The sequence below is a fragment of the Balaenoptera borealis genome (assembly GCF_965194805.1).
Source record: "Balaenoptera borealis genome assembly, contig: HAP1_SCAFFOLD_687, whole genome shotgun sequence".
In the NCBI taxonomy this organism is placed as follows: domain Eukaryota; kingdom Metazoa; phylum Chordata; class Mammalia; order Artiodactyla; family Balaenopteridae; genus Balaenoptera; species Balaenoptera borealis.
The window spans coordinates 254,889-396,423 of NW_028123512.1; positions in this window are offsets into that span (position 1 = coordinate 254,889).

A 141,535-nucleotide genomic window follows, 5' to 3' on the forward strand; every position below is an offset into this window, starting at 1 on the left:
CACTGCTCGTTTCTTAAAGAGAGCTACATTTCCAGAGCACTGGAACAGCCTCAGGACCACATTTCTAGCCAGTGCGGCGTGCCATGGAAGTGTTTGTCATGGCCCCCGTCTGAGCTGCCAAGAGAAAACACTCCGCTTAGGGGTTTTCGAGGACCTTGTACATCAAGTCACTCTGCTCGAGGAGAAAGTCAGCATCCTACCATGCTGTGTCACTAAAGGGACATGCAGCGAGAGTCCGTGCCTCAAGGTAAGGCCCTGAATTGCCATACAGAAGCGGAGGCGTGCAGCATTTTGCATGAGGCCGTAGCCGCTGCTCTGCATTGTTTTAACGTCAGTACGCTTTGCAGGACATCTAGGAACCCCGCGTGGGCACCCTATTCCCTGCATGGACACTGAGTACCCTCAGGCCCCCATGGGCCTGCTAAGCCACATCCAGGCCTGTAGCCCTTCGGAGCCACACTGTGTATGCTGAGTGTAGGGCAAAAGACTGCACTCTTTCTTGGGACAGCTTGATTTCCTCAACACTCCCACAGGTCGACGAACACCTTTCTAGAAGGTCCAACATACCGTGCAAGTGTGACTCATTGCCTTAATCTGAGCTGCACTGAGAATAACCGTCGGCTTCGCATTCGATCTGGGACACCCTGCCTGAAGTCACCCTGCCTCCAGGAGAATGTCGGCTTGCGTTCCGACTGCAACTAAAGCCCAGTTCCTCGTGTAACACTGCAGGCTGTTGAAGAGCCATGGGCCGGGAGGCTTAGCTTGGGCGTTCCTTGGTTGAGGCAGTTCGCTGTTTGCAGAACACCCTGCTTCGAGGAGTTGATTCAGAGAAGGAACCACTGGGTAACGTGTGTCTGTTTGGACTTGTTAGAAAGCACAGGGATGTATGCTGCGTGTGCCCGTGGAAACGGGGGCCTGATGGAACTAGCCTTGCTTTCCCATTTTGAAAACTCCATTCATGCTGCCTTGAAGCTTCTTGAAATTGACTGCTGTTGACAGGCCACTAGCCACTGTAGGCATGGCTCTGGGAAGAAAATGAGTTTTCTCTAGGTAAGCCGGGTGCTTCGATGGCCGGGCTGGAGCTCATCCTGCCACGCTCTAGAGCTAAAGGGAAACTCAACGTGAGTACTGGCCTCGAGGTAAGTCCCTGTGTAGCCGCGCCGAAAGGGAGGTATGCAGCTCTTTCCATGAGGTCTTAGTCGCTGTTCTGCTTTATTTTTTTTATTTTTTATTGTGTTCTTAAGACTTATTGATTGATTGATTGATTGCTATGTTGGGTCTTCGTTTTTGTGCTAGGGCTCTCTCCAATTGCGGTAAGTAGGGGCCACTCTTCATTGCGGTGCGTAGGCCTCTCACTATCGCGGCCTCTCTTGTTGCGGAGCACAGGCTCCAGAGGCGCAGGCTCAGTAGTTGTGGCTCACAGGCCCTCTTGCTCCGCGGCCTGTGGGATCCTCCCAAACCAGGGCTCGAACCTGTGTACCCTGCGTTGGCAGGCAGATTCTCAACCACTGCGCCACCAGGGAAGCCCCTGTTCTGCTTTATTTTAAAGGAAGTACCCTTTTCAGGACTCCTAGGCCCCTCGGGTGTGCATCATTTTCCCTCCAAGATCAGTGAGTACCTCCAGACCCCTGTGGGCCTGCTAGGCAACATCGAGGCCCAAAGGTCGGTCTCTCGGAGGCCCTCTGTGTATGCCGAGTGAAGGGCAACACACTGCTCGTTTCTTAAAGAGAGCTACATTTCCAGAGCACTGGAACAGCCTCAGGACCACATATCTAGCCAGTGCGACGTGCCATGGAAGTGTTCGTCATGGCCCCCGTCTGAGCTGCCATGAGAAAACACTCTGCTTAGGAGTTTTCGAGGACCTCGTACCTGAAGTCACTCTGCTCGAGGAGAAAGTCAGCATCCTACCATGCTGTGTCGCTAACGGGACACTCAGCATGAGCAGTTGTCTCGAGGTAAGGCCCTGAATTGCCATACAGAAGTGGAGGCGTGCAGCATTTTCCATGAGGCCGTAGCCGCTGCTCTGCATTGTTTTAACGTCAGTACGCTTTGCAGGACATCTAGGAACCCCGCGTAGGCACCGTATACCCTGCAAGAACACTGAGTACCCTCAGGCCTCCATGGGCCTGCTAAGCCACATCCAGGCCTGTAGCCCTTCGGGGCCACTCTGTGTATGCCGAGTGTAGGGCAACAGACTGCACTCTTTCTTGGGACAGCTTGATTTCCTCAACACTCCCACAGGTCGACGAACACCTTTCTAGCAGGTCCAACATACCGTGCAAGTGTGACTCATTGCCCTAGTCTGAGCTGCACTGAGAACAACCCTCGGCTTCGCATTTGATCTGGGACCCCCTGCCTGAAGTCACCCTGCCTCCAGGAGAATGTCGGCTTGCGTTCCGACTGCAACTAAAGCCCAGTTCCTTGTGTAACACTGCAGGGTTTTGAAGAGCCACAGGCCCGGAAGCTAAGCTGGGGCGTTCCTTGGTTGAGGCAGTTCGCTGTTTGCAGAACACCCTGCTTCGAGGAGTTGATTCAGGGAAGGAACCACTGGGTAACCTGTGTCTCTTTGGACTTGTTAGAAAGCACAGGGATGTATGCTGCGTGTGCCAGTGGAAACGGGGGCCTGATGGAACTAGCATTGCTTTCCCATTTTGAAAACTCCATTCATGCTGCCTTGAAGCTTCTTGAAATTGACTGCTGTTGACAGGCCACTAGCCACTGTAGGCATGGCTCTGGGAAGAAAATGAGTTTTCTCTAGGTAAGCCGGGTGCTTCGATGGCTGGGGTGGTGCTCATCCTGCCACGCTCTAGAGCTAAAGGGAAACTCAACGTGAGTACTGGCCTCGAGGTAAGTCCCTGTGTAGCTGCGCCGAAAGGGAGGCATGCAGCTCTTTCCATGAGGTCTTAGTCGCTGTTCTGCTTTATTTTTTTTATTTTTTATTGTTTTCTTAAGACTTATTGATTGATTGATTGATTGCTATGTTGGGTCTTTGTTTTTGTGCTAGGGCTCTCTCCAATTGCGGTAAGTAGGGGCCACTCTTCATTGCGGTGCGTAGGCCTCTCACTATCGCGGCCTCTCTTGTTGCGGAGCACAGGCTCCAGAGGCGCAGGCTCAGTAGTTGTGGCTCACGGGCCCTGATGCTCCGCAGCCTGTGGGATCCTCCCAAACCAGGGCTCGAACCTGTGTACCCTGCGTTGGCAGGCAGATTCTCAACCACTGCGCCACCAGGGAAGCCCCTGTTCTGCTTTATTTTAAAGGAAGTACCCTTTTCAGGACTCCTAGGCCCCTCGGGTGTGCATCATTTTCCCTCCAAGATCAGTGAGTACCTCCAGACCCCTGTGGGCCTGCTAGGCAACATCGAGGCCCAAAGGTCGGTCTCTCAGAGGCCCTCTGTGTATGCCGAGTGAAGGGGAACACACTGCTCGTTTCTTAAAGAGAGCTACATTTCCAGAGCACTGGAACAGCCTCAGGACCACATATCTAGCCAGTGCGACGTGCCATGGAAGTGTTCGTCATGGCCCCCGTCTGAGCTGCCATGAGAAAACACTCTGCTTAGGAGTTTTCGAGGACCTCGTACCTGAAGTCACTCTGCTCGAGGAGAAAGTCAGCATCCTACCATGCTGTGTCGCTAACGGGACACTCAGCATGAGCAGTTGTCTCGAGGTAAGGCCCTGAATTGCCATACAGAAGTGGAGGCGTGCAGCATTTTCCATGAGGCCGTAGCCGCTGCTCTGCATTGTTTTAACGTCAGTACGCTTTGCAGGACATCTAGGAACCCCGCGTAGGCACCGTATACCCTGCAAGAACACTGAGTACCCTCAGGTCTCCATGGGCCTGCTAAGCCACATCCAGGCCTGTAGCCCTTCGGAGCCACTTTGTGTATGCCGAGTGTAGGGCAACAGACTGCACTCTTTCTTGGGACAGCTTGATTTCCTCAACACTCCCACAGGTCGACGAACACCTTTCTAGCAGGTCCAACATACCGTGCAAGTGTGACTCATTGCCCTAGTCTGAGCTGCACTGAGAACAACCATCGGCTTCGCATTTGATCTGGGACCCCCTGCCTGAAGTCACCCTGCCTCCAGGAGAATGTCGGCTTGCGTTCCGACTGCAACTAAAGCCCAGTTCCTCGTGTAACACTGCAGGGTTTTGAAGAGCCACGGGCCCGGAAGCTAAGCTGGGGCGTTCCTTGGTTGAGGCAGTTCGCTGTTTGCAGAACACCATGCTTCGAGGAGTTGATTCAGGGAAGGAACCACTGGGTAACCTGTGTCTCTTTGGACTTGTTAGAAAGCACAGGGATGTATGCTGCGTGTGCCAGTGGAAACGGGGGCCTGATGGAACTAGCATTGCTTTCCCATTTTGAAAGCTCCATTCATGCTGCCTTGAAGCTTCTTGAAATTGACTGCTGTTGACAGGCCACTAGCCACTGTAGGCATGGCTCTGGGAAGAAAATGAGTTTTCTCTAGGTAAGCCGGGTGCTTCGATGGCCGGGGTGGAGCTCATCCTGCCACGCTCTAGAGCTAAAGGGAAACTCAACGTGAGTACTGGCCTCGAGGTAAGTCCCTGTGTAGCCGCGCCGAAAGGGAGGTTTGCAGCTCTTTCCATGAGGTCTTAGTCGCTGTTCTGCTTTATTTTATTTTTTTTATTTTTTATTGTTTTCTTAAGACTTATTGATTGATTGATTGATTGCTATGTTGGGTCTTCGTTTTTGTGCTAGGGCTCTCTCCAATTGCGGTAAGTAGGGGCCACTCTTCATTGCGGTGCGTAGGCCTCTCACTATTGCGGCCTCTCTTGTTGCGGAGCACAGGCTCCAGAGGCGCAGGCTCAGTAGTTGTGGCTCACGGGCCCTATTGCTCCACGGCCTGTGGGATCCTCCCAGACCAGGGCTCGAACCCGTGTACCCTGCGTTGGCAGGCAGATTCTCAACCACTGTGCCACCAGGGAAGCCCCTGTTCTGCTTTATTTTAAAGGAAGTACCCTTTTCAGGACTCCTAGGCCCCTCGGGTGTGCATCATTTTCCCTCCAAGATCAGTGAGTACCTCCAGACCCCTGTGGGCCTGCTAGGCAACATCGAGGCCCAGAGGTCGGTACCTCGGAGGCCCTCTGTGTATGCCGAGTGAAGGGCAACACACTGCTCGTTTCTTAAAGAGAGCTACATTTCCAGAGCACTGGAACAGCCTCAGGACCACATATCTAGCCAGTGCGACGTGCCATGGAAGTGTTCGTCATGGCCCCCGTTTGAGCTGCCAAGAGAAAACACTCCGCTTAGGAGTTTTCGAGGACCTTGTACCTCAAGTCACTCTGCTCGAGGAGAAAGTCAGCATCCTACCATCCTGTGTCGGTAAAGGGACACTCAGCGAGAGTACGTGCCTCAAGGTAAGGCCCTGAATTGCCATACAGAAGCGGACGCGTGCAGCATTTTGCATGAGGCCGTAGCCGCTGCTCTGCATTGTTTTAACGTCAGTACGCTTTGCAGGACATCTAGGAACCCCGCGTGGGCACCCTATTCCCTGCAAGGACACTGAGTACCCTCAGGCCCCCATGGGCCTGCTAAGCCACATCCAGGCCTGTAGCCCTTCGGAGCCACACTGTGTATGCTGAGTGTAGGGCAAAAGACTGCACTCTTTCTTGGGACAGCTTGATTTCCTCAACACTCCCACAGGTCGACGAACACCTTTCTAGAAGGTCCAACATACCGTGCAAGTGTGACTCATTGCCTTAATCTGAGCTACACTGAGAATAACCGTCGGCTTCGCATTCGATCTGGGACACCCTGCCTGAAGTCACCCTGCCTCCAGGAGAATGTCGGCTTGCGTTCCGACTGCAACTAAAGCCCAGTTCCTCGTGTAACACTGCAGGCTGTTGAAGAGCCATGGGCCCTGAGGCTTAGCTGGGGCGTTCCTTGGTTGAGGCAGTTTGCTGTTTGCAGAACACCCTGCTTCGAGGAGTTGATTCAGGGAAGGAACCACTGGGTAACGTGTGTCTGTTTGGACTTGTTAGAAAGCACAGGGATGTATGCTGCGTGTGCCCGTGGAAACGGGGGCCTGATGGAACTAGCCTTGCTTTCCCATTTTGAAAACTCCATTCATGCTGCCTTGAAGCTTCTTGAAATTGACTGCTGTTGACAGGCCACTAGCCACTGTAGGCATGGCTCTGGGAAGAAAATGAGTTTTCTCTAGTTAAGCCGGGTGCTTCGATGGCCGGGCTGGAGCTCATCCTGCCACGCTCTAGAGCTAAAGGGAAACTCAACGTGAGTACTGGCCTCGAGGTAAGTCCCTGTGTAGCCGCGCCGAAAGGGAGGTATGCAGCTCTTTCCATGAGGTCTTAGTCGCTGTTCTGCTTTATTTTTTTTATTTTTTATTGTTTTCTTAAGACTTATTGATTGATTGATTGATTGCTATGTTGGGTCTTCGTTTTTGTGCTAGGGCTCTCTCCAATTGCGGTAAGTAGGGGCCACTCTTCATTGCGGTGCGTAGGCCTCTCACTATCGCGGCCTCTCTTGTTGCGGAGCACAGGCTCCAGAGGCACAGGCTCAGTAGTTGTGGCTCACGGGCCCTGTTGCTCCGCGGCCTGTGGGATCCTCCCAAACCAGGGCTCGAACCTGTGTACCCTGCGTTGGCAGGCAGATTCTCAACCACTGCGCCACCAGGGAAGCCCCTGTTCTGCTTTATTTTAAAGGAAGTACCCTTTTCAGGACTCCTAGGCCCCTCGGGTGTGCATCATTTTCCCTCCAAGATCAGTGAGTACCTCCAGACCCCTGTGGGCCTGCTAGGAAACATCGAGGCCCAAAGGTCGGTCTCTCGGAGGCCCTCTGTGTATGCCGAGTGAAGGGCAACACACTGCTCGTTTCTTAAAGAGAGCTACATTTCCAGAGCACTGGAACAGCCTCAGGACCACATATCTAGCCAGTGCGACGTGCCATGGAAGTGTTCGTCATGGCCCCCGTCTGAGCTGCCATGAGAAAACACTCTGCTTAGGAGTTTTCAAGGACCTCGTACCTGAAGTCACTCTGCTCGAGGAGAAAGTCAGCATCCTACCATGCTGTGTCGCTAACGGGACACTCAGCATGAGCAGTTGTCTCGAGGTAAGGCCCTGAATTGCCATACAGAAGCGGAGGCGTGCAGCATTTTCCATGAGGTCGTAGCCGCTGCTCTGCATTGTTTTAACGTCAGTACGCTTTGCAGGACATCTAGGAACCCCGCGTGGGCACCCTATTCCCTGCAAGGACACTGAGTACCCTCAGGCCCCCATGGGCCTGCTAAGCCACATCCAGGCCCGTAGCCCTTCGGAGCCACTCTGTGTATGCCGAGTGTAGGGCAACAGACTGCACTCTTTCTTGGGACAGCTTGATTTCCTCAACACTCCCACAGGTCGACGAACACCTTTCTAGCAGGTCCAACATACCGTGCAAGTGTGACTCATTGCCTTAATCTGAGATGTACTGAGAATAACCGTCGGCTTCGCATTCGATCTGGGACACCCTGCCTGAAGTCACCCTGCCTCCAGGAGAATGTCGGCTTGCGTTCCGACTGCAACTGAAGCCCAGTTCCTCGTGTAACCCTGCAGGCTTTTGAAGAGCCATGGGCCGGGAGGCTTATCTGGGGCGTTCCTTGGTTGAGGCAGTTTGCTGTTTGCAGAACACCCTGCTTCGAGGAGTTGATTCAGGGAAGGAACCACTGGGTAACCTGTGTCTGTTTGGACTTGTTAGAAAGCACATGGATGTATGCTGCGTGTGCCCGTGGAAATGGGGACCTGATGGAACTAGCCTTGCTTTCCCATTTTGAAAGCTCCATTCATGCTGCCTTGAAGCTTCTTGAAATTGACTGCTGTTGACAGGCCACTAGCCACTGTAGGCATGGCTCTGGGAAGAAAATGAGTTTTCTCTAGGTAAGCCTGGTGCTTCGATGGCCTGGGTGGAGCTCATCCTGCCACGCTCTAGAGCTAAAGAGAAACTCAACGTGAGTACTGGCCTCGAGGTAAGTCCCTGAGTAGCCGCGCAGAAAGGGAGGCATGCAGCTCTTTCCATGAGGTCTTAGTCACTGTTCTGCTTTATTTTATTTTATTTTTTTATTTTTTATTGTTTTTTTGAGATTTATTCATTGATTGATTGATTGCTATGTTGGGTCTTCGTTTTTGTGCTAGGGCTCTCTCCAATTGCGGTAAGTAGGGGCCACTCTTCATTGCGGTGCGTAGGCCTCTCACTATCGCGGCCTCTCTTGTTGCGGAGCACAGGCTCCAGAGGCGCAGGCTCAGTAGTTTTGGCTCACGGGCCCTGTTGCTCTGCGGCCTGTGGGATCCTCCCAGACCAGGGCTCGAACCCGTGTACCCTGCATTGGCAGGCAGATTCTCAACCACTGCGCCACCAGGGAAGCCCCTGTTCTGCTTTATTTTAAAGGAAGTACCCTTTTCAGGACTCCTAGGCCCCTCGGGTGTGCATCATTTTCCCTCCAAGATCAGTGAGTACCTCCAGACCCCTGTGGGCCTGCTGAGCAACATCGAGGCCCAAAGGTCGGGCCTTCGGAGGCCCTCTGTGTATGCCGAGTGAAGGGCAACACACTGCTCGTTCCTTAAGGAGAGCTACATTTCCAGAGCACTGGAACAGCCTCAGGACCACAATTCTAGCCAGTGTGACGTGCCATGGAAGTGTTCGTCATGGCCCCCGTCTGAGCTGCCATGAGAAAACACTCTGCTTAGGATTCTTCGAGGACCTCGTACCTGAAGTCACTCTGCTCGAGGAGAAAGTCAGCATCCTACCATGCTGTGTCACTAACAGGACACTCAGCATGAGCAGTTGTCTCGAGGTAAGGCCCTGAATTGCCATGAAGAAGCGGAGGCATGCAGCAGTGTCCAGGAGGCCATAGCCGCTGCTGTGCATTGTTTTAACGTCAGTACGCTTTGCAGGACATCTAGGAACCCCGCGTAGGCACCGTATACCCTGCAAGAACACTGAGTACCCTCAGGCCTCCATGGGCTTGCTAAGCCGCATCCAGGCCTGTAGCCCTTCGGAGCCACTCTGTGTATGCCGAGTGTAGGGCAACAGACTGCACTCTTTCTTGGGACAGCTTGATTTCCTCAACAATCCCACAGGTCGACGAACACCTTTCTAGCAGGTCCAACATACCGTGCAAGTGTGACTCATGGTCCTAGTCTGAGCTGCACTGAGAATAACCGTCGGCTTCGCATTCGATCTGGGACCCCCTGCCTGAAGTCACCCTGCCTCCAGGAGAATGTCGGCTTGCGTTCCGACTGCAACTAAAGCCCAGTTCCTCGTGTAACACTGCAGCGTTTTGAAGAGCCACGGGCCCGGAAGCTAAGCTGGGGCGTTCCTTGGTTGAGGCAGTTCGCTGTTTGCAGAACACCCTGCTTCGAGGAGTTGATTCAGGGAAGGAACCACTGGGTAACCTGTGTCTGTTTGGACTTGTTAGAAAGCACAGGGATGTATGCTGCGTGTGCCTGTGGAAATGAGGGCCTGATGGAACTAGCCTTGCTTTCCCATTTTGAAAGCTCCATTCATGCTGCCTTGAAGCTTCTTGAAATTGACTGCTGTTGACAGGCCACTAGCCACTGTAGGCATGGCTCTGGGAAGAAAATGAGTTTTCTCTAGGTAAGCCGGGTGCTTCGATGGCCGGGGTGGAGCTCATCCTGCCACGCTCTAGAGCTAAAGGGAAACTCAACGTGAATACTGGCCTCGAGGTAAGTCCCTGAGTAGCCGCGAAGAAAGTGAGGCATGCAGCTCTTTCCATGAGGTCTTAGTCGCTGTTCTGCTTTATTTTATTTTATTTTTTTATTTTTTATTGTTTTCTTAAGACTTATTCATTGATTGATTGATTGCTATGTTGGGTCTTCGTTTCTTTGCTAGGGCCCTCTACAGTTGCGGTAAGTGGGGGCCACTCTTCATTGCGGTGCGTAGGCCTCTCACTATCGCGGCCTCTATTGTTGGGAGCACAGGCTCCAGAGGCGCAGGCTCAGTAGTTGTGGCTCACGGGCCCTGTTGCTCCGCGGCCTGTGGGATCCTCCCAAACCAGGGCTCGAACCCGTGTACCCTCCGTTGGCAGGCAGATTCTGAACCACTGCGCCACCAGGGAAGCCCCTGTTCTGCTTTATTTTAAAGGAAGTACCCTTTTCAGGACTCCTAGGCCCCTCGGGTGTGCATCATTTTCCCTCCAAGATCAGTGAGTACCTCCAGACCCCTGTGGGCCTGCTAGGCAACATCGAGGCCCAAAGGTCGGTCTCTCGGAGGCCCTCTGTGTATGCCGAGTGAAGGGCAACACACTGCTCGTTTCTTAAAGAGAGCTACATTTCCAGAGCACTGGAACAGCCTCAGGACCACATTTCTAGCCAGTGCGGCGTGCCATGGAAGTGTTTGTCATGGCCCCCGTCTGAGCTGCCAAGAGAAAACACTCCGCTTAGGGGTTTTCGAGGACCTTGTACATCAAGTCACTCTGCTCGAGGAGAAAGTCAGCATCCTACCATGCTGTGTCACTAAAGGGACATGCAGCGAGAGTCCGTGCCTCAAGGTAAGGCCCTGAATTGCCATACAGAAGCGGACGTGTGCAGCATTTTGCATGAGGCCGTAGCCGCTGCTCTGCATTGTTTTAACGTCAGTACGCTTTGCAGGACATCTAGGAACCCCGCGTGGGCACCCTATTCCCTGCAAGGGCACTGAGTACCCTCAGGCCCCCATGGGCCTGCTAAGCCACATCCAGGCCTGTAGCCCTTCGGAGCCACACTGTGTATGCTGAGTGTAGGGCAAAAGACTGCACTCTTTCTTGGGACAGCTTGATTTCCTCAACACTCCCACAGGTCGACGAACACCTTTCTAGAAGGTCCAACATACCGTGCAAGTGTGACTCATTGCCTTAATCTGAGCTGCACTGAGAATAACCGTCGGCTTCGCATTCGATCTGGGACACCCTGCCTGAAGTCACCCTGCCTCCAGGAGAATGTCGGCTTGCGTTCCGACTGCAACTAAAGCCCAGTTCCTCGTGTAACACTGCAGGCTGTTGAAGAGCCATGGGCCGGGAGGCTTAGCTTGGGCGTTCCTTGGTTGAGGCAGTTCGCTGTTTGCAGAACACCCTGCTTCGAGGAGTTGATTCAGAGAAGGAACCACTGGGTAACGTGTGTCTGTTTGGACTTGTTAGAAAGCACAGGGATGTATGCTGCGTGTGCCCGTGGAAACGGGGGCCTGATGGAACTAGCCTTGCTTTCCCATTTTGAAAACTCCATTCATGCTGCCTTGAAGCTTCTTGAAATTGACTGCTGTTGACAGGCCACTAGCCACTGTAGGCATGGCTCTGGGAAGAAAATGAGTTTTCTCTAGGTAAGCCGGGTGCTTCGATGGCCGGGCTGGAGCTCATCCTGCCACGCTCTAGAGCTAAAGGGAAACTCAACGTGAGTACTGGCCTCGAGGTAAGTCCCTGTGTAGCCGCGCCGAAAGGGAGGTATGCAGCTCTTTCCATGAGGTCTTAGTCGCTGTTCTGCTTTATTTTTTTTATTTTTTATTGTTTTCTTAAGACTTATTGATTGATTGATTGATTGCTATGTTGGGTCTTCGTTTTTGTGCTAGGGCTCTCTCCAATTGCGGTAAGTAGGGGCCACTCTTCATTGCGGTGCGTAGGCCTCTCACTATCGCGGCCTCTCTTGTTGCGGAGCACAGGCTCCAGAGGCGCAGGCTCAGTAGTTGTGGCTCACAGGCCCTCTTGCTCCGCGGCCTGTGGGATCCTCCCAAACCAGGGCTCGAACCTGTGTACCCTGCGTTGGCAGGCAGATTCTCAACCACTGCGCCACCAGGGAAGCCCCTGTTCTGCTTTATTTTAAAGGAAGTACCCTTTTCAGGACTCCTAGGCCCCTCGGGTGTGCATCATTTTCCCTCCAAGATCAGTGAGTACCTCCAGACCCCTGTGGGCCTGCTAGGCAACATCGAGGCCCAAAGGTCGGTCTCTCGGAGGCCCTCTGTGTATGCCGAGTGAAGGGCAACACACTGCTCGTTTCTTAAAGAGAGCTACATTTCCAGAGCACTGGAACAGCCTCAGGACCACATATCTAGCCAGTGCGACGTGCCATGGAAGTGTTCGTCATGGCCCCCGTCTGAGCTGCCATGAGAAAACACTCTGCTTAGGAGTTTTCGAGGACCTCGTACCTGAAGTCACTCTGCTCGAGGAGAAAGTCAGCATCCTACCATGCTGTGTTGCTAACGGGACACTCAGCATGAGCAGTTGTCTCGAGGTAAGGCCCTGAATTGCCATACAGAAGTGGAGGCGTGCAGCATTTTCCATGAGGCCGTAGCCGCTGCTCTGCATTGTTTTAACGTCAGTACGCTTTGCAGGACATCTAGGAACCCCGCGTAGGCACCGTATACCCTGCAAGAACACTGAGTACCCTCAGGCCTCCATGGGCCTGCTAAGCCACATCCAGGCCTGTAGCCCTTCGGGGCCACTCTGTGTATGCCGAGTGTAGGGCAACAGACTGCACTCTTTCTTGGGACAGCTTGATTTCCTCAACACTCCCACAGGTCGACGAACACCTTTCTAGCAGGTCCAACATACCGTGCAAGTGTGACTCATTGCCCTAGTCTGAGCTGCACTGAGAACAACCCTCGGCTTCGCATTTGATCTGGGACCCCCTGCCTGAAGTCACCCTGCCTCCAGGAGAATGTCGGCTTGCGTTCCGACTGCAACTAAAGCCCAGTTCCTTGTGTAACACTGCAGGGTTTTGAAGAGCCACAGGCCCGGAAGCTAAGCTGGGGCGTTCCTTGGTTGAGGCAGTTCGCTGTTTGCAGAACACCCTGCTTCGAGGAGTTGATTCAGGGAAGGAACCACTGGGTAACCTGTGTCTCTTTGGACTTGTTAGAAAGCACAGGGATGTATGCTGCGTGTGCCAGTGGAAACAGGGGCCTGATGGAACTAGCATTGCTTTCCCATTTTGAAAACTCCATTCATGCTGCCTTGAAGCTTCTTGAAATTGACTGCTGTTGACAGGCCACTAGCCACTGTAGGCATGGCTCTGGGAAGAAAATGAGTTTTCTCTAGGTAAGCCGGGTGCTTCGATGGCCGGGCTGGAGCTCATCCTGCCACGCTCTAGAGCTAAAGGGAAACTCAACGTGAGTACTGGCCTCGAGGTAAGTCCCTGTGTAGCCGCGCCGAAAGGGAGGTATGCAGCTCTTTCCATGAGGTCTTAGTCGCTGTTCTGCTTTATTTTTTTTATTTTTTATTGTTTTCTTAAGACTTATTGATTGATTGATTGATTGCTATGTTGGGTCTTCGTTTTTGTGCTAGGGCTCTCTCCAATTGCGGTAAGTAGGGGCCACTCTTCATTGCGGTGCGTAGGCCTCTCACTATCGCGGCCTCTCTTGTTGCGGAGCACAGGCTCCAGAGGCGCAGGCTCAGTAGTTGTGGCTCACAGGCCCTCTTGCTCCGCGGCCTGTGGGATCCTCCCAAACCAGGGCTCGAACCTGTGTACCCTGCGTTGGCAGGCAGATTCTCAACCACTGCGCCACCAGGGAAGCCCCTGTTCTGCTTTATTTTAAAGGAAGTACCCTTTTCAGGACTCCTAGGCCCCTCGGGTGTGCATCATTTTCCCTCCAAGATCAGTGAGTACCTCCAGACCCCTGTGGGCCTGCTAGGCAACATCGAGGCCCAAAGGTCGGTCTCTCGGAGGCCCTCTGTGTATGCCGAGTGAAGGGCAACACACTGCTCGTTTCTTAAAGAGAGCTACATTTCCAGAGCACTGGAACAGCCTCAGGACCACATATCTAGCCAGTGCGACGTGCCATGGAAGTGTTCGTCATGGCCCCCGTCTGAGCTGCCATGAGAAAACACTCTGCTTAGGAGTTTTCGAGGACCTCGTACCTGAAGTCACTCTGCTCGAGGAGAAAGTCAGCATCCTACCATGCTGTGTCGCTAACGGGACACTCAGCATGAGCAGTTGTCTCGAGGTAAGGCCCTGAATTGCCATACAGAAGTGGAGGCGTGCAGCATTTTCCATGAGGCCGTAGCCGCTGCTCTGCATTGTTTTAACGTCAGTACGCTTTGCAGGACATCTAGGAACCCCGCGTAGGCACCGTATACCCTGCAAGAACACTGAGTACCCTCAGGTCTCCATGGGCCTGCTAAGCCACATCCAGGCCTGTAGCCCTTCGGAGCCACTCTGTGTATGCCGAGTGTAGGGCAACAGACTGCACTCTTTCTTGGGACAGCTTGATTTCCTCAACACTCCCACAGGTCGACGAACACCTTTCTAGCAGGTCCAACATACCGTGCAAGTGTGACTCATTGCCCTAGTCTGAGCTGCACTGAGAACAACCATCGGCTTCGCATTTGATCTGGGACCCCCTGCCTGAAGTCACCCTGCCTCCAGGAGAATGTCGGCTTGCGTTCCGACTGCAACTAAAGCCCAGTTCCTCGTGTAACACTGCAGGGTTTTGAAGAGCCACGGGCCCGGAAGCTAAGCTGGGGCGTTCCTTGGTTGAGGCAGTTCGCTGTTTGCAGAACACCATGCTTCGAGGAGTTGATTCAGGGAAGGAACCACTGGGTAACCTGTGTCTCTTTGGACTTGTTAGAAAGCACAGGGATGTATGCTGCGTGTGCCAGTGGAAACGGGGGCCTGATGGAACTAGCATTGCTTTCCCATTTTGAAAGCTCCATTCATGCTGCCTTGAAGCTTCTTGAAATTGACTGCTGTTGACAGGCCACTAGCCACTGTAGGCATGGCTCTGGGAAGAAAATGAGTTTTCTCTAGGTAAGCCGGGTGCTTCGATGGCCGGGGTGGAGCTCATCCTGCCACGCTCTAGAGCTAAAGGGAAACTCAACGTGAGTACTGGCCTCGAGGTAAGTCCCTGTGTAGCCGCGCCGAAAGGGAGGTTTGCAGCTCTTTCCATGAGGTCTTAGTCGCTGTTCTGCTTTATTTTATTTTTTTTATTTTTTATTGTTTTCTTAAGACTTATTGATTGATTGATTGATTGCTATGTTGGGTCTTCATTTTTGTGCTAGGGCTCTCTCCAATTGCGGTAAGTAGGGGCCACTCTTCATTGCGGTGCGTAGGCCTCTCACTATTGCGGCCTCTCTTGTTGCGGAGCACAGGCTCCAGAGGCGCAGGCTCAGTAGTTGTGGCTCACGGGCCCTATTGCTCCACGGCCTGTGGGATCCTCCCAGACCAGGGCTCGAACCCGTGTACCCTGCGTTGGCAGGCAGATTCTCAACCACTGTGCCACCAGGGAAGCCCCTGTTCTGCTTTATTTTAAAGGAAGTACCCTTTTCAGGACTCCTAGGCCCCTCGGGTGTGCATCATTTTCCCTCCAAGATCAGTGAGTACCTCCAGATCCCTGTGGGCCTGCTAGGCAACATCGAGGCCCAAAGGTCGGTCTCTCGGAGGCCCTCTGTGTATGCCGAGTGAAGGGCAACACACTGCTCGTTTCTTAAAGAGAGCTACATTTCCAGAGCACTGGAACAGCCTCAGGACCACATATCTAGCCAGTGCGACGTGCCATGGAAGTGTTCGTCATGGCCCCCGTCTGAGCTGCCATGAGAAAACACTCTGCTTAGGAGTTTTCGAGGACCTCGTACCTGAAGTCACTCTGCTCGAGGAGAAAGTCAGCATCCTACCATGCTGTGTCGCTAACGGGACACTCAGCATGAGCAGTTGTCTCGAGGTAAGGCCCTGAATTGCCATACAGAAGTGGAGGCGTGCAGCATTTTCCATGAGGCCGTAGCCGCTGCTCTGCATTGTTTTAACGTCAGTACGCTTTGCAGGACATCTAGGAACCCCGCGTAGGCACCGTATACCCTGCAAGAACACTGAGTACCCTCAGGCCTCCATGGGCCTGCTAAGCCACATCCAGGCCTGTAGCCCTTCGGGGCCACTCTGTGTATGCCGAGTGTAGGGCAACAGACTGCACTCTTTCTTGGGACAGCTTGATTTCCTCAACACTCCCACAGGTCGACGAACACCTTTCTAGCAGGTCCAACATACCGTGCAAGTGTGACTCATTGCCCTAGTCTGAGCTGCACTGAGAACAACCCTCGGCTTCGCATTTGATCTGGGACCCCCTGCCTGAAGTCACCCTGCCTCCAGGAGAATGTCGGCTTGCGTTCCGACTGCAACTAAAGCCCAGTTCCTTGTGTAACACTGCAGGGTTTTGAAGAGCCACAGGCCCGGAAGCTAAGCTGGGGCGTTCCTTGGTTGAGGCAGTTCGCTGTTTGCAGAACACCCTGCTTCGAGGAGTTGATTCAGGGAAGGAACCACTGGGTAACCTGTGTCTCTTTGGACTTGTTAGAAAGCACAGGGATGTATGCTGCGTGTGCCAGTGGAAACGGGGGCCTGATGGAACTAGCATTGCTTTCCCATTTTGAAAACTCCATTCATGCTGCCTTGAAGCTTCTTGAAATTGACTGCTGTTGACAGGCCACTAGCCACTGTAGGCATGGCTCTGGGAAGAAAATGAGTTTTCTCTAGGTAAGCCGGGTGCTTCGATGGCTGGGGTGGTGCTCATCCTGCCACGCTCTAGAGCTAAAGGGAAACTCAACGTGAGTACTGGCCTCGAGGTAAGTCCCTGTGTAGCTGCGCCGAAAGGGAGGCATGCAGCTCTTTCCATGAGGTCTTAGTCGCTGTTCTGCTTTATTTTTTTTATTTTTTATTGTTTTCTTAAGACTTATTGATTGATTGATTGATTGCTATGTTGGGTCTTCGTTTTTGTGCTAGGGCTCTCTCCAATTGAGGTAAGTAGGGGCCACTCTTCATTGCGGTGCGTAGGCCTCTCACTATCGCGGCCTCTCTTGTTGCGGAGCACAGGCTCCAGAGGCGCAGGCTCAGTAGTTGTGGCTCACGGGCCCTGATGCTCCGCGGCCTGTGGGATCCTCCCAAACCAGGGCTCGAACCTGTGTACCCTGCGTTGGCAGGCAGATTCTCAACCACTGCGCCACCAGGGAAGCCCCTGTTCTGCTTTATTTTAAAGGAAGTACCCTTTTCAGGACTCCTAGGCCCCTCGGGTGTGCATCATTTTCCCTCCAAGATCAGTGAGTACCTCCAGACCCCTGTGGGCCTGCTAGGCAACATCGAGGCCCAAAGGTCGGTCTCTCAGAGGCCCTCTGTGTATGCCGAGTGAAGGGGAACACACTGCTCGTTTCTTAAAGAGAGCTACATTTCCAGAGCACTGGAACAGCCTCAGGACCACATATCTAGCCAGTGCGACGTGCCATGGAAGTGTTCGTCATGGCCCCCGTCTGAGCTGCCATGAGAAAACACTCTGCTTAGGAGTTTTCGAGGACCTCGTACCTGAAGTCACTCTGCTCGAGGAGAAAGTCAGCATCCTACCATGCTGTGTCGCTAACGGGACACTCAGCATGAGCAGTTGTCTCGAGGTAAGGCCCTGAATTGCCATACAGAAGTGGAGGCGTGCAGCATTTTCCATGAGGCCGTAGCCGCTGCTCTGCATTGTTTTAACGTCAGTACGCTTTGCAGGACATCTAGGAACCCCGCGTAGGCACCGTATACCCTGCAAGAACACTGAGTACCCTCAGGTCTCCATGGGCCTGCTAAGCCACATCCAGGCCTGTAGCCCTTCGGAGCCACTCTGTGTATGCCGAGTGTAGGGCAACAGACTGCACTCTTTCTTGGGACAGCTTGATTTCCTCAACACTCCCACAGGTCGACGAACACCTTTCTAGCAGGTCCAACATACCGTGCAAGTGTGACTCATTGCCCTAGTCTGAGCTGCACTGAGAACAACCCTCGGCTTCGCATTTGATCTGGGACCCCCTGCCTGAAGTCACCCTGCCTCCAGGAGAATGTCGGCTTGCGTTCCGACTGCAACTAAAGCCCAGTTCCTCGTGTAACACTGCAGGGTTTTGAAGAGCCACGGGCCCGGAAGCTAAGCTGGGGCGTTCCTTGGTTGAGGCAGTTCGCTGTTTGCAGAACACCATGCTTCGAGGAGTTGATTCAGGGAAGGAACCACTGGGTAACCTGTGTCTCTTTGGACTTGTTAGAAAGCACAGGGATGTATGCTGCGTGTGCCAGTGGAAACGGGGGCCTGATGGAACTAGCATTGCTTTCCCATTTTGAAAGCTCCATTCATGCTGCCTTGAAGCTTCTTGAAATTGACTGCTGTTGACAGGCCACTAGCCACTGTAGGCATGGCTCTGGGAAGAAAATGAGTTTTCTCTAGGTAAGCCGGGTGCTTCGATGGCCGGGGTGGAGCTCATCCTGCCACGCTCTAGAGCTAAAGGGAAACTCAACGTGAGTACTGGCCTCGAGGTAAGTCCCTGTGTAGCCGCGCCGAAAGGGAGGTTTGCAGCTCTTTCAATGAGGTCTTAGTCGCTGTTCTGCTTTATTTTATTTTTTTTATTTTTTATTGTTTTCTTAAGACTTATTGATTGATTGATTGATTGCTATGTTGGGTCTTCGTTTTTGTGCTAGGGCTCTCTCCAATTGCGGTAAGTAGGGGCCACTCTTCATTGCGGTGCGTAGGCCTCTCACTATTGCGGCCTCTCTTGTTGCGGAGCACAGGCTCCAGAGGCGCAGGCTCAGTAGTTGTGGCTCACGGGCCCTATTGCTCCACGGCCTGTGGGATCCTCCCAGACCAGGGCTCGAACCCGTGTACCCTGCGTTGGCAGGCAGATTCTCAACCACTGTGCCACCAGGGAAGCCCCTGTTCTGCTTTATTTTAAAGGAAGTACCCTTTTCAGGACTCCTAGGCCCCTCGGGTGTGCATCATTTTCCCTCCAAGATCAGTGAGTACCTCCAGACCCCTGTGGGCCTGCTAGGCAACATCGAGGCCCAGAGGTCGGTACCTCGGAGGCCCTCTGTGTATGCCGAGTGAAGGGCAACACACTGCTCGTTTATTAAAGAGAGCTACATTTCCAAAGCACTGGAACAGCCTCAGGACCACATATCTAGCCAGTGCGACGTGCCATGGAAGTGTTCGTTATGGCCCCCGTTTGAGCTGCCAAGAGAAAACACTCCGCTTAGGAGTTTTCGAGGACCTTGTACCTCAAGTCACTCTGCTCGAGGAGAAAGTCAGCATCCTACCATCCTGTGTCGGTAAAGGGACACTCAGCGAGAGTACGTGCCTCAAGGTAAGGCCCTGAATTGCCATACAGAAGCGGAGGCGTGCAGCATTTTGCATGAGGCCGTAGCCGCTGCTCTGCATTGTTTTAACGTCAGTACGCTTTGCAGGACATCTAGGAACCCCGCGTGGGCACCCTATTCCCTGCAAGGACACTGAGTACCCTCAGGCCCCCATGGGCCTGCTAAGCCACATCCAGGCCTGTAGCCCTTCGGAGCCACACTGTGTATGCTGAGTGTAGGGCAAAAGACTGCACTCTTTCTTGGGACAGCTTGATTTCCTCAACACTCCCACAGGTCGACGAACACCTTTCTAGCAGGTCCAACATACCGTGCAAGTGTGACTCATTGCCTTAATCTGAGATGTACTGAGAATAACCGTCGGCTTCGCATTCGATCTGGGACACCCTGCCTGAAGTCACCCTGCCTCCAGGAGAATGTCGGCTTGCGTTCCGACTGCAACTGAAGCCCAGTTCCTCGTGTAACCCTGCAGGCTTTTGAAGAGCCATGGGCCGGGAGGCTTATCTGGGGCGTTCCTTGGTTGAGGCAGTTTGCTGTTTGCAGAACACCCTGCTTCGAGGAGTTGATTCAGGGAAGGAACCACTGGGTAACCTGTGTCTGTTTGGACTTGTTAGAAAGCACATGGATGTATGCTGCGTGTGCCCGTGGAAATGGGGACCTGATGGAACTAGCCTTGCTTTCCCATTTTGAAAGCTCCATTCATGCTGCCTTGAAGCTTCTTGAAATTGACTGCTGTTGACAGGCCACTAGCCACTGTAGGCATGGCTCTGGGAAGAAAATGAGTTTTCTCTAGGTAAGCCTGGTGCTTCGATGGCCTGGGTGGAGCTCATCCTGCCACGCTCTAGAGCTAAAGAGAAACTCAACGTGAGTACTGGCCTCGAGGTAAGTCCCTGAGTAGCCGCGCAGAAAGGGAGGCATGCAGCTCTTTCCATGAGGTCTTAGTCACTGTTCTGCTTTATTTTATTTTATTTTTTTATTTTTTATTGTTTTTTTGAGATTTATTGATTGATTGATTGATTGCTATGTTGGTTCTTCGTTTTTGTGCTAGGGCTCTCTCCAATTGCGGTAAGTAGGGGCCACTCTTCATTGCGGTGCGTAGGCCTCTCACTATCGCGGCCTCTCTTGTTGCGGAGCACAGGCTCCAGAGGCGCAGGCTCAGTAGTTTTGGCTCACGGGCCCTGTTGCTCTGCGGCCTGTGGGATCCTCCCAGACCAGGGCTCGAACCCATGTACCCTGCATTGGCAGGCAGATTCTCAACCACTGCGCCACCAGGGAAGCCCCTGTTCTGCTTTATTTTAAAGGAAGTACCCTTTTCAGGACTCCTAGGCTCCTCGGGTGTGCATCATTTTCCCTCCAAGATCAGTGAGTACCTCCAGACCCCTGTGGGCCTGCTGAGCAACATCGAGGCCCAAAGGTCGGGCCTTCGGAGGCCCTCTGTGTATGCCGAGTGAAGGGTAACACACTGCTCGTTCCTTAAGGAGAGCTACATTTCCAGAGCACTGGAACAGCCTCAGGACCACAATTCTAGCCAGTGTGACGTGCCATGGAAGTGTTCGTCATGGCCCCCGTCTGAGCTGCCATGAGAAAACACTGTGCTTAGGATTCTTCGAGGACCTCGTACCTGAAGTCACTCTGCTGGAGGAGAAAGTCAGCATCCTACCATGCTGTGTCACTAACGGGACACTCAGCATGAGCAGTTGTCTCGAGGTAAGGCCCTGAATTGCCATGAAGAAGCGGAGGCATGCAGCAGTGTCCAGGAGGCCATAGCCGCTGCTGTGCATTGTTTTAACGTCAGTACACTTTGCAGGACATCTAGGAACCCCGCGTAGGCACCGTATACCCTGCAAGAACACTGAGTACCCTCAGGCCTCCATGGGCTTGCTAAGCCGCATCCAGGCCTGTAGCCCTTCGGAGCCACTCTGTGTATGCCGAGTGTAGGGCAACAGACTGCACTCTTTCTTGGGACAGCTTGATTTCCTCAACACTCCCACAGGTCGACGAACACCTTTCTAGCAGGTCCAACATACCGTGCAAGTGTGACTCATGGTCCTAGTCTGAGCTGCACTGAGAATAACCGTCGGCTTCGCATTCGATCTGGGACCCCCTGCCTGAAGTTACCCTGCCTCCAGGAGAATGTCGGCTTGCGTTCCGACTGCAACTAAAGCCCAGTTCCTCGTGTAACACTGCAGCGTTTTGAAGAGCCACGGGCCCGGAAGCTAAGCTGGGGCGTTCCTTGGTTGAGGCAGTTCGCTGTTTGCAGAACACCCTGCTTCGAGGAGTTGATTCAGGGAAGGAACCACTGGGTAACCTGTGTCTGTTTGGACTTGTTAGAAAGCACAGGGATGTATGCTGCATGTGCCTGTGGAAATGAGGGCCTGATGGAACTAGCCTTGCTTTCCCATTTTGAAAGCTCCATTCATGCTGCCTTGAAGCTTCTTGAAATTGACTGCTGTTGACAGGCCACTAGCCACTGTAGGCATGGCTCTGGGAAGAAAATGAGTTTTCTCTAGGTAAGCCGGGTGCTTCGATGGCCGGGGTGGAGCTCATCCTGCCACGCTCTAGAGCTAAAGGGAAACTCAACGTGAATACTGGCCTCGAGATAAGTCCCTGAGTAGCCGCGAAGAAAGGGAGGCATGCAGCTCTTTCCATGAGGTCTTAGTCGCTGTTCTGCTTTATTTTATTTTTTTTATTTTTTATTGTTTTCTTAAGACTTATTGATTGATTGATTGATTGCTATGTTGGGTCTTCGTTTTTGTGCTAGGGCTCTCTCCAATTGCGGTAAGTAGGGGCCACTCTTCATTGAGGTGCGTAGGCCTCTCAGTATTGCGGCCTCTCTTGTTGCGGAGCACAGGCTCCAGAGGCGCAGGCTCAGTAGTTGTGGCTCACGGGCCCTATTGCTCCACGGCCTGTGGGATCCTCCCAGACCAGGGCTCGAACCCGTGTACCCTGCGTTGGCAGGCAGATTCTCAACCACTGTGCCACCAGGGAAGCCCCTGTTCTGCTTTATTTTAAAGGAAGTAGCCTTTTCAGGACTCCTAGGCCCCTCGGGTGTGCATCATTTTCCCTCCAAGATCAGTGAGTACCTCCAGACCCCTGTGGGCCTGCTAGGCAACATCGAGGCCCAAAGGTCGGTCTCTCGGAGGCCCTCTGTGTATGCCGAGTGAAGGGCAACACACTGCTCGTTTCTTAAAGAGAGCTACATTTCCAGAGCACTGGAACAGCCTCAGGACCACATATCTAGCCAGTGCAACGTGCCATGGAAGTGTTCGTCATGGCCCCCGTCTGAACTGCCAAGAGAAAACACTCCGCTTAGGGGTTTTCGAGGACCTTGTACATCAAGTCACTCTGCTCGAGGAGAAAGTCAGCATCCTACCATGCTGTGTCACTAAAGGGACACGCAGCGAGAGTACGTGCCTCAAGGTAAGACCCTGAATTGCCATACAGAAGCGGACGTGTGCAGCATTTTGCATGAGGCCGTAGCCGCTGCTCTGCATTGTTTTAACGTCAGTACGCTTTGCAGGACATCTAGGAACCCCGCGTGGGCACCCTATTCCCTGCAAGGACACTGAGTACCCTCAGGCCCCCATGGGCCTGCTAAGCCACATCCAGGCCTGTAGCCCTTCGGAGCCACACTGTGTATGCTGAGTGTAGGGCAAAAGACTGCACTCTTTCTTGGGACAGCTTGATTTCCTCAACACTCCCACAGGTCGACGAACACCTTTCTAGAAGGTCCAACATACCGTGCAAGTGTGACTCATTGCCTTAATCTGAGCTGCACTGAGAATAACCGTCGGCTTCGCATTCGATCTGGGACACCCTGCCTGAAGTCACCCTGCCTCCAGGAGAATGTCGGCTTGCGTTCCGACTGCAACTAAAGCCCAGTTCCTCGTGTAACACTGCAGGCTGTTGAAGAGCCATGGGCCGGGAGGCTTAGCTTGGGCGTTCCTTGGTTGAGGCAGTTCGCTGTTTGCAGAACACCCTGCTTCGAGGAGTTGATTCAGAGAAGGAACCACTGGGTAACGTGTGTCTGTTTGGACTTGTTAGAAAGCACAGGGATGTATGCTGCGTGTGCCCGTGGAAACGGGGGCCTGATGGAACTAGCCTTGCTTTCCCATTTTGAAAACTCCATTCATGCTGCCTTGAAGCTTCTTGAAATTGACTGCTGTTGACAGGCCACTAGCCACTGTAGGCATGGCTCTGGGAAGAAAATGAGTTTTCTCTAGGTAAGCCGGGTGCTTCGATGGCCGGGCTGGAGCTCATCCTGCCACGCTCTAGAGCTAAAGGGAAACTCAACGTGAGTACTGGCCTCGAGGTAAGTCCCTGTGTAGCCGCGCCGAAAGGGAGGTATGCAGCTCTTTCCATGAGGTCTTAGTCGCTGTTCTGCTTTATTTTTTTTATTTTTTATTGTTTTCTTAAGACTTATTGATTGATTGATTGATTGCTATGTTGGGTCTTCGTTTTTGTGCTAGGGCTCTCTCCAATTGCGGTAAGTAGGGGCCACTCTTCATTGCGGTGCGTAGGCCTCTCACTATCGCGGCCTCTCTTGTTGCGGAGCACAGGCTCCAGAGGCGCAGGCTCAGTAGTTGTGGCTCACAGGCCCTCTTGCTCCGCGGCCTGTGGGATCCTCCCAAACCAGGGCTCGAACCTGTGTACCCTGCGTTGGCAGGCAGATTCTCAACCACTGCGCCACCAGGGAAGCCCCTGTTCTGCTTTATTTTAAAGGAAGTACCCTTTTCAGGACTCCTAGGCCCCTCGGGTGTGCATCATTTTCCCTCCAAGATCAGTGAGTACCTCCAGACCCCTGTGGGCCTGCTAGGCAACATCGAGGCCCAAAGGTCGGTCTCTCGGAGGCCCTCTGTGTATGCCGAGTGAAGGGCAACACACTGCTCGTTTCTTAAAGAGAGCTACATTTCCAGAGCACTGGAACAGCCTCAGGACCACATATCTAGCCAGTGCGACGTGCCATGGAAGTGTTGTCATGGCCCCCGTCTGAGCTGCAATGAGAAAACACTCTGCTTAGGAGTTTTCGAGGACCTCGTACCTGAAGTCACTCTGCTCGAGGAGAAAGTCAGCATCCTACCATGCTGTGTCGCTAACGGGACACTCAGCATGAGCAGTTGTCTCGAGGTAAGGCCCTGAATTGCCATACTGAAGTGGAGGCGTGCAGCATTTTCCATGAGGCCGTAGCCGCTGCTCTGCATTGTTTTAACGTCAGTACGCTTTGCAGGACATCTAGGAACCCCGCGTAGGCACCGTATACCCTGCAAGAACACTGAGTACCCTCAGGTCTCCATGGGCCTGCTAAGCCACATCCAGGCCTGTAGCCCTTCGGAGCCACTCTGTGTATGCCGAGTGTAGGGCAACAGACTGCACTCTTTCTTGGGACAGCTTGATTTCCTCAACACTCCCACAGGTCGACGAACACCTTTCTAGCAGGTCCAACATACCGTGCAAGTGTGACTCATTGCCCTAGTCTGAGCTGCACTGAGAACAACCCTCGGCTTCGCATTTGATCTGGGACCCCCTGCCTGAAGTCACCCTGCCTCCAGGAGAATGTCGGCTTGCGTTCCGACTGCAACTAAAGCCCAGTTCCTTGTGTAACACTGCAGGGTTTTGAAGAGCCACAGGCCCGGAAGCTAAGCTGGGGCGTTCCTTGGTTGAGGCAGTTCGCTGTTTGCAGAACACCCTGCTTCGAGGAGTTGATTCAGGGAAGGAACCACTGGGTAACCTGTGTCTCTTTGGACTTGTTAGAAAGCACAGGGATGTATGCTGTGTGTGCCAGTGGAAACGGGGGCCTGATGGAACTAGCATTGCTTTCCCATTTTGAAAACTCCATTCATGCTGCCTTGAAGCTTCTTGAAATTGACTGCTGTTGACAGGCCACTAGCCACTGTAGGCATGGCTCTGGGAAGAAAATGAGTTTTCTCTAGGTAAGCCGGGTGCTTCGATGGCCGGGGTGGAGCTCATCCTGCCACGCTCTAGAGCTAAAGGGAAACTCAACGTGAGTACTGGCCTCGAGGTAAGTCCCTGTGTAGCCGCGCCGAAAGGGAGGTATGCAGCTCTTTCCATGAGGTCTTAGTCGCTGTTCTGCTTTATTTTTTTTATTTTTTATTGTTTTCTTAAGACTTATTGATTGATTGATTGATTGCTATGTTGGGTCTTCGTTTTTGTGCTAGGGCTCTCTCCAATTGCGGTAAGTAGGGGCCACTCTTCATTGCGGTGCGTAGGCCTCTCACTATCGCGGCCTCTCTTGTTGCGGAGCACAGGCTCCAGAGGCGCAGGCTCAGTAGTTGTGGCTCACGGGCCCTGTTGCTCCGCGGCCTGTGGGATCCTCCCAAACCAGGGCTCGAACCTGTGTACCCTGCGTTGGCAGGCAGATTCTCAACCACTGCGCCACCAGGGAAGCCCCTGTTCTGCTTTATTTTAAAGGAAGTACCCTTTTCAGGACTCCTAGGCCCCTCGGGTGTGCATCATTTTCCCTCCAAGATCAGTGAGTACCTCCAGACCCCTGTGGGCCTTCTAGGCAACATCGAGGCCCAGAGTTCGGTCCCTCGGAGGCCCTCTGTGTATGCCGAGTGAAGGGCAACACACTGCTCGTTTCTTAAAGAGAGCTACATTTCCAGAGCACTGGAACAGCCTCAGGACCACATATCTAGCCAGTGCGACGTGCCATGGAAATGTTCGTCATGGCCCCCGTCTGAGCTGCCAAGAGAAAACACTCCGCTTAGGAGTTTTTGAGGACCTTGTACGTCAAGTCACTCTGCTCGAGGAGAAAGTCAGCATCTTACCATGCTGTGTCACTAAAGGGACACTCAGCGAGAGAACGTGCCTCAAGGTAAGGCCCTGAATTGCCATATAGAAGCGGAGGCGTGCAGCAGTTTCCTGGAGGCCGTAGCCGCTGCTGTGCATTGTTTTAAAGTCAGTACGCTTTGCAGGACATCTAGGAACCCCGCGTGGTCACCCTATTCCCTGCAAGAACACTGAGTACCCTCAGGCCTCCATGGGCCTGCTAAGCCACATCCAGGCCCGTAGCCCTTCGGAGCCACTCTGTGTATGCCGAGTGTAGGGCAACAGACTGCATTCTTTCTTGGGACGGCTTGAATGCCTCGACACTCCCACAGGTCGTCAAACACCTTTATAGCAGGTCCATCATACCGTGCAAGTGTGACTCATTGCCCTAGTCTGAGCTGCACTGAGAAGAACCCTCGGCTTCGCATTCGATCTGGGACACCCTGCCTGAAGTCACCCTGCCTCCAGGAGAATGTCGGCTTGCGTTCCGACTGCAACTAAAGCCCAGTTCCTCGGGTAACACTGCAGGCTTTTGAAGAGCCACGGGCCCGGAGGCTTAGCTGCGGCGTTCCTTGATTGAGGCAGGTTGCTGTTTGCAGAACACCCTGCTTCGACGAGTTGATTCAAGGAAGGAACCACTGGGTAACCTGTGTCTCTTTGGACTTGTTAGAAAGCACAGGGATATATGCTGCGTGTGCCCGTGGAAATGGGGGCCTGATGGAACTAGCCTTGCTTTTCCATTTGGAAACTCCATTCATGCTGCCTTGAAGCTACTTGAAATTGACTGCTGTTCACAGGCCACTAGCTACTGTAGGCATGGCTCTGGGAAGAAAATGAGTTTTCTCCAGGTTAGCCGGGGGCTTCGATGGCCAGGGTGGAGCTCATCCTGCCACGCTCTAGAGCTAAAGGGAAACTCAACGTGAGTACTGGCCTCGAGGTAAGTCCCTGAGTAGCCGCGCAGAAAGGGAGGCATGCAGCTCTTTCCATGAGGTCTTAGTCGCTGTTCTGCTTTATTATTATTATTTTTTTATTTTTTATTGTTTTTTTAAGACTTACTGATTGATTGATTGCTATGTTGCGTCTTCGTTTGTGTGCTAGGGCTCTCTCCAATTGCGGTAAGTAGGGGCCACTCTTCATTGCGGTGCGTAGGCTTCTCACTATCGCGGCCTCTCTTGTTGCGGAGCACAGGCTCCAGAGGCGCAGGCTCAGTAGTTGTGGCTCACGGGCCCTGTTGCTCCGCGGCCTGTGGGATCCTCCCAGACCAGGGCTCGAACCCGTGTACCCTGCGTTGGCAGGCAGATTCTCAACCACTGCGCCACCAGGGAAGCCCCTGTTCTGCTTTATTTTAAAGGAAGTACCCTTTTCAGGACTCCTAGGCCCCTCGGGTGTGCATCATTTTCCCTCCAAGATCAGTGAGTACCTCCAGACCCCTGTGGGCCTGCTAGGCAACATCGAGGCCCAAAGGTCGGTCCCTCGGAGGCCCTCTGTGTATGCCGAGTGAAGGGCAACACACTGCTCGTTTCTTAAAGAGAGCTACATTTCCAGAGCACTGGAACAGCCTCAGGACCACATATCTAGCCAGTGCGACGTGCCATGGAAATGTTCGTCATGGCCCCCGTCTGAGCTGCCAAGAGAAAACACTCCGCTTAGGAGTTTTTGAGGACCTTGTACGTCAAGTCACTCTGCTCGAGGAGAAAGTCAGCATCTTACCATGCTGTGTCACTAAAGGGACACTCAGCGAGAGAACGTGCCTCAAGGTAAGGCCCTGAATTGCCATGTAGAAGCGGAGGCGTGCAGCAGTTTCCTGGAGGCCGTAGCCGCTGCTGTGCATTGTTTTAAAGTCAGTACGCTTTGCAGGACATCTAGGAACCCCGCGTGGTCACCCTATTCCCTGCAAGAACACTGAGTACCCTCAGGCCTCCATGGGCCTGCTAAGCCACATCCAGGCCAGTAGCCCTTCGGAGCCACTCTGTGTATGCCGAGTGTAGGGGAACAGACTGCATTCTTTCTTGGGACGGCTTGAATGCCTCGACACTCCCACAGGTCGTCAAACACCTTTATAGCAGGTCCAACATACCGTGCAAGTGTGACTCATTGCCCTAGTCTGAGCTGCACTGAGAAGAACCCTCGGCTTCGCATTCGATCTGGGACACCCTGCCTGAAGTCACCCTGCCTCCAGGAGAATGTCGGCTTGCGTTCCCACTGCAACTAAAGCCCAGTTCCTCGGGTAACACTGCAGGCTTTTGAAGAGCCATGGGCCCGGAGGCTTAGCTGGGGCGTTCCTTGATTGAGGCAGGTTGCTGTTTGCAGAACACCCTGCTTCGACGAGTTGATTCAAGGAAGGAACCACTGGGTAACCTGTGTCTCTTTGGACTTGTTAGAAAGCACAGGGATATATGCTGCGTGTGCCCGTGGAAATGGGGGCCTGATGGAACTAGCCTTGCTTTTCCATTTGGAAACTCCATTCATGCTGCCTTGAAGCTACTTGAAATTGACTGCTGTTGACAGGCCACTAGCTACTGTAGGCATGGCTCTGGGAAGAAAATGAGTTTTCTCCAGGTTAGCCGGGGGCTTCGATGGCCAGGGTGGAGCTCATCCTGCCACGCTCTAGAGCTAAAGGGAAACTCAACATGAGTACTGGCCTCGAGGTAAGTCCCTGAGTAGCCACGCAGAAAGGGAGGCATGCAGCTCTTTCCATGAGGTCTTAGTCGCTGTTCTGCTTTATTATTATTATTTTTTTATTTTTTATTGTTTTTTTAAGACTTACTGATTGATTGATTGCTATGTTGGGTCTTCGTTTGTGTGCTAGGGCTCTCTCCAATTGCGGTAAGTAGGGGCCACTCTTCATCGCGGTGCATAGGCCTCTCATTATCGCGGCCTCTCTTGTTGCGGAGCACAGGCTCCAGCGGCGCAGGCTCACTAGTTGTGGCTCACGGGCCCAGTTGCTCCACGGCCTGTGGGATCCTCCCAGACCAGGGCTCGAACCCGTGTACCCTGCGTTGGCAGACAGATTCTCAACCACTGCGCCACCAGGGAAGCCCCTGTTCTGCTTTATTTTAAAGGAAGTACCCTTTTCAGGACTGCTAGGCCCCTTGGGTGTGCATCATTTTCCCTCCAAGATCAGTGAGAACCTCCAGACCCCTGTGGGCCTGCTGAGCAACATCGAGGACCAAGGGTCGGTCCCTCGGAGGCCCTCTCTGTGTATGCCGAGTGATGGGCAACACACTGCTCGTTTCTTAAAGAGAGCTACATTTCCAGAGCACTGGAACAGCCTCAGGACCACATTTGTAGCCAGTGCGACGTGCCATGGAAGTGTTCATCACTGCCCCCGTCTGAGCTGCCATGAGAAAACACTCTGCTTAGGATTCTTCAAGGACCTCGTACCTGAAGTCACTCTGCTCGAGGAGAAAGTCAGCATCCTACCATGCTGTGTCGCTAACGGGACACTCAGCGTGAGCAGTTGTCTCGAGGCAAGGCCCTGATTTGCCGTGCAGAAGCGGAGGCGTGCAGCAGTGTCCAGGAGGCCGTAGCCGGTGCTCTGCATTGTTTTAACGTCAGTACGCTTTGCAGGACATCTAGGAACCCCACCTGGGCACCCTATTCCCTGCAAGAACACTGAGTACCCTCAGGCCCCCATGGGCCTGCTAAGCCACATCCAGGCCCGTAGCCCTTCGGAGCCACTCTGTGTATGCCGAGTGTAGGGCAACAGACTGCACTCTTTCTCGGGACAGCTCGATTTCCTCAACACTCCCACTGGTCGACGAACACCTTTCTAGCAGGTCTAACATACCGTGCAAGTGTGACTCATTGCCCTAGTCTGAGCTGTACTGAGAATAACCCTCGGCTTCGCATTCAATCTGGGACCCCCTGCCTGAAGTCACCCTGCCTCCAGGAAAATGTCGGCTTGCGTTCCGACTGCAACTAAAGCCCAGTTCCTCGTGTAACACTGCAGGCTTTTGAAGGGCCACGGGCCTGGAGGCCTAGCTGGGGATTTCCTTGGTTTCGGCAGTTTGCTGTTTGCTGAACACCCTGCTTCGAGGAGTTGATTCAGGGAAGGAACCACTGGGTAACCTGTGTCTGTTTGGACTTGTTAGAAAGCACAGGGATGTATGCTGCGTGTGCCAGTGGAAACGGGGGCCTGATGGAACTAGCCTTGCTTTCCCATTTTGAAAGCTCCATTCATGCTGCCTTGAAGCTTCTTGAAATTGACTGCTGTTGACAGGCCACTAGCCACTGTAGGCATGGCTTTGGGAAGAAAATGAGTTTTCCCCAGGTAAGCCGGGTTCTTCGATGGCTAGAGTGGAGCTCATCCTGCCACGCTCTAGAGCTAAAGGGAAACAGAACGTGAGTACTGGCCTCGAGGTAAGTCCCTGAGTAGCCGTGCAGAAAGGGAGGCATGCAGCTCTTTCCATGAGGTCTTAGTCGCTGTTCTGCTTTATTATTATTATTTTTTTATTTTTTATTGTTTTTTTAAGACTTATTGATTGATTCATTGATTGATTGCTATGTTGGGTCTTCGTTTCTGTGCTAGGGCTCTCTCCAATTGCGGTAAGTAGGGGCCACTCTTCATCGCGGTGCATAGGCCTCTCATTATCGTGGCCTCTCTTGTTGCGGAGCACAGGCTCCAGCGGCGCAGGCTCACTAGTTGTGGCTCACGGGCCCAGTTGCTCCACGGCCTGTGGGATCCTGCCAGACCAGGGCTCGAACCCGTGTACCCTGCGTTGGCAGACAGATTCTCAACCACTGCGCCACCAGGGAAGCCCCTGTTCTGCTTTATTTTAAAGGAAGTACCCTTTTCAGGACTGCTAGGCCCCTTGGGTGTGCATCATTTTCCCTCCAAGATCAGTGAGAACCTTCAGACCCCTGTGGGCCTGCTGAGCAACATCGAGGACCAAGGGTCGGTCCCTCGGAGGCCCCCTCTGTGTATGCCGAGTGATGGGCAACACACTGCTCGTTTCTTAAAGAGAGCTACATTTCCAGAGCACTGGAACAGCCTCAGGACCACATTTGTAGCCAGTGCGACGTGCCATGGAAGTGTTCATCACGGCCCCCGTCTGAGCTGCCATGAGAAAACTCTCTGCTTAGGATTCTTCGAGGACCTCGTACCTGAAGTCACTCTGCTCGAGGAGAAAGTCAGCATCCTACCATGCTGTGTCGCTAACGGGACACTCAGCGTGAGCAGTTGTCTCGAGGCAAGGCCCTGATTTGCCGTGCAGAAGCGGAGGCGTGCAGCAGTGTCCAGGAGGCCGTAGCCGGTGCTCTGCATTGTTTTAACGTCAGTACGCTTTGCAGGACATCTAGGAACCCCACCTGGGCACCCTATTCCCTGCAAGAACACTGAGTACCCTCAGGCCCCCATGGGCCTGCTAAGCCACATCCAGGCCCGTAGCCCTTCGGAGCCACTCTGTGTATGCCGAGTGTAGGGCAACAGACTGCACTCTTTCTCGGGACAGCTCGATTTCCTCAACACTCCCACTGGTCGACGAACACCTTTCTAGCAGGTCTAACATACCGTGCAAGTGTGACTCATTGCCCTAGTCTGAGCTGTACTGAGAATAACCCTCGGCTTCGCATTCAATCTGGGACCCCCTGGCTGAAGTCACCCTGCCTCCAGGAAAATGTCGGCTTGCGTTCCGACTGCAACTAAAGCCCAGTTCCTCGTGTAACACTGCAGGCTTTTGAAGGGCCACGGGCCTGGAAGCCTAGCTGGGGATTTCCTTGGTTTCGGCAGTTTGCTGTTTGCTGAACACCCTGCTTCGAGGAGTTGATTCAGGGAAGGAACCACTGGGTAACCAGTGTCTCTTTGGACTTGTTAGAAAGCACAGGGATTTATGCTGCGTGTGCCCGTGGAAATGGGGGCCTGATGGAACTAGCCTTGCTTTGCCATTTTGAAAGCTCCATTCATGCTGCCTTGAAGCTTCTTGAAATTGACTGCTGGTGACAGGCCACTAGCCACTGTAGGCATGGCTCTGGGAAGAAAATGAGTTTTCTCTAGGTAAGCCGGGTTCTTCTGTGGCTGGGGTGGAGCTCATCCTGCCACGCTCTAGAGCTAAAGGGAAACTCAACGTGAGTACTGGCCTCGAGGTAAGTCCCTGAGTAGCCGCGCAGAAAGGGAGGCATGCAGCTCTTTCCATGTGGTCTTAGTCACTGTTCTGCTTTATTTTATTTTATTTTTTTATTTTTTATTGTTTGTCTAAGACTTATTGATTGATTGATGGATTGCTATGTTGGGTCTTCGTTTCTGTGCTAGGGCTCTCTCCAATTGCGGTAAGTCGGGGCCTCTCTTTATCGCGGTGCATAGGCCTAACATTATCGCAGCCTCTCTTGTCGCAGAGCATAGGCTCCAGAGGCGCAGGCTCAGTAGTTGTGGCTCACGAGCCCAGTTGCTCCGCGGCCTGTTGGATCCTCCCAGACCAGGGCTCGAACCCGTGTACCCTGCGTTAGCAGACAGATTCTCAACCACTGCGCCACCAGGGAAGCCCCTGTTCTGCTTTATTTTAAAGGAAGTACCCTTTTCAGGACTGCTAGGCCCCTTGGGTGTGCATCATTTTCCCTCCAAGATCAGTGAGAACCTCCAGACCCCTGTGGGCCTGCTGAGCAACATCGAGGACCAAGGGGCGGTCCCTCGGAGGCCCTCTCTGTGTATGCCGAGTGATGGGCAACACACTGCTCGTTTCTTAAAGAGAGCTACATTTCCAGAGCACTGGAACAGCCTCAGGACCACATTTGTAGCCAGTGCGACGTGCCATGGAAGTGTTCATCACGGCCCCCGTCTGAGCTGCCATGAGAAAACTCTCTGCTTAGGATTCTTCGAGGACCTCGTACCTGAAGTCACTCTGCTCGAGGAGAAAGTCAGCATCCTACCATGCTGTGTCGCTAACGGGACACTCAGCGTGAGCAGTTGTCTCGAGGTAAGTCCCTGATTTACCATGCAGAAGTGGAGGCGTGCAGCAGTGTCCAGGAGGCCGTAGCCGGTGCTGTGCATTGTTTTAACGTCAGTACGCTTTGCAGGACATCTAGGAGCCTCGCGTGGGCACCCTATTCCCTGCAAGAACACTGAGTACCCTCAGGCCCCCAAGGGCCTGCTAAGCCACATCCAGGCCCGTAGCCCTTCGGAGCCACTCTGTGTATGCCGAGTGTAGGGCAACAGACTGCACTCTTTCTTGGGACAGCTCGATTTCGTCAACACTCCCACTGGTCGACGAACACCTTTCCAGCAGGTCCAACATACCGTGCAAGTGTGACTCATTGCCCTAGTCTGAGCTGCACTGAGAATAACCCTCGGCTTCGCATTCAATCTGGGTCCCCCTGCCTGAAGTCACCCTGCCTCCAGGAGAATGTCGGCTTGCGTTCCGACTGCAGCTGAAGCCCAGTTCCTCGTGTAACACTGCAGGCTGTTGAAGAGCCACGGGCCCGGAGGCTTAGCTGGGGCGTTCCTTGGTTGAGGCAGTTTGCTGTTTACAGAACACCCTGATTCGAGGAGTTGATTCAAGGAAGGAACCACTGGGTAACCTGTGTCTCTTTGGACTTGTTAGAAAGCACAGGGATGTAAGCTGCGTGTGCCCGTGGAAGTGGTGGCCTGATGGAACTAGCCTTGCTTTCCCATTTTGAAAGCTCCATTCATGCTGCCTTGAAGCTTCTTGAAATTGACTGCTGTTGACAGGCCACTAGCCACTGTAGGCATGGCTCTGGGAAGAAAATGAATTTTCTCTAGGTAAGCCGGGTGCTTCGATGGCTGTGGTGGAGCTCATCTTGCCACGCTCTAGAGCTAAAGGGAAACTCAACGTGAGTACTGGCCTCGAGGTACGTCCCTGAGTAGCCGCGCAGAAAGGGAGGCATGCAGCTCTTTCCATGAGGTCTTAGTCGCTGTTCTGCTTTATTTTGTTTTATTTTTTTATTTTTTATTGTTTTCTTAAGACTTATTGATTGATTGATTGATTGCTATGTTGGGTCTTCGTTTCTGTGCTAGGGCTCTCTCCAATTGCGGTAAGTAGGGGCAGCTCTTCATCGCGGTGCATAGGCCTCTCATTATCGCGGCCTCTCTTGTTGCGGAGCACAGGTTCCAGAGGCGCAGGCTCAGTAGTTGTGGCTCACGGGCCCAGTTGCTCCACGGCCTGTGGGATCCTCCCATAACAGGGCTCGAATCCGTGTACCCTGTGTTGGTAGACAGATTCTCAACCACTGGCGCCACCAGGGAAGCCCCTGTTCTGCTTAATTTTAATGGAAGTACCCTTTTCAGGATTCGTAGGCCCCTAGGGTGTGCATCATTTTCCCTCCAAGATCAGTGAGTACCTCCAGACCCCTGCAGGCCTGCTAAGCAACATCGAGGCCCAAAGGTCGGTCCCTCTGAGGCCCTCTGTGTATGCCGTGTGATGGGCAACACACTGCTCGTTTCTTAAAGAGAGCTACATTTCCAGAGCACTGGAACAGCCTCAGGACCACATTTCTAGCCAGTGCGACGTGCCATAGAAGTGTTCGTCATGGCCCCCGTCTGAGCTGCCATGAGAAAACACTCTGCTTAGGATTCTTCCAGGACCTCGTACCTGAAGTCACTCTGCTCGAGGAGAAAGTCAGCATCCTACCATGCTGTGTCGCTAACGGGACACTCAGCGTGAGCAGTTGTCTCGAGGTAAGTCCCTGATTTCCCATGCAGAAGTGGAGGCGTGCAGCAGTGTCCAGGAGGCCGTAGCCGGTGCTGTGCATTGTTTTAACGTCAGTACGCTTTGCAGGACATCTAGGAGCCTCGCGTGGGCACCCTATTCCCTGCAAGAACACTGAGTACCCTCAGGCCCCCATGGGCCTGCTAAGCCACATCCAGGCCCGCAGCCCTTCGGAGCCACTCTGTGTATGCCGAGTGTAGGGCAACAGACTGCACTCTTTCTTGGGACAGCTCGATTTCGTCAACACTCCCACTGGTCGACGAACACCTTTCCAGCAGGTCCAACATACCGTGCAAGTGTGACTCATTGCCCTAGTCTGAGCTGCACTGAGAATAACCCTCGGCTTCGCATTCAATCTGGGTCCCCCTGCCTGAAGTCACCCTGCCTCCAGGAGAATGTCGGCTTGCGTTCCGACTGCAACTGAAGCCCAGTTCCTCGTGTAACACTGCAGGCTGTTGAAGAGCCACGGGCCCGGAGGCTTAGCTGGGGCGTTCCTTGGTTGAGGCAGTTTGCTGTTTGCAGAACACCCTGATTCGAGGAGTTGATTCAAGGAAGGAACCACTGGGTAACCTGTGTCTCTTTGGACTTGTTAGAAAGCACAGGGATGTATACTGCGTGTGCCCGTGGAAATGGTGGCCTGATGGAACTAGCCTTGCTTTCCCATTTTGAAAGCTCCATTCATGCTGCCTTGAAGCTTCTTGAAATTCACTGCTGTTGACAGGCCACTAGCCACTGTAGGCATGGCTCTGGGAAGAAAATGAATTTTCTCTAGGTAAGCCGGGTGCTTCGATGGCTGTGGTAGAGCTCATCTTGCCACGCTCTAGAGCTAAAGGGAAACTCAACGTGAGTACTGGCCTCGAGGTACGTCCCTGAGTAGCCGCGCAGAAAGGGAGGCATGCAGCTCTTTCCATGAGGTCTTAGTCGCTGTTCTGCTTTATTTTATTTTATTTTTTTATTTTTTATTGTTTTCTTAAGACTTATTGATTGATTGATTGATTGCTATGTTGGGTCTTCGTTTCTGTGCTAGGGCTCTCTCCAATTGCGGTAAGTAGGGGCAGCTCTTCATCGCGGTGCATAGGCCTCTCATTATCGCGGCCTCTCTTGTTGCGGAGCACAGGCTCCAGAGGCGCAGGCTCAGTAGTTGTGGCTCACGGGCCCTGTTGCTCCGCGGCCTGTGGGATCCTCCCAAACCAGGGCTCGAACCTGTGTACCCTGCGTTGGCAGGCAGATTCTCAACCACTGCGCCACCAGGGAAGCCCCTGTTCTGCTTTATTTTAAAGGAAGTACCCTTTTCAGGACTCCTAGGCCCCTCGGGTGTGCATCATTTTCCCTCCAAGATCAGTGAGTACCTCCAGACCCCTGTGGGCCTTCTAGGCAACATCGAGGCCCAGAGTTCGGTCCCTCGGAGGCCCTCTGTGTATGCCGAGTGAAGGGCAACACACTGCTCGTTTCTTAAAGAGAGCTACATTTCCAGAGCACTGGAACAGCCTCAGGACCACATATCTAGCCAGTGCGACGTGCCATGGAAATGTTCGTCATGGCCCCCGTCTGAGCTGCCAAGAGAAAACACTCCGCTTAGGAGTTTTTGAGGACCTTGTACGTCAAGTCACTCTGCTCGAGGAGAAAGTCAGCATCTTACCATGCTGTGTCACTAAAGGGACACTCAGCGAGAGAACGTGCCTCAAGGTAAGGCCCTGAATTGCCATATAGAAGCGGAGGCGTGCAGCAGTTTCCTGGAGGCCGTAGCCGCTGCTGTGCATTGTTTTAAAGTCAGTACGCTTTGCAGGACATCTAGGAACCCCGCGTGGTCACCCTATTCCCTGCAAGAACACTGAGTACCCTCAGGCCTCCATGGGCCTGCTAAGCCACATCCAGGCCCGTAGCCCTTCGGAGCCACTCTGTGTATGCCGAGTGTAGGGCAACAGACTGCATTCTTTCTTGGGACGGCTTGAATGCCTCGACACTCCCACAGGTCGTCAAACACCTTTATAGCAGGTCCATCATACCGTGCAAGTGTGACTCATTGCCCTAGTCTGAGCTGCACTGAGAAGAACCCTCGGCTTCGCATTCGATCTGGGACACCCTGCCTGAAGTCACCCTGCCTCCAGGAGAATGTCGGCTTGCGTTCCGACTGCAACTAAAGCCCAGTTCCTCGGGTAACACTGCAGGCTTTTGAAGAGCCACGGGCCCGGAGGCTTAGCTGCGGCGTTCCTTGATTGAGGCAGGTTGCTGTTTGCAGAACACCCTGCTTCGACGAGTTGATTCAAGGAAGGAACCACTGGGTAACCTGTGTCTCTTTGGACTTGTTAGAAAGCACAGGGATATATGCTGCGTGTGCCCGTGGAAATGGGGGCCTGATGGAACTAGCCTTGCTTTTCCATTTGGAAACTCCATTCATGCTGCCTTGAAGCTACTTGAAATTGACTGCTGTTCACAGGCCACTAGCTACTGTAGGCATGGCTCTGGGAAGAAAATGAGTTTTCTCCAGGTTAGCCGGGGGCTTCGATGGCCAGGGTGGAGCTCATCCTGCCACGCTCTAGAGCTAAAGGGAAACTCAACGTGAGTACTGGCCTCGAGGTAAGTCCCTGAGTAGCCGCGCAGAAAGGGAGGCATGCAGCTCTTTCCATGAGGTCTTAGTCGCTGTTCTGCTTTATTATTATTATTTTTTTATTTTTTATTGTTTTTTTAAGACTTACTGATTGATTGATTGCTATGTTGCGTCTTCGTTTGTGTGCTAGGGCTCTCTCCAATTGCGGTAAGTAGGGGCCACTCTTCATTGCGGTGCGTAGGCTTCTCACTATCGCGGCCTCTCTTGTTGCGGAGCACAGGCTCCAGAGGCGCAGGCTCAGTAGTTGTGGCTCACGGGCCCTGTTGCTCCGCGGCCTGTGGGATCCTCCCAGACCAGGGCTCGAACCCGTGTACCCTGCGTTGGCAGGCAGATTCTCAACCACTGCGCCACCAGGGAAGCCCCTGTTCTGCTTTATTTTAAAGGAAGTACCCTTTTCAGGACTCCTAGGCCCCTCGGGTGTGCATCATTTTCCCTCCAAGATCAGTGAGTACCTCCAGACCCCTGTGGGCCTGCTAGGCAACATCGAGGCCCAAAGGTCGGTCCCTCGGAGGCCCTCTGTGTATGCCGAGTGAAGGGCAACACACTGCTCGTTTCTTAAAGAGAGCTACATTTCCAGAGCACTGGAACAGCCTCAGGACCACATATCTAGCCAGTGCGACGTGCCATGGAAATGTTCGTCATGGCCCCCGTCTGAGCTGCCAAGAGAAAACACTCCGCTTAGGAGTTTTTGAGGACCTTGTACGTCAAGTCACTCTGCTCGAGGAGAAAGTCAGCATCTTACCATGCTGTGTCACTAAAGGGACACTCAGCGAGAGAACGTGCCTCAAGGTAAGGCCCTGAATTGCCATGTAGAAGCGGAGGCGTGCAGCAGTTTCCTGGAGGCCGTAGCCGCTGCTGTGCATTGTTTTAAAGTCAGTACGCTTTGCAGGACATCTAGGAACCCCGCGTGGTCACCCTATTCCCTGCAAGAACACTGAGTACCCTCAGGCCTCCATGGGCCTGCTAAGCCACATCCAGGCCAGTAGCCCTTCGGAGCCACTCTGTGTATGCCGAGTGTAGGGGAACAGACTGCATTCTTTCTTGGGACGGCTTGAATGCCTCGACACTCCCACAGGTCGTCAAACACCTTTATAGCAGGTCCAACATACCGTGCAAGTGTGACTCATTGCCCTAGTCTGAGCTGCACTGAGAAGAACCCTCGGCTTCGCATTCGATCTGGGACACCCTGCCTGAAGTCACCCTGCCTCCAGGAGAATGTCGGCTTGCGTTCCCACTGCAACTAAAGCCCAGTTCCTCGGGTAACACTGCAGGCTTTTGAAGAGCCATGGGCCCGGAGGCTTAGCTGGGGCGTTCCTTGATTGAGGCAGGTTGCTGTTTGCAGAACACCCTGCTTCGACGAGTTGATTCAAGGAAGGAACCACTGGGTAACCTGTGTCTCTTTGGACTTGTTAGAAAGCACAGGGATATATGCTGCGTGTGCCCGTGGAAATGGGGGCCTGATGGAACTAGCCTTGCTTTTCCATTTGGAAACTCCATTCATGCTGCCTTGAAGCTACTTGAAATTGACTGCTGTTGACAGGCCACTAGCTACTGTAGGCATGGCTCTGGGAAGAAAATGAGTTTTCTCCAGGTTAGCCGGGGGCTTCGATGGCCAGGGTGGAGCTCATCCTGCCACGCTCTAGAGCTAAAGGGAAACTCAACATGAGTACTGGCCTCGAGGTAAGTCCCTGAGTAGCCACGCAGAAAGGGAGGCATGCAGCTCTTTCCATGAGGTCTTAGTCGCTGTTCTGCTTTATTATTATTATTTTTTTATTTTTTATTGTTTTTTTAAGACTTACTGATTGATTGATTGCTATGTTGGGTCTTCGTTTGTGTGCTAGGGCTCTCTCCAATTGCGGTAAGTAGGGGCCACTCTTCATCGCGGTGCATAGGCCTCTCATTATCGCGGCCTCTCTTGTTGCGGAGCACAGGCTCCAGCGGCGCAGGCTCACTAGTTGTGGCTCACGGGCCCAGTTGCTCCACGGCCTGTGGGATCCTCCCAGACCAGGGCTCGAACCCGTGTACCCTGCGTTGGCAGACAGATTCTCAACCACTGCGCCACCAGGGAAGCCCCTGTTCTGCTTTATTTTAAAGGAAGTACCCTTTTCAGGACTGCTAGGCCCCTTGGGTGTGCATCATTTTCCCTCCAAGATCAGTGAGAACCTCCAGACCCCTGTGGGCCTGCTGAGCAACATCGAGGACCAAGGGTCGGTCCCTCGGAGGCCCTCTCTGTGTATGCCGAGTGATGGGCAACACACTGCTCGTTTCTTAAAGAGAGCTACATTTCCAGAGCACTGGAACAGCCTCAGGACCACATTTGTAGCCAGTGCGACGTGCCATGGAAGTGTTCATCACTGCCCCCGTCTGAGCTGCCATGAGAAAACACTCTGCTTAGGATTCTTCAAGGACCTCGTACCTGAAGTCACTCTGCTCGAGGAGAAAGTCAGCATCCTACCATGCTGTGTCGCTAACGGGACACTCAGCGTGAGCAGTTGTCTCGAGGCAAGGCCCTGATTTGCCGTGCAGAAGCGGAGGCGTGCAGCAGTGTCCAGGAGGCCGTAGCCGGTGCTCTGCATTGTTTTAACGTCAGTACGCTTTGCAGGACATCTAGGAACCCCACCTGGGCACCCTATTCCCTGCAAGAACACTGAGTACCCTCAGGCCCCCATGGGCCTGCTAAGCCACATCCAGGCCCGTAGCCCTTCGGAGCCACTCTGTGTATGCCGAGTGTAGGGCAACAGACTGCACTCTTTCTCGGGACAGCTCGATTTCCTCAACACTCCCACTGGTCGACGAACACCTTTCTAGCAGGTCTAACATACCGTGCAAGTGTGACTCATTGCCCTAGTCTGAGCTGTACTGAGAATAACCCTCGGCTTCGCATTCAATCTGGGACCCCCTGCCTGAAGTCACCCTGCCTCCAGGAAAATGTCGGCTTGCGTTCCGACTGCAACTAAAGCCCAGTTCCTCGTGTAACACTGCAGGCTTTTGAAGGGCCACGGGCCTGGAGGCCTAGCTGGGGATTTCCTTGGTTTCGGCAGTTTGCTGTTTGCTGAACACCCTGCTTCGAGGAGTTGATTCAGGGAAGGAACCACTGGGTAACCTGTGTCTGTTTGGACTTGTTAGAAAGCACAGGGATGTATGCTGCGTGTGCCAGTGGAAACGGGGGCCTGATGGAACTAGCCTTGCTTTCCCATTTTGAAAGCTCCATTCATGCTGCCTTGAAGCTTCTTGAAATTGACTGCTGTTGACAGGCCACTAGCCACTGTAGGCATGGCTTTGGGAAGAAAATGAGTTTTCCCCAGGTAAGCCGGGTTCTTCGATGGCTAGAGTGGAGCTCATCCTGCCACGCTCTAGAGCTAAAGGGAAACAGAACGTGAGTACTGGCCTCGAGGTAAGTCCCTGAGTAGCCGTGCAGAAAGGGAGGCATGCAGCTCTTTCCATGAGGTCTTAGTCGCTGTTCTGCTTTATTATTATTATTTTTTTATTTTTTATTGTTTTTTTAAGACTTATTGATTGATTCATTGATTGATTGCTATGTTGGGTCTTCGTTTCTGTGCTAGGGCTCTCTCCAATTGCGGTAAGTAGGGGCCACTCTTCATCGCGGTGCATAGGCCTCTCATTATCGTGGCCTCTCTTGTTGCGGAGCACAGGCTCCAGCGGCGCAGGCTCACTAGTTGTGGCTCACGGGCCCAGTTGCTCCACGGCCTGTGGGATCCTGCCAGACCAGGGCTCGAACCCGTGTACCCTGCGTTGGCAGACAGATTCTCAACCACTGCGCCACCAGGGAAGCCCCTGTTCTGCTTTATTTTAAAGGAAGTACCCTTTTCAGGACTGCTAGGCCCCTTGGGTGTGCATCATTTTCCCTCCAAGATCAGTGAGAACCTTCAGACCCCTGTGGGCCTGCTGAGCAACATCGAGGACCAAGGGTCGGTCCCTCGGAGGCCCCCTCTGTGTATGCCGAGTGATGGGCAACACACTGCTCGTTTCTTAAAGAGAGCTACATTTCCAGAGCACTGGAACAGCCTCAGGACCACATTTGTAGCCAGTGCGACGTGCCATGGAAGTGTTCATCACGGCCCCCGTCTGAGCTGCCATGAGAAAACTCTCTGCTTAGGATTCTTCGAGGACCTCGTACCTGAAGTCACTCTGCTCGAGGAGAAAGTCAGCATCCTACCATGCTGTGTCGCTAACGGGACACTCAGCGTGAGCAGTTGTCTCGAGGCAAGGCCCTGATTTGCCGTGCAGAAGCGGAGGCGTGCAGCAGTGTCCAGGAGGCCGTAGCCGGTGCTCTGCATTGTTTTAACGTCAGTACGCTTTGCAGGACATCTAGGAACCCCACCTGGGCACCCTATTCCCTGCAAGAACACTGAGTACCCTCAGGCCCCCATGGGCCTGCTAAGCCACATCCAGGCCCGTAGCCCTTCGGAGCCACTCTGTGTATGCCGAGTGTAGGGCAACAGACTGCACTCTTTCTCGGGACAGCTCGATTTCCTCAACACTCCCACTGGTCGACGAACACCTTTCTAGCAGGTCTAACATACCGTGCAAGTGTGACTCATTGCCCTAGTCTGAGCTGTACTGAGAATAACCCTCGGCTTCGCATTCAATCTGGGACCCCCTGCCTGAAGTCACCCTGCCTCCAGGAAAATGTCGGCTTGCGTTCCGACTGCAACTAAAGCCCAGTTCCTCGTGTAACACTGCAGGCTTTTGAAGGGCCACGGGCCTGGAAGCCTAGCTGGGGATTTCCTTGGTTTCGGCAGTTTGCTGTTTGCTGAACACCCTGCTTCGAGGAGTTGATTCAGGGAAGGAACCACTGGGTAACCAGTGTCTCTTTGGACTTGTTAGAAAGCACAGGGATTTATGCTGCGTGTGCCCGTGGAAATGGGGGCCTGATGGAACTAGCCTTGCTTTGCCATTTTGAAAGCTCCATTCATGCTGCCTTGAAGCTTCTTGAAATTGACTGCTGGTGACAGGCCACTAGCCACTGTAGGCATGGCTCTGGGAAGAAAATGAGTTTTCTCTAGGTAAGCCGGGTTCTTCTGTGGCTGGGGTGGAGCTCATCCTGCCACGCTCTAGAGCTAAAGGGAAACTCAACGTGAGTACTGGCCTCGAGGTAAGTCCCTGAGTAGCCGCGCAGAAAGGGAGGCATGCAGCTCTTTCCATGTGGTCTTAGTCACTGTTCTGCTTTATTTTATTTTATTTTTTTATTTTTTATTGTTTGTCTAAGACTTATTGATTGATTGATGGATTGCTATGTTGGGTCTTCGTTTCTGTGCTAGGGCTCTCTCCAATTGCGGTAAGTCGGGGCCTCTCTTTATCGCGGTGCATAGGCCTAACATTATCGCAGCCTCTCTTGTCGCAGAGCATAGGCTCCAGAGGCGCAGGCTCAGTAGTTGTGGCTCACGAGCCCAGTTGCTCCGCGGCCTGTTGGATCCTCCCAGACCAGGGCTCGAACCCGTGTACCCTGCGTTAGCAGACAGATTCTCAACCACTGCGCCACCAGGGAAGCCCCTGTTCTGCTTTATTTTAAAGGAAGTACCCTTTTCAGGACTGCTAGGCCCCTTGGGTGTGCATCATTTTCCCTCCAAGATCAGTGAGAACCTCCAGACCCCTGTGGGCCTGCTGAGCAACATCGAGGACCAAGGGGCGGTCCCTCGGAGGCCCTCTCTGTGTATGCCGAGTGATGGGCAACACACTGCTCGTTTCTTAAAGAGAGCTACATTTCCAGAGCACTGGAACAGCCTCAGGACCACATTTGTAGCCAGTGCGACGTGCCATGGAAGTGTTCATCACGGCCCCCGTCTGAGCTGCCATGAGAAAACTCTCTGCTTAGGATTCTTCGAGGACCTCGTACCTGAAGTCACTCTGCTCGAGGAGAAAGTCAGCATCCTACCATGCTGTGTCGCTAACGGGACACTCAGCGTGAGCAGTTGTCTCGAGGTAAGTCCCTGATTTACCATGCAGAAGTGGAGGCGTGCAGCAGTGTCCAGGAGGCCGTAGCCGGTGCTGTGCATTGTTTTAACGTCAGTACGCTTTGCAGGACATCTAGGAGCCTCGCGTGGGCACCCTATTCCCTGCAAGAACACTGAGTACCCTCAGGCCCCCAAGGGCCTGCTAAGCCACATCCAGGCCCGTAGCCCTTCGGAGCCACTCTGTGTATGCCGAGTGTAGGGCAACAGACTGCACTCTTTCTTGGGACAGCTCGATTTCGTCAACACTCCCACTGGTCGACGAACACCTTTCCAGCAGGTCCAACATACCGTGCAAGTGTGACTCATTGCCCTAGTCTGAGCTGCACTGAGAATAACCCTCGGCTTCGCATTCAATCTGGGTCCCCCTGCCTGAAGTCACCCTGCCTCCAGGAGAATGTCGGCTTGCGTTCCGACTGCAGCTGAAGCCCAGTTCCTCGTGTAACACTGCAGGCTGTTGAAGAGCCACGGGCCCGGAGGCTTAGCTGGGGCGTTCCTTGGTTGAGGCAGTTTGCTGTTTACAGAACACCCTGATTCGAGGAGTTGATTCAAGGAAGGAACCACTGGGTAACCTGTGTCTCTTTGGACTTGTTAGAAAGCACAGGGATGTAAGCTGCGTGTGCCCGTGGAAGTGGTGGCCTGATGGAACTAGCCTTGCTTTCCCATTTTGAAAGCTCCATTCATGCTGCCTTGAAGCTTCTTGAAATTGACTGCTGTTGACAGGCCACTAGCCACTGTAGGCATGGCTCTGGGAAGAAAATGAATTTTCTCTAGGTAAGCCGGGTGCTTCGATGGCTGTGGTGGAGCTCATCTTGCCACGCTCTAGAGCTAAAGGGAAACTCAACGTGAGTACTGGCCTCGAGGTACGTCCCTGAGTAGCCGCGCAGAAAGGGAGGCATGCAGCTCTTTCCATGAGGTCTTAGTCGCTGTTCTGCTTTATTTTGTTTTATTTTTTTATTTTTTATTGTTTTCTTAAGACTTATTGATTGATTGATTGATTGCTATGTTGGGTCTTCGTTTCTGTGCTAGGGCTCTCTCCAATTGCGGTAAGTAGGGGCAGCTCTTCATCGCGGTGCATAGGCCTCTCATTATCGCGGCCTCTCTTGTTGCGGAGCACAGGTTCCAGAGGCGCAGGCTCAGTAGTTGTGGCTCACGGGCCCAGTTGCTCCACGGCCTGTGGGATCCTCCCATAACAGGGCTCGAATCCGTGTACCCTGTGTTGGTAGACAGATTCTCAACCACTGGCGCCACCAGGGAAGCCCCTGTTCTGCTTAATTTTAATGGAAGTACCCTTTTCAGGATTCGTAGGCCCCTAGGGTGTGCATCATTTTCCCTCCAAGATCAGTGAGTACCTCCAGACCCCTGCAGGCCTGCTAAGCAACATCGAGGCCCAAAGGTCGGTCCCTCTGAGGCCCTCTGTGTATGCCGTGTGATGGGCAACACACTGCTCGTTTCTTAAAGAGAGCTACATTTCCAGAGCACTGGAACAGCCTCAGGACCACATTTCTAGCCAGTGCGACGTGCCATAGAAGTGTTCGTCATGGCCCCCGTCTGAGCTGCCATGAGAAAACACTCTGCTTAGGATTCTTCCAGGACCTCGTACCTGAAGTCACTCTGCTCGAGGAGAAAGTCAGCATCCTACCATGCTGTGTCGCTAACGGGACACTCAGCGTGAGCAGTTGTCTCGAGGTAAGTCCCTGATTTCCCATGCAGAAGTGGAGGCGTGCAGCAGTGTCCAGGAGGCCGTAGCCGGTGCTGTGCATTGTTTTAACGTCAGTACGCTTTGCAGGACATCTAGGAGCCTCGCGTGGGCACCCTATTCCCTGCAAGAACACTGAGTACCCTCAGGCCCCCATGGGCCTGCTAAGCCACATCCAGGCCCGTAGCCCTTCGGAGCCACTCTGTGTATGCCGAGTGTAGGGCAACAGACTGCACTCTTTCTTGGGACAGCTCGATTTCGTCAACACTCCCACTGGTCGACGAACACCTTTCCAGCAGGTCCAACATACCGTGCAAGTGTGACTCATTGCCCTAGTCTGAGCTGCACTGAGAATAACCCTCGGCTTCGCATTCAATCTGGGTCCCCCTGCCTGAAGTCACCCTGCCTCCAGGAGAATGTCGGCTTGCGTTCCGACTGCAACTGAAGCCCAGTTCCTCGTGTAACACTGCAGGCTGTTGAAGAGCCACGGGCCCGGAGGCTTAGCTGGGGCGTTCCTTGGTTGAGGCAGTTTGCTGTTTGCAGAACACCCTGATTCGAGGAGTTGATTCAAGGAAGGAACCACTGGGTAACCTGTGTCTCTTTGGACTTGTTAGAAAGCACAGGGATGTATACTGCGTGTGCCCGTGGAAATGGTGGCCTGATGGAACTAGCCTTGCTTTCCCATTTTGAAAGCTCCATTCATGCTGCCTTGAAGCTTCTTGAAATTCACTGCTGTTGACAGGCCACTAGCCACTGTAGGCATGGCTCTGGGAAGAAAATGAATTTTCTCTAGGTAAGCCGGGTGCTTCGATGGCTGTGGTAGAGCTCATCTTGCCACGCTCTAGAGCTAAAGGGAAACTCAACGTGAGTACTGGCCTCGAGGTACGTCCCTGAGTAGCCGCGCAGAAAGGGAGGCATGCAGCTCTTTCCATGAGGTCTTAGTCGCTGTTCTGCTTTATTTTATTTTATTTTTTTATTTTTTATTGTTTTCTTAAGACTTATTGATTGATTGATTGATTGCTATGTTGGGTCTTCGTTTCTGTGCTAGGGCTCTCTCCAATTGCGGTAAGTAGGGGCAGCTCTTCATCGCGGTGCATAGGCCTCTCATTATCGCGGCCTCTCTTGTTGCGGAGCACAGGCTCCAGCGGCGCAGGCTCACTAGTTGTGGCTCACGGGCCCAGTTGCTCCACGGCCTGTGGGATCCTCCCAGACAAGGGCTCGAACCCGTGTACCCTGCGTTGGCAGGCAGATTCTCAACCACTGCGCCACCAGGGAAGCCCCTGTTCTGCTTTATTTTAAAGGAAGTACCCTTTTCAGGACTGCTAGGCCCCTTGGGTGTGCATCATTTTCTCTCCAAGATCAGTGAGTACCTCCAGACACCTGTGGTCCTGCTGAGCAACATCGAGGCCCAACGGTCGGGCCTTCGGAGGCCCTCTGTGTATGCCGAGTGATGGGCAACACACTGCTCGTTCCTTAAGGAGAGCTACATTTCCTGAGCACTGGAACAGCCTCAGGACCACATTTCTAACCAGTGCGACGTGCCATGGAACTGTTCGTCATGGCCCCCGTCTGAGCTGCCATGAGAAAACACTCTGCTTAGGATTCTTCGAGGACCTCGTACCTGAAGTCTCTCTGCTCGAGGAGAAAGTCAGCATCCTACCATGCTGTGTCGCTAACGGGACACTCAGCGTGAGCAGTTGTCTCGAGGTAAGGCCCTGAATTGCCATGCAGAAGCGGAGGCGTGCAGCATTTTCCATGAGGCCGTAGCCGCTGCTCTGCATTGTTTTAACGTCAGTACGCTTTGCAGGACATCTAGGAACCCCGCGTGGGCACCCTATTCCCTGCAAGAACACTGAGTACCCTCCGGCCTCCATGGGCCTGCTAAGCTACATCCAGGTCCGTAGCCCTTTGGAACCACTCTGGGTATGCCGAGTGTAGGGCAACAGTCTGCATTCTTTCTTGGGACAGCTTGATTTCCTCAACACTCCCACAGGTCGACGAACACCTTTCTAGGAGGTCCAACATACCGTGCAAGTGTGACTCATTGCCGTAGTCTGAGCTGCACTGAGAATAACCCTCGGCTTCGCATTCAATCTGGCACCCCCTGCCTGAAGTCACCCTGCCTCCAGGAGAATGTCGGCTTGCGTTCCGAATTCAACTTATGCCCAGGTCCTCGTGTAACACTGCAGGCTGTTGAAGAGCCACGGGCCCGGAGGCTTAGCTGGGGCATTCCTTGGTTGAGGCAGTTTGCTGTTTGCAGAATACCCTGCTTCGAGGAGTTGATTTAAGGAAGGAACCACTGGGTAACCTGTGTCTCTTTGGACTTGTTAGAAAGCACAGGGATGTATGCTGCGTGTGCCCGTGTAAATGGGGGCCTGATGGAACTAGCCTTGCTTTCCCATTTTTTTTTTTTAAAGAAATCCTAAGTTATTTATTTATTTATTTATGGCTGTGTTGGGTCTTCGTTTCTTTGCGGGGACTTTCTCTAGTTGCGGCAAGCGGGGGCCACTCTTCATCGCAGTTTGCGGGCCTCTCACTATGGCGGCCTCTCTTGTTTCGGAGCACAGGCTCCGGATGCGCAGGCTTAGTAGTTGTGGCTCACGGGTCTAGTTGTTCCGCGGCATGTGGGATCTTCCAAGACCAGGGCTCGAACCCGTGTTCCCTGCATTGGCAGGCAGATTCTCAACCACTGCACCACCAGGGAAGACATGCTTTCCCAATTTGAAAGCTCCATTCATGCTGCCTTGAAGCTACTTGAAATTGACTGCTGTTGATAGGCCACTAGCCACTGTAGGCATGTCTCTAAGAAGAAAATGAGTTTTCTCTAGGTAAGCCGGGTGCTTCCATGGCCGGGGTGAAGCTCATCCTGCCACGCTCTAGAGCTATAGGGAAACTCAACGTGAGTACTGGCCTCGAGGTAAGTCCCTGAGTAGCCGCGCAGAAAGGGAGGCATGCAGCTCTTTCCATGAGGTCTTAGTCGCTGTTCTGCTTTATTTTATTTTATTTTTTTATTTTTTATTGTTTTTTTGAGATTTATTTATTGATTGATTGATTGCTATGTTGGGTCTTCGTTTCTTTGCTAGGGCCCTCTCCAGTTGCGGTAAGTGGGGACCATTCTTCATCGCGGTGCGTAGGCCTCTCACTATCGCGGCCTCTCTTGTTGCGGAGCACAGGCTCCAGCGGCGCAGGCTCCGTAGTTGTGGCTCACGCGCCCAGTTGCTCCGCGGCCTGTGGGATCCTCCCAGACCAGGGCTCGAACCCATGTACCCTGCGTTGGCAGGCAGATTCTGAACCAATGCGCCACCAGGGAAGCCCCTGTTCTACTTTATTTTAAAGGAAGGACCCTTTTCAGGACTCCTAGGCCCCTCGGGTGTGCATCATTTTCCCTCCAAGATCAGTGAGTACCTCCAGACCCCTGTGGGCCTGCTGAGCAACATCGAGGCCCAAAGGTCGGTCCCTCGGAGGCCCTCTCTGTATGCCGAGTGATGGGTAACACACTGCTCGTTCCTTAAGGAGAGCTACATTTCCAGAGCACTGGAACAGCCTCAGGACCACATTTCTAGCCAGTGCGGCATGCCATGGAAGTGTTTGTCATGGCCCCCGTCTTAGCTGCTATGAGAAAACACTCTGCTTAGGATTCTTTGAGGACCTCATACCTGAAGTCACTCTGCTCGAGGAGAAAGTCAGCATCCTACCATGCTGTGTCGCTAACGGGACACTCAGCGTGAGCAGTTGTCTCGAGGTAAGGCCCTGAATTGCCATGCAGAAGCGGAGGCGTGCAGCAGTTTCCAGGAGGCCGTAGCCGCTGCTCTGCATTGTTTTAACGTCAGTACGCTTTGCAGGACATCTAGGAACCCCGCGTGGGCACCCTATTCCCTGTAAGAACACTGAGTACCCTCAGGCCCCCATGGGCCTTCTAAGCCACATCCAGGCCCGTAGCCCTTCGGAGCCACTCTGTGTATGCCGAGTGTAGGGCAACAGACTGCACTCTTTCTTGGGAGAGCGTGATTTCCTCAACACTCCCACAGGTCGACGAACACCTTTCTAGCAGGTCCAAAATACCGTGCAAGTGTGACTCATTGCCCTAGTCTAAGCTGCACTGAGAATAACCCTCGCCTTCGCATTCGATCTGGGACCCCCTGACTGAAGTCACCCTGCCTCCAGGAGAATGTCGGCTTGCGTTCCGACTGCAACTAAAGCCCAGTTCCTCGTGTAACCCTGCAGGCTTTTGAAGAGCCACGGACCCGGGGGCTTAGCTGGTGCGTTCCTTGGTTGAGGCAGTTTGCTGTTTGCAGAACACCCTGATTCGAGGAGTTGATTCAGGGAAGGAACCACTGGGTAACCTGTGTCTCTTTGGACTTGTTAGAAAGCACAGGGATGTATACTGCGTGTGCCCGTGGAAATGGGGGCCTGATGGAAGTAGCCTTGCTTTCCCATTTTGAAAGCTCCGTTCATGCTGCCTTGAAGCTACTTGAAATTGACTGCTGTTGACAGGCCACTAGCCACTGTAGGCATGGCTCTAGGAAGCAAATGAGTTTTCTCTAGGTAAGCCAGGTGCTTCGATGGCTGGGGTGGAGCTCATCCTGCCACGCTCTAGACCTAAAGGGAAACTCAACGTGAGTACTGGCCTCGAGGTAAGTCCCTGTGTAGCCGCGCAGAAAGGGAGGCATGCAGCTCTTTCCATGAAGTCTTAGTCGCTGTTTTGCTTTATTTTATTTTATTTTTTTCATTTTTTATTGTTTTTTTTAGATTTATTGATTGATTGATTGATTGCTATGTTGGGTCTTTGTTTTTGTGCTAGGGCTCTCTCCAATTGCGGTAAGTAGGGGCCACTCTTCATTGCGGTGCGTAGGCCTCTCACTATCGCGGCCTCTCTTGTTGCGGAGCACAGGCTCCAGAGGCGCAGGCTCAGTAGTTGTGGCTCACGGGCCCTGATGCTCCGCAGCCTGTGGGATCCTCCCAAACCAGGGCTCGAACCTGTGTACCCTGCGTTGGCAGGCAGATTCTCAACCACTGCGCCACCAGGGAAGCCCCTGTTCTGCTTTATTTTAAAGGAAGTACCCTTTTCAGGACTCCTAGGCCCCTCGGGTGTGCATCATTTTCCCTCCAACATCAGTGAGTACCTCCAGACCCCTGTGGGCCTGCTAGGCAACATCGAGGCCCAAAGGTCGGTCTCTCAGAGGCCCTCTGTGTATGCCGAGTGAAGGGGAACACACTGCTCGTTTCTTAAAGAGAGCTACATTTCCAGAGCACTGGAACAGCCTCAGGACCACATATCTAGCCAGTGCGACGTGCCATGGAAGTGTTCGTCATGGCCCCCGTCTGAGCTGCCATGAGAAAACACTCTGCTTAGGAGTTTTCGAGGACCTCGTACCTGAAGTCACTCTGCTCGAGGAGAAAGTCAGCATCCTACCATGCTGTGTCGCTAACGGGACACTCAGCATGAGCAGTTGTCTCGAGGTAAGGCCCTGAATTGCCATACAGAAGTGGAGGCGAGCAGCATTTTCCATGAGGCCGTAGCCGCTGCTCTGCATTGTTTTAACGTCAGTACGCTTTGCAGGACATCTAGGAACCCCGCGTAGGCACCGTATACCCTGCAAGAACACTGAGTACCCTCAGGTCTCCATGGGCCTGCTAAGCCACATCCAGGCCTGTAGCCCTTCGGAGCCACTTTGTGTATGCCGAGTGTAGGGCAACAGACTGCACTCTTTCTTGGGACAGCTTGATTTCCTCAACACTCCCACAGGTCGACGAACACCTTTCTAGCAGGTCCAACATACCGTGCAAGTGTGACTCATTGCCCTAGTCTGAGCTGCACTGAGAACAACCATCGGCTTCGCATTTGATCTGGGACCCCCTGCCTGAAGTCACCCTGCCTCCAGGAGAATGTCGGCTTGCGTTCCGACTGCAACTAAAGCCCAGTTCCTCGTGTAACACTGCAGGGTTTTGAAGAGCCACGGGCCCGGAAGCTAAGCTGGGGCGTTCCTTGGTTGAGGCAGTTCGCTGTTTGCAGAACACCATGCTTCGAGGAGTTGATTCAGGGAAGGAACCACTGGGTAACCTGTGTCTCTTTGGACTTGTTAGAAAGCACAGGGATGTATGCTGCGTGTGCCAGTGGAAACGGGGGCCTGATGGAACTAGCATTGCTTTCCCATTTTGAAAGCTCCATTCATGCTGCCTTGAAGCTTCTTGAAATTGACTGCTGTTGACAGGCCACTAGCCACTGTAGGCATGGCTCTGGGAAGAAAATGAGTTTTCTCTAGGTAAGCCGGGTGCTTCGATGGCCGGGGTGGAGCTCATCCTGCCACGCTCTAGAGCTAAAGGGAAACTCAACGTGAGTACTGGCCTCGAGGTAAGTCCCTGTGTAGCCGCGCCGAAAGGGAGGTTTGCAGCTCTTTCCATGAGGTCTTAGTCGCTGTTCTGCTTTATTTTATTTTTTTTATTTTTTATTGTTTTCTTAAGACTTATTGATTGATTGATTGATTGCTATGTTGGGTCTTCGTTTTTGTGCTAGGGCTCTCTCCAATTGCGGTAAGTAGGGGCCACTCTTCATTGCGGTGCGTAGGCCTCTCACTATTGCGGCCTCTCTTGTTGCGGAGCACAGGCTCCAGAGGCGCAGGCTCAGTAGTTGTGGCTCACGGGCCCTATTGCTCCACGGCCTGTGGGATCCTCCCAGACCAGGGCTCGAACCCGTGTACCCTGCGTTGGCAGGCAGATTCTCAACCACTGTGCCACCAGGGAAGCCCCTGTTCTGCTTTATTTTAAAGGAAGTACCCTTTTCAGGACTCCTAGGCCCCTCGGGTGTGCATCATTTTCCCTCCAAGATCAGTGAGTACCTCCAGACCCCTGTGGGCCTGCTAGGCAACATCGAGGCCCAGAGGTCGGTACCTCGGAGGCCCTCTGTGTATGCCGAGTGAAGGGCAACACACTGCTCGTTTCTTAAAGAGAGCTACATTTCCAGAGCACTGGAACAGCCTCAGGACCACATATCTAGCCAGTGCGACGTGCCATGGAAGTGTTCGTCATGGCCCCCGTTTGAGCTGCCAAGAGAAAACACTCCGCTTAGGAGTTTTCGAGGACCTTGTACCTCAAGTCACTCTGCTCGAGGAGAAAGTCAGCATCCTACCATCCTGTGTCGGTAAAGGGACACTCAGCGAGAGTACGTGCCTCAAGGTAAGGCCCTGAATTGCCATACAGAAGCGGACGCGTGCAGCATTTTGCATGAGGCCGTAGCCGCTGCTCTGCATTGTTTTAACGTCAGTACGCTTTGCAGGACATCTAGGAACCCCGCGTGGGCACCCTATTCCCTGCAAGGACACTGAGTACCCTCAGGCCCCCATGGGCCTGCTAAGCCACATCCAGGCCTGTAGCCCTTCGGAGCCACACTGTGTATGCTGAGTGTAGGGCAAAAGACTGCACTCTTTCTTGGGACAGCTTGATTTCCTCAACACTCCCACAGGTCGACGAACACCTTTCTAGAAGGTCCAACATACCGTGCAAGTGTGACTCATTGCCTTAATCTGAGCTACACTGAGAATAACCGTCGGCTTCGCATTCGATCTGGGACACCCTGCCTGAAGTCACCCTGCCTCCAGGAGAATGTCGGCTTGCGTTCCGACTGCAACTAAAGCCCAGTTCCTCGTGTAACACTGCAGGCTGTTGAAGAGCCATGGGCCCTGCAGCTTAGCTGGGGCGTTCCTTGGTTGAGGCAGTTTGCTGTTTGCAGAACACCCTGCTTCGAGGAGTTGATTCAGGGAAGGAACCACTGGGTAACGTGTGTCTGTTTGGACTTGTTAGAAAGCACAGGGATGTATGCTGCGTGTGCCCGTGGAAACGGGGGCCTGATGGAACTAGCCTTGCTTTCCCATTTTGAAAACTCCATTCATGCTGCCTTGAAGCTTCTTGAAATTGACTGCTGTTGACAGGCCACTAGCCACTGTAGGCATGGCTCTGGGAAGAAAATGAGTTTTCTCTAGTTAAGCCGGGTGCTTCGATGGCCGGGCTGGAGCTCATCCTGCCACGCTCTAGAGCTAAAGGGAAACTCAACGTGAGTACTGGCCTCGAGGTAAGTCCCTGTGTAGCCGCGCCGAAAGGGAGGTATGCAGCTCTTTCCATGAGGTCTTAGTCGCTGTTCTGCTTTATTTTTTTTATTTTTTATTGTTTTCTTAAGACTTATTGATTGATTGATTGATTGCTATGTTGGGTCTTCGTTTTTGTGCTAGGGCTCTCTCCAATTGCGGTAAGTAGGGGCCACTCTTCATTGCGGTGCGTAGGCCTCTCACTATCGCGGCCTCTCTTGTTGCGGAGCACAGGCTCCAGAGGCACAGGCTCAGTAGTTGTGGCTCACGGGCCCTGTTGCTCCGCGGCCTGTGGGATCCTCCCAAACCAGGGCTCGAACCTGTGTACCCTGCGTTGGCAGGCAGATTCTCAACCACTGCGCCACCAGGGAAGCCCCTGTTCTGCTTTATTTTAAAGGAAGTACCCTTTTCAGGACTCCTAGGCCCCTCGGGTGTGCATCATTTTCCCTCCAAGATCAGTGAGTACCTCCAGACCCCTGTGGGCCTGCTAGGCAACATCGAGGCCCAAAGGTCGGTCTCTCGGAGGCCCTCTGTGTATGCCGAGTGAAGGGCAACACACTGCTCGTTTCTTAAAGAGAGCTACATTTCCAGAGCACTGGAACAGCCTCAGGACCACATATCTAGCCAGTGCGACGTGCCATGGAAGTGTTCGTCATGGCCCCCGTCTGAGCTGCCATGAGAAAACACTCTGCTTAGGAGTTTTCAAGGACCTCGTACCTGAAGTCACTCTGCTCGAGGAGAAAGTCAGCATCCTACCATGCTGTGTCGCTAACGGGACACTCAGCATGAGCAGTTGTCTCGAGGTAAGGCCCTGAATTGCCATACAGAAGCGGAGGCGTGCAGCATTTTCCATGAGGTCGTAGCCGCTGCTCTGCATTGTTTTAACGTCAGTACGCTTTGCAGGACATCTAGGAACCCCGCGTGGGCACCCTATTCCCTGCAAGGACACTGAGTACCCTCAGGCCCCCATGGGCCTGCTAAGCCACATCCAGGCCCGTAGCCCTTCGGAGCCACTCTGTGTATGCCGAGTGTAGGGCAACAGACTGCACTCTTTCTTGGGACAGCTTGATTTCCTCAACACTCCCACAGGTCGACGAACACCTTTCTAGCAGGTCCAACATACCGTGCAAGTGTGACTCATTGCCTTAATCTGAGATGTACTGAGAATAACCGTCGGCTTCGCATTCGATCTGGGACACCCTGCCTGAAGTCACCCTGCCTCCAGGAGAATGTCGGCTTGCGTTCCGACTGCAACTGAAGCCCAGTTCCTCGTGTAACCCTGCAGGCTTTTGAAGAGCCATGGGCCGGGAGGCTTATCTGGGGCGTTCCTTGGTTGAGGCAGTTTGCTGTTTGCAGAACACCCTGCTTCGAGGAGTTGATTCAGGGAAGGAACCACTGGGTAACCTGTGTCTGTTTGGACTTGTTAGAAAGCACATGGATGTATGCTGCGTGTGCCCGTGGAAATGGGGACCTGATGGAACTAGCCTTGCTTTCCCATTTTGAAAGCTCCATTCATGCTGCCTTGAAGCTTCTTGAAATTGACTGCTGTTGACAGGCCACTAGCCACTGTAGGCATGGCTCTGGGAAGAAAATGAGTTTTCTCTAGGTAAGCCTGGTGCTTCGATGGCCTGGGTGGAGCTCATCCTGCCACGCTCTAGAGCTAAAGAGAAACTCAACGTGAGTACTGGCCTCGAGGTAAGTCCCTGAGTAGCCGCGCAGAAAGGGAGGCATGCAGCTCTTTCCATGAGGTCTTAGTCACTGTTCTGCTTTATTTTATTTTATTTTTTTATTTTTTATTGTTTTTTTGAGATTTATTCATTGATTGATTGATTGCTATGTTGGGTCTTCGTTTTTGTGCTAGGGCTCTCTCCAATTGCGGTAAGTAGGGGCCACTCTTCATTGCGGTGCGTAGGCCTCTCACTATCGCGGCCTCTCTTGTTGCGGAGCACAGGCTCCAGAGGCGCAGGCTCAGTAGTTTTGGCTCACGGGCCCTGTTGCTCTGCGGCCTGTGGGATCCTCCCAGACCAGGGCTCGAACCCGTGTACCCTGCATTGGCAGGCAGATTCTCAACCACTGCGCCACCAGGGAAGCCCCTGTTCTGCTTTATTTTAAAGGAAGTACCCTTTTCAGGACTCCTAGGCCCCTCGGGTGTGCATCATTTTCCCTCCAAGATCAGTGAGTACCTCCAGACCCCTGTGGGCCTGCTGAGCAACATCGAGGCCCAAAGGTCGGGCCTTCGGAGGCCCTCTGTGTATGCCGAGTGAAGGGCAACACACTGCTCGTTCCTTAAGGAGAGCTACATTTCCAGAGCACTGGAACAGCCTCAGGACCACAATTCTAGCCAGTGTGACGTGCCATGGAAGTGTTCGTCATGGCCCCCGTCTGAGCTGCCATGAGAAAACACTCTGCTTAGGATTCTTCGAGGACCTCGTACCTGAAGTCACTCTGCTCGAGGAGAAAGTCAGCATCCTACCATGCTGTGTCACTAACAGGACACTCAGCATGAGCAGTTGTCTCGAGGTAAGGCCCTGAATTGCCATGAAGAAGCGGAGGCATGCAGCAGTGTCCAGGAGGCCATAGCCGCTGCTGTGCATTGTTTTAACGTCAGTACGCTTTGCAGGACATCTAGGAACCCCGCGTAGGCACCGTATACCCTGCAAGAACACTGAGTACCCTCAGGCCTCCATGGGCTTGCTAAGCCGCATCCAGGCCTGTAGCCCTTCGGAGCCACTCTGTGTATGCCGAGTGTAGGGCAACAGACTGCACTCTTTCTTGGGACAGCTTGATTTCCTCAACAATCCCACAGGTCGACGAACACCTTTCTAGCAGGTCCAACATACCGTGCAAGTGTGACTCATGGTCCTAGTCTGAGCTGCACTGAGAATAACCGTCGGCTTCGCATTCGATCTGGGACCCCCTGCCTGAAGTCACCCTGCCTCCAGGAGAATGTCGGCTTGCGTTCCGACTGCAACTAAAGCCCAGTTCCTCGTGTAACACTGCAGCGTTTTGAAGAGCCACGGGCCCGGAAGCTAAGCTGGGGCGTTCCTTGGTTGAGGCAGTTCGCTGTTTGCAGAACACCCTGCTTCGAGGAGTTGATTCAGGGAAGGAACCACTGGGTAACCTGTGTCTGTTTGGACTTGTTAGAAAGCACAGGGATGTATGCTGCGTGTGCCTGTGGAAATGAGGGCCTGATGGAACTAGCCTTGCTTTCCCATTTTGAAAGCTCCATTCATGCTGCCTTGAAGCTTCTTGAAATTGACTGCTGTTGACAGGCCACTAGCCACTGTAGGCATGGCTCTGGGAAGAAAATGAGTTTTCTCTAGTTAAGCCGGGTGCTTCGATGGCCGGGCTGGAGCTCATCCTGCCACGCTCTAGAGCTAAAGGGAAACTCAACGTGAGTACTGGCCTCGAGGTAAGTCCCTGTGTAGCCGCGCCGAAAGGGAGGTATGCAGCTCTTTCCATGAGGTCTTAGTCGCTGTTCTGCTTTATTTTTTTTATTTTTTATTGTTTTCTTAAGACTTATTGATTGATTGATTGATTGCTATGTTGGGTCTTCGTTTTTGTGCTAGGGCTCTCTCCAATTGCGGTAAGTAGGGGCCACTCTTCATTGCGGTGCGTAGGCCTCTCACTATCGCGGCCTCTCTTGTTGCGGAGCACAGGCTCCAGAGGCGCAGGCTCAGTAGTTGTGGCTCACAGGCCCTCTTGCTCCGCGGCCTGTGGGATCCTCCCAAACCAGGGCTCGAACCTGTGTACCCTGCGTTGGCAGGCAGATTCTCAACCACTGCGCCACCAGGGAAGCCCCTGTTCTGCTTTATTTTAAAGGAAGTACCCTTTTCAGGACTCCTAGGCCCCTCGGGTGTGCATCATTTTCCCTCCAAGATCAGTGAGTACCTCCAGACCCCTGTGGGCCTGCTAGGCAACATCGAGGCCCAAAGGTCGGTCTCTCGGAGGCCCTCTGTGTATGCCGAGTGAAGGGCAACACACTGCTCGTTTCTTAAAGAGAGCTACATTTCCAGAGCACTGGAACAGCCTCAGGACCACATATCTAGCCAGTGCGACGTGCCATGGAAGTGTTCGTCATGGCCCCCGTCTGAGCTGCCATGAGAAAACACTCTGCTTAGGAGTTTTCGAGGACCTCGTACCTGAAGTCACTCTGCTCGAGGAGAAAGTCAGCATCCTACCATGCTGTGTCGCTAACGGGACACTCAGCATGAGCAGTTGTCTCGAGGTAAGGCCCTGAATTGCCATACAGAAGTGGAGGCGTGCAGCATTTTCCATGAGGCCGTAGCCGCTGCTCTGCATTGTTTTAACGTCAGTACGCTTTGCAGGACATCTAGGAACCCCGCGTAGGCACCGTATACCCTGCAAGAACACTGAGTACCCTCAGGTCTCCATGGGCCTGCTAAGCCACATCCAGGCCTGTAGCCCTTCGGAGCCACTTTGTGTATGCCGAGTGTAGGGCAACAGACTGCACTCTTTCTTGGGACAGCTTGATTTCCTCAACACTCCCACAGGTCGACGAACACCTTTCTAGCAGGTCCAACATACCGTGCAAGTGTGACTCATTGCCCTAGTCTGAGCTGCACTGAGAACAACCATCGGCTTCGCATTTGATCTGGGACCCCCTGCCTGAAGTCACCCTGCCTCCAGGAGAATGTCGGCTTGCGTTCCGACTGCAACTAAAGCCCAGTTCCTCGTGTAACACTGCAGGGTTTTGAAGAGCCACGGGCCCGGAAGCTAAGCTGGGGCGTTCCTTGGTTGAGGCAGTTCGCTGTTTGCAGAACACCATGCTTCGAGGAGTTGATTCAGGGAAGGAACCACTGGGTAACCTGTGTCTCTTTGGACTTGTTAGAAAGCACAGGGATGTATGCTGCGTGTGCCAGTGGAAACGGGGGCCTGATGGAACTAGCATTGCTTTCCCATTTTGAAAGCTCCATTCATGCTGCCTTGAAGCTTCTTGAAATTGACTGCTGTTGACAGGCCACTAGCCACTGTAGGCATGGCTCTGGGAAGAAAATGAGTTTTCTCTAGGTAAGCCGGGTGCTTCGATGGCCGGGGTGGAGCTCATCCTGCCACGCTCTAGAGCTAAAGGGAAACTCAACGTGAGTACTGGCCTCGAGGTAAGTCCCTGTGTAGCCGCGCCGAAAGGGAGGTTTGCAGCTCTTTCCATGAGGTCTTAGTCGCTGTTCTGCTTTATTTTATTTTTTTTATTTTTTATTGTTTTCTTAAGACTTATTGATTGATTGATTGATTGCTATGTTGGGTCTTCGTTTTTGTGCTAGGGCTCTCTCCAATTGCGGTAAGTAGGGGCCACTCTTCATTGCGGTGCGTAGGCCTCTCACTATTGCGGCCTCTCTTGTTGCGGAGCACAGGCTCCAGAGGCGCAGGCTCAGTAGTTGTGGCTCACGGGCCCTATTGCTCCACGGCCTGTGGGATCCTCCCAGACCAGGGCTCGAACCCGTGTACCCTGCGTTGGCAGGCAGATTCTCAACCACTGTGCCACCAGGGAAGCCCCTGTTCTGCTTTATTTTAAAGGAAGTACCCTTTTCAGGACTCCTAGGCCCCTCGGGTGTGCATCATTTTCCCTCCAAGATCAGTGAGTACCTCCAGACCCCTGTGGGCCTGCTAGGCAACATCGAGGCCCAGAGGTCGGTACCTCGGAGGCCCTCTGTGTATGCCGAGTGAAGGGCAACACACTGCTCGTTTCTTAAAGAGAGCTACATTTCCAGAGCACTGGAACAGCCTCAGGACCACATATCTAGCCAGTGCGACGTGCCATGGAAGTGTTCGTCATGGCCCCCGTTTGAGCTGCCAAGAGAAAACACTCCGCTTAGGAGTTTTCGAGGACCTTGTACCTCAAGTCACTCTGCTCGAGGAGAAAGTCAGCATCCTACCATCCTGTGTCGGTAAAGGGACACTCAGCGAGAGTACGTGCCTCAAGGTAAGGCCCTGAATTGCCATACAGAAGCGGACGCGTGCAGCATTTTGCATGAGGCCGTAGCCGCTGCTCTGCATTGTTTTAACGTCAGTACGCTTTGCAGGACATCTAGGAACCCCGCGTGGGCACCCTATTCCCTGCAAGGACACTGAGTACCCTCAGGCCCCCATGGGCCTGCTAAGCCACATCCAGGCCTGTAGCCCTTCGGAGCCACACTGTGTATGCTGAGTGTAGGGCAAAAGACTGCACTCTTTCTTGGGACAGCTTGATTTCCTCAACACTCCCACAGGTCGACGAACACCTTTCTAGAAGGTCCAACATACCGTGCAAGTGTGACTCATTGCCTTAATCTGAGCTACACTGAGAATAACCGTCGGCTTCGCATTCGATCTGGGACACCCTGCCTGAAGTCACCCTGCCTCCAGGAGAATGTCGGCTTGCGTTCCGACTGCAACTAAAGCCCAGTTCCTCGTGTAACACTGCAGGCTGTTGAAGAGCCATGGGCCCTGCAGCTTAGCTGGGGCGTTCCTTGGTTGAGGCAGTTTGCTGTTTGCAGAACACCCTGCTTCGAGGAGTTGATTCAGGGAAGGAACCACTGGGTAACGTGTGTCTGTTTGGACTTGTTAGAAAGCACAGGGATGTATGCTGCGTGTGCCCGTGGAAACGGGGGCCTGATGGAACTAGCCTTGCTTTCCCATTTTGAAAACTCCATTCATGCTGCCTTGAAGCTTCTTGAAATTGACTGCTGTTGACAGGCCACTAGCCACTGTAGGCATGGCTCTGGGAAGAAAATGAGTTTTCTCTAGTTAAGCCGGGTGCTTCGATGGCCGGGCTGGAGCTCATCCTGCCACGCTCTAGAGCTAAAGGGAAACTCAACGTGAGTACTGGCCTCGAGGTAAGTCCCTGTGTAGCCGCGCCGAAAGGGAGGTATGCAGCTCTTTCCATGAGGTCTTAGTCGCTGTTCTGCTTTATTTTTTTTATTTTTTATTGTTTTCTTAAGACTTATTGATTGATTGATTGATTGCTATGTTGGGTCTTCGTTTTTGTGCTAGGGCTCTCTCCAATTGCGGTAAGTAGGGGCCACTCTTCATTGCGGTGCGTAGGCCTCTCACTATCGCGGCCTCTCTTGTTGCGGAGCACAGGCTCCAGAGGCACAGGCTCAGTAGTTGTGGCTCACGGGCCCTGTTGCTCCGCGGCCTGTGGGATCCTCCCAAACCAGGGCTCGAACCTGTGTACCCTGCGTTGGCAGGCAGATTCTCAACCACTGCGCCACCAGGGAAGCCCCTGTTCTGCTTTATTTTAAAGGAAGTACCCTTTTCAGGACTCCTAGGCCCCTCGGGTGTGCATCATTTTCCCTCCAAGATCAGTGAGTACCTCCAGACCCCTGTGGGCCTGCTAGGAAACATCGAGGCCCAAAGGTCGGTCTCTCGGAGGCCCTCTGTGTATGCCGAGTGAAGGGCAACACACTGCTCGTTTCTTAAAGAGAGCTACATTTCCAGAGCACTGGAACAGCCTCAGGACCACATATCTAGCCAGTGCGACGTGCCATGGAAGTGTTCGTCATGGCCCCCGTCTGAGCTGCCATGAGAAAACACTCTGCTTAGGAGTTTTCAAGGACCTCGTACCTGAAGTCACTCTGCTCGAGGAGAAAGTCAGCATCCTACCATGCTGTGTCGCTAACGGGACACTCAGCATGAGCAGTTGTCTCGAGGTAAGGCCCTGAATTGCCATACAGAAGCGGAGGCGTGCAGCATTTTCCATGAGGTCGTAGCCGCTGCTCTGCATTGTTTTAACGTCAGTACGCTTTGCAGGACATCTAGGAACCCCGCGTGGGCACCCTATTCCCTGCAAGGACACTGAGTACCCTCAGGCCCCCATGGGCCTGCTAAGCCACATCCAGGCCCGTAGCCCTTCGGAGCCACTCTGTGTATGCCGAGTGTAGGGCAACAGACTGCACTCTTTCTTGGGACAGCTTGATTTCCTCAACACTCCCACAGGTCGACGAACACCTTTCTAGCAGGTCCAACATACCGTGCAAGTGTGACTCATTGCCTTAATCTGAGATGTACTGAGAATAACCGTCGGCTTCGCATTCGATCTGGGACACCCTGCCTGAAGTCACCCTGCCTCCAGGAGAATGTCGGCTTGCGTTCCGACTGCAACTGAAGCCCAGTTCCTCGTGTAACCCTGCAGGCTTTTGAAGAGCCATGGGCCGGGAGGCTTATCTGGGGCGTTCCTTGGTTGAGGCAGTTTGCTGTTTGCAGAACACCCTGCTTCGAGGAGTTGATTCAGGGAAGGAACCACTGGGTAACCTGTGTCTGTTTGGACTTGTTAGAAAGCACATGGATGTATGCTGCGTGTGCCCGTGGAAATGGGGACCTGATGGAACTAGCCTTGCTTTCCCATTTTGAAAGCTCCATTCATGCTGCCTTGAAGCTTCTTGAAATTGACTGCTGTTGACAGGCCACTAGCCACTGTAGGCATGGCTCTGGGAAGAAAATGAGTTTTCTCTAGGTAAGCCTGGTGCTTCGATGGCCTGGGTGGAGCTCATCCTGCCACGCTCTAGAGCTAAAGAGAAACTCAACGTGAGTACTGGCCTCGAGGTAAGTCCCTGAGTAGCCGCGCAGAAAGGGAGGCATGCAGCTCTTTCCATGAGGTCTTAGTCACTGTTCTGCTTTATTTTATTTTATTTTTTTATTTTTTATTGTTTTTTTGAGATTTATTCATTGATTGATTGATTGCTATGTTGGGTCTTCGTTTTTGTGCTAGGGCTCTCTCCAATTGCGGTAAGTAGGGGCCACTCTTCATTGCGGTGCGTAGGCCTCTCACTATCGCGGCCTCTCTTGTTGCGGAGCACAGGCTCCAGAGGCGCAGGCTCAGTAGTTTTGGCTCACGGGCCCTGTTGCTCTGCGGCCTGTGGGATCCTCCCAGACCAGGGCTCGAACCCGTGTACCCTGCATTGGCAGGCAGATTCTCAACCACTGCGCCACCAGGGAAGCCCCTGTTCTGCTTTATTTTAAAGGAAGTACCCTTTTCAGGACTCCTAGGCCCCTCGGGTGTGCATCATTTTCCCTCCAAGATCAGTGAGTACCTCCAGACCCCTGTGGGCCTGCTGAGCAACATCGAGGCCCAAAGGTCGGGCCTTCGGAGGCCCTCTGTGTATGCCGAGTGAAGGGCAACACACTGCTCGTTCCTTAAGGAGAGCTACATTTCCAGAGCACTGGAACAGCCTCAGGACCACAATTCTAGCCAGTGTGACGTGCCATGGAAGTGTTCGTCATGGCCCCCGTCTGAGCTGCCATGAGAAAACACTCTGCTTAGGATTCTTCGAGGACCTCGTACCTGAAGTCACTCTGCTCGAGGAGAAAGTCAGCATCCTACCATGCTGTGTCACTAACAGGACACTCAGCATGAGCAGTTGTCTCGAGGTAAGGCCCTGAATTGCCATGAAGAAGCGGAGGCATGCAGCAGTGTCCAGGAGGCCATAGCCGCTGCTGTGCATTGTTTTAACGTCAGTACGCTTTGCAGGACATCTAGGAACCCCGCGTAGGCACCGTATACCCTGCAAGAACACTGAGTACCCTCAGGCCTCCATGGGCTTGCTAAGCCGCATCCAGGCCTGTAGCCCTTCGGAGCCACTCTGTGTATGCCGAGTGTAGGGCAACAGACTGCACTCTTTCTTGGGACAGCTTGATTTCCTCAACAATCCCACAGGTCGACGAACACCTTTCTAGCAGGTCCAACATACCGTGCAAGTGTGACTCATGGTCCTAGTCTGAGCTGCACTGAGAATAACCGTCGGCTTCGCATTCGATCTGGGACCCCCTGCCTGAAGTCACCCTGCCTCCAGGAGAATGTCGGCTTGCGTTCCGACTGCAACTAAAGCCCAGTTCCTCGTGTAACACTGCAGCGTTTTGAAGAGCCACGGGCCCGGAAGCTAAGCTGGGGCGTTCCTTGGTTGAGGCAGTTCGCTGTTTGCAGAACACCCTGCTTCGAGGAGTTGATTCAGGGAAGGAACCACTGGGTAACCTGTGTCTGTTTGGACTTGTTAGAAAGCACAGGGATGTATGCTGCGTGTGCCTGTGGAAATGAGGGCCTGATGGAACTAGCCTTGCTTTCCCATTTTGAAAGCTCCATTCATGCTGCCTTGAAGCTTCTTGAAATTGACTGCTGTTGACAGGCCACTAGCCACTGTAGGCATGGCTCTGGGAAGAAAATGAGTTTTCTCTAGTTAAGCCGGGTGCTTCGATGGCCGGGCTGGAGCTCATCCTGCCACGCTCTAGAGCTAAAGGGAAACTCAACGTGAGTACTGGCCTCGAGGTAAGTCCCTGTGTAGCCGCGCCGAAAGGGAGGTATGCAGCTCTTTCCATGAGGTCTTAGTCGCTGTTCTGCTTTATTTTTTTTATTTTTTATTGTTTTCTTAAGACTTATTGATTGATTGATTGATTGCTATGTTGGGTCTTCGTTTTTGTGCTAGGGCTCTCTCCAATTGCGGTAAGTAGGGGCCACTCTTCATTGCGGTGCGTAGGCCTCTCACTATCGCGGCCTCTCTTGTTGCGGAGCACAGGCTCCAGAGGCGCAGGCTCAGTAGTTGTGGCTCACAGGCCCTCTTGCTCCGCGGCCTGTGGGATCCTCCCAAACCAGGGCTCGAACCTGTGTACCCTGCGTTGGCAGGCAGATTCTCAACCACTGCGCCACCAGGGAAGCCCCTGTTCTGCTTTATTTTAAAGGAAGTACCCTTTTCAGGACTCCTAGGCCCCTCGGGTGTGCATCATTTTCCCTCCAAGATCAGTGAGTACCTCCAGACCCCTGTGGGCCTGCTAGGCAACATCGAGGCCCAAAGGTCGGTCTCTCGGAGGCCCTCTGTGTATGCCGAGTGAAGGGCAACACACTGCTCGTTTCTTAAAGAGAGCTACATTTCCAGAGCACTGGAACAGCCTCAGGACCACATATCTAGCCAGTGCGACGTGCCATGGAAGTGTTCGTCATGGCCCCCGTCTGAGCTGCCATGAGAAAACACTCTGCTTAGGAGTTTTCGAGGACCTCGTACCTGAAGTCACTCTGCTCGAGGAGAAAGTCAGCATCCTACCATGCTGTGTCGCTAACGGGACACTCAGCATGAGCAGTTGTCTCGAGGTAAGGCCCTGAATTGCCATACAGAAGTGGAGGCGTGCAGCATTTTCCATGAGGCCGTAGCCGCTGCTCTGCATTGTTTTAACGTCAGTACGCTTTGCAGGACATCTAGGAACCCCGCGTAGGCACCGTATACCCTGCAAGAACACTGAGTACCCTCAGGTCTCCATGGGCCTGCTAAGCCACATCCAGGCCTGTAGCCCTTCGGAGCCACTTTGTGTATGCCGAGTGTAGGGCAACAGACTGCACTCTTTCTTGGGACAGCTTGATTTCCTCAACACTCCCACAGGTCGACGAACACCTTTCTAGCAGGTCCAACATACCGTGCAAGTGTGACTCATTGCCCTAGTCTGAGCTGCACTGAGAACAACCATCGGCTTCGCATTTGATCTGGGACCCCCTGCCTGAAGTCACCCTGCCTCCAGGAGAATGTCGGCTTGCGTTCCGACTGCAACTAAAGCCCAGTTCCTCGTGTAACACTGCAGGGTTTTGAAGAGCCACGGGCCCGGAAGCTAAGCTGGGGCGTTCCTTGGTTGAGGCAGTTCGCTGTTTGCAGAACACCATGCTTCGAGGAGTTGATTCAGGGAAGGAACCACTGGGTAACCTGTGTCTCTTTGGACTTGTTAGAAAGCACAGGGATGTATGCTGCGTGTGCCAGTGGAAACGGGGGCCTGATGGAACTAGCATTGCTTTCCCATTTTGAAAGCTCCATTCATGCTGCCTTGAAGCTTCTTGAAATTGACTGCTGTTGACAGGCCACTAGCCACTGTAGGCATGGCTCTGGGAAGAAAATGAGTTTTCTCTAGGTAAGCCGGGTGCTTCGATGGCCGGGGTGGAGCTCATCCTGCCACGCTCTAGAGCTAAAGGGAAACTCAACGTGAGTACTGGCCTCGAGGTAAGTCCCTGTGTAGCCGCGCCGAAAGGGAGGTTTGCAGCTCTTTCCATGAGGTCTTAGTCGCTGTTCTGCTTTATTTTATTTTTTTTATTTTTTATTGTTTTCTTAAGACTTATTGATTGATTGATTGATTGCTATGTTGGGTCTTCGTTTTTGTGCTAGGGCTCTCTCCAATTGCGGTAAGTAGGGGCCACTCTTCATTGCGGTGCGTAGGCCTCTCACTATTGCGGCCTCTCTTGTTGCGGAGCACAGGCTCCAGAGGCGCAGGCTCAGTAGTTGTGGCTCACGGGCCCTATTGCTCCACGGCCTGTGGGATCCTCCCAGACCAGGGCTCGAACCCGTGTACCCTGCGTTGGCAGGCAGATTCTCAACCACTGTGCCACCAGGGAAGCCCCTGTTCTGCTTTATTTTAAAGGAAGTACCCTTTTCAGGACTCCTAGGCCCCTCGGGTGTGCATCATTTTCCCTCCAAGATCAGTGAGTACCTCCAGACCCCTGTGGGCCTGCTAGGCAACATCGAGGCCCAGAGGTCGGTACCTCGGAGGCCCTCTGTGTATGCCGAGTGAAGGGCAACACACTGCTCGTTTCTTAAAGAGAGCTACATTTCCAGAGCACTGGAACAGCCTCAGGACCACATATCTAGCCAGTGCGACGTGCCATGGAAGTGTTCGTCATGGCCCCCGTTTGAGCTGCCAAGAGAAAACACTCCGCTTAGGAGTTTTCGAGGACCTTCTACCTCAAGTCACTCTGCTCGAGGAGAAAGTCAGCATCCTACCATCCTGTGTCGGTAAAGGGACACTCAGCGAGAGTACGTGCCTCAAGGTAAGGCCCTGAATTGCCATACAGAAGCGGACGCGTGCAGCATTTTGCATGAGGCCGTAGCCGCTGCTCTGCATTGTTTTAACGTCAGTACGCTTTGCAGGACATCTAGGAACCCCGCGTGGGCACCCTATTCCCTGCAAGGACACTGAGTACCCTCAGGCCCCCATGGGCCTGCTAAGCCACATCCAGGCCTGTAGCCCTTCGGAGCCACACTGTGTATGCTGAGTGTAGGGCAAAAGACTGCACTCTTTCTTGGGACAGCTTGATTTCCTCAACACTCCCACAGGTCGACGAACACCTTTCTAGAAGGTCCAACATACCGTGCAAGTGTGACTCATTGCCTTAATCTGAGCTGCACTGAGAATAACCGTCGGCTTCGCATTCGATCTGGGACACCCTGCCTGAAGTCACCCTGCCTCCAGGAGAATGTCGGCTTGCGTTCCGACTGCAACTAAAGCCCAGTTCCTCGTGTAACACTGCAGGCTGTTGAAGAGCCATGGGCCGGGAGGCTTAGCTTGGGCGTTCCTTGGTTGAGGCAGTTCGCTGTTTGCAGAACACCCTGCTTCGAGGAGTTGATTCAGAGAAGGAACCACTGGGTAACGTGTGTCTGTTTGGACTTGTTAGAAAGCACAGGGATGTATGCTGCGTGTGCCCGTGGAAACGGGGGCCTGATGGAACTAGCCTTGCTTTCCCATTTTGAAAACTCCATTCATGCTGCCTTGAAGCTTCTTGAAATTGACTGCTGTTGACAGGCCACTAGCCACTGTAGGCATGGCTCTGGGAAGAAAATGAGTTTTCTCTAGGTAAGCCGGGTGCTTCGATGGCCGGGCTGGAGCTCATCCTGCCACGCTCTAGAGCTAAAGGGAAACTCAACGTGAGTACTGGCCTCGAGGTAAGTCCCTGTGTAGCCGCGCCGAAAGGGAGGTATGCAGCTCTTTCCATGAGGTCTTAGTCGCTGTTCTGCTTTATTTTTTTTATTTTTTATTGTTTTCTTAAGACTTATTGATTGATTGATTGATTGCTATGTTGGGTCTTCGTTTTTGTGCTAGGGCTCTCTCCAATTGCGGTAAGTAGGGGCCACTCTTCATTGCGGTGCGTAGGCCTCTCACTATCGCGGCCTCTCTTGTTGCGGAGCACAGGCTCCAGAGGCGCAGGCTCAGTAGTTGTGGCTCACAGGCCCTCTTGCTCCGCGGCCTGTGGGATCCTCCCAAACCAGGGCTCGAACCTGTGTACCCTGCGTTGGCAGGCAGATTCTCAACCACTGCGCCACCAGGGAAGCCCCTGTTCTGCTTTATTTTAAAGGAAGTACCCTTTTCAGGACTCCTAGGCCCCTCGGGTGTGCATCATTTTCCCTCCAAGATCAGTGAGTACCTCCAGACCCCTGTGGGCCTGCTAGGCAACATCGAGGCCCAAAGGTCGGTCTCTCGGAGGCCCTCTGTGTATGCCGAGTGAAGGGCAACACACTGCTCGTTTCTTAAAGAGAGCTACATTTCCAGAGCACTGGAACAGCCTCAGGACCACATATCTAGCCAGTGCGACGTGCCATGGAAGTGTTCGTCATGGCCCCCGTCTGAGCTGCCATGAGAAAACACTCTGCTTAGGAGTTTTCGAGGACCTCGTACCTGAAGTCACTCTGCTCGAGGAGAAAGTCAGCATCCTACCATGCTGTGTCGCTAACGGGACACTCAGCATGAGCAGTTGTCTCGAGGTAAGGCCCTGAATTGCCATACAGAAGTGGAGGCGTGCAGCATTTTCCATGAGGCCGTAGCCGCTGCTCTGCATTGTTTTAACGTCAGTACGCTTTGCAGGACATCTAGGAACCCCGCGTAGGCACCGTATACCCTGCAAGAACACTGAGTACCCTCAGGCCTCCATGGGCCTGCTAAGCCACATCCAGGCCTGTAGCCCTTCGGGGCCACTCTGTGTATGCCGAGTGTAGGGCAACAGACTGCACTCTTTCTTGGGACAGCTTGATTTCCTCAACACTCCCACAGGTCGACGAACACCTTTCTAGCAGGTCCAACATACCGTGCAAGTGTGACTCATTGCCCTAGTCTGAGCTGCACTGAGAACAACCCTCGGCTTCGCATTTGATCTGGGACCCCCTGCCTGAAGTCACCCTGCCTCCAGGAGAATGTCGGCTTGCGTTCCGACTGCAACTAAAGCCCAGTTCCTTGTGTAACACTGCAGGGTTTTGAAGAGCCACAGGCCCGGAAGCTAAGCTGGGGCGTTCCTTGGTTGAGGCAGTTCGCTGTTTGCAGAACACCCTGCTTCGAGGAGTTGATTCAGGGAAGGAACCACTGGGTAACCTGTGTCTCTTTGGACTTGTTAGAAAGCACAGGGATGTATGCTGCGTGTGCCAGTGGAAACGGGGGCCTGATGGAACTAGCATTGCTTTCCCATTTTGAAAACTCCATTCATGCTGCCTTGAAGCTTCTTGAAATTGACTGCTGTTGACAGGCCACTAGCCACTGTAGGCATGGCTCTGGGAAGAAAATGAGTTTTCTCTAGGTAAGCCGGGTGCTTCGATGGCTGGGGTGGTGCTCATCCTGCCACGCTCTAGAGCTAAAGGGAAACTCAACGTGAGTACTGGCCTCGAGGTAAGTCCCTGTGTAGCTGCGCCGAAAGGGAGGCATGCAGCTCTTTCCATGAGGTCTTAGTCGCTGTTCTGCTTTATTTTTTTTATTTTTTATTGTTTTCTTAAGACTTATTGATTGATTGATTGATTGCTATGTTGGGTCTTCGTTTTTGTGCTAGGGCTCTCTCCAATTGAGGTAAGTAGGGGCCACTCTTCATTGCGGTGCGTAGGCCTCTCACTATCGCGGCCTCTCTTGTTGCGGAGCACAGGCTCCAGAGGCGCAGGCTCAGTAGTTGTGGCTCACGGGCCCTGATGCTCCGCGGCCTGTGGGATCCTCCCAAACCAGGGCTCGAACCTGTGTACCCTGCGTTGGCAGGCAGATTCTCAACCACTGCGCCACCAGGGAAGCCCCTGTTCTGCTTTATTTTAAAGGAAGTACCCTTTTCAGGACTCCTAGGCCCCTCGGGTGTGCATCATTTTCCCTCCAAGATCAGTGAGTACCTCCAGACCCCTGTGGGCCTGCTAGGCAACATCGAGGCCCAAAGGTCGGTCTCTCAGAGGCCCTCTGTGTATGCCGAGTGAAGGGGAACACACTGCTCGTTTCTTAAAGAGAGCTACATTTCCAGAGCACTGGAACAGCCTCAGGACCACATATCTAGCCAGTGCGACGTGCCATGGAAGTGTTCGTCATGGCCCCCGTCTGAGCTGCCATGAGAAAACACTCTGCTTAGGAGTTTTCGAGGACCTCGTACCTGAAGTCACTCTGCTCGAGGAGAAAGTCAGCATCCTACCATGCTGTGTCGCTAACGGGACACTCAGCATGAGCAGTTGTCTCGAGGTAAGGCCCTGAATTGCCATACAGAAGTGGAGGCGTGCAGCATTTTCCATGAGGCCGTAGCCGCTGCTTTGCATTGTTTTAACGTCAGTACGCTTTGCAGGACATCTAGGAACCCCGCGTAGGCACCGTATACCCTGCAAGAACACTGAGTACCCTCAGGTCTCCATGGGCCTGCTAAGCCACATCCAGGCCTGTAGCCCTTCGGAGCCACTCTGTGTATGCCGAGTGTAGGGCAACAGACTGCACTCTTTCTTGGGACAGCTTGATTTCCTCAACACTCCCACAGGTCGACGAACACCTTTCTAGCAGGTCCAACATACCGTGCAAGTGTGACTCATTGCCCTAGTCTGAGCTGCACTGAGAACAACCCTCGGCTTCGCATTTGATCTGGGACCCCCTGCCTGAAGTCACCCTGCCTCCAGGAGAATGTCGGCTTGCGTTCCGACTGCAACTAAAGCCCAGTTCCTCGTGTAACACTGCAGGGTTTTGAAGAGCCACGGGCCCGGAAGCTAAGCTGGGGCGTTCCTTGGTTGAGGCAGTTCGCTGTTTGCAGAACACCATGCTTCGAGGAGTTGATTCAGGGAAGGAACCACTGGGTAACCTGTGTCTCTTTGGACTTGTTAGAAAGCACAGGGATGTATGCTGCGTGTGCCAGTGGAAACGGGGGCCTGATGGAACTAGCATTGCTTTCCCATTTTGAAAGCTCCATTCATGCTGCCTTGAAGCTTCTTGAAATTGACTGCTGTTGACAGGCCACTAGCCACTGTAGGCATGGCTCTGGGAAGAAAATGAGTTTTCTCTAGGTAAGCCGGGTGCTTCGATGGCCGGGGTGGAGCTCATCCTGCCACGCTCTAGAGCTAAAGGGAAACTCAACGTGAGTACTGGCCTCGAGGTAAGTCCCTGTGTAGCCGCGCCGAAAGGGAGGTTTGCAGCTCTTTCCATGAGGTCTTAGTCGCTGTTCTGCTTTATTTTATTTTTTTTATTTTTTATTGTTTTCTTAAGACTTATTGATTGATTGATTGATTGCTATGTTGGGTCTTCGTTTTTGTGCTAGGGCTCTCTCCAATTGCGGTAAGTAGGGGCCACTCTTCATTGCGGTGCGTAGGCCTCTCACTATTGCGGCCTCTCTTGTTGCGGAGCACAGGCTCCAGAGGCGCAGGCTCAGTAGTTGTGGCTCACGGGCCCTATTGCTCCACGGCCTGTGGGATCCTCCCAGACCAGGGCTCGAACCCGTGTACCCTGCGTTGGCAGGCAGATTCTCAACCACTGTGCCACCAGGGAAGCCCCTGTTCTGCTTTATTTTAAAGGAAGTACCCTTTTCAGGACTCCTAGGCCCCTCGGGTGTGCATCATTTTCCCTCCAAGATCAGTGAGTACCTCCAGACCCCTGTGGGCCTGCTAGGCAACATCGAGGCCCAGAGGTCGGTACCTCGGAGGCCCTCTGTGTATGCCGAGTGAAGGGCAACACACTGCTCGTTTCTTAAAGAGAGCTACATTTCCAGAGCACTGGAACAGCCTCAGGACCACATATCTAGCCAGTGCGACGTGCCATGGAAGTGTTCGTCATGGCCCCCGTTTGAGCTGCCAAGAGAAAACACTCCGCTTAGGAGTTTTCGAGGACCTTCTACCTCAAGTCACTCTGCTCGAGGAGAAAGTCAGCATCCTACCATCCTGTGTCGGTAAAGGGACACTCAGCGAGAGTACGTGCCTCAAGGTAAGGCCCTGAATTGCCATACAGAAGCGGACGCGTGCAGCATTTTGCATGAGGCCGTAGCCGCTGCTCTGCATTGTTTTAACGTCAGTACGCTTTGCAGGACATCTAGGAACCCCGCGTGGGCACCCTATTCCCTGCAAGGACACTGAGTACCCTCAGGCCCCCATGGGCCTGCTAAGCCACATCCAGGCCTGTAGCCCTTCGGAGCCACACTGTGTATGCTGAGTGTAGGGCAAAAGACTGCACTCTTTCTTGGGACAGCTTGATTTCCTCAACACTCCCACAGGTCGACGAACACCTTTCTAGAAGGTCCAACATACCGTGCAAGTGTGACTCATTGCCTTAATCTGAGCTGCACTGAGAATAACCGTCGGCTTCGCATTCGATCTGGGACACCCTGCCTGAAGTCACCCTGCCTCCAGGAGAATGTCGGCTTGCGTTCCGACTGCAACTAAAGCCCAGTTCCTCGTGTAACACTGCAGGCTGTTGAAGAGCCATGGGCCGGGAGGCTTAGCTTGGGCGTTCCTTGGTTGAGGCAGTTCGCTGTTTGCAGAACACCCTGCTTCGAGGAGTTGATTCAGAGAAGGAACCACTGGGTAACGTGTGTCTGTTTGGACTTGTTAGAAAGCACAGGGATGTATGCTGCGTGTGCCCGTGGAAACGGGGGCCTGATGGAACTAGCCTTGCTTTCCCATTTTGAAAACTCCATTCATGCTGCCTTGAAGCTTCTTGAAATTGACTGCTGTTGACAGGCCACTAGCCACTGTAGGCATGGCTCTGGGAAGAAAATGAGTTTTCTCTAGGTAAGCCGGGTGCTTCGATGGCCGGGCTGGAGCTCATCCTGCCACGCTCTAGAGCTAAAGGGAAACTCAACGTGAGTACTGGCCTCAAGGTAAGTCCCTGTGTAGCCGCGCCGAAAGGGAGGTATGCAGCTCTTTCCATGAGGTCTTAGTCGCTGTTCTGCTTTATTTTTTTTATTTTTTATTGTTTTCTTAAGACTTATTGATTGATTGATTGATTGCTATGTTGGGTCTTCGTTTTTGTGCTAGGGCTCTCTCCAATTGCGGTAAGTAGGGGCCACTCTTCATTGCGGTGCGTAGGCCTCTCACTATCGCGGCCTCTCTTGTTGCGGAGCACAGGCTCCAGAGGCGCAGGCTCACTAGTTGTGGCTCACAGGCCCTCTTGCTCCGCGGCCTGTGGGATCCTCCCAAACCAGGGCTCGAACCTGTGTACCCTGCGTTGGCAGGCAGATTCTCAACCACTGCGCCACCAGGGAAGCCCCTGTTCTGCTTTATTTTAAAGGAAGTACCCTTTTCAGGACTCCTAGGCCCCTCGGGTGTGCATCATTTTCCCTCCAAGATCAGTGAGTACCTCCAGACCCCTGTGGGCCTGCTAGGCAACATCGAGGCCCAAAGGTCGGTCTCTCGGAGGCCCTCTGTGTATGCCGAGTGAAGGGCAACACACTGCTCGTTTCTTAAAGAGAGCTACATTTCCAGAGCACTGGAACAGCCTCAGGACCACATATCTAGCCAGTGCGACGTGCCATGGAAGTGTTCGTCATGGCCCCCGTCTGAGCTGCCATGAGAAAACACTCTGCTTAGGAGTTTTCGAGGACCTCGTACCTGAAGTCACTCTGCTCGAGGAGAAAGTCAGCATCCTACCATGCTGTGTCGCTAACGGGACACTCAGCATGAGCAGTTGTCTCGAGGTAAGGCCCTGAATTGCCATACAGAAGCGGAGGCGTGCAGCATTTTCCATGAGGTCGTAGCCGCTGCTCTGCATTGTTTTAACGTCAGTACGCTTTGCAGGACATCTAGGAACCCCGCGTGGGCACCCTATTCCCTGCAAGAACACTGAGTACCCTCAGGCCCCCATGGGCCTGCTAAGCCACATCCAGGCCCGTAGCCCTTCGGAGCCACTCTGTGTATGCCGAGTGTAGGGCAACAGACTGCACTCTTTCTTGGGACAGCTTGATTTCCTCAACACTCCCACAGGTCGACGAACACCTTTCTAGCAGGTCCAACATACCGTGCAAGTGTGACTCATTGCCTTAATCTGAGATGTACTGAGAATAACCGTCGGCTTCGCATTCGATCTGGGACACCCTGCCTGAAGTCACCCTGCCTCCAGGAGAATGTCGGCTTGCGTTCCGACTGCAACTGAAGCCCAGTTCCTCGTGTAACCCTGCAGGCTTTTGAAGAGCCATGGGCCGGGAGGCTTATCTGGGGCGTTCCTTGGTTGAGGCAGTTTGCTGTTTGCAGAACACCCTGCTTCGAGGAGTTGATTCAGGGAAGGAACCACTGGGTAACCTGTGTCTGTTTGGACTTGTTAGAAAGCACATGGATGTATGCTGCGTGTGCCCGTGGAAATGGGGACCTGATGGAACTAGCCTTGCTTTCCCATTTTGAAAGCTCCATTCATGCTGCCTTGAAGCTTCTTGAAATTGACTGCTGTTGACAGGCCACTAGCCACTGTAGGCATGGCTCTGGGAAGAAAATGAGTTTTCTCTAGGTAAGCCTGGTGCTTCGATGGCCTGGGTGGAGCTCATCCTGCCACGCTCTAGAGCTAAAGAGAAACTCAACGTGAGTACTGGCCTCGAGGTAAGTCCCTGAGTAGCCGCGCAGAAAGGGAGGCATGCAGCTCTTTCCATGAGGTCTTAGTCACTGTTCTGCTTTATTTTATTTTATTTTTTTATTTTTTATTGTTTTTTTGAGATTTATTGATTGATTGATTGATTGCTATGTTGGGTCTTCGTTTTTGTGCTAGGGCTCTCTCCAATTGCGGTAAGTAGGGGCCACTCTTCATTGCGGTGCGTAGGCCTCTCACTATCGCGGCCTCTCTTGTTGCGGAGCACAGGCTCCAGAGGCGCAGGCTCAGTAGTTTTGGCTCACGGGCCCTGTTGCTCTGCGGCCTGTGGGATCCTCCCAGACCAGGGCTCGAACCCGTGTACCCTGCATTGGCAGGCAGATTCTCAACCACTGCGCCACCAGGGAAGCCCCTGTTCTGCTTTATTTTAAAGGAAGTACCCTTTTCAGGACTCCTAGGCCCCTCGGGTGTGCATCATTTTCCCTCCAAGATCAGTGAGTACCTCCAGACCCCTGTGGGCCTGCTGAGCAACATCGAGGCCCAAAGGTCGGGCCTTCGGAGGCCCTCTGTGTATGCCGAGTGAAGGGCAACACACTGCTCGTTCCTTAAGGAGAGCTACATTTCCAGAGCACTGGAACAGCCTCAGGACCACAATTCTAGCCAGTGTGACGTGCCATGGAAGTGTTCGTCATGGCCCCCGTCTGAGCTGCCATGAGAAAACACTCTGCTTAGGATTCTTCGAGGACCTCGTACCTGAAGTCACTCTGCTGGAGGAGAAAGTCAGCATCCTACCATGCTGTGTCACTAACGGGACACTCAGCATGAGCAGTTGTCTCGAGGTAAGGCCCTGAATTGCCATGAAGAAGCGGAGGCATGCAGCAGTGTCCAGGAGGCCATAGCCGCTGCTGTGCATTGTTTTAACGTCAGTACACTTTGCAGGACATCTAGGAACCCCGCGTAGGCACCGTATACCCTGCAAGAACACTGAGTACCCTCAGGCCTCCATGGGCTTGCTAAGCCGCATCCAGGCCTGTAGCCCTTCGGAGCCACTCTGTGTATGCCGAGTGTAGGGCAACAGACTGCACTCTTTCTTGGGACAGCTTGATTTCCTCAACACTCCCACAGGTCGACGAACACCTTTCTAGCAGGTCCAACATACCGTGCAAGTGTGACTCATGGTCCTAGTCTGAGCTGCACTGAGAATAACCGTCGGCTTCGCATTCGATCTGGGACCCCCTGCCTGAAGTTACCCTGCCTCCAGGAGAATGTCGGCTTGCGTTCCGACTGCAACTAAAGCCCAGTTCCTCGTGTAACACTGCAGCGTTTTGAAGAGCCACGGGCCCGGAAGCTAAGCTGGGGCGTTCCTTGGTTGAGGCAGTTCGCTGTTTGCAGAACACCCTGCTTCGAGGAGTTGATTCAGGGAAGGAACCACTGGGTAACCTGTGTCTGTTTGGACTTGTTAGAAAGCACAGGGATGTATGCTGCGTGTGCCTGTGGAAATGAGGGCCTGATGGAACTAGCCTTGCTTTCCCATTTTGAAAGCTCCATTCATGCTGCCTTGAAGCTTCTTGAAATTGACTGCTGTTGACAGGCCACTAGCCACTGTAGGCATGGCTCTGGGAAGAAAATGAGTTTTCTCTAGGTAAGCCGGGTGCTTCGATGGCCGGGGTGGAGCTCATCCTGCCACGCTCTAGAGCTAAAGGGAAACTCAACGTGAATACTGGCCTCGAGATAAGTCCCTGAGTAGCCGCGAAGAAAGGGAGGCATGCAGCTCTTTCCATGAGGTCTTAGTCGCTGTTCTGCTTTATTTTATTTTATTTTTTTATTTTTTATTGTTTTCTTAAGACTTATTCATTGATTGATTGATTGCTATGTTGGGTCTTCGTTTCTTTGCTAGGGCCCTCTACAGTTGCGGTAAGTGGGGGCCACTCTTCATTGCGGTGCGTAGGCCTCTCACTATCGCGGCCTCTATTGTTGGGAGCACAGGCTCCAGAGGCGCAGGCTCAGTAGTTGTGGCTCACGGGCCCTGTTGCTCCGCGGCCTGTGGGATCCTCCCAAACCAGGGCTCGAACCCGTGTACCCTCCGTTGGCAGGCAGATTCTGAACCACTGCGCCACTAGGGAAGCCCCTGTTCTGCTTTATTTTAAAGGAAGTACCCTTTTCAGGACTCCTAGGCCCCTCGGGTGTGCATCATTTTCCCTCCAAGATCAGTGAGTACCTCCAGACCCCTGTGGGCCTGCTAGGCAACATCGAGGCCCAAAGGTCGGTCTCTCGGAGGCCCTCTGTGTATGCCGAGTGAAGGGCAACACACTGCTCGTTTCTTAAAGAGAGCTACATTTCCAGAGCACTGGAACAGCCTCAGGACCACATTTCTAGCCAGTGCGGCGTGCCATGGAAGTGTTTGTCATGGCCCCCGTCTGAGCTGCCAAGAGAAAACACTCCGCTTAGGGGTTTTCGAGGACCTTGTACATCAAGTCACTCTGCTCGAGGAGAAAGTCAGCATCCTACCATGCTGTGTCACTAAAGGGACATGCAGCGAGAGTCCGTGCCTCAAGGTAAGGCCCTGAATTGCCATACAGAAGCGGAGGCGTGCAGCATTTTGCATGAGGCCGTAGCCGCTGCTCTGCATTGTTTTAACGTCAGTACGCTTTGCAGGACATCTAGGAACCCCGCGTGGGCACCCTATTCCCTGCATGGACACTGAGTACCCTCAGGCCCCCATGGGCCTGCTAAGCCACATCCAGGCCTGTAGCCCTTCGGAGCCACACTGTGTATGCTGAGTGTAGGGCAAAAGACTGCACTCTTTCTTGGGACAGCTTGATTTCCTCAACACTCCCACAGGTCGACGAACACCTTTCTAGAAGGTCCAACATACCGTGCAAGTGTGACTCATTGCCTTAATCTGAGCTGCACTGAGAATAACCGTCGGCTTCGCATTCGATCTGGGACACCCTGCCTGAAGTCACCCTGCCTCCAGGAGAATGTCGGCTTGCGTTCCGACTGCAACTAAAGCCCAGTTCCTCGTGTAACACTGCAGGCTGTTGAAGAGCCATGGGCCGGGAGGCTTAGCTTGGGCGTTCCTTGGTTGAGGCAGTTCGCTGTTTGCAGAACACCCTGCTTCGAGGAGTTGATTCAGAGAAGGAACCACTGGGTAACGTGTGTCTGTTTGGACTTGTTAGAAAGCACAGGGATGTATGCTGCGTGTGCCCGTGGAAACGGGGGCCTGATGGAACTAGCCTTGCTTTCCCATTTTGAAAACTCCATTCATGCTGCCTTGAAGCTTCTTGAAATTGACTGCTGTTGACAGGCCACTAGCCACTGTAGGCATGGCTCTGGGAAGAAAATGAGTTTTCTCTAGGTAAGCCGGGTGCTTCGATGGCCGGGCTGGAGCTCATCCTGCCACGCTCTAGAGCTAAAGGGAAACTCAACGTGAGTACTGGCCTCGAGGTAAGTCCCTGTGTAGCCGCGCCGAAAGGGAGGTATGCAGCTCTTTCCATGAGGTCTTAGTCGCTGTTCTGCTTTATTTTTTTTATTTTTTATTGTGTTCTTAAGACTTATTGATTGATTGATTGATTGCTATGTTGGGTCTTCGTTTTTGTGCTAGGGCTCTCTCCAATTGCGGTAAGTAGGGGCCACTCTTCATTGCGGTGCGTAGGCCTCTCACTATCGCGGCCTCTCTTGTTGCGGAGCACAGGCTCCAGAGGCGCAGGCTCAGTAGTTGTGGCTCACAGGCCCTCTTGCTCCGCGGCCTGTGGGATCCTCCCAAACCAGGGCTCGAACCTGTGTACCCTGCGTTGGCAGGCAGATTCTCAACCACTGCGCCACCAGGGAAGCCCCTGTTCTGCTTTATTTTAAAGGAAGTACCCTTTTCAGGACTCCTAGGCCCCTCGGGTGTGCATCATTTTCCCTCCAAGATCAGTGAGTACCTCCAGACCCCTGTGGGCCTGCTAGGCAACATCGAGGCCCAAAGGTCGGTCTCTCGGAGGCCCTCTGTGTATGCCGAGTGAAGGGCAACACACTGCTCGTTTCTTAAAGAGAGCTACATTTCCAGAGCACTGGAACAGCCTCAGGACCACATATCTAGCCAGTGCGACGTGCCATGGAAGTGTTCGTCATGGCCCCCGTCTGAGCTGCCATGAGAAAACACTCTGCTTAGGAGTTTTCGAGGACCTCGTACCTGAAGTCACTCTGCTCGAGGAGAAAGTCAGCATCCTACCATGCTGTGTCGCTAACGGGACACTCAGCATGAGCAGTTGTCTCGAGGTAAGGCCCTGAATTGCCATACAGAAGTGGAGGCGTGCAGCATTTTCCATGAGGCCGTAGCCGCTGCTCTGCATTGTTTTAACGTCAGTACGCTTTGCAGGACATCTAGGAACCCCGCGTAGGCACCGTATACCCTGCAAGAACACTGAGTACCCTCAGGCCTCCATGGGCCTGCTAAGCCACATCCAGGCCTGTAGCCCTTCGGGGCCACTCTGTGTATGCCGAGTGTAGGGCAACAGACTGCACTCTTTCTTGGGACAGCTTGATTTCCTCAACACTCCCACAGGTCGACGAACACCTTTCTAGCAGGTCCAACATACCGTGCAAGTGTGACTCATTGCCCTAGTCTGAGCTGCACTGAGAACAACCCTCGGCTTCGCATTTGATCTGGGACCCCCTGCCTGAAGTCACCCTGCCTCCAGGAGAATGTCGGCTTGCGTTCCGACTGCAACTAAAGCCCAGTTCCTTGTGTAACACTGCAGGGTTTTGAAGAGCCACAGGCCCGGAAGCTAAGCTGGGGCGTTCCTTGGTTGAGGCAGTTCGCTGTTTGCAGAACACCCTGCTTCGAGGAGTTGATTCAGGGAAGGAACCACTGGGTAACCTGTGTCTCTTTGGACTTGTTAGAAAGCACAGGGATGTATGCTGCGTGTGCCAGTGGAAACGGGGGCCTGATGGAACTAGCATTGCTTTCCCATTTTGAAAACTCCATTCATGCTGCCTTGAAGCTTCTTGAAATTGACTGCTGTTGACAGGCCACTAGCCACTGTAGGCATGGCTCTGGGAAGAAAATGAGTTTTCTCTAGGTAAGCCGGGTGCTTCGATGGCTGGGGTGGTGCTCATCCTGCCACGCTCTAGAGCTAAAGGGAAACTCAACGTGAGTACTGGCCTCGAGGTAAGTCCCTGTGTAGCTGCGCCGAAAGGGAGGCATGCAGCTCTTTCCATGAGGTCTTAGTCGCTGTTCTGCTTTATTTTTTTTATTTTTTATTGTTTTCTTAAGACTTATTGATTGATTGATTGATTGCTATGTTGGGTCTTTGTTTTTGTGCTAGGGCTCTCTCCAATTGCGGTAAGTAGGGGCCACTCTTCATTGCGGTGCGTAGGCCTCTCACTATCGCGGCCTCTCTTGTTGCGGAGCACAGGCTCCAGAGGCGCAGGCTCAGTAGTTGTGGCTCACGGGCCCTGATGCTCCGCAGCCTGTGGGATCCTCCCAAACCAGGGCTCGAACCTGTGTACCCTGCGTTGGCAGGCAGATTCTCAACCACTGCGCCACCAGGGAAGCCCCTGTTCTGCTTTATTTTAAAGGAAGTACCCTTTTCAGGACTCCTAGGCCCCTCGGGTGTGCATCATTTTCCCTCCAAGATCAGTGAGTACCTCCAGACCCCTGTGGGCCTGCTAGGCAACATCGAGGCCCAAAGGTCGGTCTCTCAGAGGCCCTCTGTGTATGCCGAGTGAAGGGGAACACACTGCTCGTTTCTTAAAGAGAGCTACATTTCCAGAGCACTGGAACAGCCTCAGGACCACATATCTAGCCAGTGCGACGTGCCATGGAAGTGTTCGTCATGGCCCCCGTCTGAGCTGCCATGAGAAAACACTCTGCTTAGGAGTTTTCGAGGACCTCGTACCTGAAGTCACTCTGCTCGAGGAGAAAGTCAGCATCCTACCATGCTGTGTCGCTAACGGGACACTCAGCATGAGCAGTTGTCTCGAGGTAAGGCCCTGAATTGCCATACAGAAGTGGAGGCGTGCAGCATTTTCCATGAGGCCGTAGCCGCTGCTCTGCATTGTTTTAACGTCAGTACGCTTTGCAGGACATCTAGGAACCCCGCGTAGGCACCGTATACCCTGCAAGAACACTGAGTACCCTCAGGTCTCCATGGGCCTGCTAAGCCACATCCAGGCCTGTAGCCCTTCGGAGCCACTTTGTGTATGCCGAGTGTAGGGCAACAGACTGCACTCTTTCTTGGGACAGCTTGATTTCCTCAACACTCCCACAGGTCGACGAACACCTTTCTAGCAGGTCCAACATACCGTGCAAGTGTGACTCATTGCCCTAGTCTGAGCTGCACTGAGAACAACCATCGGCTTCGCATTTGATCTGGGACCCCCTGCCTGAAGTCACCCTGCCTCCAGGAGAATGTCGGCTTGCGTTCCGACTGCAACTAAAGCCCAGTTCCTCGTGTAACACTGCAGGGTTTTGAAGAGCCACGGGCCCGGAAGCTAAGCTGGGGCGTTCCTTGGTTGAGGCAGTTCGCTGTTTGCAGAACACCATGCTTCGAGGAGTTGATTCAGGGAAGGAACCACTGGGTAACCTGTGTCTCTTTGGACTTGTTAGAAAGCACAGGGATGTATGCTGCGTGTGCCAGTGGAAACGGGGGCCTGATGGAACTAGCATTGCTTTCCCATTTTGAAAGCTCCATTCATGCTGCCTTGAAGCTTCTTGAAATTGACTGCTGTTGACAGGCCACTAGCCACTGTAGGCATGGCTCTGGGAAGAAAATGAGTTTTCTCTAGGTAAGCCGGGTGCTTCGATGGCCGGGGTGGAGCTCATCCTGCCACGCTCTAGAGCTAAAGGGAAACTCAACGTGAGTACTGGCCTCGAGGTAAGTCCCTGTGTAGCCGCGCCGAAAGGGAGGTTTGCAGCTCTTTCCATGAGGTCTTAGTCGCTGTTCTGCTTTATTTTATTTTTTTTATTTTTTATTGTTTTCTTAAGACTTATTGATTGATTGATTGATTGCTATGTTGGGTCTTCGTTTTTGTGCTAGGGCTCTCTCCAATTGCGGTAAGTAGGGGCCACTCTTCATTGCGGTGCGTAGGCCTCTCACTATTGCGGCCTCTCTTGTTGCGGAGCACAGGCTCCAGAGGCGCAGGCTCAGTAGTTGTGGCTCACGGGCCCTATTGCTCCACGGCCTGTGGGATCCTCCCAGACCAGGGCTCGAACCCGTGTACCCTGCGTTGGCAGGCAGATTCTCAACCACTGTGCCACCAGGGAAGCCCCTGTTCTGCTTTATTTTAAAGGAAGTACCCTTTTCAGGACTCCTAGGCCCCTCGGGTGTGCATCATTTTCCCTCCAAGATCAGTGAGTACCTCCAGACCCCTGTGGGCCTGCTAGGCAACATCGAGGCCCAGAGGTCGGTACCTCGGAGGCCCTCTGTGTATGCCGAGTGAAGGGCAACACACTGCTCGTTTCTTAAAGAGAGCTACATTTCCAGAGCACTGGAACAGCCTCAGGACCACATATCTAGCCAGTGCGACGTGCCATGGAAGTGTTCGTCATGGCCCCCGTTTGAGCTGCCAAGAGAAAACACTCCGCTTAGGAGTTTTCGAGGACCTTGTACCTCAAGTCACTCTGCTCGAGGAGAAAGTCAGCATCCTACCATCCTGTGTCGGTAAAGGGACACTCAGCGAGAGTACGTGCCTCAAGGTAAGGCCCTGAATTGCCATACAGAAGCGGACGCGTGCAGCATTTTGCATGAGGCCGTAGCCGCTGCTCTGCATTGTTTTAACGTCAGTACGCTTTGCAGGACATCTAGGAACCCCGCGTGGGCACCCTATTCCCTGCAAGGACACTGAGTACCCTCAGGCCCCCATGGGCCTGCTAAGCCACATCCAGGCCTGTAGCCCTTCGGAGCCACACTGTGTATGCTGAGTGTAGGGCAAAAGACTGCACTCTTTCTTGGGACAGCTTGATTTCCTCAACACTCCCACAGGTCGACGAACACCTTTCTAGAAGGTCCAACATACCGTGCAAGTGTGACTCATTGCCTTAATCTGAGCTACACTGAGAATAACCGTCGGCTTCGCATTCGATCTGGGACACCCTGCCTGAAGTCACCCTGCCTCCAGGAGAATGTCGGCTTGCGTTCCGACTGCAACTAAAGCCCAGTTCCTCGTGTAACACTGCAGGCTGTTGAAGAGCCATGGGCCCTGAGGCTTAGCTGGGGCGTTCCTTGGTTGAGGCAGTTTGCTGTTTGCAGAACACCCTGCTTCGAGGAGTTGATTCAGGGAAGGAACCACTGGGTAACGTGTGTCTGTTTGGACTTGTTAGAAAGCACAGGGATGTATGCTGCGTGTGCCCGTGGAAACGGGGGCCTGATGGAACTAGCCTTGCTTTCCCATTTTGAAAACTCCATTCATGCTGCCTTGAAGCTTCTTGAAATTGACTGCTGTTGACAGGCCACTAGCCACTGTAGGCATGGCTCTGGGAAGAAAATGAGTTTTCTCTAGTTAAGCCGGGTGCTTCGATGGCCGGGCTGGAGCTCATCCTGCCACGCTCTAGAGCTAAAGGGAAACTCAACGTGAGTACTGGCCTCGAGGTAAGTCCCTGTGTAGCCGCGCCGAAAGGGAGGTATGCAGCTCTTTCCATGAGGTCTTAGTCGCTGTTCTGCTTTATTTTTTTTATTTTTTATTGTTTTCTTAAGACTTATTGATTGATTGATTGATTGCTATGTTGGGTCTTCGTTTTTGTGCTAGGGCTCTCTCCAATTGCGGTAAGTAGGGGCCACTCTTCATTGCGGTGCGTAGGCCTCTCACTATCGCGGCCTCTCTTGTTGCGGAGCACAGGCTCCAGAGGCACAGGCTCAGTAGTTGTGGCTCACGGGCCCTGTTGCTCCGCGGCCTGTGGGATCCTCCCAAACCAGGGCTCGAACCTGTGTACCCTGCGTTGGCAGGCAGATTCTCAACCACTGCGCCACCAGGGAAGCCCCTGTTCTGCTTTATTTTAAAGGAAGTACCCTTTTCAGGACTCCTAGGCCCCTCGGGTGTGCATCATTTTCCCTCCAAGATCAGTGAGTACCTCCAGACCCCTGTGGGCCTGCTAGGAAACATCGAGGCCCAAAGGTCGGTCTCTCGGAGGCCCTCTGTGTATGCCGAGTGAAGGGCAACACACTGCTCGTTTCTTAAAGAGAGCTACATTTCCAGAGCACTGGAACAGCCTCAGGACCACATATCTAGCCAGTGCGACGTGCCATGGAAGTGTTCGTCATGGCCCCCGTCTGAGCTGCCATGAGAAAACACTCTGCTTAGGAGTTTTCAAGGACCTCGTACCTGAAGTCACTCTGCTCGAGGAGAAAGTCAGCATCCTACCATGCTGTGTCGCTAACGGGACACTCAGCATGAGCAGTTGTCTCGAGGTAAGGCCCTGAATTGCCATACAGAAGCGGAGGCGTGCAGCATTTTCCATGAGGTCGTAGCCGCTGCTCTGCATTGTTTTAACGTCAGTACGCTTTGCAGGACATCTAGGAACCCCGCGTGGGCACCCTATTCCCTGCAAGGACACTGAGTACCCTCAGGCCCCCATGGGCCTGCTAAGCCACATCCAGGCCCGTAGCCCTTCGGAGCCACTCTGTGTATGCCGAGTGTAGGGCAACAGACTGCACTCTTTCTTGGGACAGCTTGATTTCCTCAACACTCCCACAGGTCGACGAACACCTTTCTAGCAGGTCCAACATACCGTGCAAGTGTGACTCATTGCCTTAATCTGAGATGTACTGAGAATAACCGTCGGCTTCGCATTCGATCTGGGACACCCTGCCTGAAGTCACCCTGCCTCCAGGAGAATGTCGGCTTGCGTTCCGACTGCAACTGAAGCCCAGTTCCTCGTGTAACCCTGCAGGCTTTTGAAGAGCCATGGGCCGGGAGGCTTATCTGGGGCGTTCCTTGGTTGAGGCAGTTTGCTGTTTGCAGAACACCCTGCTTCGAGGAGTTGATTCAGGGAAGGAACCACTGGGTAACCTGTGTCTGTTTGGACTTGTTAGAAAGCACATGGATGTATGCTGCGTGTGCCCGTGGAAATGGGGACCTGATGGAACTAGCCTTGCTTTCCCATTTTGAAAGCTCCATTCATGCTGCCTTGAAGCTTCTTGAAATTGACTGCTGTTGACAGGCCACTAGCCACTGTAGGCATGGCTCTGGGAAGAAAATGAGTTTTCTCTAGGTAAGCCTGGTGCTTCGATGGCCTGGGTGGAGCTCATCCTGCCACGCTCTAGAGCTAAAGAGAAACTCAACGTGAGTACTGGCCTCGAGGTAAGTCCCTGAGTAGCCGCGCAGAAAGGGAGGCATGCAGCTCTTTCCATGAGGTCTTAGTCACTGTTCTGCTTTATTTTATTTTATTTTTTTATTTTTTATTGTTTTTTTGAGATTTATTCATTGATTGATTGATTGCTATGTTGGGTCTTCGTTTTTGTGCTAGGGCTCTCTCCAATTGCGGTAAGTAGGGGCCACTCTTCATTGCGGTGCGTAGGCCTCTCACTATCGCGGCCTCTCTTGTTGCGGAGCACAGGCTCCAGAGGCGCAGGCTCAGTAGTTTTGGCTCACGGGCCCTGTTGCTCTGCGGCCTGTGGGATCCTCCCAGACCAGGGCTCGAACCCGTGTACCCTGCATTGGCAGGCAGATTCTCAACCACTGCGCCACCAGGGAAGCCCCTGTTCTGCTTTATTTTAAAGGAAGTACCCTTTTCAGGACTCCTAGGCCCCTCGGGTGTGCATCATTTTCCCTCCAAGATCAGTGAGTACCTCCAGACCCCTGTGGGCCTGCTGAGCAACATCGAGGCCCAAAGGTCGGGCCTTCGGAGGCCCTCTGTGTATGCCGAGTGAAGGGCAACACACTGCTCGTTCCTTAAGGAGAGCTACATTTCCAGAGCACTGGAACAGCCTCAGGACCACAATTCTAGCCAGTGTGACGTGCCATGGAAGTGTTCGTCATGGCCCCCGTCTGAGCTGCCATGAGAAAACACTCTGCTTAGGATTCTTCGAGGACCTCGTACCTGAAGTCACTCTGCTCGAGGAGAAAGTCAGCATCCTACCATGCTGTGTCACTAACAGGACACTCAGCATGAGCAGTTGTCTCGAGGTAAGGCCCTGAATTGCCATGAAGAAGCGGAGGCATGCAGCAGTGTCCAGGAGGCCATAGCCGCTGCTGTGCATTGTTTTAACGTCAGTACGCTTTGCAGGACATCTAGGAACCCCGCGTAGGCACCGTATACCCTGCAAGAACACTGAGTACCCTCAGGCCTCCATGGGCTTGCTAAGCCGCATCCAGGCCTGTAGCCCTTCGGAGCCACTCTGTGTATGCCGAGTGTAGGGCAACAGACTGCACTCTTTCTTGGGACAGCTTGATTTCCTCAACAATCCCACAGGTCGACGAACACCTTTCTAGCAGGTCCAACATACCGTGCAAGTGTGACTCATGGTCCTAGTCTGAGCTGCACTGAGAATAACCGTCGGCTTCGCATTCGATCTGGGACCCCCTGCCTGAAGTCACCCTGCCTCCAGGAGAATGTCGGCTTGCGTTCCGACTGCAACTAAAGCCCAGTTCCTCGTGTAACACTGCAGCGTTTTGAAGAGCCACGGGCCCGGAAGCTAAGCTGGGGCGTTCCTTGGTTGAGGCAGTTCGCTGTTTGCAGAACACCCTGCTTCGAGGAGTTGATTCAGGGAAGGAACCACTGGGTAACCTGTGTCTGTTTGGACTTGTTAGAAAGCACAGGGATGTATGCTGCGTGTGCCTGTGGAAATGAGGGCCTGATGGAACTAGCCTTGCTTTCCCATTTTGAAAGCTCCATTCATGCTGCCTTGAAGCTTCTTGAAATTGACTGCTGTTGACAGGCCACTAGCCACTGTAGGCATGGCTCTGGGAAGAAAATGAGTTTTCTCTAGGTAAGCCGGGTGCTTCGATGGCCGGGGTGGAGCTCATCCTGCCACGCTCTAGAGCTAAAGGGAAACTCAACGTGAATACTGGCCTCGAGGTAAGTCCCTGAGTAGCCGCGAAGAAAGTGAGGCATGCAGCTCTTTCCATGAGGTCTTAGTCGCTGTTCTGCTTTATTTTATTTTATTTTTTTATTTTTTATTGTTTTCTTAAGACTTATTCATTGATTGATTGATTGCTATGTTGGGTCTTCGTTTCTTTGCTAGGGCCCTCTACAGTTGCGGTAAGTGGGGGCCACTCTTCATTGCGGTGCGTAGGCCTCTCACTATCGCGGCCTCTATTGTTGGGAGCACAGGCTCCAGAGGCGCAGGCTCAGTAGTTGTGGCTCACGGGCCCTGTTGCTCCGCGGCCTGTGGGATCCTCCCAAACCAGGGCTCGAACCCGTGTACCCTCCGTTGGCAGGCAGATTCTGAACCACTGCGCCACCAGGGAAGCCCCTGTTCTGCTTTATTTTAAAGGAAGTACCCTTTTCAGGACTCCTAGGCCCCTCGGGTGTGCATCATTTTCCCTCCAAGATCAGTGAGTACCTCCAGACCCCTGTGGGCCTGCTAGGCAACATCGAGGCCCAAAGGTCGGTCTCTCGGAGGCCCTCTGTGTATGCCGAGTGAAGGGCAACACACTGCTCGTTTCTTAAAGAGAGCTACATTTCCAGAGCACTGGAACAGCCTCAGGACCACATTTCTAGCCAGTGCGGCGTGCCATGGAAGTGTTTGTCATGGCCCCCGTCTGAGCTGCCAAGAGAAAACACTCCGCTTAGGGGTTTTCGAGGACCTTGTACATCAAGTCACTCTGCTCGAGGAGAAAGTCAGCATCCTACCATGCTGTGTCACTAAAGGGACATGCAGCGAGAGTCCGTGCCTCAAGGTAAGGCCCTGAATTGCCATACAGAAGCGGACGTGTGCAGCATTTTGCATGAGGCCGTAGCCGCTGCTCTGCATTGTTTTAACGTCAGTACGCTTTGCAGGACATCTAGGAACCCCGCGTGGGCACCCTATTCCCTGCAAGGGCACTGAGTACCCTCAGGCCCCCATGGGCCTGCTAAGCCACATCCAGGCCTGTAGCCCTTCGGAGCCACACTGTGTATGCTGAGTGTAGGGCAAAAGACTGCACTCTTTCTTGGGACAGCTTGATTTCCTCAACACTCCCACAGGTCGACGAACACCTTTCTAGAAGGTCCAACATACCGTGCAAGTGTGACTCATTGCCTTAATCTGAGCTGCACTGAGAATAACCGTCGGCTTCGCATTCGATCTGGGACACCCTGCCTGAAGTCACCCTGCCTCCAGGAGAATGTCGGCTTGCGTTCCGACTGCAACTAAAGCCCAGTTCCTCGTGTAACACTGCAGGCTGTTGAAGAGCCATGGGCCGGGAGGCTTAGCTTGGGCGTTCCTTGGTTGAGGCAGTTCGCTGTTTGCAGAACACCCTGCTTCGAGGAGTTGATTCAGAGAAGGAACCACTGGGTAACGTGTGTCTGTTTGGACTTGTTAGAAAGCACAGGGATGTATGCTGCGTGTGCCCGTGGAAACGGGGGCCTGATGGAACTAGCCTTGCTTTCCCATTTTGAAAACTCCATTCATGCTGCCTTGAAGCTTCTTGAAATTGACTGCTGTTGACAGGCCACTAGCCACTGTAGGCATGGCTCTGGGAAGAAAATGAGTTTTCTCTAGGTAAGCCGGGTGCTTCGATGGCCGGGCTGGAGCTCATCCTGCCACGCTCTAGAGCTAAAGGGAAACTCAACGTGAGTACTGGCCTCGAGGTAAGTCCCTGTGTAGCCGCGCCGAAAGGGAGGTATGCAGCTCTTTCCATGAGGTCTTAGTCGCTGTTCTGCTTTATTTTTTTTATTTTTTATTGTTTTCTTAAGACTTATTGATTGATTGATTGATTGCTATGTTGGGTCTTCGTTTTTGTGCTAGGGCTCTCTCCAATTGCGGTAAGTAGGGGCCACTCTTCATTGCGGTGCGTAGGCCTCTCACTATCGCGGCCTCTCTTGTTGCGGAGCACAGGCTCCAGAGGCGCAGGCTCAGTAGTTGTGGCTCACAGGCCCTCTTGCTCCGCGGCCTGTGGGATCCTCCCAAACCAGGGCTCGAACCTGTGTACCCTGCGTTGGCAGGCAGATTCTCAACCACTGCGCCACCAGGGAAGCCCCTGTTCTGCTTTATTTTAAAGGAAGTACCCTTTTCAGGACTCCTAGGCCCCTCGGGTGTGCATCATTTTCCCTCCAAGATCAGTGAGTACCTCCAGACCCCTGTGGGCCTGCTAGGCAACATCGAGGCCCAAAGGTCGGTCTCTCGGAGGCCCTCTGTGTATGCCGAGTGAAGGGCAACACACTGCTCGTTTCTTAAAGAGAGCTACATTTCCAGAGCACTGGAACAGCCTCAGGACCACATATCTAGCCAGTGCGACGTGCCATGGAAGTGTTCGTCATGGCCCCCGTCTGAGCTGCCATGAGAAAACACTCTGCTTAGGAGTTTTCGAGGACCTCGTACCTGAAGTCACTCTGCTCGAGGAGAAAGTCAGCATCCTACCATGCTGTGTTGCTAACGGGACACTCAGCATGAGCAGTTGTCTCGAGGTAAGGCCCTGAATTGCCATACAGAAGTGGAGGCGTGCAGCATTTTCCATGAGGCCGTAGCCGCTGCTCTGCATTGTTTTAACGTCAGTACGCTTTGCAGGACATCTAGGAACCCCGCGTAGGCACCGTATACCCTGCAAGAACACTGAGTACCCTCAGGCCTCCATGGGCCTGCTAAGCCACATCCAGGCCTGTAGCCCTTCGGGGCCACTCTGTGTATGCCGAGTGTAGGGCAACAGACTGCACTCTTTCTTGGGACAGCTTGATTTCCTCAACACTCCCACAGGTCGACGAACACCTTTCTAGCAGGTCCAACATACCGTGCAAGTGTGACTCATTGCCCTAGTCTGAGCTGCACTGAGAACAACCCTCGGCTTCGCATTTGATCTGGGACCCCCTGCCTGAAGTCACCCTGCCTCCAGGAGAATGTCGGCTTGCGTTCCGACTGCAACTAAAGCCCAGTTCCTTGTGTAACACTGCAGGGTTTTGAAGAGCCACAGGCCCGGAAGCTAAGCTGGGGCGTTCCTTGGTTGAGGCAGTTCGCTGTTTGCAGAACACCCTGCTTCGAGGAGTTGATTCAGGGAAGGAACCACTGGGTAACCTGTGTCTCTTTGGACTTGTTAGAAAGCACAGGGATGTATGCTGCGTGTGCCAGTGGAAACAGGGGCCTGATGGAACTAGCATTGCTTTCCCATTTTGAAAACTCCATTCATGCTGCCTTGAAGCTTCTTGAAATTGACTGCTGTTGACAGGCCACTAGCCACTGTAGGCATGGCTCTGGGAAGAAAATGAGTTTTCTCTAGGTAAGCCGGGTGCTTCGATGGCCGGGCTGGAGCTCATCCTGCCACGCTCTAGAGCTAAAGGGAAACTCAACGTGAGTACTGGCCTCGAGGTAAGTCCCTGTGTAGCCGCGCCGAAAGGGAGGTATGCAGCTCTTTCCATGAGGTCTTAGTCGCTGTTCTGCTTTATTTTTTTTATTTTTTATTGTTTTCTTAAGACTTATTGATTGATTGATTGATTGCTATGTTGGGTCTTCGTTTTTGTGCTAGGGCTCTCTCCAATTGCGGTAAGTAGGGGCCACTCTTCATTGCGGTGCGTAGGCCTCTCACTATCGCGGCCTCTCTTGTTGCGGAGCACAGGCTCCAGAGGCGCAGGCTCAGTAGTTGTGGCTCACAGGCCCTCTTGCTCCGCGGCCTGTGGGATCCTCCCAAACCAGGGCTCGAACCTGTGTACCCTGCGTTGGCAGGCAGATTCTCAACCACTGCGCCACCAGGGAAGCCCCTGTTCTGCTTTATTTTAAAGGAAGTACCCTTTTCAGGACTCCTAGGCCCCTCGGGTGTGCATCATTTTCCCTCCAAGATCAGTGAGTACCTCCAGACCCCTGTGGGCCTGCTAGGCAACATCGAGGCCCAAAGGTCGGTCTCTCGGAGGCCCTCTGTGTATGCCGAGTGAAGGGCAACACACTGCTCGTTTCTTAAAGAGAGCTACATTTCCAGAGCACTGGAACAGCCTCAGGACCACATATCTAGCCAGTGCGACGTGCCATGGAAGTGTTCGTCATGGCCCCCGTCTGAGCTGCCATGAGAAAACACTCTGCTTAGGAGTTTTCGAGGACCTCGTACCTGAAGTCACTCTGCTCGAGGAGAAAGTCAGCATCCTACCATGCTGTGTCGCTAACGGGACACTCAGCATGAGCAGTTGTCTCGAGGTAAGGCCCTGAATTGCCATACAGAAGTGGAGGCGTGCAGCATTTTCCATGAGGCCGTAGCCGCTGCTCTGCATTGTTTTAACGTCAGTACGCTTTGCAGGACATCTAGGAACCCCGCGTAGGCACCGTATACCCTGCAAGAACACTGAGTACCCTCAGGTCTCCATGGGCCTGCTAAGCCACATCCAGGCCTGTAGCCCTTCGGAGCCACTCTGTGTATGCCGAGTGTAGGGCAACAGACTGCACTCTTTCTTGGGACAGCTTGATTTCCTCAACACTCCCACAGGTCGACGAACACCTTTCTAGCAGGTCCAACATACCGTGCAAGTGTGACTCATTGCCCTAGTCTGAGCTGCACTGAGAACAACCATCGGCTTCGCATTTGATCTGGGACCCCCTGCCTGAAGTCACCCTGCCTCCAGGAGAATGTCGGCTTGCGTTCCGACTGCAACTAAAGCCCAGTTCCTCGTGTAACACTGCAGGGTTTTGAAGAGCCACGGGCCCGGAAGCTAAGCTGGGGCGTTCCTTGGTTGAGGCAGTTCGCTGTTTGCAGAACACCATGCTTCGAGGAGTTGATTCAGGGAAGGAACCACTGGGTAACCTGTGTCTCTTTGGACTTGTTAGAAAGCACAGGGATGTATGCTGCGTGTGCCAGTGGAAACGGGGGCCTGATGGAACTAGCATTGCTTTCCCATTTTGAAAGCTCCATTCATGCTGCCTTGAAGCTTCTTGAAATTGACTGCTGTTGACAGGCCACTAGCCACTGTAGGCATGGCTCTGGGAAGAAAATGAGTTTTCTCTAGGTAAGCCGGGTGCTTCGATGGCCGGGGTGGAGCTCATCCTGCCACGCTCTAGAGCTAAAGGGAAACTCAACGTGAGTACTGGCCTCGAGGTAAGTCCCTGTGTAGCCGCGCCGAAAGGGAGGTTTGCAGCTCTTTCCATGAGGTCTTAGTCGCTGTTCTGCTTTATTTTATTTTTTTTATTTTTTATTGTTTTCTTAAGACTTATTGATTGATTGATTGATTGCTATGTTGGGTCTTCATTTTTGTGCTAGGGCTCTCTCCAATTGCGGTAAGTAGGGGCCACTCTTCATTGCGGTGCGTAGGCCTCTCACTATTGCGGCCTCTCTTGTTGCGGAGCACAGGCTCCAGAGGCGCAGGCTCAGTAGTTGTGGCTCACGGGCCCTATTGCTCCACGGCCTGTGGGATCCTCCCAGACCAGGGCTCGAACCCGTGTACCCTGCGTTGGCAGGCAGATTCTCAACCACTGTGCCACCAGGGAAGCCCCTGTTCTGCTTTATTTTAAAGGAAGTACCCTTTTCAGGACTCCTAGGCCCCTCGGGTGTGCATCATTTTCCCTCCAAGATCAGTGAGTACCTCCAGATCCCTGTGGGCCTGCTAGGCAACATCGAGGCCCAAAGGTCGGTCTCTCGGAGGCCCTCTGTGTATGCCGAGTGAAGGGCAACACACTGCTCGTTTCTTAAAGAGAGCTACATTTCCAGAGCACTGGAACAGCCTCAGGACCACATATCTAGCCAGTGCGACGTGCCATGGAAGTGTTCGTCATGGCCCCCGTCTGAGCTGCCATGAGAAAACACTCTGCTTAGGAGTTTTCGAGGACCTCGTACCTGAAGTCACTCTGCTCGAGGAGAAAGTCAGCATCCTACCATGCTGTGTCGCTAACGGGACACTCAGCATGAGCAGTTGTCTCGAGGTAAGGCCCTGAATTGCCATACAGAAGTGGAGGCGTGCAGCATTTTCCATGAGGCCGTAGCCGCTGCTCTGCATTGTTTTAACGTCAGTACGCTTTGCAGGACATCTAGGAACCCCGCGTAGGCACCGTATACCCTGCAAGAACACTGAGTACCCTCAGGCCTCCATGGGCCTGCTAAGCCACATCCAGGCCTGTAGCCCTTCGGGGCCACTCTGTGTATGCCGAGTGTAGGGCAACAGACTGCACTCTTTCTTGGGACAGCTTGATTTCCTCAACACTCCCACAGGTCGACGAACACCTTTCTAGCAGGTCCAACATACCGTGCAAGTGTGACTCATTGCCCTAGTCTGAGCTGCACTGAGAACAACCCTCGGCTTCGCATTTGATCTGGGACCCCCTGCCTGAAGTCACCCTGCCTCCAGGAGAATGTCGGCTTGCGTTCCGACTGCAACTAAAGCCCAGTTCCTTGTGTAACACTGCAGGGTTTTGAAGAGCCACAGGCCCGGAAGCTAAGCTGGGGCGTTCCTTGGTTGAGGCAGTTCGCTGTTTGCAGAACACCCTGCTTCGAGGAGTTGATTCAGGGAAGGAACCACTGGGTAACCTGTGTCTCTTTGGACTTGTTAGAAAGCACAGGGATGTATGCTGCGTGTGCCAGTGGAAACGGGGGCCTGATGGAACTAGCATTGCTTTCCCATTTTGAAAACTCCATTCATGCTGCCTTGAAGCTTCTTGAAATTGACTGCTGTTGACAGGCCACTAGCCACTGTAGGCATGGCTCTGGGAAGAAAATGAGTTTTCTCTAGGTAAGCCGGGTGCTTCGATGGCTGGGGTGGTGCTCATCCTGCCACGCTCTAGAGCTAAAGGGAAACTCAACGTGAGTACTGGCCTCGAGGTAAGTCCCTGTGTAGCTGCGCCGAAAGGGAGGCATGCAGCTCTTTCCATGAGGTCTTAGTCGCTGTTCTGCTTTATTTTTTTTATTTTTTATTGTTTTCTTAAGACTTATTGATTGATTGATTGATTGCTATGTTGGGTCTTCGTTTTTGTGCTAGGGCTCTCTCCAATTGAGGTAAGTAGGGGCCACTCTTCATTGCGGTGCGTAGGCCTCTCACTATCGCGGCCTCTCTTGTTGCGGAGCACAGGCTCCAGAGGCGCAGGCTCAGTAGTTGTGGCTCACGGGCCCTGATGCTCCGCGGCCTGTGGGATCCTCCCAAACCAGGGCTCGAACCTGTGTACCCTGCGTTGGCAGGCAGATTCTCAACCACTGCGCCACCAGGGAAGCCCCTGTTCTGCTTTATTTTAAAGGAAGTACCCTTTTCAGGACTCCTAGGCCCCTCGGGTGTGCATCATTTTCCCTCCAAGATCAGTGAGTACCTCCAGACCCCTGTGGGCCTGCTAGGCAACATCGAGGCCCAAAGGTCGGTCTCTCAGAGGCCCTCTGTGTATGCCGAGTGAAGGGGAACACACTGCTCGTTTCTTAAAGAGAGCTACATTTCCAGAGCACTGGAACAGCCTCAGGACCACATATCTAGCCAGTGCGACGTGCCATGGAAGTGTTCGTCATGGCCCCCGTCTGAGCTGCCATGAGAAAACACTCTGCTTAGGAGTTTTCGAGGACCTCGTACCTGAAGTCACTCTGCTCGAGGAGAAAGTCAGCATCCTACCATGCTGTGTCGCTAACGGGACACTCAGCATGAGCAGTTGTCTCGAGGTAAGGCCCTGAATTGCCATACAGAAGTGGAGGCGTGCAGCATTTTCCATGAGGCCGTAGCCGCTGCTCTGCATTGTTTTAACGTCAGTACGCTTTGCAGGACATCTAGGAACCCCGCGTAGGCACCGTATACCCTGCAAGAACACTGAGTACCCTCAGGTCTCCATGGGCCTGCTAAGCCACATCCAGGCCTGTAGCCCTTCGGAGCCACTCTGTGTATGCCGAGTGTAGGGCAACAGACTGCACTCTTTCTTGGGACAGCTTGATTTCCTCAACACTCCCACAGGTCGACGAACACCTTTCTAGCAGGTCCAACATACCGTGCAAGTGTGACTCATTGCCCTAGTCTGAGCTGCACTGAGAACAACCCTCGGCTTCGCATTTGATCTGGGACCCCCTGCCTGAAGTCACCCTGCCTCCAGGAGAATGTCGGCTTGCGTTCCGACTGCAACTAAAGCCCAGTTCCTCGTGTAACACTGCAGGGTTTTGAAGAGCCACGGGCCCGGAAGCTAAGCTGGGGCGTTCCTTGGTTGAGGCAGTTCGCTGTTTGCAGAACACCATGCTTCGAGGAGTTGATTCAGGGAAGGAACCACTGGGTAACCTGTGTCTCTTTGGACTTGTTAGAAAGCACAGGGATGTATGCTGCGTGTGCCAGTGGAAACGGGGGCCTGATGGAACTAGCATTGCTTTCCCATTTTGAAAGCTCCATTCATGCTGCCTTGAAGCTTCTTGAAATTGACTGCTGTTGACAGGCCACTAGCCACTGTAGGCATGGCTCTGGGAAGAAAATGAGTTTTCTCTAGGTAAGCCGGGTGCTTCGATGGCCGGGGTGGAGCTCATCCTGCCACGCTCTAGAGCTAAAGGGAAACTCAACGTGAGTACTGGCCTCGAGGTAAGTCCCTGTGTAGCCGCGCCGAAAGGGAGGTTTGCAGCTCTTTCAATGAGGTCTTAGTCGCTGTTCTGCTTTATTTTATTTTTTTTATTTTTTATTGTTTTCTTAAGACTTATTGATTGATTGATTGATTGCTATGTTGGGTCTTCGTTTTTGTGCTAGGGCTCTCTCCAATTGCGGTAAGTAGGGGCCACTCTTCATTGCGGTGCGTAGGCCTCTCACTATTGCGGCCTCTCTTGTTGCGGAGCACAGGCTCCAGAGGCGCAGGCTCAGTAGTTGTGGCTCACGGGCCCTATTGCTCCACGGCCTGTGGGATCCTCCCAGACCAGGGCTCGAACCCGTGTACCCTGCGTTGGCAGGCAGATTCTCAACCACTGTGCCACCAGGGAAGCCCCTGTTCTGCTTTATTTTAAAGGAAGTACCCTTTTCAGGACTCCTAGGCCCCTCGGGTGTGCATCATTTTCCCTCCAAGATCAGTGAGTACCTCCAGACCCCTGTGGGCCTGCTAGGCAACATCGAGGCCCAGAGGTCGGTACCTCGGAGGCCCTCTGTGTATGCCGAGTGAAGGGCAACACACTGCTCGTTTATTAAAGAGAGCTACATTTCCAAAGCACTGGAACAGCCTCAGGACCACATATCTAGCCAGTGCGACGTGCCATGGAAGTGTTCGTTATGGCCCCCGTTTGAGCTGCCAAGAGAAAACACTCCGCTTAGGAGTTTTCGAGGACCTTGTACCTCAAGTCACTCTGCTCGAGGAGAAAGTCAGCATCCTACCATCCTGTGTCGGTAAAGGGACACTCAGCGAGAGTACGTGCCTCAAGGTAAGGCCCTGAATTGCCATACAGAAGCGGAGGCGTGCAGCATTTTGCATGAGGCCGTAGCCGCTGCTCTGCATTGTTTTAACGTCAGTACGCTTTGCAGGACATCTAGGAACCCCGCGTGGGCACCCTATTCCCTGCAAGGACACTGAGTACCCTCAGGCCCCCATGGGCCTGCTAAGCCACATCCAGGCCTGTAGCCCTTCGGAGCCACACTGTGTATGCTGAGTGTAGGGCAAAAGACTGCACTCTTTCTTGGGACAGCTTGATTTCCTCAACACTCCCACAGGTCGACGAACACCTTTCTAGCAGGTCCAACATACCGTGCAAGTGTGACTCATTGCCTTAATCTGAGATGTACTGAGAATAACCGTCGGCTTCGCATTCGATCTGGGACACCCTGCCTGAAGTCACCCTGCCTCCAGGAGAATGTCGGCTTGCGTTCCGACTGCAACTGAAGCCCAGTTCCTCGTGTAACCCTGCAGGCTTTTGAAGAGCCATGGGCCGGGAGGCTTATCTGGGGCGTTCCTTGGTTGAGGCAGTTTGCTGTTTGCAGAACACCCTGCTTCGAGGAGTTGATTCAGGGAAGGAACCACTGGGTAACCTGTGTCTGTTTGGACTTGTTAGAAAGCACATGGATGTATGCTGCGTGTGCCCGTGGAAATGGGGACCTGATGGAACTAGCCTTGCTTTCCCATTTTGAAAGCTCCATTCATGCTGCCTTGAAGCTTCTTGAAATTGACTGCTGTTGACAGGCCACTAGCCACTGTAGGCATGGCTCTGGGAAGAAAATGAGTTTTCTCTAGGTAAGCCTGGTGCTTCGATGGCCTGGGTGGAGCTCATCCTGCCACGCTCTAGAGCTAAAGAGAAACTCAACGTGAGTACTGGCCTCGAGGTAAGTCCCTGAGTAGCCGCGCAGAAAGGGAGGCATGCAGCTCTTTCCATGAGGTCTTAGTCACTGTTCTGCTTTATTTTATTTTATTTTTTTATTTTTTATTGTTTTTTTGAGATTTATTGATTGATTGATTGATTGCTATGTTGGTTCTTCGTTTTTGTGCTAGGGCTCTCTCCAATTGCGGTAAGTAGGGGCCACTCTTCATTGCGGTGCGTAGGCCTCTCACTATCGCGGCCTCTCTTGTTGCGGAGCACAGGCTCCAGAGGCGCAGGCTCAGTAGTTTTGGCTCACGGGCCCTGTTGCTCTGCGGCCTGTGGGATCCTCCCAGACCAGGGCTCGAACCCGTGTACCCTGCATTGGCAGGCAGATTCTCAACCACTGCGCCACCAGGGAAGCCCCTGTTCTGCTTTATTTTAAAGGAAGTACCCTTTTCAGGACTCCTAGGCCCCTCGGGTGTGCATCATTTTCCCTCCAAGATCAGTGAGTACCTCCAGACCCCTGTGGGCCTGCTGAGCAACATCGAGGCCCAAAGGTCGGGCCTTCGGAGGCCCTCTGTGTATGCCGAGTGAAGGGTAACACACTGCTCGTTCCTTAAGGAGAGCTACATTTCCAGAGCACTGGAACAGCCTCAGGACCACAATTCTAGCCAGTGTGACGTGCCATGGAAGTGTTCGTCATGGCCCCCGTCTGAGCTGCCATGAGAAAACACTGTGCTTAGGATTCTTCGAGGACCTCGTACCTGAAGTCACTCTGCTGGAGGAGAAAGTCAGCATCCTACCATGCTGTGTCACTAACGGGACACTCAGCATGAGCAGTTGTCTCGAGGTAAGGCCCTGAATTGCCATGAAGAAGCGGAGGCATGCAGCAGTGTCCAGGAGGCCATAGCCGCTGCTGTGCATTGTTTTAACGTCAGTACACTTTGCAGGACATCTAGGAACCCCGCGTAGGCACCGTATACCCTGCAAGAACACTGAGTACCCTCAGGCCTCCATGGGCTTGCTAAGCCGCATCCAGGCCTGTAGCCCTTCGGAGCCACTCTGTGTATGCCGAGTGTAGGGCAACAGACTGCACTCTTTCTTGGGACAGCTTGATTTCCTCAACACTCCCACAGGTCGACGAACACCTTTCTAGCAGGTCCAACATACCGTGCAAGTGTGACTCATGGTCCTAGTCTGAGCTGCACTGAGAATAACCGTCGGCTTCGCATTCGATCTGGGACCCCCTGCCTGAAGTTACCCTGCCTCCAGGAGAATGTCGGCTTGCGTTCCGACTGCAACTAAAGCCCAGTTCCTCGTGTAACACTGCAGCGTTTTGAAGAGCCACGGGCCCGGAAGCTAAGCTGGGGCGTTCCTTGGTTGAGGCAGTTCGCTGTTTGCAGAACACCCTGCTTCGAGGAGTTGATTCAGGGAAGGAACCACTGGGTAACCTGTGTCTGTTTGGACTTGTTAGAAAGCACAGGGATGTATGCTGCATGTGCCTGTGGAAATGAGGGCCTGATGGAACTAGCCTTGCTTTCCCATTTTGAAAGCTCCATTCATGCTGCCTTGAAGCTTCTTGAAATTGACTGCTGTTGACAGGCCACTAGCCACTGTAGGCATGGCTCTGGGAAGAAAATGAGTTTTCTCTAGGTAAGCCGGGTGCTTCGATGGCCGGGGTGGAGCTCATCCTGCCACGCTCTAGAGCTAAAGGGAAACTCAACGTGAATACTGGCCTCGAGATAAGTCCCTGAGTAGCCGCGAAGAAAGGGAGGCATGCAGCTCTTTCCATGAGGTCTTAGTCGCTGTTCTGCTTTATTTTATTTTTTTTATTTTTTATTGTTTTCTTAAGACTTATTGATTGATTGATTGATTGCTATGTTGGGTCTTCGTTTTTGTGCTAGGGCTCTCTCCAATTGCGGTAAGTAGGGGCCACTCTTCATTGAGGTGCGTAGGCCTCTCAGTATTGCGGCCTCTCTTGTTGCGGAGCACAGGCTCCAGAGGCGCAGGCTCAGTAGTTGTGGCTCACGGGCCCTATTGCTCCACGGCCTGTGGGATCCTCCCAGACCAGGGCTCGAACCCGTGTACCCTGCGTTGGCAGGCAGATTCTCAACCACTGTGCCACCAGGGAAGCCCCTGTTCTGCTTTATTTTAAAGGAAGTAGCCTTTTCAGGACTCCTAGGCCCCTCGGGTGTGCATCATTTTCCCTCCAAGATCAGTGAGTACCTCCAGACCCCTGTGGGCCTGCTAGGCAACATCGAGGCCCAAAGGTCGGTCTCTCGGAGGCCCTCTGTGTATGCCGAGTGAAGGGCAACACACTGCTCGTTTCTTAAAGAGAGCTACATTTCCAGAGCACTGGAACAGCCTCAGGACCACATATCTAGCCAGTGCAACGTGCCATGGAAGTGTTCGTCATGGCCCCCGTCTGAACTGCCAAGAGAAAACACTCCGCTTAGGGGTTTTCGAGGACCTTGTACATCAAGTCACTCTGCTCGAGGAGAAAGTCAGCATCCTACCATGCTGTGTCACTAAAGGGACACGCAGCGAGAGTACGTGCCTCAAGGTAAGACCCTGAATTGCCATACAGAAGCGGACGTGTGCAGCATTTTGCATGAGGCCGTAGCCGCTGCTCTGCATTGTTTTAACGTCAGTACGCTTTGCAGGACATCTAGGAACCCCGCGTGGGCACCCTATTCCCTGCAAGGACACTGAGTACCCTCAGGCCCCCATGGGCCTGCTAAGCCACATCCAGGCCTGTAGCCCTTCGGAGCCACACTGTGTATGCTGAGTGTAGGGCAAAAGACTGCACTCTTTCTTGGGACAGCTTGATTTCCTCAACACTCCCACAGGTCGACGAACACCTTTCTAGAAGGTCCAACATACCGTGCAAGTGTGACTCATTGCCTTAATCTGAGCTGCACTGAGAATAACCGTCGGCTTCGCATTCGATCTGGGACACCCTGCCTGAAGTCACCCTGCCTCCAGGAGAATGTCGGCTTGCGTTCCGACTGCAACTAAAGCCCAGTTCCTCGTGTAACACTGCAGGCTGTTGAAGAGCCATGGGCCGGGAGGCTTAGCTTGGGCGTTCCTTGGTTGAGGCAGTTCGCTGTTTGCAGAACACCCTGCTTCGAGGAGTTGATTCAGAGAAGGAACCACTGGGTAACGTGTGTCTGTTTGGACTTGTTAGAAAGCACAGGGATGTATGCTGCGTGTGCCCGTGGAAACGGGGGCCTGATGGAACTAGCCTTGCTTTCCCATTTTGAAAACTCCATTCATGCTGCCTTGAAGCTTCTTGAAATTGACTGCTGTTGACAGGCCACTAGCCACTGTAGGCATGGCTCTGGGAAGAAAATGAGTTTTCTCTAGGTAAGCCGGGTGCTTCGATGGCCGGGCTGGAGCTCATCCTGCCACGCTCTAGAGCTAAAGGGAAACTCAACGTGAGTACTGGCCTCGAGGTAAGTCCCTGTGTAGCCGCGCCGAAAGGGAGGTATGCAGCTCTTTCCATGAGGTCTTAGTCGCTGTTCTGCTTTATTTTTTTTATTTTTTATTGTTTTCTTAAGACTTATTGATTGATTGATTGATTGCTATGTTGGGTCTTCGTTTTTGTGCTAGGGCTCTCTCCAATTGCGGTAAGTAGGGGCCACTCTTCATTGCGGTGCGTAGGCCTCTCACTATCGCGGCCTCTCTTGTTGCGGAGCACAGGCTCCAGAGGCGCAGGCTCAGTAGTTGTGGCTCACAGGCCCTCTTGCTCCGCGGCCTGTGGGATCCTCCCAAACCAGGGCTCGAACCTGTGTACCCTGCGTTGGCAGGCAGATTCTCAACCACTGCGCCACCAGGGAAGCCCCTGTTCTGCTTTATTTTAAAGGAAGTACCCTTTTCAGGACTCCTAGGCCCCTCGGGTGTGCATCATTTTCCCTCCAAGATCAGTGAGTACCTCCAGACCCCTGTGGGCCTGCTAGGCAACATCGAGGCCCAAAGGTCGGTCTCTCGGAGGCCCTCTGTGTATGCCGAGTGAAGGGCAACACACTGCTCGTTTCTTAAAGAGAGCTACATTTCCAGAGCACTGGAACAGCCTCAGGACCACATATCTAGCCAGTGCGACGTGCCATGGAAGTGTTGTCATGGCCCCCGTCTGAGCTGCAATGAGAAAACACTCTGCTTAGGAGTTTTCGAGGACCTCGTACCTGAAGTCACTCTGCTCGAGGAGAAAGTCAGCATCCTACCATGCTGTGTCGCTAACGGGACACTCAGCATGAGCAGTTGTCTCGAGGTAAGGCCCTGAATTGCCATACTGAAGTGGAGGCGTGCAGCATTTTCCATGAGGCCGTAGCCGCTGCTCTGCATTGTTTTAACGTCAGTACGCTTTGCAGGACATCTAGGAACCCCGCGTAGGCACCGTATACCCTGCAAGAACACTGAGTACCCTCAGGTCTCCATGGGCCTGCTAAGCCACATCCAGGCCTGTAGCCCTTCGGAGCCACTCTGTGTATGCCGAGTGTAGGGCAACAGACTGCACTCTTTCTTGGGACAGCTTGATTTCCTCAACACTCCCACAGGTCGACGAACACCTTTCTAGCAGGTCCAACATACCGTGCAAGTGTGACTCATTGCCCTAGTCTGAGCTGCACTGAGAACAACCCTCGGCTTCGCATTTGATCTGGGACCCCCTGCCTGAAGTCACCCTGCCTCCAGGAGAATGTCGGCTTGCGTTCCGACTGCAACTAAAGCCCAGTTCCTTGTGTAACACTGCAGGGTTTTGAAGAGCCACAGGCCCGGAAGCTAAGCTGGGGCGTTCCTTGGTTGAGGCAGTTCGCTGTTTGCAGAACACCCTGCTTCGAGGAGTTGATTCAGGGAAGGAACCACTGGGTAACCTGTGTCTCTTTGGACTTGTTAGAAAGCACAGGGATGTATGCTGTGTGTGCCAGTGGAAACGGGGGCCTGATGGAACTAGCATTGCTTTCCCATTTTGAAAACTCCATTCATGCTGCCTTGAAGCTTCTTGAAATTGACTGCTGTTGACAGGCCACTAGCCACTGTAGGCATGGCTCTGGGAAGAAAATGAGTTTTCTCTAGGTAAGCCGGGTGCTTCGATGGCCGGGGTGGAGCTCATCCTGCCACGCTCTAGAGCTAAAGGGAAACTCAACGTGAGTACTGGCCTCGAGGTAAGTCCCTGTGTAGCCGCGCCGAAAGGGAGGTATGCAGCTCTTTCCATGAGGTCTTAGTCGCTGTTCTGCTTTATTTTTTTTATTTTTTATTGTTTTCTTAAGACTTATTGATTGATTGATTGATTGCTATGTTGGGTCTTCGTTTTTGTGCTAGGGCTCTCTCCAATTGCGGTAAGTAGGGGCCACTCTTCATTGCGGTGCGTAGGCCTCTCACTATCGCGGCCTCTCTTGTTGCGGAGCACAGGCTCCAGAGGCGCAGGCTCAGTAGTTGTGGCTCACGGGCCCTGTTGCTCCGCGGCCTGTGGGATCCTCCCAAACCAGGGCTCGAACCTGTGTACCCTGCGTTGGCAGGCAGATTCTCAACCACTGCGCCACCAGGGAAGCCCCTGTTCTGCTTTATTTTAAAGGAAGTACCCTTTTCAGGACTCCTAGGCCCCTCGGGTGTGCATCATTTTCCCTCCAAGATCAGTGAGTACCTCCAGACCCCTGTGGGCCTTCTAGGCAACATCGAGGCCCAGAGTTCGGTCCCTCGGAGGCCCTCTGTGTATGCCGAGTGAAGGGCAACACACTGCTCGTTTCTTAAAGAGAGCTACATTTCCAGAGCACTGGAACAGCCTCAGGACCACATATCTAGCCAGTGCGACGTGCCATGGAAATGTTCGTCATGGCCCCCGTCTGAGCTGCCAAGAGAAAACACTCCGCTTAGGAGTTTTTGAGGACCTTGTACGTCAAGTCACTCTGCTCGAGGAGAAAGTCAGCATCTTACCATGCTGTGTCACTAAAGGGACACTCAGCGAGAGAACGTGCCTCAAGGTAAGGCCCTGAATTGCCATATAGAAGCGGAGGCGTGCAGCAGTTTCCTGGAGGCCGTAGCCGCTGCTGTGCATTGTTTTAAAGTCAGTACGCTTTGCAGGACATCTAGGAACCCCGCGTGGTCACCCTATTCCCTGCAAGAACACTGAGTACCCTCAGGCCTCCATGGGCCTGCTAAGCCACATCCAGGCCCGTAGCCCTTCGGAGCCACTCTGTGTATGCCGAGTGTAGGGCAACAGACTGCATTCTTTCTTGGGACGGCTTGAATGCCTCGACACTCCCACAGGTCGTCAAACACCTTTATAGCAGGTCCATCATACCGTGCAAGTGTGACTCATTGCCCTAGTCTGAGCTGCACTGAGAAGAACCCTCGGCTTCGCATTCGATCTGGGACACCCTGCCTGAAGTCACCCTGCCTCCAGGAGAATGTCGGCTTGCGTTCCGACTGCAACTAAAGCCCAGTTCCTCGGGTAACACTGCAGGCTTTTGAAGAGCCACGGGCCCGGAGGCTTAGCTGCGGCGTTCCTTGATTGAGGCAGGTTGCTGTTTGCAGAACACCCTGCTTCGACGAGTTGATTCAAGGAAGGAACCACTGGGTAACCTGTGTCTCTTTGGACTTGTTAGAAAGCACAGGGATATATGCTGCGTGTGCCCGTGGAAATGTGGGCCTGATGGAACTAGCCTTGCTTTTCCATTTGGAAACTCCATTCATGCTGCCTTGAAGCTACTTGAAATTGACTGCTGTTCACAGGCCACTAGCTACTGTAGGCATGGCTCTGGGAAGAAAATGAGTTTTCTCCAGGTTAGCCGGGGGCTTCGATGGCCAGGGTGGAGCTCATCCTGCCACGCTCTAGAGCTAAAGGGAAACTCAACGTGAGTACTGGCCTCGAGGTAAGTCCCTGAGTAGCCGCGCAGAAAGGGAGGCATGCAGCTCTTTCCATGAGGTCTTAGTCGCTGTTCTGCTTTATTATTATTATTTTTTTATTTTTTATTGTTTTTTTAAGACTTACTGATTGATTGATTGCTATGTTGCGTCTTCGTTTGTGTGCTAGGGCTCTCTCCAATTGCGGTAAGTAGGGGCCACTCTTCATTGCGGTGCGTAGGCTTCTCACTATCGCGGCCTCTCTTGTTGCGGAGCACAGGCTCCAGAGGCGCAGGCTCAGTAGTTGTGGCTCACGGGCCCTGTTGCTCCGCGGCCTGTGGGATCCTCCCAGACCAGGGCTCGAACCCGTGTACCCTGCGTTGGCAGGCAGATTCTCAACCACTGCGCCACCAGGGAAGCCCCTGTTCTGCTTTATTTTAAAGGAAGTACCCTTTTCAGGACTCCTAGGCCCCTCGGGTGTGCATCATTTTCCCTCCAAGATCAGTGAGTACCTCCAGACCCCTGTGGGCCTGCTAGGCAACATCGAGGCCCAAAGGTCGGTCCCTCGGAGGCCCTCTGTGTATGCCGAGTGAAGGGCAACACACTGCTCGTTTCTTAAAGAGAGCTACATTTCCAGAGCACTGGAACAGCCTCAGGACCACATATCTAGCCAGTGCGACGTGCCATGGAAATGTTCGTCATGGCCCCCGTCTGAGCTGCCAAGAGAAAACACTCCGCTTAGGAGTTTTTGAGGACCTTGTACGTCAAGTCACTCTGCTCGAGGAGAAAGTCAGCATCTTACCATGCTGTGTCACTAAAGGGACACTCAGCGAGAGAACGTGCCTCAAGGTAAGGCCCTGAATTGCCATGTAGAAGCGGAGGCGTGCAGCAGTTTCCTGGAGGCCGTAGCCGCTGCTGTGCATTGTTTTAAAGTCAGTACGCTTTGCAGGACATCTAGGAACCCCGCGTGGTCACCCTATTCCCTGCAAGAACACTGAGTACCCTCAGGCCTCCATGGGCCTGCTAAGCCACATCCAGGCCAGTAGCCCTTCGGAGCCACTCTGTGTATGCCGAGTGTAGGGGAACAGACTGCATTCTTTCTTGGGACGGCTTGAATGCCTCGACACTCCCACAGGTCGTCAAACACCTTTATAGCAGGTCCAACATACCGTGCAAGTGTGACTCATTGCCCTAGTCTGAGCTGCACTGAGAAGAACCCTCGGCTTCGCATTCGATCTGGGACACCCTGCCTGAAGTCACCCTGCCTCCAGGAGAATGTCGGCTTGCGTTCCCACTGCAACTAAAGCCCAGTTCCTCGGGTAACACTGCAGGCTTTTGAAGAGCCATGGGCCCGGAGGCTTAGCTGGGGCGTTCCTTGATTGAGGCAGGTTGCTGTTTGCAGAACACCCTGCTTCGACGAGTTGATTCAAGGAAGGAACCACTGGGTAACCTGTGTCTCTTTGGACTTGTTAGAAAGCACAGGGATATATGCTGCGTGTGCCCGTGGAAATGGGGGCCTGATGGAACTAGCCTTGCTTTTCCATTTGGAAACTCCATTCATGCTGCCTTGAAGCTACTTGAAATTGACTGCTGTTGACAGGCCACTAGCTACTGTAGGCATGGCTCTGGGAAGAAAATGAGTTTTCTCCAGGTTAGCCGGGGGCTTCGATGGCCAGGGTGGAGCTCATCCTGCCACGCTCTAGAGCTAAAGGGAAACTCAACATGAGTACTGGCCTCGAGGTAAGTCCCTGAGTAGCCACGCAGAAAGGGAGGCATGCAGCTCTTTCCATGAGGTCTTAGTCGCTGTTCTGCTTTATTATTATTATTTTTTTATTTTTTATTGTTTTTTTAAGACTTACTGATTGATTGATTGCTATGTTGGGTCTTCGTTTGTGTGCTAGGGCTCTCTCCAATTGCGGTAAGTAGGGGCCACTCTTCATCGCGGTGCATAGGCCTCTCATTATCGCGGCCTCTCTTGTTGCGGAGCACAGGCTCCAGCGGCGCAGGCTCACTAGTTGTGGCTCACGGGCCCAGTTGCTCCACGGCCTGTGGGATCCTCCCAGACCAGGGCTCGAACCCGTGTACCCTGCGTTGGCAGACAGATTCTCAACCACTGCGCCACCAGGGAAGCCCCTGTTCTGCTTTATTTTAAAGGAAGTACCCTTTTCAGGACTGCTAGGCCCCTTGGGTGTGCATCATTTTCCCTCCAAGATCAGTGAGAACCTCCAGACCCCTGTGGGCCTGCTGAGCAACATCGAGGACCAAGGGTCGGTCCCTCGGAGGCCCTCTCTGTGTATGCCGAGTGATGGGCAACACACTGCTCGTTTCTTAAAGAGAGCTACATTTCCAGAGCACTGGAACAGCCTCAGGACCACATTTGTAGCCAGTGCGACGTGCCATGGAAGTGTTCATCACTGCCCCCGTCTGAGCTGCCATGAGAAAACACTCTGCTTAGGATTCTTCAAGGACCTCGTACCTGAAGTCACTCTGCTCGAGGAGAAAGTCAGCATCCTACCATGCTGTGTCGCTAACGGGACACTCAGCGTGAGCAGTTGTCTCGAGGCAAGGCCCTGATTTGCCGTGCAGAAGCGGAGGCGTGCAGCAGTGTCCAGGAGGCCGTAGCCGGTGCTCTGCATTGTTTTAACGTCAGTACGCTTTGCAGGACATCTAGGAACCCCACCTGGGCACCCTATTCCCTGCAAGAACACTGAGTACCCTCAGGCCCCCATGGGCCTGCTAAGCCACATCCAGGCCCGTAGCCCTTCGGAGCCACTCTGTGTATGCCGAGTGTAGGGCAACAGACTGCACTCTTTCTCGGGACAGCTCGATTTCCTCAACACTCCCACTGGTCGACGAACACCTTTCTAGCAGGTCTAACATACCGTGCAAGTGTGACTCATTGCCCTAGTCTGAGCTGTACTGAGAATAACCCTCGGCTTCGCATTCAATCTGGGACCCCCTGCCTGAAGTCACCCTGCCTCCAGGAAAATGTCGGCTTGCGTTCCGACTGCAACTAAAGCCCAGTTCCTCGTGTAACACTGCAGGCTTTTGAAGGGCCACGGGCCTGGAGGCCTAGCTGGGGATTTCCTTGGTTTCGGCAGTTTGCTGTTTGCTGAACACCCTGCTTCGAGGAGTTGATTCAGGGAAGGAACCACTGGGTAACCTGTGTCTGTTTGGACTTGTTAGAAAGCACAGGGATGTATGCTGCGTGTGCCAGTGGAAACGGGGGCCTGATGGAACTAGCCTTGCTTTCCCATTTTGAAAGCTCCATTCATGCTGCCTTGAAGCTTCTTGAAATTGACTGCTGTTGACAGGCCACTAGCCACTGTAGGCATGGCTTTGGGAAGAAAATGAGTTTTCCCCAGGTAAGCCGGGTTCTTCGATGGCTAGAGTGGAGCTCATCCTGCCACGCTCTAGAGCTAAAGGGAAACAGAACGTGAGTACTGGCCTCGAGGTAAGTCCCTGAGTAGCCGTGCAGAAAGGGAGGCATGCAGCTCTTTCCATGAGGTCTTAGTCGCTGTTCTGCTTTATTATTATTATTTTTTTATTTTTTATTGTTTTTTTAAGACTTATTGATTGATTCATTGATTGATTGCTATGTTGGGTCTTCGTTTCTGTGCTAGGGCTCTCTCCAATTGCGGTAAGTAGGGGCCACTCTTCATCGCGGTGCATAGGCCTCTCATTATCGTGGCCTCTCTTGTTGCGGAGCACAGGCTCCAGCGGCGCAGGCTCACTAGTTGTGGCTCACGGGCCCAGTTGCTCCACGGCCTGTGGGATCCTGCCAGACCAGGGCTCGAACCCGTGTACCCTGCGTTGGCAGACAGATTCTCAACCACTGCGCCACCAGGGAAGCCCCTGTTCTGCTTTATTTTAAAGGAAGTACCCTTTTCAGGACTGCTAGGCCCCTTGGGTGTGCATCATTTTCCCTCCAAGATCAGTGAGAACCTTCAGACCCCTGTGGGCCTGCTGAGCAACATCGAGGACCAAGGGTCGGTCCCTCGGAGGCCCCCTCTGTGTATGCCGAGTGATGGGCAACACACTGCTCGTTTCTTAAAGAGAGCTACATTTCCAGAGCACTGGAACAGCCTCAGGACCACATTTGTAGCCAGTGCGACGTGCCATGGAAGTGTTCATCACGGCCCCCGTCTGAGCTGCCATGAGAAAACTCTCTGCTTAGGATTCTTCGAGGACCTCGTACCTGAAGTCACTCTGCTCGAGGAGAAAGTCAGCATCCTACCATGCTGTGTCGCTAACGGGACACTCAGCGTGAGCAGTTGTCTCGAGGCAAGGCCCTGATTTGCCGTGCAGAAGCGGAGGCGTGCAGCAGTGTCCAGGAGGCCGTAGCCGGTGCTCTGCATTGTTTTAACGTCAGTACGCTTTGCAGGACATCTAGGAACCCCACCTGGGCACCCTATTCCCTGCAAGAACACTGAGTACCCTCAGGCCCCCATGGGCCTGCTAAGCCACATCCAGGCCCGTAGCCCTTCGGAGCCACTCTGTGTATGCCGAGTGTAGGGCAACAGACTGCACTCTTTCTCGGGACAGCTCGATTTCCTCAACACTCCCACTGGTCGACGAACACCTTTCTAGCAGGTCTAACATACCGTGCAAGTGTGACTCATTGCCCTAGTCTGAGCTGTACTGAGAATAACCCTCGGCTTCGCATTCAATCTGGGACCCCCTGGCTGAAGTCACCCTGCCTCCAGGAAAATGTCGGCTTGCGTTCCGACTGCAACTAAAGCCCAGTTCCTCGTGTAACACTGCAGGCTTTTGAAGGGCCACGGGCCTGGAAGCCTAGCTGGGGATTTCCTTGGTTTCGGCAGTTTGCTGTTTGCTGAACACCCTGCTTCGAGGAGTTGATTCAGGGAAGGAACCACTGGGTAACCAGTGTCTCTTTGGACTTGTTAGAAAGCACAGGGATTTATGCTGCGTGTGCCCGTGGAAATGGGGGCCTGATGGAACTAGCCTTGCTTTGCCATTTTGAAAGCTCCATTCATGCTGCCTTGAAGCTTCTTGAAATTGACTGCTGGTGACAGGCCACTAGCCACTGTAGGCATGGCTCTGGGAAGAAAATGAGTTTTCTCTAGGTAAGCCGGGTTCTTCTGTGGCTGGGGTGGAGCTCATCCTGCCACGCTCTAGAGCTAAAGGGAAACTCAACGTGAGTACTGGCCTCGAGGTAAGTCCCTGAGTAGCCGCGCAGAAAGGGAGGCATGCAGCTCTTTCCATGTGGTCTTAGTCACTGTTCTGCTTTATTTTATTTTATTTTTTTATTTTTTATTGTTTGTCTAAGACTTATTGATTGATTGATGGATTGCTATGTTGGGTCTTCGTTTCTGTGCTAGGGCTCTCTCCAATTGCGGTAAGTCGGGGCCTCTCTTTATCGCGGTGCATAGGCCTAACATTATCGCAGCCTCTCTTGTCGCAGAGCATAGGCTCCAGAGGCGCAGGCTCAGTAGTTGTGGCTCACGAGCCCAGTTGCTCCGCGGCCTGTTGGATCCTCCCAGACCAGGGCTCGAACCCGTGTACCCTGCGTTAGCAGACAGATTCTCAACCACTGCGCCACCAGGGAAGCCCCTGTTCTGCTTTATTTTAAAGGAAGTACCCTTTTCAGGACTGCTAGGCCCCTTGGGTGTGCATCATTTTCCCTCCAAGATCAGTGAGAACCTCCAGACCCCTGTGGGCCTGCTGAGCAACATCGAGGACCAAGGGGCGGTCCCTCGGAGGCCCTCTCTGTGTATGCCGAGTGATGGGCAACACACTGCTCGTTTCTTAAAGAGAGCTACATTTCCAGAGCACTGGAACAGCCTCAGGACCACATTTGTAGCCAGTGCGACGTGCCATGGAAGTGTTCATCACGGCCCCCGTCTGAGCTGCCATGAGAAAACTCTCTGCTTAGGATTCTTCGAGGACCTCGTACCTGAAGTCACTCTGCTCGAGGAGAAAGTCAGCATCCTACCATGCTGTGTCGCTAACGGGACACTCAGCGTGAGCAGTTGTCTCGAGGTAAGTCCCTGATTTACCATGCAGAAGTGGAGGCGTGCAGCAGTGTCCAGGAGGCCGTAGCCGGTGCTGTGCATTGTTTTAACGTCAGTACGCTTTGCAGGACATCTAGGAGCCTCGCGTGGGCACCCTATTCCCTGCAAGAACACTGAGTACCCTCAGGCCCCCAAGGGCCTGCTAAGCCACATCCAGGCCCGTAGCCCTTCGGAGCCACTCTGTGTATGCCGAGTGTAGGGCAACAGACTGCACTCTTTCTTGGGACAGCTCGATTTCGTCAACACTCCCACTGGTCGACGAACACCTTTCCAGCAGGTCCAACATACCGTGCAAGTGTGACTCATTGCCCTAGTCTGAGCTGCACTGAGAATAACCCTCGGCTTCGCATTCAATCTGGGTCCCCCTGCCTGAAGTCACCCTGCCTCCAGGAGAATGTCGGCTTGCGTTCCGACTGCAGCTGAAGCCCAGTTCCTCGTGTAACACTGCAGGCTGTTGAAGAGCCACGGGCCCGGAGGCTTAGCTGGGGCGTTCCTTGGTTGAGGCAGTTTGCTGTTTACAGAACACCCTGATTCGAGGAGTTGATTCAAGGAAGGAACCACTGGGTAACCTGTGTCTCTTTGGACTTGTTAGAAAGCACAGGGATGTAAGCTGCGTGTGCCCGTGGAAGTGGTGGCCTGATGGAACTAGCCTTGCTTTCCCATTTTGAAAGCTCCATTCATGCTGCCTTGAAGCTTCTTGAAATTGACTGCTGTTGACAGGCCACTAGCCACTGTAGGCATGGCTCTGGGAAGAAAATGAATTTTCTCTAGGTAAGCCGGGTGCTTCGATGGCTGTGGTGGAGCTCATCTTGCCACGCTCTAGAGCTAAAGGGAAACTCAACGTGAGTACTGGCCTCGAGGTACGTCCCTGAGTAGCCGCGCAGAAAGGGAGGCATGCAGCTCTTTCCATGAGGTCTTAGTCGCTGTTCTGCTTTATTTTGTTTTATTTTTTTATTTTTTATTGTTTTCTTAAGACTTATTGATTGATTGATTGATTGCTATGTTGGGTCTTCGTTTCTGTGCTAGGGCTCTCTCCAATTGCGGTAAGTAGGGGCAGCTCTTCATCGCGGTGCATAGGCCTCTCATTATCGCGGCCTCTCTTGTTGCGGAGCACAGGTTCCAGAGGCGCAGGCTCAGTAGTTGTGGCTCACGGGCCCAGTTGCTCCACGGCCTGTGGGATCCTCCCATAACAGGGCTCGAATCCGTGTACCCTGTGTTGGTAGACAGATTCTCAACCACTGGCGCCACCAGGGAAGCCCCTGTTCTGCTTAATTTTAATGGAAGTACCCTTTTCAGGATTCGTAGGCCCCTAGGGTGTGCATCATTTTCCCTCCAAGATCAGTGAGTACCTCCAGACCCCTGCAGGCCTGCTAAGCAACATCGAGGCCCAAAGGTCGGTCCCTCTGAGGCCCTCTGTGTATGCCGTGTGATGGGCAACACACTGCTCGTTTCTTAAAGAGAGCTACATTTCCAGAGCACTGGAACAGCCTCAGGACCACATTTCTAGCCAGTGCGACGTGCCATAGAAGTGTTCGTCATGGCCCCCGTCTGAGCTGCCATGAGAAAACACTCTGCTTAGGATTCTTCCAGGACCTCGTACCTGAAGTCACTCTGCTCGAGGAGAAAGTCAGCATCCTACCATGCTGTGTCGCTAACGGGACACTCAGCGTGAGCAGTTGTCTCGAGGTAAGTCCCTGATTTCCCATGCAGAAGTGGAGGCGTGCAGCAGTGTCCAGGAGGCCGTAGCCGGTGCTGTGCATTGTTTTAACGTCAGTACGCTTTGCAGGACATCTAGGAGCCTCGCGTGGGCACCCTATTCCCTGCAAGAACACTGAGTACCCTCAGGCCCCCATGGGCCTGCTAAGCCACATCCAGGCCCGCAGCCCTTCGGAGCCACTCTGTGTATGCCGAGTGTAGGGCAACAGACTGCACTCTTTCTTGGGACAGCTCGATTTCGTCAACACTCCCACTGGTCGACGAACACCTTTCCAGCAGGTCCAACATACCGTGCAAGTGTGACTCATTGCCCTAGTCTGAGCTGCACTGAGAATAACCCTCGGCTTCGCATTCAATCTGGGTCCCCCTGCCTGAAGTCACCCTGCCTCCAGGAGAATGTCGGCTTGCGTTCCGACTGCAACTGAAGCCCAGTTCCTCGTGTAACACTGCAGGCTGTTGAAGAGCCACGGGCCCGGAGGCTTAGCTGGGGCGTTCCTTGGTTGAGGCAGTTTGCTGTTTGCAGAACACCCTGATTCGAGGAGTTGATTCAAGGAAGGAACCACTGGGTAACCTGTGTCTCTTTGGACTTGTTAGAAAGCACAGGGATGTATACTGCGTGTGCCCGTGGAAATGGTGGCCTGATGGAACTAGCCTTGCTTTCCCATTTTGAAAGCTCCATTCATGCTGCCTTGAAGCTTCTTGAAATTCACTGCTGTTGACAGGCCACTAGCCACTGTAGGCATGGCTCTGGGAAGAAAATGAATTTTCTCTAGGTAAGCCGGGTGCTTCGATGGCTGTGGTAGAGCTCATCTTGCCACGCTCTAGAGCTAAAGGGAAACTCAACGTGAGTACTGGCCTCGAGGTACGTCCCTGAGTAGCCGCGCAGAAAGGGAGGCATGCAGCTCTTTCCATGAGGTCTTAGTCGCTGTTCTGCTTTATTTTATTTTATTTTTTTATTTTTTATTGTTTTCTTAAGACTTATTGATTGATTGATTGATTGCTATGTTGGGTCTTCGTTTCTGTGCTAGGGCTCTCTCCAATTGCGGTAAGTAGGGGCAGCTCTTCATCGCGGTGCATAGGCCTCTCATTATCGCGGCCTCTCTTGTTGCGGAGCACAGGCTCCAGCGGCGCAGGCTCACTAGTTGTGGCTCACGGGCCCAGTTGCTCCACGGCCTGTGGGATCCTCCCAGACAAGGGCTCGAACCCGTGTACCCTGCGTTGGCAGGCAGATTCTCAACCACTGCGCCACCAGGGAAGCCCCTGTTCTGCTTTATTTTAAAGGAAGTACCCTTTTCAGGACTGCTAGGCCCCTTGGGTGTGCATCATTTTCTCTCCAAGATCAGTGAGTACCTCCAGACACCTGTGGTCCTGCTGAGCAACATCGAGGCCCAACGGTCGGGCCTTCGGAGGCCCTCTGTGTATGCCGAGTGATGGGCAACACACTGCTCGTTCCTTAAGGAGAGCTACATTTCCTGAGCACTGGAACAGCCTCAGGACCACATTTCTAACCAGTGCGACGTGCCATGGAACTGTTCGTCATGGCCCCCGTCTGAGCTGCCATGAGAAAACACTCTGCTTAGGATTCTTCGAGGACCTCGTACCTGAAGTCTCTCTGCTCGAGGAGAAAGTCAGCATCCTACCATGCTGTGTCGCTAACGGGACACTCAGCGTGAGCAGTTGTCTCGAGGTAAGGCCCTGAATTGCCATGCAGAAGCGGAGGCGTGCAGCATTTTCCATGAGGCCGTAGCCGCTGCTCTGCATTGTTTTAACGTCAGTACGCTTTGCAGGACATCTAGGAACCCCGCATGGGCACCCTATTCCCTGCAAGAACACTGAGTACCCTCCGGCCTCCATGGGCCTGCTAAGCTACATCCAGGTCCGTAGCCCTTTGGAACCACTCTGGGTATGCCGAGTGTAGGGCAACAGTCTGCATTCTTTCTTGGGACAGCTTGATTTCCTCAACACTCCCACAGGTCGACGAACACCTTTCTAGGAGGTCCAACATACCGTGCAAGTGTGACTCATTGCCGTAGTCTGAGCTGCACTGAGAATAACCCTCGGCTTCGCATTCAATCTGGCACCCCCTGCCTGAAGTCACCCTGCCTCCAGGAGAATGTCGGCTTGCGTTCCGAATTCAACTTATGCCCAGGTCCTCGTGTAACACTGCAGGCTGTTGAAGAGCCACGGGCCCGGAGGCTTAGCTGGGGCATTCCTTGGTTGAGGCAGTTTGCTGTTTGCAGAATACCCTGCTTCGAGGAGTTGATTTAAGGAAGGAACCACTGGGTAACCTGTGTCTCTTTGGACTTGTTAGAAAGCACAGGGATGTATGCTGCGTGTGCCCGTGTAAATGGGGGCCTGATGGAACTAGCCTTGCTTTCCCATTTTTTTTTTTTAAAGAAATCCTAAGTTATTTATTTATTTATTTATGGCTGTGTTGGGTCTTCGTTTCTTTGCGGGGACTTTCTCTAGTTGCGGCAAGCGGGGGCCACTCTTCATCGCAGTTTGCGGGCCTCTCACTATGGCGGCCTCTCTTGTTTCGGAGCACAGGCTCCGGATGCGCAGGCTTAGTAGTTGTGGCTCACGGGTCTAGTTGTTCCGCGGCATGTGGGATCTTCCAAGACCAGGGCTCGAACCCGTGTTCCCTGCATTGGCAGGCAGATTCTCAACCACTGCACCACCAGGGAAGACATGCTTTCCCAATTTGAAAGCTCCATTCATGCTGCCTTGAAGCTACTTGAAATTGACTGCTGTTGATAGGCCACTAGCCACTGTAGGCATGTCTCTAAGAAGAAAATGAGTTTTCTCTAGGTAAGCCGGGTGCTTCCATGGCCGGGGTGAAGCTCATCCTGCCACGCTCTAGAGCTATAGGGAAACTCAACGTGAGTACTGGCCTCGAGGTAAGTCCCTGAGTAGCCGCGCAGAAAGGGAGGCATGCAGCTCTTTCCATGAGGTCTTAGTCGCTGTTCTGCTTTATTTTATTTTATTTTTTTATTTTTTATTGTTTTTTTGAGATTTATTTATTGATTGATTGATTGCTATGTTGGGTCTTCGTTTCTTTGCTAGGGCCCTCTCCAGTTGCGGTAAGTGGGGACCATTCTTCATCGCGGTGCGTAGGCCTCTCACTATCGCGGCCTCTCTTGTTGCGGAGCACAGGCTCCAGCGGCGCAGGCTCCGTAGTTGTGGCTCACGCGCCCAGTTGCTCCGCGGCCTGTGGGATCCTCCCAGACCAGGGCTCGAACCCATGTACCCTGCGTTGGCAGGCAGATTCTGAACCAATGCGCCACCAGGGAAGCCCCTGTTCTACTTTATTTTAAAGGAAGGACCCTTTTCAGGACTCCTAGGCCCCTCGGGTGTGCATCATTTTCCCTCCAAGATCAGTGAGTACCTCCAGACCCCTGTGGGCCTGCTGAGCAACATCGAGGCCCAAAGGTCGGTCCCTCGGAGGCCCTCTCTGTATGCCGAGTGATGGGTAACACACTGCTCGTTCCTTAAGGAGAGCTACATTTCCAGAGCACTGGAACAGCCTCAGGACCACATTTCTAGCCAGTGCGGCATGCCATGGAAGTGTTTGTCATGGCCCCCGTCTTAGCTGCTATGAGAAAACACTCTGCTTAGGATTCTTTGAGGACCTCATACCTGAAGTCACTCTGCTCGAGGAGAAAGTCAGCATCCTACCATGCTGTGTCGCTAACGGGACACTCAGCGTGAGCAGTTGTCTCGAGGTAAGGCCCTGAATTGCCATGCAGAAGCGGAGGCGTGCAGCAGTTTCCAGGAGGCCGTAGCCGCTGCTCTGCATTGTTTTAACGTCAGTACGCTTTGCAGGACATCTAGGAACCCCGCGTGGGCACCCTATTCCCTGTAAGAACACTGAGTACCCTCAGGCCCCCATGGGCCTTCTAAGCCACATCCAGGCCCGTAGCCCTTCGGAGCCACTCTGTGTATGCCGAGTGTAGGGCAACAGACTGCACTCTTTCTTGGGAGAGCGTGATTTCCTCAACACTCCCACAGGTCGACGAACACCTTTCTAGCAGGTCCAAAATACCGTGCAAGTGTGACTCATTGCCCTAGTCTAAGCTGCACTGAGAATAACCCTCGCCTTCGCATTCGATCTGGGACCCCCTGACTGAAGTCACCCTGCCTCCAGGAGAATGTCGGCTTGCGTTCCGACTGCAACTAAAGCCCAGTTCCTCGTGTAACACTGTAGGCTTTTGAAGAGCCACGGACCCGGGGGCTTAGCTGGTGCGTTCCTTGGTTGAGGCAGTTTGCTGTTTGCAGAACACCCTGATTCGAGGAGTTGATTCAGGGAAGGAACCACTGGGTAACCTGTGTCTCTTTGGACTTGTTAGAAAGCACAGGGATGTATACTGCGTGTGCCCGTGGAAATGGGGGCCTGATGGAAGTAGCCTTGCTTTCCCATTTTGAAAGCTCCGTTCATGCTGCCTTGAAGCTACTTGAAATTGACTGCTGTTGACAGGCCACTAGCCACTGTAGGCATGGCTCTAGGAAGCAAATGAGTTTTCTCTAGGTAAGCCAGGTGCTTCGATGGCTGGGGTGGAGCTCATCCTGCCACGCTCTAGACCTAAAGGGAAACTCAACGTGAGTACTGGCCTCGAGGTAAGTCCCTGTGTAGCCGCGCAGAAAGGGAGGCATGCAGCTCTTTCCATGAAGTCTTAGTCGCTGTTTTGCTTTATTTTATTTTATTTTTTTCATTTTTTATTGTTTTTTTTAGATTTATTGATTGATTGATTGATTGCTATGTTGGGTCTTTGTTTTTGTGCTAGGGCTCTCTCCAATTGCGGTAAGTAGGGGCCACTCTTCATTGCGGTGCGTAGGCCTCTCACTATCGCGGCCTCTCTTGTTGCGGAGCACAGGCTCCAGAGGCGCAGGCTCAGTAGTTGTGGCTCACGGGCCCTGATGCTCCGCAGCCTGTGGGATCCTCCCAAACCAGGGCTCGAACCTGTGTACCCTGCGTTGGCAGGCAGATTCTCAACCACTGCGCCACCAGGGAAGCCCCTGTTCTGCTTTATTTTAAAGGAAGTACCCTTTTCAGGACTCCTAGGCCCCTCGGGTGTGCATCATTTTCCCTCCAACATCAGTGAGTACCTCCAGACCCCTGTGGGCCTGCTAGGCAACATCGAGGCCCAAAGGTCGGTCTCTCAGAGGCCCTCTGTGTATGCCGAGTGAAGGGGAACACACTGCTCGTTTCTTAAAGAGAGCTACATTTCCAGAGCACTGGAACAGCCTCAGGACCACATATCTAGCCAGTGCGACGTGCCATGGAAGTGTTCGTCATGGCCCCCGTCTGAGCTGCCATGAGAAAACACTCTGCTTAGGAGTTTTCGAGGACCTCGTACCTGAAGTCACTCTGCTCGAGGAGAAAGTCAGCATCCTACCATGCTGTGTCGCTAACGGGACACTCAGCATGAGCAGTTGTCTCGAGGTAAGGCCCTGAATTGCCATACAGAAGTGGAGGCGTGCAGCATTTTCCATGAGGCCGTAGCCGCTGCTCTGCATTGTTTTAACGTCAGTACGCTTTGCAGGACATCTAGGAACCCCGCGTAGGCACCGTATACCCTGCAAGAACACTGAGTACCCTCAGGTCTCCATGGGCCTGCTAAGCCACATCCAGGCCTGTAGCCCTTCGGAGCCACTTTGTGTATGCCGAGTGTAGGGCAACAGACTGCACTCTTTCTTGGGACAGCTTGATTTCCTCAACACTCCCACAGGTCGACGAACACCTTTCTAGCAGGTCCAACATACCGTGCAAGTGTGACTCATTGCCCTAGTCTGAGCTGCACTGAGAACAACCATCGGCTTCGCATTTGATCTGGGACCCCCTGCCTGAAGTCACCCTGCCTCCAGGAGAATGTCGGCTTGCGTTCCGACTGCAACTAAAGCCCAGTTCCTCGTGTAACACTGCAGGGTTTTGAAGAGCCACGGGCCCGGAAGCTAAGCTGGGGCGTTCCTTGGTTGAGGCAGTTCGCTGTTTGCAGAACACCATGCTTCGAGGAGTTGATTCAGGGAAGGAACCACTGGGTAACCTGTGTCTCTTTGGACTTGTTAGAAAGCACAGGGATGTATGCTGCGTGTGCCAGTGGAAACGGGGGCCTGATGGAACTAGCATTGCTTTCCCATTTTGAAAGCTCCATTCATGCTGCCTTGAAGCTTCTTGAAATTGACTGCTGTTGACAGGCCACTAGCCACTGTAGGCATGGCTCTGGGAAGAAAATGAGTTTTCTCTAGGTAAGCCGGGTGCTTCGATGGCCGGGGTGGAGCTCATCCTGCCACGCTCTAGAGCTAAAGGGAAACTCAACGTGAGTACTGGCCTCGAGGTAAGTCCCTGTGTAGCCGCGCCGAAAGGGAGGTTTGCAGCTCTTTCCATGAGGTCTTAGTCGCTGTTCTGCTTTATTTTATTTTTTTTATTTTTTATTGTTTTCTTAAGACTTATTGATTGATTGATTGATTGCTATGTTGGGTCTTCGTTTTTGTGCTAGGGCTCTCTCCAATTGCGGTAAGTAGGGGCCACTCTTCATTGCGGTGCGTAGGCCTCTCACTATTGCGGCCTCTCTTGTTGCGGAGCACAGGCTCCAGAGGCGCAGGCTCAGTAGTTGTGGCTCACGGGCCCTATTGCTCCACGGCCTGTGGGATCCTCCCAGACCAGGGCTCGAACCCGTGTACCCTGCGTTGGCAGGCAGATTCTCAACCACTGTGCCACCAGGGAAGCCCCTGTTCTGCTTTATTTTAAAGGAAGTACCCTTTTCAGGACTCCTAGGCCCCTCGGGTGTGCATCATTTTCCCTCCAAGATCAGTGAGTACCTCCAGACCCCTGTGGGCCTGCTAGGCAACATCGAGGCCCAGAGGTCGGTACCTCGGAGGCCCTCTGTGTATGCCGAGTGAAGGGCAACACACTGCTCGTTTCTTAAAGAGAGCTACATTTCCAGAGCACTGGAACAGCCTCAGGACCACATATCTAGCCAGTGCGACGTGCCATGGAAGTGTTCGTCATGGCCCCCGTTTGAGCTGCCAAGAGAAAACACTCCGCTTAGGAGTTTTCGAGGACCTTGTACCTCAAGTCACTCTGCTCGAGGAGAAAGTCAGCATCCTACCATCCTGTGTCGGTAAAGGGACACTCAGCGAGAGTACGTGCCTCAAGGTAAGGCCCTGAATTGCCATACAGAAGCGGACGCGTGCAGCATTTTGCATGAGGCCGTAGCCGCTGCTCTGCATTGTTTTAACGTCAGTACGCTTTGCAGGACATCTAGGAACCCCGCGTGGGCACCCTATTCCCTGCAAGGACACTGAGTACCCTCAGGCCCCCATGGGCCTGCTAAGCCACATCCAGGCCTGTAGCCCTTCGGAGCCACACTGTGTATGCTGAGTGTAGGGCAAAAGACTGCACTCTTTCTTGGGACAGCTTGATTTCCTCAACACTCCCACAGGTCGACGAACACCTTTCTAGAAGGTCCAACATACCGTGCAAGTGTGACTCATTGCCTTAATCTGAGCTACACTGAGAATAACCGTCGGCTTCGCATTCGATCTGGGACACCCTGCCTGAAGTCACCCTGCCTCCAGGAGAATGTCGGCTTGCGTTCCGACTGCAACTAAAGCCCAGTTCCTCGTGTAACACTGCAGGCTGTTGAAGAGCCATGGGCCCTGAGGCTTAGCTGGGGCGTTCCTTGGTTGAGGCAGTTTGCTGTTTGCAGAACACCCTGCTTCGAGGAGTTGATTCAGGGAAGGAACCACTGGGTAACGTGTGTCTGTTTGGACTTGTTAGAAAGCACAGGGATGTATGCTGCGTGTGCCCGTGGAAACGGGGGCCTGATGGAACTAGCCTTGCTTTCCCATTTTGAAAACTCCATTCATGCTGCCTTGAAGCTTCTTGAAATTGACTGCTGTTGACAGGCCACTAGCCACTGTAGGCATGGCTCTGGGAAGAAAATGAGTTTTCTCTAGTTAAGCCGGGTGCTTCGATGGCCGGGCTGGAGCTCATCCTGCCACGCTCTAGAGCTAAAGGGAAACTCAACGTGAGTACTGGCCTCGAGGTAAGTCCCTGTGTAGCCGCGCCGAAAGGGAGGTATGCAGCTCTTTCCATGAGGTCTTAGTCGCTGTTCTGCTTTATTTTTTTTATTTTTTATTGTTTTCTTAAGACTTATTGATTGATTGATTGATTGCTATGTTGGGTCTTCGTTTTTGTGCTAGGGCTCTCTCCAATTGCGGTAAGTAGGGGCCACTCTTCATTGCGGTGCGTAGGCCTCTCACTATCGCGGCCTCTCTTGTTGCGGAGCACAGGCTCCAGAGGCACAGGCTCAGTAGTTGTGGCTCACGGGCCCTGTTGCTCCGCGGCCTGTGGGATCCTCCCAAACCAGGGCTCGAACCTGTGTACCCTGCGTTGGCAGGCAGATTCTCAACCACTGCGCCACCAGGGAAGCCCCTGTTCTGCTTTATTTTAAAGGAAGTACCCTTTTCAGGACTCCTAGGCCCCTCGGGTGTGCATCATTTTCCCTCCAAGATCAGTGAGTACCTCCAGACCCCTGTGGGCCTGCTAGGAAACATCGAGGCCCAAAGGTCGGTCTCTCGGAGGCCCTCTGTGTATGCCGAGTGAAGGGCAACACACTGCTCGTTTCTTAAAGAGAGCTACATTTCCAGAGCACTGGAACAGCCTCAGGACCACATATCTAGCCAGTGCGACGTGCCATGGAAGTGTTCGTCATGGCCCCCGTCTGAGCTGCCATGAGAAAACACTCTGCTTAGGAGTTTTCGAGGACCTCGTACCTGAAGTCACTCTGCTCGAGGAGAAAGTCAGCATCCTACCATGCTGTGTCGCTAACGGGACACTCAGCATGAGCAGTTGTCTCGAGGTAAGGCCCTGAATTGCCATACAGAAGCGGAGGCGTGCAGCATTTTCCATGAGGTCGTAGCCGCTGCTCTGCATTGTTTTAACGTCAGTACGCTTTGCAGGACATCTAGGAACCCCGCGTGGGCACCCTATTCCCTGCAAGGACACTGAGTACCCTCAGGCCCCCATGGGCCTGCTAAGCCACATCCAGGCCCGTAGCCCTTCGGAGCCACTCTGTGTATGCCGAGTGTAGGGCAACAGACTGCACTCTTTCTTGGGACAGCTTGATTTCCTCAACACTCCCACAGGTCGACGAACACCTTTCTAGCAGGTCCAACATACCGTGCAAGTGTGACTCATTGCCTTAATCTGAGATGTACTGAGAATAACCGTCGGCTTCGCATTCGATCTGGGACACCCTGCCTGAAGTCACCCTGCCTCCAGGAGAATGTCGGCTTGCGTTCCGACTGCAACTGAAGCCCAGTTCCTCGTGTAACCCTGCAGGCTTTTGAAGAGCCATGGGCCGGGAGGCTTATCTGGGGCGTTCCTTGGTTGAGGCAGTTTGCTGTTTGCAGAACACCCTGCTTCGAGGAGTTGATTCAGGGAAGGAACCACTGGGTAACCTGTGTCTGTTTGGACTTGTTAGAAAGCACATGGATGTATGCTGCGTGTGCCCGTGGAAATGGGGACCTGATGGAACTAGCCTTGCTTTCCCATTTTGAAAGCTCCATTCATGCTGCCTTGAAGCTTCTTGAAATTGACTGCTGTTGACAGGCCACTAGCCACTGTAGGCATGGCTCTGGGAAGAAAATGAGTTTTCTCTAGGTAAGCCTGGTGCTTCGATGGCCTGGGTGGAGCTCATCCTGCCACGCTCTAGAGCTAAAGAGAAACTCAACGTGAGTACTGGCCTCGAGGTAAGTCCCTGAGTAGCCGCGCAGAAAGGGAGGCATGCAGCTCTTTCCATGAGGTCTTAGTCACTGTTCTGCTTTATTTTATTTTATTTTTTTATTTTTTATTGTTTTTTTGAGATTTATTCATTGATTGATTGATTGCTATGTTGGGTCTTCGTTTTTGTGCTAGGGCTCTCTCCAATTGCGGTAAGTAGGGGCCACTCTTCATTGCGGTGCGTAGGCCTCTCACTATCGCGGCCTCTCTTGTTGCGGAGCACAGGCTCCAGAGGCGCAGGCTCAGTAGTTTTGGCTCACGGGCCCTGTTGCTCTGCGGCCTGTGGGATCCTCCCAGACCAGGGCTCGAACCCGTGTACCCTGCATTGGCAGGCAGATTCTCAACCACTGCGCCACCAGGGAAGCCCCTGTTCTGCTTTATTTTAAAGGAAGTACCCTTTTCAGGACTCCTAGGCCCCTCGGGTGTGCATCATTTTCCCTCCAAGATCAGTGAGTACCTCCAGACCCCTGTGGGCCTGCTGAGCAACATCGAGGCCCAAAGGTCGGGCCTTCGGAGGCCCTCTGTGTATGCCGAGTGAAGGGCAACACACTGCTCGTTCCTTAAGGAGAGCTACATTTCCAGAGCACTGGAACAGCCTCAGGACCACAATTCTAGCCAGTGTGACGTGCCATGGAAGTGTTCGTCATGGCCCCCGTCTGAGCTGCCATGAGAAAACACTCTGCTTAGGATTCTTCGAGGACCTCGTACCTGAAGTCACTCTGCTCGAGGAGAAAGTCAGCATCCTACCATGCTGTGTCACTAACAGGACACTCAGCATGAGCAGTTGTCTCGAGGTAAGGCCCTGAATTGCCATGAAGAAGCGGAGGCATGCAGCAGTGTCCAGGAGGCCATAGCCGCTGCTGTGCATTGTTTTAACGTCAGTACGCTTTGCAGGACATCTAGGAACCCCGCGTAGGCACCGTATACCCTGCAAGAACACTGAGTACCCTCAGGCCTCCATGGGCTTGCTAAGCCGCATCCAGGCCTGTAGCCCTTCGGAGCCACTCTGTGTATGCCGAGTGTAGGGCAACAGACTGCACTCTTTCTTGGGACAGCTTGATTTCCTCAACAATCCCACAGGTCGACGAACACCTTTCTAGCAGGTCCAACATACCGTGCAAGTGTGACTCATGGTCCTAGTCTGAGCTGCACTGAGAATAACCGTCGGCTTCGCATTCGATCTGGGACCCCCTGCCTGAAGTCACCCTGCCTCCAGGAGAATGTCGGCTTGCGTTCCGACTGCAACTAAAGCCCAGTTCCTCGTGTAACACTGCAGCGTTTTGAAGAGCCACGGGCCCGGAAGCTAAGCTGGGGCGTTCCTTGGTTGAGGCAGTTCGCTGTTTGCAGAACACCCTGCTTCGAGGAGTTGATTCAGGGAAGGAACCACTGGGTAACCTGTGTCTGTTTGGACTTGTTAGAAAGCACAGGGATGTATGCTGCGTGTGCCTGTGGAAATGAGGGCCTGATGGAACTAGCCTTGCTTTCCCATTTTGAAAGCTCCATTCATGCTGCCTTGAAGCTTCTTGAAATTGACTGCTGTTGACAGGCCACTAGCCACTGTAGGCATGGCTCTGGGAAGAAAATGAGTTTTCTCTAGGTAAGCCGGGTGCTTCGATGGCCGGGGTGGAGCTCATCCTGCCACGCTCTAGAGCTAAAGGGAAACTCAACGTGAATACTGGCCTCGAGGTAAGTCCCTGAGTAGCCGCGAAGAAAGTGAGGCATGCAGCTCTTTCCATGAGGTCTTAGTCGCTGTTCTGCTTTATTTTATTTTATTTTTTTATTTTTTATTGTTTTCTTAAGACTTATTCATTGATTGATTGATTGCTATGTTGGGTCTTCGTTTCTTTGCTAGGGCCCTCTACAGTTGCGGTAAGTGGGGGCCACTCTTCATTGCGGTGCGTAGGCCTCTCACTATCGCGGCCTCTATTGTTGGGAGCACAGGCTCCAGAGGCGCAGGCTCAGTAGTTGTGGCTCACGGGCCCTGTTGCTCCGCGGCCTGTGGGATCCTCCCAAACCAGGGCTCGAACCCGTGTACCCTGCGTTGGCAGGCAGATTCTGAACCACTGCGCCACCAGGGAAGCCCCTGTTCTGCTTTATTTTAAAGGAAGTACCCTTTTCAGGACTCCTAGGCCCCTCGGGTGTGCATCATTTTCCCTCCAAGATCAGTGAGTACCTCCAGACCCCTGTGGGCCTGCTAGGCAACATCGAGGCCCAAAGGTCGGTCTCTCGGAGGCCCTCTGTGTATGCCGAGTGAAGGGCAACACACTGCTCGTTTCTTAAAGAGAGCTACATTTCCAGAGCACTGGAACAGCCTCAGGACCACATATCTAGCCAGTGCGGCGTGCCATGGAAGTGTTTGTCATGGCCCCCGTCTGAGCTGCCAAGAGAAAACACTCCGCTTAGGGGTTTTCGAGGACCTTGTACATCAAGTCACTCTGCTCGAGGAGAAAGTCAGCATCCTACCATGCTGTGTCACTAAAGGGACATGCAGCGAGAGTCCGTGCCTCAAGGTAAGGCCCTGAATTGCCATACAGAAGCGGACGTGTGCAGCATTTTGCATGAGGCCGTAGCCGCTGCTCTGCATTGTTTTAACGTCAGTACGCTTTGCAGGACATCTAGGAACCCCGCGTGGGCACCCTATTCCCTGCAAGGGCACTGAGTACCCTCAGGCCCCCATGGGCCTGCTAAGCCACATCCAGGCCTGTAGCCCTTCGGAGCCACACTGTGTATGCTGAGTGTAGGGCAAAAGACTGCACTCTTTCTTGGGACAGCTTGATTTCCTCAACACTCCCACAGGTCGACGAACACCTTTCTAGAAGGTCCAACATACCGTGCAAGTGTGACTCATTGCCTTAATCTGAGCTGCACTGAGAATAACCGTCGGCTTCGCATTCGATCTGGGACACCCTGCCTGAAGTCACCCTGCCTCCAGGAGAATGTCGGCTTGCGTTCCGACTGCAACTAAAGCCCAGTTCCTCGTGTAACACTGCAGGCTGTTGAAGAGCCATGGGCCGGGAGGCTTAGCTTGGGCGTTCCTTGGTTGAGGCAGTTCGCTGTTTGCAGAACACCCTGCTTCGAGGAGTTGATTCAGAGAAGGAACCACTGGGTAACGTGTGTCTGTTTGGACTTGTTAGAAAGCACAGGGATGTATGCTGCGTGTGCCCGTGGAAACGGGGGCCTGATGGAACTAGCCTTGCTTTCCCATTTTGAAAACTCCATTCATGCTGCCTTGAAGCTTCTTGAAATTGACTGCTGTTGACAGGCCACTAGCCACTGTAGGCATGGCTCTGGGAAGAAAATGAGTTTTCTCTAGGTAAGCCGGGTGCTTCGATGGCCGGGCTGGAGCTCATCCTGCCACGCTCTAGAGCTAAAGGGAAACTCAACGTGAGTACTGGCCTCGAGGTAAGTCCCTGTGTAGCCGCGCCGAAAGGGAGGTATGCAGCTCTTTCCATGAGGTCTTAGTCGCTGTTCTGCTTTATTTTTTTTATTTTTTATTGTTTTCTTAAGACTTATTGATTGATTGATTGATTGCTATGTTGGGTCTTCGTTTTTGTGCTAGGGCTCTCTCCAATTGCGGTAAGTAGGGGCCACTCTTCATTGCGGTGCGTAGGCCTCTCACTATCGCGGCCTCTCTTGTTGCGGAGCACAGGCTCCAGAGGCGCAGGCTCAGTAGTTGTGGCTCACAGGCCCTCTTGCTCCGCGGCCTGTGGGATCCTCCCAAACCAGGGCTCGAACCTGTGTACCCTGCGTTGGCAGGCAGATTCTCAACCACTGCGCCACCAGGGAAGCCCCTGTTCTGCTTTATTTTAAAGGAAGTACCCTTTTCAGGACTCCTAGGCCCCTCGGGTGTGCATCATTTTCCCTCCAAGATCAGTGAGTACCTCCAGACCCCTGTGGGCCTGCTAGGCAACATCGAGGCCCAAAGGTCGGTCTCTCGGAGGCCCTCTGTGTATGCCGAGTGAAGGGCAACACACTGCTCGTTTCTTAAAGAGAGCTACATTTCCAGAGCACTGGAACAGCCTCAGGACCACATATCTAGCCAGTGCGACGTGCCATGGAAGTGTTCGTCATGGCCCCCGTCTGAGCTGCCATGAGAAAACACTCTGCTTAGGAGTTTTCGAGGACCTCGTACCTGAAGTCACTCTGCTCGAGGAGAAAGTCAGCATCCTACCATGCTGTGTCGCTAACGGGACACTCAGCATGAGCAGTTGTCTCGAGGTAAGGCCCTGAATTGCCATACAGAAGTGGAGGCGTGCAGCATTTTCCATGAGGCCGTAGCCGCTGCTCTGCATTGTTTTAACGTCAGTACGCTTTGCAGGACATCTAGGAACCCCGCGTAGGCACCGTATACCCTGCAAGAACACTGAGTACCCTCAGGCCTCCATGGGCCTGCTAAGCCACATCCAGGCCTGTAGCCCTTCGGGGCCACTCTGTGTATGCCGAGTGTAGGGCAACAGACTGCACTCTTTCTTGGGACAGCTTGATTTCCTCAACACTCCCACAGGTCGACGAACACCTTTCTAGCAGGTCCAACATACCGTGCAAGTGTGACTCATTGCCCTAGTCTGAGCTGCACTGAGAACAACCCTCGGCTTCGCATTTGATCTGGGACCCCCTGCCTGAAGTCACCCTGCCTCCAGGAGAATGTCGGCTTGCGTTCCGACTGCAACTAAAGCCCAGTTCCTTGTGTAACACTGCAGGGTTTTGAAGAGCCACAGGCCCGGAAGCTAAGCTGGGGCGTTCCTTGGTTGAGGCAGTTCGCTGTTTGCAGAACACCCTGCTTCGAGGAGTTGATTCAGGGAAGGAACCACTGGGTAACCTGTGTCTCTTTGGACTTGTTAGAAAGCACAGGGATGTATGCTGCGTGTGCCAGTGGAAACAGGGGCCTGATGGAACTAGCATTGCTTTCCCATTTTGAAAACTCCATTCATGCTGCCTTGAAGCTTCTTGAAATTGACTGCTGTTGACAGGCCACTAGCCACTGTAGGCATGGCTCTGGGAAGAAAATGAGTTTTCTCTAGGTAAGCCGGGTGCTTCGATGGCCGGGCTGGAGCTCATCCTGCCACGCTCTAGAGCTAAAGGGAAACTCAACGTGAGTACTGGCCTCGAGGTAAGTCCCTGTGTAGCCGCGCCGAAAGGGAGGTATGCAGCTCTTTCCATGAGGTCTTAGTCGCTGTTCTGCTTTATTTTTTTTATTTTTTATTGTTTTCTTAAGACTTATTGATTGATTGATTGATTGCTATGTTGGGTCTTCGTTTTTGTGCTAGGGCTCTCTCCAATTGCGGTAAGTAGGGGCCACTCTTCATTGCGGTGCGTAGGCCTCTCACTATCGCGGCCTCTCTTGTTGCGGAGCACAGGCTCCAGAGGCGCAGGCTCAGTAGTTGTGGCTCACAGGCCCTCTTGCTCCGCGGCCTGTGGGATCCTCCCAAACCAGGGCTCGAACCTGTGTACCCTGCGTTGGCAGGCAGATTCTCTACCACTGCGCCACCAGGGAAGCCCCTGTTCTGCTTTATTTTAAAGGAAGTACCCTTTTCAGGACTCCTAGGCCCCTCGGGTGTGCATCATTTTCCCTCCAACATCAGTGAGTACCTCCAGACCCCTGTGGGCCTGCTAGGCAACATCGAGGCCCAAAGGTCGGTCTCTCGGAGGCCCTCTGTGTATGCCGAGTGAAGGGCAACACACTGCTCGTTTCTTAAAGAGAGCTACATTTCCAGAGCACTGGAACAGCCTCAGGACCACATATCTACCAGTGCGACGTGCCATGGAAGTGTTCGTCATGGCCCCCGTCTGAGCTGCCATGAGAAAACACTCTGCTTAGGAGTTTTCGAGGACCTCGTACCTGAAGTCACTCTGCTCGAGGAGAAAGTCAGCATCCTACCATGCTGTGTCGCTAACGGGACACTCAGCATGAGCAGTTGTCTCGAGGTAAGGCCCTGAATTGCCATACAGAAGTGGAGGCGTGCAGCATTTTCCATGAGGCCGTAGCCGCTGCTCTGCATTGTTTTAACGTCAGTACGCTTTGCAGGACATCTAGGAACCCCGCGTAGGCACCGTATACCCTGCAAGAACACTGAGTACCCTCAGGTCTCCATGGGCCTGCTAAGCCACATCCAGGCCTGTAGCCCTTCGGAGCCACTCTGTGTATGCCGAGTGTAGGGCAACAGACTGCACTCTTTCTTGGGACAGCTTGATTTCCTCAACACTCCCACAGGTCGACGAACACCTTTCTAGCAGGTCCAACATACCGTGCAAGTGTGACTCATTGCCCTAGTCTGAGCTGCACTGAGAACAACCATCGGCTTCGCATTTGATCTGGGACCCCCTGCCTGAAGTCACCCTGCCTCCAGGAGAATGTCGGCTTGCGTTCCGACTGCAACTAAAGCCCAGTTCCTCGTGTAACACTGCAGGGTTTTGAAGAGCCACGGGCCCGGAAGCTAAGCTGGGGCGTTCCTTGGTTGAGGCAGTTCGCTGTTTGCAGAACACCATGCTTCGAGGAGTTGATTCAGGGAAGGAACCACTGGGTAACCTGTGTCTCTTTGGACTTGTTAGAAAGCACAGGGATGTATGCTGCGTGTGCCAGTGGAAACGGGGGCCTGATGGAACTAGCATTGCTTTCCCATTTTGAAAGCTCCATTCATGCTGCCTTGAAGCTTCTTGAAATTGACTGCTGTTGACAGGCCACTAGCCACTGTAGGCATGGCTCTGGGAAGAAAATGAGTTTTCTCTAGGTAAGCCGGGTGCTTCGATGGCCGGGGTGGAGCTCATCCTGCCACGCTCTAGAGCTAAAGGGAAACTCAACGTGAGTACTGGCCTCGAGGTAAGTCCCTGTGTAGCCGCGCCGAAAGGGAGGTTTGCAGCTCTTTCCATGAGGTCTTAGTCGCTGTTCTGCTTTATTTTATTTTTTTTATTTTTTATTGTTTTCTTAAGACTTATTGATTGATTGATTGATTGCCATGTTGGGTCTTCATTTTTGTGCTAGGGCTCTCTCCAATTGCGGTAAGTAGGGGCCACTCTTCATTGCGGTGCGTAGGCCTCTCACTATTGCGGCCTCTCTTGTTGCGGAGCACAGGCTCCAGAGGCGCAGGCTCAGTAGTTGTGGCTCACGGGCCCTATTGCTCCACGGCCTGTGGGATCCTCCCAGACCAGGGCTCGAACCCGTGTACCCTGCGTTGGCAGGCAGATTCTCAACCACTGCGCCACCAGGGAAGCCCCTGTTCTGCTTTATTTTAAAGGAAGTACCCTTTTCAGGACTCCTAGGCCCCTCGGGTGTGCATCATTTTCCCTCCAAGATCAGTGAGTACCTCCAGATCCCTGTGGGCCTGCTAGGCAACATCGAGGCCCAAAGGTCGGTCTCTCGGAGGCCCTCTGTGTATGCCGAGTGAAGGGCAACACACTGCTCGTTTCTTAAAGAGAGCTACATTTCCAGAGCACTGGAACAGCCTCAGGACCACATATCTAGCCAGTGCGACGTGCCATGGAAGTGTTCGTCATGGCCCCCGTCTGAGCTGCCATGAGAAAACACTCTGCTTAGGAGTTTTCGAGGACCTCGTACCTGAAGTCACTCTGCTCGAGGAGAAAGTCAGCATCCTACCATGCTGTGTCGCTAACGGGACACTCAGCATGAGCAGTTGTCTCGAGGTAAGGCCCTGAATTGCCATACAGAAGTGGAGGCGTGCAGCATTTTCCATGAGGCCGTAGCCGCTGCTCTGCATTGTTTTAACGTCAGTACGCTTTGCAGGACATCTAGGAACCCCGCGTAGGCACCGTATACCCTGCAAGAACACTGAGTACCCTCAGGCCTCCATGGGCCTGCTAAGCCACATCCAGGCCTGTAGCCCTTCGGGGCCACTCTGTGTATGCCGAGTGTAGGGCAACAGACTGCACTCTTTCTTGGGACAGCTTGATTTCCTCAACACTCCCACAGGTCGACGAACACCTTTCTAGCAGGTCCAACATACCGTGCAAGTGTGACTCATTGCCCTAGTCTGAGCTGCACTGAGAACAACCCTCGGCTTCGCATTTGATCTGGGACCCCCTGCCTGAAGTCACCCTGCCTCCAGGAGAATGTCGGCTTGCGTTCCGACTGCAACTAAAGCCCAGTTCCTTGTGTAACACTGCAGGGTTTTGAAGAGCCACAGGCCCGGAAGCTAAGCTGGGGCGTTCCTTGGTTGAGGCAGTTCGCTGTTTGCAGAACACCCTGCTTCGAGGAGTTGATTCAGGGAAGGAACCACTGGGTAACCTGTGTCTCTTTGGACTTGTTAGAAAGCACAGGGATGTATGCTGCGTGTGCCAGTGGAAACGGGGGCCTGATGGAACTAGCATTGCTTTCCCATTTTGAAAACTCCATTCATGCTGCCTTGAAGCTTCTTGAAATTGACTGCTGTTGACAGGCCACTAGCCACTGTAGGCATGGCTCTGGGAAGAAAATGAGTTTTCTCTAGGTAAGCCGGGTGCTTCGATGGCTGGGGTGGTGCTCATCCTGCCACGCTCTAGAGCTAAAGGGAAACTCAACGTGAGTACTGGCCTCGAGGTAAGTCCCTGTGTAGCTGCGCCGAAAGGGAGGCATGCAGCTCTTTCCATGAGGTCTTAGTCGCTGTTCTGCTTTATTTTTTTTATTTTTTATTGTTTTCTTAAGACTTATTGATTGATTGATTGATTGCTATGTTGGGTCTTCGTTTTTGTGCTAGGGCTCTCTCCAATTGAGGTAAGTAGGGGCCACTCTTCATTGCGGTGCGTAGGCCTCTCACTATCGCGGCCTCTCTTGTTGCGGAGCACAGGCTCCAGAGGCGCAGGCTCAGTAGTTGTGGCTCACGGGCCCTGATGCTCCGCGGCCTGTGGGATCCTCCCAAACCAGGGCTCGAACCTGTGTACCCTGCGTTGGCAGGCAGATTCTCAACCACTGCGCCACCAGGGAAGCCCCTGTTCTGCTTTATTTTAAAGGAAGTACCCTTTTCAGGACTCCTAGGCCCCTCGGGTGTGCATCATTTTCCCTCCAAGATCAGTGAGTACCTCCAGACCCCTGTGGGCCTGCTAGGCAACATCGAGGCCCAAAGGTCGGTCTCTCGGAGGCCCTCTGTGTATGCCGAGTGAAGGGGAACACACTGCTCGTTTCTTAAAGAGAGCTACATTTCCAGAGCACTGGAACAGCCTCAGGACCACATATCTAGCCAGTGCGACGTGCCATGGAAGTGTTCGTCATGGCCCCCGTCTGAGCTGCCATGAGAAAACACTCTGCTTAGGAGTTTTCGAGGACTTCGTACCTGAAGTCACTCTGCTCGAGGAGAAAGTCAGCATCCTACCATGCTGTGTCGCTAACGGGACACTCAGCATGAGCAGTTGTCTCGAGTTAAGGCCCTGAATTGCCATACAGAAGTGGAGGCGTGCAGCATTTTCCATGAGGCCGTAGCCGCTGCTCTGCATTGTTTTAACGTCAGTACGCTTTGCAGGACATCTAGGAACCCCGCGTAGGCACCGTATACCCTGCAAGAACACTGAGTACCCTCAGGTCTCCATGGGCCTGCTAAGCCACATCCAGGCCTGTAGCCCTTCGGAGCCACTCTGTGTATGCCGAGTGTAGGGCAACAGACTGCACTCTTTCTTGGGACAGCTTGATTTCCTCAACACTCCCACAGGTCGACGAACACCTTTCTAGCAGGTCCAACATACCGTGCAAGTGTGACTCATTGCCTTAATCTGAGATGTACTGAGAATAACCGTCGGCTTCGCATTCGATCTGGGACACCCTGCCTGAAGTCACCCTGCCTCCAGGAGAATGTCGGCTTGCGTTCCGACTGCAACTGAAGCCCAGTTCCTCGTGTAACCCTGCAGGCTTTTGAAGAGCCATGGGCCGGGAGGCTTATCTGGGGCGTTCCTTGGTTGAGGCAGTTTGCTGTTTGCAGAACACCCTGCTTCGAGGAGTTGATTCAGGGAAGGAACCACTGGGTAACCTGTGTCTGTTTGGACTTGTTAGAAAGCACATGGATGTATGCTGCGTGTGCCCGTGGAAATGGGGACCTGATGGAACTAGCCTTGCTTTCCCATTTTGAAAGCTCCATTCATGCTGCCTTGAAGCTTCTTGAAATTGACTGCTGTTGACAGGCCACTAGCCACTGTAGGCATGGCTCTGGGAAGAAAATGAGTTTTCTCTAGGTAAGCCTGGTGCTTCGATGGCCTGGGTGGAGCTCATCCTGCCACGCTCTAGAGCTAAAGAGAAACTCAACGTGAGTACTGGCCTCGAGGTAAGTCCCTGAGTAGCCGCGCAGAAAGGGAGGCATGCAGCTCTTTCCATGAGGTCTTAGTCACTGTTCTGCTTTATTTTATTTTATTTTTTTATTTTTTATTGTTTTTTTGAGATTTATTGATTGATTGATTGATTGCTATGTTGGTTCTTCGTTTTTGTGCTAGGGCTCTCTCCAATTGCGGTAAGTAGGGGCCACTCTTCATTGCGGTGCGTAGGCCTCTCACTATCGCGGCCTCTCTTGTTGCGGAGCACAGGCTCCAGAGGCGCAGGCTCAGTAGTTTTGGCTCACGGGCCCTGTTGCTCTGCGGCCTGTGGGATCCTCCCAGACCAGGGCTCGAACCCGTGTACCCTGCATTGGCAGGCAGATTCTCAACCACTGCGCCACCAGGGAAGCCCCTGTTCTGCTTTATTTTAAAGGAAGTACCCTTTTCAGGACTCCTAGGCCCCTCGGGTGTGCATCATTTTCCCTCCAAGATCAGTGAGTACCTCCAGACCCCTGTGGGCCTGCTGAGCAACATCGAGGCCCAAAGGTCGGGCCTTCGGAGGCCCTCTGTGTATGCCGAGTGAAGGGTAACACACTGCTCGTTCCTTAAGGAGAGCTACATTTCCAGAGCACTGGAACAGCCTCAGGACCACAATTCTAGCCAGTGTGACGTGCCATGGAAGTGTTCGTCATGGCCCCCGTCTGAGCTGCCATGAGAAAACACTGTGCTTAGGATTCTTCGAGGACCTCGTACCTGAAGTCACTCTGCTGGAGGAGAAAGTCAGCATCCTACCATGCTGTGTCACTAACGGGACACTCAGCATGAGCAGTTGTCTCGAGGTAAGGCCCTGAATTGCCATGAAGAAGCGGAGGCATGCAGCAGTGTCCAGGAGGCCATAGCCGCTGCTGTGCATTGTTTTAACGTCAGTACACTTTGCAGGACATCTAGGAACCCCGCGTAGGCACCGTATACCCTGCAAGAACACTGAGTACCCTCAGGCCTCCATGGGCTTGCTAAGCCGCATCCAGGCCTGTAGCCCTTCGGAGCCACTCTGTGTATGCCGAGTGTAGGGCAACAGACTGCACTCTTTCTTGGGACAGCTTGATTTCCTCAACACTCCCACAGGTCGACGAACACCTTTCTAGCAGGTCCAACATACCGTGCAAGTGTGACTCATGGTCCTAGTCTGAGCTGCACTGAGAATAACCGTCGGCTTCGCATTCGATCTGGGACCCCCTGCCTGAAGTTACCCTGCCTCCAGGAGAATGTCGGCTTGCGTTCCGACTGCAACTAAAGCCCAGTTCCTCGTGTAACACTGCAGCGTTTTGAAGAGCCACGGGCCCGGAAGCTAAGCTGGGGCGTTCCTTGGTTGAGGCAGTTCGCTGTTTGCAGAACACCCTGCTTCGAGGAGTTGATTCAGGGAAGGAACCACTGGGTAACCTGTGTCTGTTTGGACTTGTTAGAAAGCACAGGGATGTATGCTGCATGTGCCTGTGGAAATGAGGGCCTGATGGAACTAGCCTTGCTTTCCCATTTTGAAAGCTCCATTCATGCTGCCTTGAAGCTTCTTGAAATTGACTGCTGTTGACAGGCCACTAGCCACTGTAGGCATGGCTCTGGGAAGAAAATGAGTTTTCTCTAGGTAAGCCGGGTGCTTCGATGGCCGGGGTGGAGCTCATCCTGCCACGCTCTAGAGCTAAAGGGAAACTCAACGTGAATACTGGCCTCGAGATAAGTCCCTGAGTAGCCGCGAAGAAAGGGAGGCATGCAGCTCTTTCCATGAGGTCTTAGTCGCTGTTCTGCTTTATTTTATTTTTTTTATTTTTTATTGTTTTCTTAAGACTTATTGATTGATTGATTGATTGCTATGTTGGGTCTTCGTTTTTGTGCTAGGGCTCTCTCCAATTGCGGTAAGTAGGGGCCACTCTTCATTGAGGTGCGTAGGCCTCTCAGTATTGCGGCCTCTCTTGTTGCGGAGCACAGGCTCCAGAGGCGCAGGCTCAGTAGTTGTGGCTCACGGGCCCTATTGCTCCACGGCCTGTGGGATCCTCCCAGACCAGGGCTCGAACCCGTGTACCCTGCGTTGGCAGGCAGATTCTCAACCACTGTGCCACCAGGGAAGCCCCTGTTCTGCTTTATTTTAAAGGAAGTAGCCTTTTCAGGACTCCTAGGCCCCTCGGGTGTGCATCATTTTCCCGCCAAGATCAGTGAGTACCTCCAGACCCCTGTGGGCCTGCTAGGCAACATCGAGGCCCAAAGGTCGGTCTCTCGGAGGCCCTCTGTGTATGCCGAGTGAAGGGCAACACACTGCTCGTTTCTTAAAGAGAGCTACATTTCCAGAGCACTGGAACAGCCTCAGGACCACATATCTAGCCAGTGCAACGTGCCATGGAAGTGTTCGTCATGGCCCCCGTCTGAACTGCCAAGAGAAAACACTCCGCTTAGGGGTTTTCGAGGACCTTGTACATCAAGTCACTCTGCTCGAGGAGAAAGTCAGCATCCTACCATGCTGTGTCACTAAAGGGACACGCAGCGAGAGTACGTGCCTCAAGGTAAGACCCTGAATTGCCATACAGAAGCGGACGTGTGCAGCATTTTGCATGAGGCCGTAGCCGCTGCTCTGCATTGTTTTAACGTCAGTACGCTTTGCAGGACATCTAGGAACCCCGCGTGGGCACCCTATTCCCTGCAAGGACACTGAGTACCCTCAGGCCCCCATGGGCCTGCTAAGCCACATCCAGGCCTGTAGCCCTTCGGAGCCACACTGTGTATGCTGAGTGTAGGGCAAAAGACTGCACTCTTTCTTGGGACAGCTTGATTTCCTCAACACTCCCACAGGTCGACGAACACCTTTCTAGAAGGTCCAACATACCGTGCAAGTGTGACTCATTGCCTTAATCTGAGCTGCACTGAGAATAACCGTCGGCTTCGCATTCGATCTGGGACACCCTGCCTGAAGTCACCCTGCCTCCAGGAGAATGTCGGCTTGCGTTCCGACTGCAACTAAAGCCCAGTTCCTCGTGTAACACTGCAGGCTGTTGAAGAGCCATGGGCCGGGAGGCTTAGCTTGGGCGTTCCTTGGTTGAGGCAGTTCGCTGTTTGCAGAACACCCTGCTTCGAGGAGTTGATTCAGAGAAGGAACCACTGGGTAACGTGTGTCTGTTTGGACTTGTTAGAAAGCACAGGGATGTATGCTGCGTGTGCCCGTGGAAACGGGGGCCTGATGGAACTAGCCTTGCTTTCCCATTTTGAAAACTCCATTCATGCTGCCTTGAAGCTTCTTGAAATTGACTGCTGTTGACAGGCCACTAGCCACTGTAGGCATGGCTCTGGGAAGAAAATGAGTTTTCTCTAGGTAAGCCGGGTGCTTCGATGGCCGGGCTGGAGCTCATCCTGCCACGCTCTAGAGCTAAAGGGAAACTCAACGTGAGTACTGGCCTCGAGGTAAGTCCCTGTGTAGCCGCGCCGAAAGGGAGGTATGCAGCTCTTTCCATGAGGTCTTAGTCGCTGTTCTGCTTTATTTTTTTTATTTTTTATTGTTTTCTTAAGACTTATTGATTGATTGATTGATTGCTATGTTGGGTCTTCGTTTTTGTGCTAGGGCTCTCTCCAATTGCGGTAAGTAGGGGCCACTCTTCATTGCGGTGCGTAGGCCTCTCACTATCGCGGCCTCTCTTGTTGCGGAGCACAGGCTCCAGAGGCGCAGGCTCAGTAGTTGTGGCTCACAGGCCCTCTTGCTCCGCGGCCTGTGGGATCCTCCCAAACCAGGGCTCGAACCTGTGTACCCTGCGTTGGCAGGCAGATTCTCAACCACTGCGCCACCAGGGAAGCCCCTGTTCTGCTTTATTTTAAAGGAAGTACCCTTTTCAGGACTCCTAGGCCCCTCGGGTGTGCATCATTTTCCCTCCAAGATCAGTGAGTACCTCCAGACCCCTGTGGGCCTGCTAGGCAACATCGAGGCCCAAAGGTCGGTCTCTCGGAGGCCCTCTGTGTATGCCGAGTGAAGGGCAACACACTGCTCGTTTCTTAAAGAGAGCTACATTTCCAGAGCACTGGAACAGCCTCAGGACCACATATCTAGCCAGTGCGACGTGCCATGGAAGTGTTGTCATGGCCCCCGTCTGAGCTGCAATGAGAAAACACTCTGCTTAGGAGTTTTCGAGGACCTCGTACCTGAAGTCACTCTGCTCGAGGAGAAAGTCAGCATCCTACCATGCTGTGTCGCTAACGGGACACTCAGCATGAGCAGTTGTCTCGAGGTAAGGCCCTGAATTGCCATACTGAAGTGGAGGCGTGCAGCATTTTCCATGAGGCCGTAGCCGCTGCTCTGCATTGTTTTAACGTCAGTACGCTTTGCAGGACATCTAGGAACCCCGCGTAGGCACCCTATTCCCTGCAAGAACACTGAGTACCCTCAGGCCTCCATGGGCCTGCTAAGCCACATCCAGGCCTGTAGCCCTTCGGGGCCACTCTGTGTATGCCGAGTGTAGGGCAACAGACTGCACTCTTTCTTGGGACAGCTTGATTTCCTCAACACTCCCACAGGTCGACGAACACCTTTCTAGCAGGTCCAACATACCGTGCAAGTGTGACTCATTGCCCTAGTCTGAGCTGCACTGAGAACAACCCTCGGCTTCGCATTTGATCTGGGACCCCCTGCCTGAAGTCACCCTGCCTCCAGGAGAATGTCGGCTTGCGTTCCGACTGCAACTAAAGCCCAGTTCCTTGTGTAACACTGCAGGGTTTTGAAGAGCCACAGGCCCGGAAGCTAAGCTGGGGCGTTCCTTGGTTGAGGCAGTTCGCTGTTTGCAGAACACCCTGCTTCGAGGAGTTGATTCAGGGAAGGAACCACTGGGTAACCTGTGTCTCTTTGGACTTGTTAGAAAGCACAGGGATGTATGCTGTGTGTGCCAGTGGAAACGGGGGCCTGATGGAACTAGCATTGCTTTCCCATTTTGAAAACTCCATTCATGCTGCCTTGAAGCTTCTTGAAATTGACTGCTGTTGACAGGCCACTAGCCACTGTAGGCATGGCTCTGGGAAGAAAATGAGTTTTCTCTAGGTAAGCCGGGTGCTTCGATGGCCGGGCTGGAGCTCATCCTGCCACGCTCTAGAGCTAAAGGGAAACTCAACGTGAGTACTGGCCTCGAGGTAAGTCCCTGTGTAGCCGCGCCGAAAGGGAGGTATGCAGCTCTTTCCATGAGGTCTTAGTCGCTGTTCTGCTTTATTTTTTTTATTTTTTATTGTTTTCTTAAGACTTATTGATTGATTGATTGATTGCTATGTTGGGTCTTCGTTTTTGTGCTAGGGCTCTCTCCAATTGCGGTAAGTAGGGGCCACTCTTCATTGCGGTGCGTAGGCCTCTCACTATCGCGGCCTCTCTTGTTGCGGAGCACAGGCTCCAGAGGCGCAGGCTCAGTAGTTGTGGCTCACGGGCCCTGTTGCTCCGCGGCCTGTGGGATCCTCCCAAACCAGGGCTCGAACCTGTGTACCCTGCGTTGGCAGGCAGATTCTCAACCACTGCGCCACCAGGGAAGCCCCTGTTCTGCTTTATTTTAAAGGAAGTACCCTTTTCAGGACTCCTAGGCCCCTCGGGTGTGCATCATTTTCCCTCCAAGATCAGTGAGTACCTCCAGACCCCTGTGGGCCTTCTAGGCAACATCGAGGCCCAGAGTTCGGTCCCTCGGAGGCCCTCTGTGTATGCCGAGTGAAGGGCAACACACTGCTCGTTTCTTAAAGAGAGCTACATTTCCAGAGCACTGGAACAGCCTCAGGACCACATATCTAGCCAGTGCGACGTGCCATGGAAATGTTCGTCATGGCCCCCGTCTGAGCTGCCAAGAGAAAACACTCCGCTTAGGAGTTTTTGAGGACCTTGTACGTCAAGTCACTCTGCTCGAGGAGAAAGTCAGCATCTTACCATGCTGTGTCACTAAAGGGACACTCAGCGAGAGAACGTGCCTCAAGGTAAGGCCCTGAATTGCCATATAGAAGCGGAGGCGTGCAGCAGTTTCCTGGAGGCCGTAGCCGCTGCTGTGCATTGTTTTAAAGTCAGTACGCTTTGCAGGACATCTAGGAACCCCGCGTGGTCACCCTATTCCCTGCAAGAACACTGAGTACCCTCAGGCCTCCATGGGCCTGCTAAGCCACATCCAGGCCCGTAGCCCTTCGGAGCCACTCTGTGTATGCCGAGTGTAGGGCAACAGACTGCATTCTTTCTTGGGACGGCTTGAATGCCTCGACACTCCCACAGGTCGTCAAACACCTTTATAGCAGGTCCATCATACCGTGCAAGTGTGACTCATTGCCCTAGTCTGAGCTGCACTGAGAAGAACCCTCGGCTTCGCATTCGATCTGGGACACCCTGCCTGAAGTCACCCTGCCTCCAGGAGAATGTCGGCTTGCGTTCCGACTGCAACTAAAGCCCAGTTCCTCGGGTAACACTGCAGGCTTTTGAAGAGCCACGGGCCCGGAGGCTTAGCTGCGGCGTTCCTTGATTGAGGCAGGTTGCTGTTTGCAGAACACCCTGCTTCGACGAGTTGATTCAAGGAAGGAACCACTGGGTAACCTGTGTCTCTTTGGACTTGTTAGAAAGCACAGGGATATATGCTGCGTGTGCCCGTGGAAATGGGGGCCTGATGGAACTAGCCTTGCTTTTCCATTTGGAAACTCCATTCATGCTGCCTTGAAGCTACTTGAAATTGACTGCTGTTCACAGGCCACTAGCTACTGTAGGCATGGCTCTGGGAAGAAAATGAGTTTTCTCCAGGTTAGCCGGGGGCTTCGATGGCCAGGGTGGAGCTCATCCTGCCACGCTCTAGAGCTAAAGGGAAACTCAACGTGAGTACTGGCCTCGAGGTAAGTCCCTGAGTAGCCGCGCAGAAAGGGAGGCATGCAGCTCTTTCCATGAGGTCTTAGTCGCTGTTCTGCTTTATTATTATTATTTTTTTATTTTTTATTGTTTTTTTAAGACTTACTGATTGATTGATTGCTATGTTGCGTCTTCGTTTGTGTGCTAGGGCTCTCTCCAATTGCGGTAAGTAGGGGCCACTCTTCATTGCGGTGCGTAGGCTTCTCACTATCGCGGCCTCTCTTGTTGCGGAGCACAGGCTCCAGAGGCGCAGGCTCAGTAGTTGTGGCTCACGGGCCCTGTTGCTCCGCGGCCTGTGGGATCCTCCCAGACCAGGGCTCGAACCCGTGTACCCTGCGTTGGCAGGCAGATTCTCAACCACTGCGCCACCAGGGAAGCCCCTGTTCTGCTTTATTTTAAAGGAAGTACCCTTTTCAGGACTCCTAGGCCCCTCGGGTGTGCATCATTTTCCCTCCAAGATCAGTGAGTACCTCCAGACCCCTGTGGGCCTGCTAGGCAACATCGAGGCCCAAAGGTCGGTCCCTCGGAGGCCCTCTGTGTATGCCGAGTGAAGGGCAACACACTGCTCGTTTCTTAAAGAGAGCTACATTTCCAGAGCACTGGAACAGCCTCAGGACCACATATCTAGCCAGTGCGACGTGCCATGGAAATGTTCGTCATGGCCCCCGTCTGAGCTGCCAAGAGAAAACACTCCGCTTAGGAGTTTTTGAGGACCTTGTACGTCAAGTCACTCTGCTCGAGGAGAAAGTCAGCATCTTACCATGCTGTGTCACTAAAGGGACACTCAGCGAGAGAACGTGCCTCAAGGTAAGGCCCTGAATTGCCATGTAGAAGCGGAGGCGTGCAGCAGTTTCCTGGAGGCCGTAGCCGCTGCTGTGCATTGTTTTAAAGTCAGTACGCTTTGCAGGACATCTAGGAACCCCGCGTGGTCACCCTATTCCCTGCAAGAACACTGAGTACCCTCAGGCCTCCATGGGCCTGCTAAGCCACATCCAGGCCAGTAGCCCTTCGGAGCCACTCTGTGTATGCCGAGTGTAGGGGAACAGACTGCATTCTTTCTTGGGACGGCTTGAATGCCTCGACACTCCCACAGGTCGTCAAACACCTTTATAGCAGGTCCAACATACCGTGCAAGTGTGACTCATTGCCCTAGTCTGAGCTGCACTGAGAAGAACCCTCGGCTTCGCATTCGATCTGGGACACCCTGCCTGAAGTCACCCTGCCTCCAGGAGAATGTCGGCTTGCGTTCCCACTGCAACTAAAGCCCAGTTCCTCGGGTAACACTGCAGGCTTTTGAAGAGCCATGGGCCCGGAGGCTTAGCTGGGGCGTTCCTTGATTGAGGCAGGTTGCTGTTTGCAGAACACCCTGCTTCGACGAGTTGATTCAAGGAAGGAACCACTGGGTAACCTGTGTCTCTTTGGACTTGTTAGAAAGCACAGGGATATATGCTGCGTGTGCCCGTGGAAATGGGGGCCTGATGGAACTAGCCTTGCTTTTCCATTTGGAAACTCCATTCATGCTGCCTTGAAGCTACTTGAAATTGACTGCTGTTGACAGGCCACTAGCTACTGTAGGCATGGCTCTGGGAAGAAAATGAGTTTTCTCCAGGTTAGCCGGGGGCTTCGATGGCCAGGGTGGAGCTCATCCTGCCACGCTCTAGAGCTAAAGGGAAACTCAACATGAGTACTGGCCTCGAGGTAAGTCCCTGAGTAGCCACGCAGAAAGGGAGGCATGCAGCTCTTTCCATGAGGTCTTAGTCGCTGTTCTGCTTTATTATTATTATTTTTTTATTTTTTATTGTTTTTTTAAGACTTACTGATTGATTGATTGCTATGTTGGGTCTTCGTTTGTGTGCTAGGGCTCTCTCCAATTGCGGTAAGTAGGGGCCACTCTTCATCGCGGTGCATAGGCCTCTCATTATCGCGGCCTCTCTTGTTGCGGAGCACAGGCTCCAGCGGCGCAGGCTCACTAGTTGTGGCTCACGGGCCCAGTTGCTCCACGGCCTGTGGGATCCTCCCAGACCAGGGCTCGAACCCGTGTACCCTGCGTTGGCAGACAGATTCTCAACCACTGCGCCACCAGGGAAGCCCCTGTTCTGCTTTATTTTAAAGGAAGTACCCTTTTCAGGACTGCTAGGCCCCTTGGGTGTGCATCATTTTCCCTCCAAGATCAGTGAGAACCTCCAGACCCCTGTGGGCCTGCTGAGCAACATCGAGGACCAAGGGTCGGTCCCTCGGAGGCCCTCTCTGTGTATGCCGAGTGATGGGCAACACACTGCTCGTTTCTTAAAGAGAGCTACATTTCCAGAGCACTGGAACAGCCTCAGGACCACATTTGTAGCCAGTGCGACGTGCCATGGAAGTGTTCATCACTGCCCCCGTCTGAGCTGCCATGAGAAAACACTCTGCTTAGGATTCTTCAAGGACCTCGTACCTGAAGTCACTCTGCTCGAGGAGAAAGTCAGCATCCTACCATGCTGTGTCGCTAACGGGACACTCAGCGTGAGCAGTTGTCTCGAGGCAAGGCCCTGATTTGCCGTGCAGAAGCGGAGGCGTGCAGCAGTGTCCAGGAGGCCGTAGCCGGTGCTCTGCATTGTTTTAACGTCAGTACGCTTTGCAGGACATCTAGGAACCCCACCTGGGCACCCTATTCCCTGCAAGAACACTGAGTACCCTCAGGCCCCCATGGGCCTGCTAAGCCACATCCAGGCCCGTAGCCCTTCGGAGCCACTCTGTGTATGCCGAGTGTAGGGCAACAGACTGCACTCTTTCTCGGGACAGCTCGATTTCCTCAACACTCCCACTGGTCGACGAACACCTTTCTAGCAGGTCTAACATACCGTGCAAGTGTGACTCATTGCCCTAGTCTGAGCTGTACTGAGAATAACCCTCGGCTTCGCATTCAATCTGGGACCCCCTGCCTGAAGTCACCCTGCCTCCAGGAAAATGTCGGCTTGCGTTCCGACTGTAACTAAAGCCCAGTTCCTCGTGTAACACTGCAGGCTTTTGAAGGGCCACGGGCCTGGAGGCCTAGCTGGGGATTTCCTTGGTTTCGGCAGTTTGCTGTTTGCTGAACACCCTGCTTCGAGGAGTTGATTCAGGGAAGGAACCACTGGGTAACCTGTGTCTGTTTGGACTTGTTAGAAAGCACAGGGATGTATGCTGCGTGTGCCAGTGGAAACGGGGGCCTGATGGAACTAGCCTTGCTTTCCCATTTTGAAAGCTCCATTCATGCTGCCTTGAAGCTTCTTGAAATTGACTGCTGTTGACAGGCCACTAGCCACTGTAGGCATGGCTTTGGGAAGAAAATGAGTTTTCCCCAGGTAAGCCGGGTTCTTCGATGGCTAGAGTGGAGCTCATCCTGCCACGCTCTAGAGCTAAAGGGAAACAGAACGTGAGTACTGGCCTCGAGGTAAGTCCCTGAGTAGCCGTGCAGAAAGGGAGGCATGCAGCTCTTTCCATGAGGTCTTAGTCGCTGTTCTGCTTTATTATTATTATTTTTTTATTTTTTATTGTTTTTTTAAGACTTATTGATTGATTCATTGATTGATTGCTATGTTGGGTCTTCGTTTCTGTGCTAGGGCTCTCTCCAATTGCGGTAAGTAGGGGCCACTCTTCATCGCGGTGCATAGGCCTCTCATTATCGTGGCCTCTCTTGTTGCGGAGCACAGGCTCCAGCGGCGCAGGCTCACTAGTTGTGGCTCACGGGCCCAGTTGCTCCACGGCCTGTGGGATCCTGCCAGACCAGGGCTCGAACCCGTGTACCCTGCGTTGGCAGACAGATTCTCAACCACTGCGCCACCAGGGAAGCCCCTGTTCTGCTTTATTTTAAAGGAAGTACCCTTTTCAGGACTGCTAGGCCCCTTGGGTGTGCATCATTTTCCCTCCAAGATCAGTGAGAACCTTCAGACCCCTGTGGGCCTGCTGAGCAACATCGAGGACCAAGGGTCGGTCCCTCGGAGGCCCCCTCTGTGTATGCCGAGTGATGGGCAACACACTGCTCGTTTCTTAAAGAGAGCTACATTTCCAGAGCACTGGAACAGCCTCAGGACCACATTTGTAGCCAGTGCGACGTGCCATGGAAGTGTTCATCACGGCCCCCGTCTGAGCTGCCATGAGAAAACTCTCTGCTTAGGATTCTTCGAGGACCTCGTACCTGAAGTCACTCTGCTCGAGGAGAAAGTCAGCATCCTACCATGCTGTGTCGCTAACGGGACACTCAGCGTGAGCAGTTGTCTCGAGGCAAGGCCCTGATTTGCCGTGCAGAAGCGGAGGCGTGCAGCAGTGTCCAGGAGGCCGTAGCCGGTGCTCTGCATTGTTTTAACGTCAGTACGCTTTGCAGGACATCTAGGAACCCCACCTGGGCACCCTATTCCCTGCAAGAACACTGAGTACCCTCAGGCCCCCATGGGCCTGCTAAGCCACATCCAGGCCCGTA